At 40.8% G+C, this 144,179-nt stretch overlaps 1 protein-coding gene across 1 annotated transcript; it reads right to left on the bottom strand.

The window, feature by feature from the left end:
- Positions 1–57,013: 57,013 nt before the first annotated feature.
- LOC126267465 (cancer-related nucleoside-triphosphatase homolog) lies at positions 57,014–121,585 on the bottom strand. Its single transcript, XM_049972736.1, has 5 exons — positions 121,235–121,585; positions 104,120–104,282; positions 76,217–76,319; positions 59,715–59,909; positions 57,014–57,552 (listed from the first exon to the last, which is right to left on the bottom strand). The coding sequence occupies exons 1-5, from the start codon at positions 121,287–121,289 to the stop codon at positions 57,475–57,477; spliced, it is 594 nt and encodes a 197-aa protein (XP_049828693.1). The 5' UTR covers positions 121,290–121,585; the 3' UTR covers positions 57,014–57,474.
- Positions 121,586–144,179: the final 22,594 nt, after the last annotated feature.

Genomic DNA, 144,179 nt, shown 5'->3' with positions numbered 1-144,179 from the left:
TCTGCTGGTGGTATTGTGAACTAGCTCAGTTAGTTGCAGATACATCTGTCGTACTCGCCCCTTAGGTGTTCTTGCGACAGGGTTACGTGTCGTTGCGGCAGACTTACGTGAAGTTGTGAAATGCAGTACAGCTGACGCTATACCTCTGTCTTGCACTCTACGAAAGTCTCCGTCTAACACAAACACGCGTGCTAAGCAATTCTCTCTCGCCTGTTGTGCGTAACGAGACCATTGCCCCTGTGTGACAACACATTACATACATGTGCAATCCTTTTACCTCTTGGTTAACTTACTGCCTCTGGCTCTTGGCATAGGCAACGAAACTTTGACAATATTCCGCGTTTCCAACTCTTTACTATTCTGCGACACTACAGGAATTATTTACTGCTTCAAGAAACCTAATCACAACATCAAATTCCTGACTGATCAGTTCATTGTTTCCAATTGTGGTATTGCGAGCACACATCTGTGCAACCCCTCCCACAAATTGTTTAAGGACATGGCACAATTGAGCTGAAATTTGAAATTGTCAGTTACCTCCAATGTAATGGACTTCCTGCCAAACGACCTAACTGTGTCAGATCCACCAATAGGAGATAGGTTAAAAATCCGGAAGGAAGAGTAAGTTTTGAACCTGGGCAGTACGGGATCAAATCCCAGGATTTTTGTCAGATATAGCAGTCCTAATATCCTGCAATAGGAAGCAAGGAAAAACTGCCTTACACAGAGGTATTGACTTAATTAATCAGTCAATCAATTTGATAGAGTGGGGGCCCTATTTCCGAGACACCCACAATTGGGGCTTTACCAGGTATCCAATATATTGTGCAGGCAAAACAGGGGTTAATATAGTTCCTCGTGGCATTCGACAGATGTTCACTGGTCAGAAAGGAAATCTTTAGTGAGAGCGAGGGGAAGGGGGGAAGAATGGTGGGGAGGTCGCTTCTTCCAGCATCGTCTGTTGGTGGTATTGTGAACTAGCTCAGTTAGTATCTGCATAGCAGGGTGTATACATAGAGCGGCTGCTTCCACTGACCTTGTGTGGGAGGTGTGTGTTTGAGAGCAGATTGTGCAGTCGCCGCAACCAGAAGTAGTCACTTGAGTTGATGCTGCCACGGCGAACAAAGGGGACGATGACTGCGGGTGACCTGGCTGCCAGATGTTCATAAAAATGTAGCTTGTGTTCCCTGTTGCAGGCAGCAAAGCTCTCTGGGCGCTCATTATGCATAATGTAATTTCATTATTGATCAACAGTCTCTTTATGGTTAGCATGCTAATAGCAGGAGATATGTGCTTAATGGTAGACGGTTGGTGGTCACTTGCAGTGCGATGTGCAGTTGTGTGCCAGGGTGCTCCCTAGCTTTAGGTGGGCGTCTTCTAGAGCTGCAGTGGACACCAGCGTGTGACACGGGCAGCACAGTTGACAGGGTGTGTGCAGGTATGGAGGTGCAAGGGTGAGGTTTTAACGGTGTAATTATGTGTGGTGAGTAATGGTGAGGCGAATTCATGACGTTTTCCTTGTGCGATAGGAAAAAACGATTTATTTAAATATTTAATTACATCTTTTTGATCTATTTTACAAGATCTGCATCTTCCAAAATTAACTAAACAGCAAAGAATGATGAGCTTCTCCCGGCAAATAAAAAGGAGATCCAACACCTGAAAACTGAATTTCATATTCTTTACTATATAATTGACACTGATTTCAATTACATGTCATGAGATCCTGCCTCTCCAGCACACACTGAGTCCTTTTCCCGCCAGTTTCCTAGTAGGTGTGGGGAGGGGGCAAGTGGAGAAGGGAATGGGATGCTGAGGGATTTCCCATACGGGGAGCGGTTAGTTAATATATCGATTTACTTACTTTGTCTATAAATTTGATATCAAAAGTGCGTTTGTATCGACATGAGGGAGGGGGGACGAGGTTGGGTATTTTCCAGAGGCGTGGGTTAGGTGCAGGAGGAGAGGAGTGAGGGGTTTCTCAGAAGGATGGATTATCCCCAGGAGAGTCATAAACCAATTGCAGGGTGTCATAAAGTAATTAACAGAACAATAAGTTAAGGGGAGAGGGAGACATGGGGGGAAGGGTCCATCATCTGGAATAAATTTTACAACAATGCAGAGTGGAGTAGAAACGGCTTTACACTACTACTGATGGACAAGTGTAGTGTAGTCAGTCTCTTTAGATGATCTGTTGTATGTTCTAAGTGTTCTGCCAATAAAATGCAGTCTTTGGTTCGCATTCTCCACAGCATTTTCTATTTATTCTTTCCAAGTTTAGCTGCTTGTAATTGTAACTCCTAGTTTTTTCCTTGAGTTTGTGGACTTTAGGTTTGATTGATTTATTGGTAACCGAAGTTTAACAGATTCCTCTTAGAAACCAGGTGCATTACCTCATATATTTCATTAGGGTCAATTGCCAATTTTCTCACCATAAAGATATCTAAATCGTTTCGGAACTGGTTTTGATCTAATAATGACTTTACTAGATAATAAAAGACAGCATCAGCTGCAAACAACCTAAGACAATTGCTTATATTGTCTCTTAAATCTTTTGTCTAGATAACGAACAGCAGAAGCCTTATAACACTATCTTGGGATACACCAGAAATCACTTCTGTGGTACTTGACGAGTTCCCATCAGTTACTACGAACTGGGACTTCTCTGGCAAAAAATCATGAATCTAGTCACATAACTGAGACGCTTTCCATAAGTAGAAGTATTTGGTATGTTCTGGCTCACTTTGGATCACTAGCTCCCTCACGAGTTCGTTCACTAGTTCATCAAAAGTTAGTCAGAATATACAATATACTTCTACTGTAATATATATTTTCAGCTCAAATTCACTCTATTTTATAAAAGGTGAATGTAAGTAAACAAATTTTAAATATTTTTTTTGTAGAAGGTGAATGTAAGAAAATCAATAAAATGAATCGGTTAATGAAAATTATTCACTAGCAGTCATGAGATTTTTATGAAGAGCAGTTTGTAAATATCATTTTAAATAAGGTCTGTTTACGGTTTTACCACATTCACGTGTAACTTTAACTGTCTGGTAATGGTATACACATGCTCTACATATATTTCAATATCCAACTTTTCCACATATATCTTTATGAGATTCAGTAATATTTTTTTCATCCATACATTACTACTTTATGCTATTGTCTATTAAAAGATTATAAATAAAATAAAAATTTAAAAAATTTACATAATCAATAACTCTATATCATGAAACTTATTATTTTTAATTATAAATTTCTTCATGCCTTTACATCTCTATTTCATCTGTCCATTTTCAATCAATTCAGAATCCGAATTAGCAATTAATTTAGAAACTCTATCTGGTAAAACAATCTTGAACTCGTTATTAAGCTCCATACAAAATTTTCTCCATATATAGTATTTTAATATTGATATCCAGTAACATTATATAAAACATTGACCTCTAATTCACTTATTTTATTGAGCTTCTTGATTAGAGTCTCTATTTATTTAGAAAAAATTTAATAGAGAAATAATTTTTTTATGTTTTACTATGTTATTTTATACACTATCAATGGTCTTCAGAAAACATTAACAACAGTCCTAGAAAGGTTTATACTGTTGAGGAGATACCAGAAACGAATATATAATAAACCTGAATTAGTTTCCTTATTTTTTAAAACAAGAAGAAGTAGATGATTATGAATATGAAGATTATCCTGGTTATTATGAAGATGACAATAATGAGTAATGTCCATATGGTAATGTATCTATTTTATTTTCCAAAATACATTTTTTATTGTCATGAGGGATCAATACTTCCTTGTGTACTCGTATTTCAACTATGTATATTTCGAACAAGCTTACATATAACAATAAAGAAGTTTTTGTGACAATTGACAAAGAGCACAATGCATGGTTACAAGGAACAGATATTTGGGGATATAAAAGTCCACTACAAACGATTTATGATAGCATAACTGAAAATTATAGAAAAACATACATTGAAATAGATGTAAGTCGATCATTTACATGATGTAATATGCAACCAAACACTAATTTTACTAACAAATCAGCTCTATACAAAATTATATTCAGATCTCAATTGTCCACACATGAAAAAAATTACAGATTGGGTAAGTAAATATGTTTTACCTTTGATCAGAAAATATGGTCAATATAAACTACAGTCAACAAATTGGATATTTACAGATTGATAAGGAAATGGCTACGTGTGTTCTGAGGAAAAGAAGAGAAGACATTCAAAACTTAACAAATTAATCAGAAAGCTAAAATAATTAGAAAAATACAACCACACATAGTTACACCAAGAGAAGATATTACTTTAAGACCTATGTTTTTTTTAAAATTATTCGACCATGAATGTGAATATGATTATTATGTCATGAGAATACAAAAAAGAAATTTACAAAGACAGTTATATGAAATAATACATAGACATCCAAACTGTGAAGCAATCTTGAGATGTCAGTATGAACCTTACTCATTAAATTTATACCAAAGAATGAAAGAAAATTTGAGGATTGCTTGTTATCACTATTTTTTTACTATTTTGAATGACTATACTCAAGAACAATTGATCAACGATATTAATTCCTGCATCACACTGAATTAATATAATTTTTAACCTATGCTTAAAATCTGCTTGATTTTCATTTTTCCTTTTCTGAAAACTAATAAAAATTATTTCTAATAAATGACAGTTATTCCAAGCCCACCATCTTCAGCTGTTGGTAGCTAATAAACACCGATGTTGAACTATTTTGGATTTATTGCAAAGAAAGACTATCAATTAAATTTAGGAACATGTTTTAGAGATATTTGGTTTTCTTTATTCCACCAAAAAGATGATTTAATTGCAAACATGATTTTATGCTTTATCCATTATGGAGTTTCGGCTTTGGGCTTCCTGGGAGCTGAAAAATTGAACAGGATTAAGTCTAATGTAGTCGAGTTTCTTAAAAATTATAACCTTGGATACACTGAAATAAAATATAACGATCCTCTGGACTTAGAATACGAATATATCCTAAATGAATTTAAATAAAATAACATGTATTTCGGTGCCTGTCCTAAACTTCAAGAAGCTCATAATGAGTTTAAGAACAAAAGTTGCTGATGAAATCAAAGATTGTCATATAACAGCAGCGGATATTTTAGTTGATTACCTTAACTATACAAGAGAATATGAATGTAATGAGGTAAACAATTAGCTATCGATTTCCAGAATCAATTAAAAATCAAAGAAGACGAAAAAGAAGAATTAGAAAATAAAGTTGGAAGTATGAAAAATAGTAGTAGAATTATGCTCGATGATGCCAGAGATATTATTCAATAGAAAAATGAAATTATTGATAATCATGCCACTGCACCAACTGATAATTGAGATAAACTTAGTGAATTTATATTCGTGGAGGTATGTGCCGTCTATGAAACTAAATGAAGGCAGTTTGTTTGTTGCCATACGGGTTTCGCTTCATTTATTTGGGAAGCATCATCAGTGGCCTGAAATACATGTTTCTTTTTATATATCTGCTAGATATAATCTGTTGATATATTACATTTTGTCGGGTTTTTTAGGTTAGAAGCAACTTTTGTAGCACAAGTTCCATAAAATGATGTATCTTTCGTTTTACTTACGATTTCCAGCGCTGCTAACACATATATGTGTTTCTGGAGATGTATTTGCTGGTCTTCATGCTCCAGTTAGCCGAATCAGGTGTTGTTTAGCCATTTGTCACATCACATTTCACTGTCACTGCCATTTGGCGATCAACATATGTGTGTTTGCAGTGTGTAGTGTTGGCAACTGTTGTTATGTGTTTGTCTTTTGTTTCTGTTGTGTTTTGTGGTTTTCATTTGTTGTGTGTGTGTGTGCAATCCTCACTTTTTTTTGTGGGTTCGTGTGTTTGTCTGTGAGTATGTGTGTGTGTATGGGGGGGGGGGGGGGGGTAGGAGGGAGAGAGAGAGAGAAGAGGGGAAGGATATTCATTAATTATTATCCTGGTTGCACTTCAGTTTGTTATTGTTTTGGTGGCTTGCATGATCAGCGAGTTATTGTTTATATGGATTTGGTCATTGAGTACCTTCTTTTCCATTGCAATGGCTCTTTGTATGTGGAAGTTTTCTTGCAATGTCAGGAGGTTTTTGTTGTGATTATTCACTCTGATAACTGTCATGTCACATTCCATGTTGGATGGTTCATGTCCATGTTTTATCAGGTGTTCGGCAAAGGTAGAATGACTGTTCTCATATTTCCAACTTCTTATATGTTCTTTATACCTACTTTTAAAGTTCCTGCTTGTCATCCCCAGATATACTGCTTTACATTCTTGGCACTCTAGCTGGTATATACCTGCTCCTTGGTATTTGTCTGGTTTTTCTGTTGTTTGTAAATGTGATTGAAGTGTGTTTCTTGTTCTGTAAGCTATTTGTAATCCCTGTTTCTTTAATATATTTGCTATCTTGTGTGTTGTTTTGTGTTTGTATGTGAGAGTATACCATTTTTTTCTGTTATTCATGTCATGAGTGTTATTGTTTTGTGTTTCTGTGTGTGCTGCAGTGTTTGTGGGGTTCTGTAATCTCTGCTTGATTTGATTTTTCTTTAGTTGTGTTTTAATTTTTTCATTGAGTTTTGTACTATATGGGTGCTGTAACCATTGTTAATGGCTATAAGTTGTATTGTTTCTAACTCTTTTTCATAATTTTCTTTGCTGAGTGGGATGTTATTTAGCCTGTGTAACATGGCCGCTAGTTTTTGATTTTGTGGGTGGTTTTATATTAATATTATATTAATAAACAAAAATCCTATATGGGGATATCCATATTATGTTATAAGAACTCATTGTTCTGCAAATTCTAGACTGAATGAATTACAAGCAGATTATTCAGAAACGGAAATAATTTTGAGAATCAGGAAAGCAACCTCAATAAACCTGTCGCTATTACGCGTTGTAGGGCGGATGTATCACATTTTAGAGGTCCAATATACATTTATTTAGCACAGACGTAAGCGAATATAACATATCCATTGCAAACGTAGCACACTAAGAGACCATAGAAAAAGATAAATCAAAGATGATCGAGCTTTCTCACTCGAACACAAAATCTTCGTGCCAGCGCGGTGGTCGAACGCGGCGTCAAGCCCGAGAAGTGAACGCGTCGGAAACTGCGCCGACTGGTCATGTGCGTCAGACTGCTACGTAGGTGGCGGAATGTCGCTCGAGGTCACTTCGGCGGCGTCAGCAGGCGTGGCGGTGAAGGCAGGCAGATCGGAAGCGTCGGAATGCGGTGTGGAGAGGGACCACGCCGGTTTTAAGAGGTTAACGGAAACTGCTTGAGGTCATTCATAAAGATGTATTACTAAAGTATTCACTCCGCGACTGAAGATGCAGTGTGGGCCCGAATAAGGCGGTTGCAATGCCACACACACGGAGTCGTCACACAGCATCACGAATTCACACGATGTCAGGTCCTTGTGGACTAACACCATGGCGTGGTACGAGAGCGAGGAGGAGTGAAGCGTAGCACCCATTCCACAAGGCATCAGCCAGCGGTGCGTCCTCCACGAATTCTGCTGATAGGAGGAGGGGTTCCCCATATAGGATCTCTGCCAGCGATGCATTTAGGTCCTCCTTACGTGTGGAACGGATGCCTACTAAAACCCAAGGGAGGGCCTCGTACCATAAGCCACCATGGTACATGAGCATGGCATTTGCCTGCGAGTGATAGGCTGTAATGTGGAGCTCTGCGACACTGCACAGCTCGCACAGTCGTGGACTCGAATTGTCGTCCCTAATCAGTAGTGAGTGAAAGATGGCAGCCAAACCTCGCGATCCATGCGGATAAGAAACTATGAGCTATGGACTATGTCGATGAGAAGGGCCCGTTCAATGGTTCAAATGGCTCTGAGCACTATGGGACTCAACTGCTGTGGTCATTAGTCCCCTAGAACTTAGAACTACTTAAACCTAACTAACCTAAGGACATCACACACATCCATGCCCGAAGCAGGATTCGAACCTGCGACCGTAGCAGTCGCACGGTTCCGGACTGCGCGCCTAGAACCGCGAGAGCACGGAGGCCGGCAGAAGGGCCCGTCTCGACGCAACAAGTTACGTGGTCAATCATAGATAATATGTATTTGTAGATATCGGAAGTGGGGAGCGAACTGACCACGTCAATGTGGACATGCCGAACTTGCCTATTGGAGGCTGCACGTGTCTTCCGACTTAACTACTTTGGCACGGGACACACGTGTGTGTCGAAGTGCGGCAATCATGCTGCACGCCAGCCAGACAAGGCGTTCAGTGACTAGTCTCGTACTTGCCCGCATTCCGGGGTGTGTCAAACAGTGTTCTTAGAACGGTTACGCGGTTAATTAAGAAGTCCCCTATCGAACAGAACGTTCAGAAAAGTCTGTTCAATTCAGTTGCACTGCCACCAAGACTCTATGGCTTGCCGAAGGTTCATAAACAACTTGTTCCTCTGAGACCTATAGTGAGTGCCATTGGTTCGCCTACCTATTCTATTGCCAAGTTTTTGACAACGCTATTACGGCCGCATGTGGGACGATCGGACTCCTATATCAAGAATTCTGCACATTTCATCAGTAAATTAAGCGGCATAGTGGTCCAGCCGGAGGACATGTTAGTCAGTTTCGATGTGGCATCGCTATTTACTATGGTTCCTCTCAATGAGGTGTTGCAACAGCTGAATAGAATTTTTCCTCCCGACATTGCAGAACTATTTAAATATTGCCTTACGACCACATATTTCAAATGGAACGATGAGTTCTACGAACAGACTGATGGCGTGGCAATGGGGAGCCCCTTAAGCCCGGTTATAGCTAACTTTTTCATGGAAAAATTCGAGGCGCAGGCTCTAGAAACTGCCAACAAAAAACCGAATATCTGGTTCCGCTACGTAGATGATACGTTTGTGTTGTGGAGGCATGGCAGAGAGGAACTAGGCAGTTTTCACAAACATCTAAACGGTATTAATCCGAAGATTCAGTTTACCATGGAGGAGGAGGCAGAAGGGAGACTAAATTTTCTGGATGTGCTAGTTTACAAGAAACAGGATGGTAGCTTAGGCCATACAGTTTACCGGAAACCCACGCACACGGATCGTTATCTACACCGGGATTCGAACCACCACCCACAACAAAAGCGAGGCATAATAAAAACATTGGCGGATAGAGCGAGGAACATCTGTGAACCTGGGCTACTGGATACGGAACTGGAACACCTCACTGATGCATTACTCAGGAATGGTTACTCGGCTGCTGAGATAAAAAGAGCGTTAAGACCGCCGCGTGAAAATCATAGCAATGCACAAGCGCTTGCAAAATCGAAAGTTTTCCTGCCTTTTATTAAGGACGTCACTGACCGCATAGGGAAAATATTGAAAAAACGGAATATCGCGCTGATTACAAACCTACCCGGAAGATACAAGAACACCTGAGATTGGCTAAGGATGCTCGTAAACCGCTGGAAAAAGCAGGAATTTACAGGATCCCGTGTAGTTGTGGGGAGGTATATGTGGATACCACAAAAAGAACGGTCAAAAAACGACTAGAAGAGCACAAGGGCAATTGTAGAAGGGGAGAGATTGATAGATCAGCTGTTGCGGAACACGCTTTGCACTCAGGAGACCACCACATTTATTTTGATAGAACTCAAGTACTGGCAGCCACAAGCGGATATCATGAAAGGTTTTACAGAGAGGCTATAGAGATTATGAAACACCCCAGGAATTTTAATAGGAAGGAGGAGGGCGTGAAATTGAATGACATCTGGATGCCGGTGCTGAAGAAGATGTGTACCAGTCTTCCGCCATGGGATGATAGCAACAGCGGACGGCGGCAACCGACAACGGCCAATTGCGCTCGCGTATTCAAAACATGTGACGTCACGCCTATGCGCGGGAGCACGCGAAAACAAAAATTTGCTGCAGTCAGTAGTGAGATAGTGTGTGTTTCGGAAGTTAACAGAAGCCACGAACCCCCTTGAAGATGTCCTCCGCAGATGGGGACGAAACGTTGGGTTACAATGCGAAATCCATCAGACCACGGCATAATAGCCCGGAAAAGAATTTTATTAATCAAACTGTGTAAAGCATCGAAGATCCCGTGCCGAAGAGCGGATGGTGCTAAGGAGCGGGGGCAGCTCGTAGAAACGTCGCAAAGGACATGGTTCGTCGACCTGTGTAGGACAAGAGGTTGGATAGCGAGTGAAGTCTTGTTGTCCGAAACTAATCACTGTGTACCGATGTCTTTGGTCTGGAGTTGGGCGACGTCATCTAAGTTCAAGGGTGTGGTAAGCACCGAGATACGAGATAGATAGTCAGCTACAAGATGTTCCCCACCGAGGATGTAGCAAATACCTGAGTAATATTGGCAAATATAGTCCATATCCCGGGAACGTCAAGGCGGAAGATCCTTCGCCGGGTTGTGTATAGCTTCCACGAGAGGCTTGTGATCCGAGTAGATAGTGAAACGGCGCCGCTCGAGGTCGCTCTGGGAGTGTTTGATTGCCTCATAAACCGCGAAAAGCTTGCAGTCGAAAGCCGACCACTTACACTCCTGGTTAGTTTTTTTGAAAATAAGCGGAGCGGCTGGATGGAGTCAGTGGTGTGCTGTTGTAAAACAGCGCCCACAACTGAGTCACTTGTGTCAGTTGTAATAGAAACACGGGCCTCAGGATCGGGGTGGGCGACAGTGACAGCTTTCACAATTGCAGTTTTGAGATTATCAAATGCGTCGAGTATGGGTTTGGTCCAGTCCAACTTGCGTTTCCCCATGGTATTTTTTCTGGATAGGGCATCGGTAAGGGCCGATTGCATGGAGGCAGCCGGACGGATATGGCGTCGATAAAAGTTCACCATACCCAGAAAACGTCGGAGTTGAGAATAACGTGCAGGAAGAGGCAGTGCGAGAATGGTTTCGACATGAGAACCCGTTGGTCTAAGTCATTCGTACGGTACAGTATGTAACTGATGGAGAACAGAGTTGAGATTTATCATAGTTAATCACACACTGTTGGCCACGAGAGCCAAATGAACTGCGTCAAAGTGAAACTGGTGTTCCTCGGCAGAGGAGGAAAAAGTCAGAATGTCATCCAAATAAGCAAAAGCGAAAGGCAGAGGTATCAAAATGGAATCAATGAAGTTTTGCCACGTGTGCACAGCATTTTCAAGCTGTAAGCCATGTAACAGTATTCAAATAGGCAAAAGGGTGTGATTATGGCCAACTTCGGAATATCCAGCAGGTGCATAGGAATTTGGTGATACACTTTCGAACAATCTAAGACAGAGAAGACCTTTGAGTCACGCTGTGAATGCGTGAAATCCTGGATATGAGGAATTGAATAGTTATCGGTAATTGTCCGAGCATTAAGGCACCTATAATCTCAGCGTATGTGTAAGGAGCTGTCCTTCTTAGAAACAAGGTGGATAGATGAAGACCAGCTGTTGTGCTAGGGTTGGAGCATGCTGGAAGCCAATAAATCCTGAACGATTTCTTTCGCATGGAGAAGTTTGGTAGAGTTAAGACGTTTAGCTTTATAACAAACAGGTGGGCCATCCATGGTGCAGATTCTATGACAAGTGCCATTGATGATGGCCGATACCTGCAAAGGGAGGCAGGCAGGGGAGGCGAGAGGGGGGACTGGTGCGACGATGGTTCACTGACCTTTTCAGGCTGGAACGGCGTTGGGGGGGGGGGGGGGGGCGTCGGCAGCAGACAACGACGGAGGGTGTGGCGCGGCAGCAACACGATGCAAGGAATCCCGTGAAGCGAGAACATGAGCGTCCTGTAGATTCGCTTGGGATGACGTGGACATGGCAGCAGGCAGAGGGATACTTGACACAGGAGCGATGTAGTGAGGGTGAGAAGGCGCAGTAGATGCGAGTGATGGTTCCGTACGTTGCGGCTCTGTAGACAGGCTGCGAATCGTACTCAGTGTGTGTGATAATTCAGCAGAGTTGTTGACAATGCGAGTGCGTAACGCCTCGTTACGTGTGCAGAGCTTATCGATTTGTGTAAGCACGTTCGATAAATCACAGAGCCGTGCAGTAGTACACTTGCGCAGAGATGCACATGTGGGAAGCGTAGCCAAGGAGGTGGAGAGCAGAGTCATGCTGCACTCTTTCGAGCACGGAATGGTAGAAGTAGACACATGATGGAGTGTGGCGACCTGCAGGTCTAGTGAAAGTTCGTGATGGTGTAGGAAGTCCAATCCGATCACAGGTTCATCCATGTCGGCGACTGGTGATAGGCGAAGCGACATATTGATAGATCTAAGAACCGTGACAGGTGAGTGATTTGCAGCCATCATCAAAGCGAGTTTAGTAGGAGAAAGCATGTTGCCCACATGCATGGCTGGGATAACGATGACGTCGACGCGAGTGTCGACGAAAAAGCAAGTGCTCGATGACAAGTCCATGACGTAGAGGCGTCGCGCCGCTGAAGCAAGTGGTGCGGTGTCGGACGGTAGGCACCATGACGGATCGTGGTGGGATGTGGTACCTAAATGTGCCCGCCGTAATCGTTTGGGTAGACGCAAGGTGCGCGGCAGTTGTGAGCGGCATCCTCGTAAGTGGAATTGTACTAGAATAGCGGGTAAGCTTGGAGACGAGGCGGTATGGAGTGGGAAAGGGGATGTGGCTGACTGTGTCATTGCTTGAGACCACTCGGGCTGCTGCTCGGGTGTGATCAGCTGCCTTAGGCCGCTAGGTGGCAGCTCCTGGCAGGCTGCTGAGGTGCAGACCGCGGAACCAAAGGTGCAGGTGTTGCAGCTGATGGCGACGGGGATGTCGACCATGACAGGTGGTGTCGGTGATGAATCATAGCATAGACGCAGTAGGCCATGTGTTGGCGAACCTCGAGAGGGTGGGCAACGTGAGACAACAGTTGAAGTTGTAGGTCCGACGGCAGTTTGGCCATCCACAAAACCCAAACCATAGTGACCAGTAGTGCCTGATCATCAATTAAAGCACTAAGGCGCCGTCAAAGCTGCGAAGGTGTGCGGCCGTCGAGATGCTCGTCATGAATAATGTGGTGGATAGCCTCTGCTGATGGACGAGAAAGGCAATCGATGAGCAATGTTTTCGCCGTTAAATATGTAGGTAGGAAATTAAATAGTGACAACACTGCTGTGGGGACACTGTGCAATGGAATCTACTACTGTCGCTGATAGCACACATTGTTGACATACCTACCTTACCTCTGAGCAAATTGACTCGCCTGTTCCACGTCACCGGCATGCGCACAATCGAGGGAAACATAGACACTTGTGAGCGAGCGGCCTAACGTAACCGTGTCACTATGTTTTTGAAACGGAGTTGGATCAAGATTGAATGTGCCAGAGGTCATACAGCATAACAGTGACATTGTGGTCTTGAAGAGGCATGCGGGGAATCCGCATTGCCATGCAGAACAGTGACATGATGGGTAAAAGCCTTCAATGAAGATTGGCAAATAGAGGCAGACATGCATCTGGCAGGTCGTCCTAGTATCTCTGAAGAAGACGTGAATGCTGTTGCCGCGTAAGTGGACAGTAATCGACGCCATACGATTCGTGAGCTCCCTACGAAACCGGATTAGCACATATGACTGTGCTTCGCATCCTGAAGGAATGCCTGGGCACTCAGAAGATTACATCACGATGGGTTCTGCATGACTTGATGGAAATGCAGAAATGGATGCATTACGACGCTGCTCATACGCACTTGGAGCGCTATGAGCTTGTAGGAGAGGCTTTCTTACTCTATATCATAACACTGGATGAGACATGGGCAACATCATATGAGCCAAAACTAAAACGCCAGTCCAATGAATGGCGTCATTCGGTCGCCGCAAAAGTCGAAAGCGCGTCAGAGCCCCAGTATGGTGAAAGTTATGTTGATTCTCGTGTAGGCCTGTGATTGTGTTACCATAATGCATTATGTTCCTTCAAGGCAGACCGTCAATGCACAGTATTACTGTTCGTTTTTGGAGCACCACCTGCCCCCAGCTTTGTGAAAGAAGCGGTGACACTTTCTGCACACCTCACTCATCATTTTGCATGGCAATGCACAGGCGCATACAGTACAAGTTGTGGCTGCTCTGTTCGGCCGATGGGACCGGGAAGTGCTGTACCATCCACCATACTCCCCGGACTTAAGTCCTTGTGACTTTGATTTGATTCTGAAGAAATCAGAACTGTACCACAGATTCAACAGACAGTAGATGCTCCATTCAGACCATCAACAGAACAGGCTCTGCTGATGATATACTACGGCTTCCACATCGCTGGCAATGGGTTCTACATAATGCTGGCGACTTCTTTGAAGGACAGTAACAGGTGCAAACATGTAGCTCTTCTGTATCGGTTGTGAATAAATAGTTGCCACTACTTAAGTTCAAACCCCCCTACTTGTGCGAGGTGGGCGGTGAGAGGAGCAGATTAGTGATGAGGTCCGGATGAGTTTGGAGGTGGCTCCGCAGACAGACAAAACGTGCACCATCATCCGAAATCCCATGGATATCCAGTACATTAGTCACCAATTCAAACCAAGTCTTAGAGTTGTCCTATTGCAAAGCAGGCAGCTTAGGAAAGCTGCCAGGTGACACATGTCGATGCAGCACTGGTAGGGAAAGATTTATATGAGCGGGACAGGAAGCCCCCGACACCGGGAGTGCAGTAGCGGTGCATGGTGCATCGCCACAGTTCTGCATTGGGGGTGGCTGCAAGCAGCACACGATGTGGAGTGAGGACGTGCACCAATGGCACGATCTGTCCCAAATGCAGGCCTGATGGTGAATGCAGTGTGGGTGTAATGGCTGGTGCCATTGCAACAGTAGGCAGAAGGCAGTCGTGGTGCAGCCACAGGGGGGCTGATTTGGTAACCGATGCGGCGGAACAGCTGGTGCCTTCACGAAAGTGGGTGGAAGGCGATCGTGGTATGACCACAGAGCGATGGTCGCGGAAACGAGCCCGGTCATGGCAACTGGCGTAGCCGAGACAGCGTGCGGGGGCTGGATGGGGGGTGGGGGGTACGTATTGCGATGTTAGGCATATAAAAATGTGCGACCCCATACAATGGAATGCTCGCATTACAGTTATCGAACTTCCTCGGTACATCGAATCAAACTGAAGGAGACTGCGTAGCTGATGGGTGAACAACAACGTCCTTCACTGGATTATCATTCACAATTTCACTAAGTGGCGTGCACTGTGCATGTAGCATCCGTTGCTACATAGTTGAAGTTGACAGAGGCCATGTCGAGATGGTTAAGGTTAAGTGGCCGCCGGTATGGCTTGGTGTAGGTAATTGTTCACTTTTAGCCAAATGCACATTAGGTAAACTTGTAAATAAGCAAGCACAGTTAATAGGGTGTGAGGCACTAGCACAGAAAGACACTGGTATATCCACTTTTCCGAAGACAATGTGGGCAATCACACGAAGTCTGCTAATGATGAGAAGAAACACAAAATAATTCGCGAACACACGATGACGATGTCTGGGTCACCACTGTGGCTATTACATGTCGTAGGGAGGTAATAATAGACATTAGGCGTCGAATATATATTTATTTAGCACAGACGTAAGTGAATACAGCATGGCTGTACAAACGTAGCGCGCCGTGAGAACACAGACAAAGATAAATCAAAGATGATCGAGTCGAAAGATATGGCCCTTTTGTGCCCGAGGCGCCACAAATCTATATAATTTAATGAAAGAAAGATTACCAGTAATTTCTCAAGGAAATCATTTGGAATCAGGTTTAAATGAGGATATTTTTATTAGAGAAACAATGGATATTAAAATAGAGCATTAAATAATTACATACTCGTTATTAGCCCAGCAATTGTGTGAATTATCGAAACCTAACCATTTAACATATGCTTTCTCTCCTTTCTTTTTCAAAATTTTTTCAACAAGATTGCCATTAGGATATTTTGTTTTCTGTAACTCATAGTTATAAAAATTTCCTTTTGTATGTTCACCACTCAAATCCTTTAATTTATATGTGATTGGATTACATGTAATAACAGATTCAGTTTCAACAATTTCTGTTGACCTATCGGCTGTATATCCTTTTCCAAAAATTCCTTTAAGTTTTCTAATTCTGACCTTATCTCCTTTTTTAAATTTATTTTTATCATTAGCTACAATGATGCCAATTTTATAATTCCTTTCATTAACTTCTGTTGGTTTCATTTTTATAGTTGAATGTTTTGTGTTATTGTATTCATCAACTAATTTCGAAACTAGTTGAACTCATCTGTAATTCCCTTGATAGTGAAATTTTTTCACATCTTTTCTTTCAATGTTCAGTTAAATCTTTCAACAACTGACGCTTTTAATTCAGTACTAGTTGAAAAATGATTAATGTTATATTTTTTCATCAATTCTTGAAATTCTTTATTATGAAATTCTTTACCAACATCTGTTTGTAAATTTCTTGGTTTTCTATTGCTGATAATTTTTTTCAAAAGCATCAGATACATTTTTACCTGTTTTACCTTTAACTGAAATAGCCCAACCAAATTTTGAAAAAGCAGCTATAACAGTTAATAGATATTTACATCCTTTATTTATTTTTCAAACTCCTTTCAAATTATCTGAATCCATTTCAATTAGATCTGCTTGATATAAATCATCTATATCAAAAGAAACAACATTCCTACAATTAAAGTTTTTTCTCATTGATTTATGTAAGTCATTAATTATTTTTTCATGAACTCCTTCACCCAGAAAAGTTTTTAACGAATTTACTCTTTTTAGTTTTTTAAATTGAAAACAGAGCTTCGGTTCTTTGTCTGCCATTATGTGTGAGGTTTATGTGTTTCACTAATTTTTATGCTTCAAACAATAGATGTGATTGTGATTGTCCAGTTAAATAGATTAAAAATTTAATAAAATATTTTATTATGGTTCCATTCTAGCACCATCGTTATATTTAAAAAGTAATTCACCAAACATCATTAATCCACCTGAAACACATACAGTTTTAACAGATTCATTTACAAATATAAATATTTCATTTTTCATTTTCATTTCAAGTGATGGGTTATCGAATTGTGTTGTATAAAAGAGTTGCAGTTAATCAACATTGAATCTTTTTATCTCTATTTTAAAATCAGAAGGTGACAGGTCACGATTTAGATTGGCTCCAAACAGAATATTTCTCTTTATTTTTATAGCTTACCCAAATGTGTATTTCAATATTTCTATACCAGTATTAAATTCAAATTTCAGTTTATGCTTGTCACACATTCTTTTCTGAAGATCACTAATTTGACTAAGGTAATGTGTTAAATCTGCCTTTGAAAAATAATTTGTAATACCTTTTTCTACTTCATTTGTTGTAAAGTAATTGTTTTCTAGCTGTGTTATAGAGTTATAGTTTTCTTGATCAATCTGCATAACTTTTTCATTAAGATGTTTTGCAGTGACATGACTAGTGAATTGTTTTAGAATACTTGTATATTCAGGTTTTGTAACAAGATTGGGTAACTCATTTTCTAAAGATTGTTTTGTAACTGCATAATAACCATTTACTGAATATTTTATATCGAATATTCTTATACCTTTAAAGTCAATATAAGTTTTAGTGGCTACAAAAATGACTCATAGTTCTTTATGAAATTGTTTAATTATATTTTCTGTTTTTTGCATCCAGTTCATTTAAATTTATTGTGTAGCCTTCAGGCCTTAACTTATTTCCAAAAATGTGCATTTATTGGATTCAAAATATCAGTAAACGTATAAGTAACTACGTCACTTGCCGCTAATAACAGTTTTAAAACAAACAGACACAAATGGCCTAAAATTACTTACTCAAAATTTTGAATTTGTTGTCCATTATAATACAGCTCATTTGAGCTTATTCTTCAGGAATATTTCCTCCTAATCAATCCAAAACAAATTTTTTATCATTATTCTTATAATAACAAATCCAGCGAGTACCAATATGATCAGATGTATCTAAATTTACTATTCCAGATTCAAATATTTTTGGTTTTTAGGTAATTCATAAACTACGAAAACGCCGCAAAAGTGATTGATTTTTAATTATGTAGCTAAATTTTGTATGTGAGAATTAATTAAAGGATTATTATACTTTTTTAACATTTGTTTTCTTTTTTGAGTCCAGTGCCATCTTTTGTCCATTGCTTTCATATGTCTCTTTTGTTCATCCAATTATGTATTGACTTTTTTCTTGTTTATTACTGCATTTTCAATTGCTACAGATCCACCAGAATGGGAGCCAATTGTTGCTAGATAAGGTAAAGCAACCAACAGGAATACCTAATATACTAAGGAAATTTCCACCAGTTATTTTCACTTTGCTTCTATTTGAACATTAGTTAAAAATTGTGCAATGCTACTTTATTGATCATTATTCAGTTTAAATTTAATTGACTTTGGTTAAGTTTTGCAAAGTATAATCAATGCCAAAGTTATTCATTTATATAGATTAAAATTTTATTAATAGTTTTTACAATCCGTATCCATTTTCTTCAACATCAAAACTCGTTTTCAATTTTCTCTTTTCATACATTATTCCTCTAACTGCAGTTGCTACTAATTTTTCTCATAATGAAGCATCACTTACATGCATTCTCTCTTTTGCAACTAATTGAAGTTTTTTATCTGCTTCATGTCTTTTTTCTAATTCTTTATTATCTCTATAAGAAATATCATGTTCTTTAGTGCTTCATCTAGTACATTAATTCCTCGATGTCCTCTAGCGAATCTTTTTTTCTAATTTCCTTCTTGGACCACTAAATCTGTTGCCTGGAAGATGCAACTCGACTGTTAATTTGTTAACAAGTGTTTACTAATCCTTTTCCATTTTTTCACTTTGCCAAGGTATTTTTTAAATAAACCTTTACCCATTTTCTCAAGTGAACTTATTTTTGAATAATGTGAATCTAATGGTACTTCATATACTTTTGGAAAATAGACATTAACAATTCCTTTTATCAGTTTATTGTATTCTTTATCTATATTTGATTTCAATTTATTTGGATTAGTTTCAGAATATAATACTCCTGAACGGAACAGTATATCTCTATAATTTTTGTATATCAACAGAATCCAATTTTCCACCAATATTGTCCAGAATAATTAGATTTTTAGTTAAAAGATTCATTAATCTGTTTCTTCGTATTCTTTTCTGCCAATTTTTTATTTATCGTCATCGAATTCAGCCAAAAAATAGCCGACATATCAAAATCTATGCTTCAAAATGCTCTAAGCACTATGGGTCTTAACTGCTAAGGTTATCAGTCCCCTGGAACTTAGAACTACTTAAACCTAACTAACCTAAGGACATCACACACATCCATGCCCGAGGCAGGATTCAAACCTGTGACCATAGTGGTCTTACAGTTCCAAACTCAAAATCTATGAACAAGTTTTAATCCAAAAGTTGGATCTTCGCTATGATTAATTTACTTTAACGTTCTTTCACTTCCATTTATTTTTCAACACCATCAGTTTGGGTATTTTTATTGGACCGAATCTCCCTCAATTTTTAGATATATTCAGGTTTTTTCATATTTATTCAGTGCATATTGAATTTCTGATTCACTTAATGTATAGTCATACTCACCAGGAATATCAGCAGATCAAATATGAAATTGTCTAATTGGTGATAAATCTACAAAATCTTCTGTATGATGACAATATGGAATCATCTGTTTTCAACGTCTCTATATTCTTCAATAGCTTTCAAAACATTGTCACCTAATCCTTCGATTCCTTGCTGAACTTGTTCAATAGCATCAATAACTGATTGATCTTCTTTCTTATATTTATCATATTCTGTTCTTCGTTGTTTGATCTTTCAATTCTTCAGCTACCTTTCTACTTTGTTAAGCCTTTTTAACAACCTCTTCATCATATTGCAAGATCATTTATTAAACAGGAAAAATATTAACTACACATTTTACCCATTTAACGTTTATGTTTATGTTGTTATGAAGTGTTGTATTTTATTTCTGAACTTTCCTTCATTAGGTTTTCTAGTCATGTCTATTGTAAGAAATCTGAATTGATCATTGCAACACTTACTAGACATTTCTTTAATATCATAAAACTTTACATCACAACCAACAGACACGTGATAAATATGATTTAAATTTGTGGCATCTTGTCTAAAGATATTTAAAATAATTTAATTGATTTTAACAGTGCTTTGTAGCAGTTGTCGTAAAAATGTCTTAATAAATTAATAAATCATGAATAAAATCAAGTTATCAGTTTTACTCATACCCTGTGAATGTGGTGTGTAAATAAGGTAAACACACACAAATAAGAACTTATAACTTCTTTATTGTATAATTTTATAAGACAAAAATAGGTGTGGATTCCCAAGAGACCAAACTGCTGAGGTCATCAGTCCCTAGACTTACACACTACCTAAACTAACTTATGCTAAGAACAACACACACACCCATGCCCAAGGGAGTACTCGAACCTCTGGCGGGAGGGGGCCGCGCAATCCGCGCCATGGCACCTCAAACTGTATAGCCACTCTGCGTGGCTATAAAACATGAATCAGCATGCTACTTAGCCAACAATACATTTTCAACTCTGTAAGACAAGACAATCTCCTTTTGTCTCTTGTGACGTGATGGAACATATATCTCTGAAGCTAACCTTATTGATGTCAAAAAACTCACTAACACACACCAACACACCATATGGCAGAGAAACCTGCTCCCACATCACCCCATTCTCAGTAGATGGTCACAATTCACTGTACCACTTCCACTAGTCTTGAGGGAAATCGAATTACGCAATCAGATCTTGATGTTCATGGTTTTTATTTTCAGGATGTTTGTCATGGGGTGGTGGTGAAACTGGAGTATCTTCTGGGAATTTAACATCTTCGTTTAGCAAATGTGCAGGTTTCAATCGGTCGATGGCAATGTTTTTTACTTGGTCTTTCATTTTGAGTGGAAAAAATTTTGGTGTGCTTTCCACGACTTCATATGGTCCTTCATATGGAGGTACTAACGACTTTTTAACTCTGTCAAACCTTACAAATACGTGTGTTGACATGCTGAGGTCCTTGTGTAAGAATGGTGTCTGTTATACTTCGTGAGCTATTTGCACAGGTTTCAGCTGGTTCATATATTGTTTTAGTTGTGAAACAAATTGGTCTAAGTCTGAATCCCTTTTTGTTTCGTATTCTTGAAAAAATCAGCATGAAGTTTGATGTACCATAAACCATTTCCTCTATCGTAGCATTCTCGTTTTTTCTGATTGAACAAAAAAGGCCAAGAAGGATTACAGGTATAGTCTGAGTCCATTTTGTAGTTAAATGTGAACAGATTGCTGCTTTAAGTGTGCGATGGAATCTTTCTATTTTTCCATTGGATTGTGGAAGATATGCAGTAATTTGAGTTTGATTACAACCATATATTTTTGACAGTATTTTAAATAGCAGAGAATTAAATTTGCTTCTGCGATCGGTTACTGTTTGATAAGGTGTTCCAAATCTAGTAATCCAACAAATGAAGAAAGTTTGAGCTACAGCTTTTGCTTGTATATCCCGAAGTGGTATTACCTCTGTCCAATTTATAACTCTATCAATGGATGTTAAGCAATGCATATATTCATCAGAAGGAGGCATTGGCCCTATTAAAATCCAGATGAATTACTTTAAAACGTTCTTTAGTGTCAGGAAAGTGTCCTATCAGTGATTGCACATGTCGCGATACCTATTTTCTTGACAGGCACTATATGTTTGTGACCAATTTGCAATGTCCTTTTTATATTCATCCAGACACATCTTGATGTAATCATTTTTACAGTTGTCTCGACACCTGAATGAGCCAAATAGTGATAATGTTGAAAAATAGCATAACTGAATTGTTCAGGAAAATAAGATTGAATACTCTGTGTCAAGACATCACACCACAACTGACCTGCTAAGTCAAATAGTATTTTAATTCAAGTGATGTATTATTGCCAGATCGCAGTTGATGAAGCTCTTCGTCCTTTTCTTGTGCTTGGGCTATCTCTTCATAGTTAATTCTAACCAATTCTTCAAGCCTCGAAAAGCTATCAGCCGCAACATTAGCTTTGCCAGAAATATGTCGCAAATCTGTTGTAAACTGTGAAATATATTGTAAATAACGTAATTGGATTGACGTTGCTTTCTCATTCTCCTGCTCGAATGCATATGTTAGAAGGGCATGATCAGCATAAATAAAAAAGTCTCTACCTTCTAACAGATGTTTGAAATACTTGACAGCCATATATATACTAAGTAGTTCTCTGCGCACATGTGGAATATTTCTTCTGTGCCAACGTCATTTTTTAAAGAAAAGAATCCAGTAGGTTTCCATTGTTCATCTTGCCACTGTTGCAACACAGCACCAGTTGAAAAACTGATGCATCTACAAATAATGCGAGTTGGCTGTGCAAACACGGAAATGTTAAAAGCGTTGCATTTGTGAGATCTTGGTTACATTTTTGGAACTGAGCAATTGGTTCTTCTGTCCAGTCAATATGTCTTCGGTCATTTTTAATTGTTCCTTTTAGGTAATCATTGAACAAGTTTTGGTTTTCTGCAGCATGTTCTACATGCCTACGATAAAAATTGATGATTCCTAAACATTTTCGAAGTTCGTGAACAGTTTCAGGTCGCTTGTAGTTCATCAGCGCAGACACTTTTTCTGGATCCCTCTTCGTTCCTACAGGTGTTATTAATAGTCTTAAGAATGTCAGTTCTTGCACTCCAAATACGGATTTTCCAACATATACCATACTGATTCAGTTGTTTAAAGAGTAAATTTAGATGCTCAATACGTTGTTTTGGAGATTCTGAAGCTACTGAAATATCATCCAGATATGGAGAGAAGAAATCGAGGTCTCTCACAACTTCTTGTATAAGCCTCTGAAATATTCTAGGCGTATTTCAAAGTCCGAAGGACATATAATTAAATTCATACAGTCCAAAAGGAGTAATAACCATTGACTTTGGTTTGTCTTCTTCGGCTAACGGAATTTGATAATATGCTTTTAGTAGATCAATCTTGGAGAATATTTTCTTTTTCTGCAGCATAAAATTTACGTCATTTGCTTGAGGGGCTGGATACCGGTCTGGGAGAATACTATCATTAAGACGACGATAATCCCCACAAACTCGGCACTGACCATTTGATTTCCTAACAAGGTACAGTGGACTGGACCATTGTGATTGTGATGGACATATAATACCATTATTCATCAGAAACTAAAATTCTTTCTTAGCTAATTGCAATTTATGTGGATCCAACTTATGAGCTTTATTATTCACCGGTGTCCCACTAGAAGTAGTGATAGAATGCTGTACTTCATGCTTTAACACCTTTGGTATTACAGATGATTTTGCTACCTCAAGAAATTTCTCTGACAGCTTTGAATACTGACATTTTGAATTGAGTGAGCTTACTGCATCGTTAGCATTCACAGTGGTTACCTCTTAGGAAATTTTTAATTTAGTAATGTTATCTATCAGTTTTTTATTTTTCAGATTTACGAGTAAACCAAAATGTTGAAGAAAATCGGCTATCAATATTCCTGCTACTATAAAGGGCCATTCAAATTTACGTTTAAGACCTAAATCAATGGTTAACAGCTTTGACCTCTAAGTTTTTATTTCAGAACCATTTGCAGCATAGAGACTAAAGTCAGAGGGTTCAAGTTTCTTTCTTTTTGACACTGGTATAACGGATAAATCTGCATCGCTATCTGTTTTTAACAAATAATCGATATTGGCAGCTTACTGTAGGAACTAGGGTAGAACACTCAGCCGCTTTTGACTCTACCCTTCCTTGTTTTCCTTATTTTTGCATTGGCAATCTGGTAAACACTTTTCAGGTTTACACTGTGAGCCAAATTTGAAGTGATAATAACAGTATTTACCATTATTTTGAGCCTTGTTCTGTTTTGATTCCACTGAGCGATCTGGATCTATTTGATTCTTGGAGCATCTTAACTTCATTTTCTAAGTCTTTAATTTTTACAAGAATATCGTGGACTGGTAAGGATGTGGAAGGAACTGATTGGGCTGAAGTGATTTGAAGCTCCTCAGCATATTACATCTCCACTATACGATCGGCCATCTGCACAATTTTGTCTGTCGTTTCTTCTACTATCAGTAATATACTTCGACTATTACTAGGCTGTTTATCGAACAACAATGTTTTTAAAGCGTTTCCCAACAAGTTGGTACCAGACTAGTTTCGAATTTTTCGTAATAACTGGCTAGGTTTCATATCACCCAGTTCCAACCCACCCAACAGTTTTTTTATTTTACAGTCCTCACTTTGTTTGAAAACTGTTTAGTCGTTCTCTTGCAGTGAATATTTATTATTTACATCACTGGTTACCAGATCCTAGATGTTTTCGACATATTTCGGTTCAAGCTGGGCCAGCAGGTAATTGAACAATGTTGCTTCCATTGCTATAACAGCGATTGTAAACTGAGCTTCGGCTTGGCAAAACCAAATATAAGGCTTTTCTACTCAAAAAGGAAGAAACTTTTCGCTTAACAGAGTACTCACAGGATGCCCCAGTCAAGTCCACTTCCTATTGGCATTTTGAGTATTTTTATTAAACACTGTCTGCGACGAATTCCAGCAGATTCGGCGTTGGACAATTCGCCGATAATTACGTTGCAAGGTTTTTTTTTGCCTCACCGATCACGTCGCGGTTACCACTTATTGGTGGTGTCTAACTAAGGTAAACACTCACAAATAAGAACTTATAACTTCTTTATTATATAATTTTATTGCACATGAATCGGTGTGTTCCTTAGGCAAAGTTACATTTACAACTCTCTAAGACAAGCCAATCTTCTTTTGTATCTTGTGGCATCACGGAACATATATCTCTGAAGCCAACCTGACCATTGTCAAAACACTCACTAACACACACCAAAACACCATATGGCAGAGCAACCTGCTCCCACAGAGAATTTGGAGGACCAATAATTATGTGCCACACTATCCCATAAATATTCCTATTTTTGATCCCATTTAAGATTTAGAAATTACTACAACAGATTAAAATGATAATTTAATTGATTTTAATGGTGCATGTCAAACAGTTGTTTTAAAAATGTCTTAATAAATGTTTTATCTAATAAATCATGAATAAAATCGAGACTTATCAGTATTACTCATTCCGTATAAATGAGAAGACTAAAGATAATTTAAATGCTTCCAACAAGGATCCTGAAATTAATATAAATATTGGAGATGGATGGTCTCATCATAATCATTCCCAATTATATATGAACTTCAGTATTATTGGAATGGTTGGGTCAGATTATCCAACTTATGACAAGAAGTCGAATAAAAAATTATTCGATAGTTATGTTTCAAAGTGTTTGATTTTATAACAATAAAGAAAGTAAATAATGTTATATCTAGAACAGAACATCCTTTTATTTCCTCATCAGTCTTACTGCACTTAACTTCATTTGTAACTGATAAAATAAACTTGGAAGGACATATTCATAATAATGAAAAATAAAGACTAAGATAAAAAAGTGCTTTACCCATTAGCAATGCTTGGGGGATTTTTTAGAGCTTCTGAAGAAATTACATGGAAAGGAGACTTAACAGTAAGTTTTACATATTCACCTAGTCCTAGAGATTCTTTTTTTTCGTTGGGCTGATTATAATGATGCTGGAATTGAAATTAAAGGTACATTTCCTAAGGAAGTAAAAATTGTAATAGAATCCATGGAAATTCGTGTAGCAATTGTTAAATATGAACAACATTACGAGTTAGGACAACTAGAAAATATTTTGAAAAATATAAAAATTCCATTATCTTTTTATGAACTGCAGACTGTAGAAGTTGCTCGATCAAATGGCAAGAAAAATTTAGAACTAGATATCGTGAATTACTGTAACTGAATGGTCTTTAATTTTCCATATTCTGTATTTGTTGTATTTGAAACTAATCGAAAAAATTGTCAGTTGTCTGATTAATCGCTTTATAATCATGTAAAGCTACATATACTTTTTTGAAAAATGGTAGAAATGAAATCTTTCCTCAAGAAATGTGGAATCCAGATCCACCAAATAATAAGCTGAATGCTTATGATGCTTTTTACGATTTTAAATGAGGTACACTACTAAAAAGAGGTGTAGATGTAAATACATAAATAGAGAATTATCCCATATATGTAATTAATATGATATGTACAAAAAATTTTAATGCTCCTCAAAGAACCATGATGATACTGTGTGCAACTTTCAAGGATAAATGAATAAATATATGGGAAAAGTTATAGAAGTATTCATGAAAATCTCATTATTGCTAGTGAATAATATACATTAACCTATTCATTTTATTTATTTTCTTATGTTCACCTTTTTAAAAAATATATGTTACATTCGTTTTCTTATGTTCACCTTCTATAAAAAATATATTAAATTTATTTTTCTTACATTCACCTTTTATAAAATAGAGTGAATTTGACCTGAAAATATATATCATAGAAGTATTTTGTATGTTCTGGCTAACTTCTGGTGAACAAGTGAACAAACTCGTGACCCAGAATGTACAAAATATTTCTACTTCCATAAGCATGCTTGACAGGTATGGTGTCAAAAGCCTTTTGGAAATCCAGTAATACAGAATCAGTTTGAAATCCCTTGTCGATAGCATTCAACACTTCATGTGAGTAAAGAACTAGCTATGTTTCACAAGAACGATATTCTGGAAATCTGTGTTGACTTTGTGTCAATAGACTATAGTTCCAAGGTAATCAATAATTTTCAAACACAATATATGTTTCAAAATCCTGCTGCATGTCAACATTAATGATATGGGCCTGTAATTTAGTCGATTACTCCTATTACCTATATTGAATATTGGTGTGATGTGCACAACTTTCTGGTCTCTGGGTACAGATCTTTCACTGAAAGAGTGATTGTACAAGGGGTACCCAAAAAATTGAATTATTTTTTAAAAGCTATATCTTTTCAAACAGCCTTATCCACTTCAAAATATTCTTCATTAAAATTAATACTTTTGTCCCATCGTGCTTCCACTGTTCAAAATATTTTGTGTAGTCGTCTTTAAAAATGGCTGACAGCTCCTCTCTCCTTTTTTCTTGACTTCTTCAATTTTGTCATGATGGTGTCCTTTCATGCCCCTTTTCATGTATGGAAATTAGAAAAAGCCGCATGCAGCCAAATCAGCCAAGTAAGATGCGTGGGCAGCAGAACTGTGCCATCTTTTAGCTAAAAACTGTTTAACAGATATGGTTGTGTGTGCATGTGCAGTGTCGTGGTGGAAGAACCAGTCTCCTATCTGCTCCACATTGGGTCTTTTCTGACAAACACTGTTGTGCAGTCTTCTTAAAACTTCGAAATACAAGTTTGATTGACAGTCTGACCTGGGGGAACAAGCTCTGAATGAACTACGCCATTGGTATCAAAAAAATCGATAGCATTGTTTTGAGGTCTGATTTGAGTTGACGACATTTTTTGGGTTAAGGTGATGATGACGTCTTCCATTGGCTTGACTGTTGCTTTGTTTCTGGGTTATAACCATAAATAACACCATGACTCATCACTAGTAACGGTCTTTGACAGGCAGTCTTGATCAGTTTCCAGCAGTTGTTTTACTGCACATGTTTCAACTCGACATTCCTTTTGATTGTTAGTCAGGACCTGAGGAACAAACTTTGCAGTAACTTTCTTCACTGCCAAACCTTCCTTCAAAATTCGCTGAATCGAGCTCCACAACAACCCACTAATATCTGATAGTTGATCAATTGTCTGTCGATGGTCTGTCAGCACCAGCTTTAGAAGTTTTTCAATATTTCCGTTGATTCGGGCAGTTGATGGACGACCAGAACATGGTTTTTCATAAATCGAAATGTCGCCATTTTTAAATCGAGCAAACCACTTGTAAACCTGAGATTTTCCCATAGCATCATCTTGGTAAGCTGGTTTCAACATTAAAACAGTTACAGCAAACTTTTTCCGAGTAGAAAACCAAATTTCACAGCTGCATGTTGTTCACTTAAACTGGGCATCATAAAAAAAAGAAGCAAGAACAAAATAGCACTACCAAAAACAATCACTGCAAATGAACAGCGCAAGCAAGGTTGACAACTCAGGCGGCACTGAAATGTCAATGAATTGCACTACACACGCCTAGCGGCAGAAATGCCTGCTGCACAAGTTCCGCACATGGCAATGTTACTCCTTTTTTGGGGGGGTGGGGGTGTGGGGTATATCCTCGTATATGATTGCTAAGTATGGAGCTATTGCATCAGTATATTCTGAAAGGAATCTAATTGGTACCCAGTCTGTACTGGAAGGTTTGGTTATATTAAATGTTTTAAGTTGCTTCACTACTCCAGGGATATATACTTTTAAGGTATTCATATTGGCAGCTGTTCTTGATTCGAATTCTGGAGTATTTACTTCGTATTTTTTGGTGAAGCTATTTTGGTAGACTATGTTTAGTAGCTCTGCTTTAGCAGCACAGTCACCGACAGTATTTCCATTGCTATCAAACAGAGAAAGCATTGTTGTGTCTTACTGCTATCATAATTTACATATAAACAGAAGCTCTTTTGATTTTCTGCCAGGTTGCGAGATAATGTTTCGGCCTGAAACGATTATAAGCGTCTTGCATTGATGTCCACGCTAAATTTCGAGCTTCTGTAAAAGATCGCCAGTCTCAGGGGTTTTGCGTTCGTTTAAAATTTGGCATGATTTTTTCATTGTTTCGTCTACTGACAAGTTTTGTGTATCAAGGAGGATCAACTCTGTCGTTTTTAATTTGTTTGGTATAAATCAATTGATTGCAAGCAATGCTATTTCCTTCAATTCAAGCCACATTAGGTCGACGCTTACTTTTTTAATTTCGAAGGAGTGGAGATTGACTCTCAGGAAGGCGTCAAGCGAATTTTTCTCTGCTTTTTGGAATGGATGTATTTTTCGTTTATTTTTGGTGGCTTGGGGAGTTACAGTATTCATTTAGTTACTGGTTTTGTGTACATTAAAACTGCTTCAAATCTTTCTGTGCATACTATCCTAGAATCTTACTGGGTTAGGATTTATGATCAAAGAACTATCCAGGTGTGGAATGCTTGTGACGATATATGGTCCTTCATAAGATAACTCCCACTTGCTGTTATTTCGTTTGTGGCATGTAGATCTGCAGTGAGTTTTGAGTAAAACATAATTTCCTACTTCATAATTCTATGTGCTTTTGAAATTCTTGTTATGAGGTGATTTTCTCAGCTATATGTGATGAGTGGGTGCAGTTAACACCATTCTTGTCTTTTCTACATACAGGGTGTTTCTAAAATGACAGGTATATTTGGAACGGCAATAAAAACTAAACGAGCAGCGATAGAAATACACCGTTTGTTGCAATATGCTTGGGACAACAGTACATTTTCAGGCGGACAAACTTTCGAAATTACAGTAGTTACAATTTTCAACAACAGATGGCGCTGCAAGTGATGTGAAAGATATAGAAGACAACGCAGTCTGTGGGTGCGCCATTCTGTACGTCGTCTTTCTGCTGTAAGCGTGTGCTGTTCACAACGTGCAAGTGTGCTGTGGACAACATGGTTTATTCCTTAGAACAGAAGATTTTTCTGGTGTTGGAATTCCACCGCCTAGAACACAGTGTTGTTGCAACAAGACGAAGTTTTCAACGGAGGTTTAATGTAACCAAAGGACCGAAAAGCGATACAATAAAGGATCTGTTTGAAAATTTTCAACGGACTGGGAACGTGACGGATGAACGTGCTGGAAAGGTAGGGCGACCGCGTACGGCAACCACAGAGGGCAAAGCGCAGCTAGTGCAGCAGGTGATCCAACAGCGGCCTCGGGTTTCCGTTCGCCGTGTTGCAACTGCGGTACAAATGACGCCAACGTCCACGTATCGTCTCATGCGCCAGAGTTTACACCTCTTTCCATACAAAATTCAAACGCGGCAACCCCTCAGCGCCGCTACCATTGCTGCGCGAGAGACATTCGCTAACGATATAGTGCACAGGATTGATGACGGCGATATGCATGTGGGCAGCATTTGGTTTACTGACGAAGCTTATTTTTACCTGGACGGCTTCGTTAATAAACAGAACTGGCGCATATGGGGAACCAAAAAGCCCCATGTTGCAGTCCCATCGTCCCTGCATCCTCAAAAGTACTGGGCTGGACCGCCATTTCTTCCAAAGGAATCATTGGCCCATTTTTCAGATCCGGAACGATTACTGCATCACGCTATCTGGACATTCTTCGTGAATTTGTGGCGGTACAAACTGCCTTAGACGACACTGCGAACACCTCGTGGTTTATGCAAGATGGTGCCCGGCCACACAGCACGGCCGACGTCTTTAATTTCCTGAATGAATATTTCGATGATCCTGTGATTGCTTTGGGCTATCCGAAACATACAGGAGGCGGCGTGGATTGACCTCCCTATTCGCCAGACATGAATCCCTGTGACTTCTTTCTGTGGGGACACTTGAAAGACCAGGTGTACCGCCAGAATCCAGAAACAATTGAACAGCTGAAGCAGTACATCTCATCTGCATGTGAAGCCATTCCGCCAGATCCATTGTCAAAGGTTTCGGGTAATTTCATTTAGAGACTACGCCATATTATTGCTACGCATGGTGGATATGTGGAAAATATTGTACTATAGAGTTTCCCAGACCGCAGCGCCATCTGTTGTTGACAATTGTAACTACTGTAATTTCGAAAATTTGTCTGCCTGAAAATGTACTGTTGTCCCAAGCATTTTGCAACAAACGGTGTATTTCTATCACTGCTCGTTTAGTTTGTATTGCCGGTCATTTTTGAAACACCCTGTAGGATTCTGCTTGTTTTGGAAACTTCTGTAGGGGATCTAACCACTCGCTGCTTTATTTGACGTTCAACATGAAATCTGCAAGAGTGTATTGTGTCTCAAACGTAGGCAGATGGCTCACTGTCTACTTAAACACATTAAGATGATGCACCTGACATGTGTGTTGCTTATATTTACGTGTGCTTCTCAAACTGTTTAATTTGCAGAACACTCGTTCACAAGGTTGTGCTTGTGGGTTTAAACTCGACATTAAAATTATTTTTATACCATTTCCCTGTAAAAACACTCCTTATTTATAGTCACAGAAATAAGATGCGTTGTCTGCCAGCTCTGACGTGGGGTTTCCTACTGTGGGGATATAATAATTTGAAATTCTTTCGAAATTCTTACCAGTTTTGTTGAAGGATTTTGCTTTCTGGCAGATGACACAGATGCTTAGTAAATGATGTACTTTTTGTCGTATATTTGGAAAGTAGCAAAATAGGTTGAGTCTCCTTACACATTCTGTTGTACTGTAATGTCTCCAGGCATGATGTGTACACCAAATAACTTTATCTACAGTCTCAGATGGCATGTACACACACCAAGTGTCTGTATTAGGATGCCTCTCATAGAACAAGACATGACTGTGTTTGGTGTAATATTTTTTGAAACTGCCTGCAGAATCCTAATTTAATTGTGTTCTCACTTTGAGCCAACTCGGATCTACTTCTTGTAGTTCTTTCATGTTTCTGTACATATTAGTACAGTATTGTTGGTGGTGTTTGTCATGAGTAATATGTGTTGGTTCGTTACTTGCTCTAATTTTTCCGCACTTTTAGTTAGACCTGAGGTAGTATAGATAAGGCCTCAACTACTGTGTTTTGTTTTCCTGCTACGTAAATTACTTCAAATAAATATTCTTGTAACGATAATGCCCAGTGCACTCGGAATGGGTGTAATAATCTGCATGACATCAAAAAATTCTAAGCTTTATGATCAGTATATACATTTACTTTTCGACTGTAAGTGCATGCAGTTAGTGTCCTATTTGCAAGGCAAATCACTTTTACTACTTATTTACCCTGTTCTTGATCAATCTGAAACAGGCACGAGCCCAAACTTGTCTATGTGACATCTGTAGCGACACAAAAGTCTTTGCTCATGTCAGGATGAGATATTTAAATTAACTAATGCTTTTTCCATTGCATTAAAATCATTGCTGCATTCCTGTATCCAAACTATAAATCGTTCTTCTTAAGTAAACTTAGTAATGTTGTGCTGTTTAATAACTGATCTGGAATGAAACCCTGGAAGAAACAACAGAAACAAAGAAATGCTTTTAACTCGTCTTGGTGTTTGGATATGGAAAATTCTTTATTGTACTAATTTTATCAGGATATGGATTCTTCCCTGTGAGGATATTACACGCCCTAAATATTTGATCTTCTCTCTTGCAACTAAGAGTTTTGTAAATTTGTCATTACCCTTGCTTGTAAAAGCTTCTCTAGCGCTCTTTCTAGAATGTGTAGGCGTTCGTCCCAAGTATTCACTGCTATGACACTGTTGACAACATCCAGTGTTACAGTTTCAAGCAGTTCTGCACTCAGCAACGAGTCTCAAGCAGTGCTGATCATTCCAGAACTAACATTGATTATCAAAGCCAGGAAGCAAAACCGATAACTACCACTGGCAAAAATAAAGGCTGTATATTTCCTAGATTCTGACATTAGTTTTACCTGCCAGAAAGAACTTTTTCAGTCAGTACTTGTAAGGTATTTGACACCATGAAATTTTTGTAACTGTTCATCAAGGTTGTCAGGCCTTGTGTGTACCAGTACAATTATTTTATTTGTGGCTTGTGCACTTAACTCAAGATGAATACTTCTGTTAGTCTTGGTTACTACTAACAATAGCCCACAGGTTGGTGATATAGATGGTTTAATTATGTCTCATTCTAACATTTGTTTGTTCTCATCTGTCACTGCTGTTCGCTTTGACCATGGGATCTTATATGTGTTGCGACAAAATACACCATGGAAGCAAACTTCCATATTGTAAAGGGCAAACTTCTACACTCCTGGAAATGGAAAAAAGAACACATTGACACCGGTGTGTCAGACTCACCATACTTGCTCCGGACACTGCGAGAGGGCTGTACAAGCAATGATCACACGCACGGCACAGCGGACACACCAGGAACCGCGGTGTTGGCCGTCGAATGGCGCTAGCTGCGCAGCATTTGTGCACCGCCGCCGTCAGTGTCAGCCAGTTTGCCGTGGCATACGGAGCTCCATCGCAGTCTTTAACACTGGTAGCATGCCGCGACAGCGTGGATGTGAACCGTGTGTGCAATTGACGGACTTTGAGCGAGGGCATATAGTGGGCATGCGGGAGGCCGGGTGGACGTACCGACGAATTGCTCAACACGTGGGGCGTGAGGTCTCCACAGTACATCGATGTTGTCGCCAGTGGTCGGCGGAAGGTGCACGCGCCCGTCGACCTGGGACCGGACCACAGCGACGCACAGATGCACGCCAAGACTGTAGGATACTACACAGTGCCCTAGGGGACCGCACCGCCACTTCCCACCAAATTAGGGACACTGTTGCTCCTGGGGTATCGGCGAGGACCATTCGCAACCGCCTCCATTAAGCTGGGCTGCGGTCCCGCACACCGTTAGGCCGTCTTCCGCTCACGCCCCAACATCGTGCAGCCCGCCTCCAGTGGTGTCGTGACAGGCGTGAATGGAGGGACGAATGGAGACGTGTCGTCTTCAGCGATGAGAGTCGCTTCTGCCTTGGTACCAATGATGGTCATATGCATGTTTGGTGCAGTGCAGATGAGCTCCACAATCAGGACTGCATACGACCGAGGCACACAGGGCCAACACCCGGCATCATGGTGTGGGGAGCGATCTCCTACACTGGCCGTACACCTCTGGTGATCGTCGAGGGGACACTGAATACAGCACGGTACATCGAATCCATCGTTCTACCATTCCTAGACCGGCAAGGGAACTTGCTGTTTCAACAGGACAATGCACGTCCGCATGTATCCCGTGCCACCCAACGTGCTCTAGAAGGTGTAAGTCAACTACCCTGGCAGCAAGATCTCCGGATCTGTCCCCCATTGAGCATGTTTGGGACTGGATGACGCGTCGTCTCACGCTGTCTGCACGTCCAGTACGAACGCTGGTCCAACTGAGGCACCAGGTGGAAATGGCATGGCAAGCCGTTCCACAGGACTACATCCAGCATAGTCTCCATGGGAGAATAGCAGCCTGCATTGCTGCGAAAGGTGGATATACACTGTATTAGTGCCGACATTGTGCATGCTCTGTTGCCTATGTCTATGTGCCTGTGGTTCTGTCAGTGTGATCATGTGATGTATCTGACCCCAGGAATGTGTCAATAAAGTTTCCCCTTCCAGGGACAATGAATTCACGGTGTTCTTATTTCAATTTCCAGTAGTGTATATTGCAAAAATAGATTTCAATAGCACCTCATCTTCGTATAAATAACTGTAAATAGTACAGTAATAAATCATAGACCTTACCTTGTTGTTTCCTTGTAACTGCTGCAGATTAAATCACTTTATCGCCTACAAGTTCCTTTATGTCTGATATCTCATCTTTTGTTAGGGAGTAGATAAAATGATGGCTGTCAGTTTTGCCTAAGAATTGTGCACAATACCTCTGGCAGTACTTGCCACGAATTAACAATTGTTGTCAAAAATTACTTCAGTCTTTTTGCCATTGTACGAATTCGATTATAGCGTATTTCTCTCTCAGGAATTCTATATCTATCAATCAGCAACTAAATGATCAGTTACTAGGAACGGTCATTCCATCTCCATTTTCCACCTTAATTGTCACAAAAACCTGCATCCTAACCCCACATGACTTAACACCAGCTACACTCGTGACTCGTCACTTCTGGACAGGGAAGTATGGAATGGTGCCTGATTTCTTCATCTTCTTTTACAAATTGTATGATACAGTACATATTGCTTCCCCTGTATCCATAAAAATTGCGGATGGTACACCATCCTCAATAGCTGGTGCTATGGCCCGTATCGCTTCCTTCTTTGGACAACAATACTTCGAATTTTCTGTGGTTAACTCGTCGTTAAGATCAATGGTTTCGCTATACCTTAATAAGGATACAGTATCTGTGTGATTACTATCTGGTATTCTCTGATTATTGAAATTAGTTTGTGCAAAGGTGTTGCCCCGTTACGATACTGTTCTTAACATATGATACGTCACATAGTGGCCATTTAGTGGGATCTGTTTGTCACTAGCTATACATTGATAATGCAGTCTGCTGCAGTTTGGAATGTAGTATGCCATACGTGGAGGTAGAAAAAGAAGGGAGATGCCATTACATCACAAACTTGAAGTAAATATCTGCCTTTTTAAGTAGCCCAAAACATTAGGTTCACCACATTCATACCTCCATGGTTCGTGTGGTGATACTTCCCTGTAACGTCACTCTGGCGTACCCACGCACAGTTTCGACCTTGTTGGGTGCTTTAATTGTGTGGAGACGTAGTTGTTTCATCAAAAATCGCGACTTGCGTTGTTTATGGCTGTACTAATCAACCCAATCGTAGTCTAAAGTTTAAAGTCATCACATTTCATTCGTAAATGAAGTCGTTCAAGCAATATTTTCTCTTGTATACATGAATGGTTGCACTGTTTATTTTATTGTAGTGGTTGTACTTCTGTCATTTGACTTGATATTTGCCTCACATTACTCGGTGTCTGCTCTTTCTCTTCTTTCCTGTGTTTTTCATTGCATTCCAAATCGAAAACACTCTGACATCCAAGCCACTCTACATCAACAGTCTCATCCCTGTACAACACACAGCTATGTAACCACACTGATTATTGAGGCAACATCTCACGCCCTAAATTCCTTCCACCCATAATTATTCATTGTTCACATTTCCTTTCAAGTTAAAAAAGATCCTAGCTTGAACAGCTGAAGACAGCAGTCACGTGTGTGTGAGTTTTGTGTGTATGATTGCATGAATGTATACGTGTGCTTTGTTTCCTTTCTGAAGAATGCTTTACCTAAAAACTTATGTGAACACTCTGTGGGAAATTCTGTACCAGTAGGACTACATACTAATAAATGGTGAAGTCGCTTATAGCACCACAGAGCCCCCCTTGCCCCCCCACTCTCTGTAGTGTGAAGTGCAGTACAAAGGGAAGTGCTGCAAGGAGGTGAGTTGTCGGTGTTGATCTGTGGTGGGGCAACGGTTGCAGTGATGCCAGAGGTCTCATAGTCTCAAGGTGGGCAGGAGGCCAGAGGGCTTGTCCATATCGGAGTGGAGCCAATACCAGTGCACTGTCAGCGGTAGCAGCCTTGGCGATGGGCATTGAGGGCAGTGTGGGGCTGTAGCTGGGACAGCCGCGCCATGAACTGGCGCGTTTACGACTAGGGAGTCATAAGTACTGAGTAGTGATGTCAATTACGCCGTGTCCATGTCAACCAGTATAGGCGAGGTGTGGCGGTAAAGGTGCGAAATCATGCTGGCCACAAATCTTCTCTCTTCGTATTGCGCAAAGACGACCAGATTTTCGTAGACGAGCATCACAGATATATCCTCGGGGCGAAAATCGAAGAGTTTAGGGTGCACTATGAAAGAGGTGGAAGATGGTTGGTCGGGTGTAGGGATAGATGACGGCTGCAGAGACCATTCAGTGATGGTCCATGCCGGCTTCAATCTATTAACAGACACTGTCGATCGTTTGCCCAAGATCATGAGGTCGAATGTGTTTGTGCCATGAGTAATTACTTTGTGAGGGCCTGTATACAGCAGTTGCAGGGCTGATCTCACAGTGTCGATGCAAAGCATTACATGCAAGCAGGTGAACAGGTGACCATGGTTAAACAGCTGCGGCGTTATATGATGTGATGTGGAGAGGGGTGTATGCATATTCTGTATGTGGTGTCTGATGCAAGCGACGAGATCTGGCATGTTCAAATATATGTGAATTCTTAAGATACCAAACTGCTGAGGTCATCGGTCCCTAGACTTACACAGTACTTAAACTAACTAATGCTAATAACAACAAAAACACCCATTGCCTGAGGGAGGACTCGAACCTCCGGAGGGAGGGTCCATGCAGTCCATGCCATGGCTCCTCTAACCGTGCAGCTACTCCACGTGGAATCTGGCATGTCGTGATCAGTGCAGCATGTAGCCTGTACGACTAAATTGGTGGGAAGAGGTAATGTCTCACCACACAGGGTAATGTTAAAGATACATCAAGTTCTTCTTTATGAGCACTGTGGACACTGAGCAATACCCACGGATGGCTTCTGTCCATGATTCAAGGTGGTACATTTAGCACTGCTTTTAACATGTGGTGCTGTCTTTCAGTGAGACCTTTCGATTGCAGGTGATACATGGTAGTATGGAAAGGTGGCAGCCGCAAAGATGACACAGTTCACTGAATAGAGAGAACTCAAATTGTCTGCCCTGGTCAGTAGCGAGTGGCACAGTATACCTGAAACGTGTGATCCACTTGTTGATGAAAACTTTGATAACAGTCTTGATGGATGTCTCAGTAGTATGTGTTGCCTTGACTCACTGCATAACTCTGTCAGTCAGTGATATAATGTAATGCTGTCCATCCGAGACTGGGAGTGGTCCTACTGTGCCTGTGGACATGTGTTGGAACCTCCCCTTGGGGACTGGGAACTGGCCAAGGGGGGCTGAGTGTGGCAGCCTGTTTTGCTCTGCTGCCATGGCATGCACACTCTGGTCCATGGGGAGCATCTTTTAACTTGTGCGGCCACACGAAACGTTCTGTCACTAAACGTATAGAGGACTGTCCTCAGGGTGTGCAACAATGTGTATGAGATCAAAGACTTGTTTAAGAAAAGTTTTTGGAATGACTATTTGGACCCGGTTGCCAGACACGTCGCTCAACACGCTTTGGTGAAGCCAGGGAAGGTATGTTGCTCAAGTTTGAGGCCTGTGTCTGGGTCATGAAAGAGGTTCTGTAAGTCTTGAAATGGGTCTAGTGCTTTGGCTATCTCATCATAATCAAGCCAGGCGGAAGAAGAGGTGATGTGCGACAAATAGTCGCGGTAATATTGTCAGCGCCTTTGACATAGCACACGTCGGTCATGAGCAGTAAAATGAAATCGAAGTATGGAAGACGCCTGGGGGTAGGGTCCTCAGACAGGTGGGGTAACATTTCAGCCAGCAGATGATGATCCGTGTATATGGTAATAGGTCTGTTCTCTTCTCGAAAGTAGCGCACAGCTTCATACATAGTGAGTAGATCACGGTCAAAGTTTGACCACTTACACTGCACATCTGAAAGTTTACAAGAGACACGTAAAGGTCACCACTGTAGGAAATAAGGTACCAGGGAAAGTGCATACGTAATAAATGGTACACAGGGTGTTGCAAACAAATCCTTATTTTATTTGCTAGACAGAATTACATCGTGGTCTACGCTGGTCAGAGGTTCGACATATCGTAAACCTTCACAGATTTTATTGTTCACACTGAATGATGCATCATAGGTAAGATTTCAAAATAACAAAATGTGTAAACTACAGTGAAGCTACTGCACAGACAATCTACTAAAACAAGAACTCTATTCTGCATTGAGGTATTTCTCTATGCAGTTCTGTTTGTTTGATATTTCAATGATCGTTCACTTTGTCAACATGCACAAGACACAACATTCCTTGCTTCTTTCCTCATTGTACGCGTTTTCTGGGCTAGCAAAGAACAAGTAGATGGTTTTTTTTTTGCGAACATGAACATTAAAAAAAGTTGTGCATATGAGTTGAAAGCTAAAAATGTGACTGACAAGAAACAGTGCTAGTAAGCAAGAAGTGTAGGTAGTGGGGAGCAGGCGTAATTACAACGATAAATAACTACTCGCACTCCCGTAACTTACTATGAATCCTTTTATTCTCACAGAATATACTCAAAGCGTGTATCAAAGAGCGCATACTACAGAAAAATGGTCTGGCAAAGATACAGTTGTTCCTCATGTGGTGAGGCAGTGTTTCTATTGGGGGATAGAGCCAGTGGTTCTTCATCCCCATAGAGCCCTCTCCCCCCCTCCCCCCACAAGAGCGGAGCACTGTGACTGATGTACCGTCGTGATGTGTTATCCTGCTGGCTATAGCAAGGGCCAACATAGCGTAGTTCTCCAGCTGCCTGGGCAGCCGTAAATGGCGACCAGCCCATGAAGTCAGCGACGGTGCCGATGGGGCGGTGGCGGTGAACGTTGAGGTGTTGGTGGCTTGTGGTGCGTCGTTTGGTGCTAGTAAGACTGTCGGTCAGCTGGTGTCCTGGAGTCAGTCGTCGCTATGAAGTGCTCTGGATCCGACATATCAGACTGCCGTCCTAAGAAAGACTGGATTTCAGAAGGGGCGTGGTGTGCTTTAAACACCTCAAGACCATGCTGTAGCCCGACTGTCTATTGTCGAATTTGGCCCTAATTATGAGTAATGAGTCCGGCAGTGCTATGGAAATGTCTTCTGGAGGTAGTCTTGCAGGTCTAGGCTAATTGTAAATTGGCTTGAGGGACCTGGGGCTGGGGCTGGTGAAGGGTAAAGACTGGGTGTGTCCATCAAAGTCCACGCCGGTTTTAGGAGGTTCAATGACATTGTTGTCATTTTTACAGCTTGCACTGAATCAAAAGTGTTTGGCCCTCATTTCAGCACCTAGTGCAGGCCACTGTACGCAGGGTGGAGGCTGGGTTTGACAGCATCAGTCCTGAGCATGACGTATGTACATGATTGGAGATCCTTGTGCACAAAGATGGTCGGTCTGGCGTGGTGAGATGGCGGTGGGTTGCAGACGTGGTGGATATGGTCCCTGACACTTTTTATTAGGTCTGACAGGTTGGCGTCCACAGGTCGGTGGTTTGTGATATGAAGTATGCTGGGGATGATCGGTTTCTGGAGAACACCTCTGCCTGCAAGGCATCCAGATCTTCTCTGTAGGCAGTTCGTATGCCAAGCAGTATCCAGAGGAGGGCCTCAGTCCATTCCTGGTCGAGACATATGAGTATTGTCTTGAGGGTGGGGTGCCTCCATTCCACAAGTCTGCTGGATTGAGGATGGTCGGCCATCATGTGGAACCAGTGGCACCCACTAAGCAGGCAGAGCTTGGAGAAGTGGGCCAACTCGAACTGCCAGCCCTGGTCAGTTGTCAGGCACTCTGGGTAGCTGAAGTGTGCAATACATATTGTGATTAAAGCTGGAACGACGAAATAGGCCGAGATATCAGTCAGAGGTGTGGCCTCCAACCATCGAGTCGTCCTGTCTATGGCTGGTAAGATGTACTTGTATCCGTTCGTATCTGGGAGTGGTCCCACCAAATCTATGTGGACATGTAGGAAACGGCTCTTCGGGATGAGGAATTTTCCGAATAGCAGTTGGTTTTGACGTCCTGTCTTTGCCCATTGGCACTGGATGCAGGCTCTCGCCCTCACAGCGCAATCCCATTTAATGTTAGTCCAAACGAAATGTTCTGTTATGAGTTTCAGTTTTGAGCGTACGCCAGGGTGAGACAATTTGTGGAGGAGGTTCTGTGGGACGACTGGTCGTTGCCTACCATGGGATACATCGCACCAGACTAGTTTGGTCGTGTCTGTGATGGTGCACTTCTTGAGCTGGAGGCATGTTGTGTGTCCAGAGAGCAGGTTTTAAAGGTCGGTTTTAGTTGCTTGTGCCTCCACTAGTTAGTTGAAGTCAAGATGTGCCAATGCGGCGGTGAGTCGTGAGAGGTATTTAACCACCATGTTTTCTACTACCCATACATAGTGGACGTCTTTAGTATAATGTGAAATCAAGTCCACGTGGTGGAGGGGGGCTATTGGCCAGCGGGTTTTTAATTGCGTCAGGTAGAGGGCAGTGGTCTGTGTAGATAGTAAGCAGGCGGCCCTCGATGTCATCTCGGAAGTACCGAAGTGACTTTTATATCACCAAAAGCTTACAGTCGAAGACTGAGCACATTTTCTGGGAGTCTCTAAGTTTCCACAAGAAAAACCGTAGGGGTTGGGTTGCACCAGGGACTTCCTGTTGTAGCACTGAGCAAATCGCCTGGTCGCTGGCGTCAGCTGTTACAAGCGAGCTCAGTTTTGATGTTCTCGAAAGCTGCTTGCATATCAGGAGTCCAAGGGAGCTTACGTTTACCCGACGCGTTCTTGCCATGGAATGACTCTATGAGTGGCCAAAGTGTTTCAGCGTCATGAAGAAGGTGTCGACAGTAAAAATTAATTACCCCTAAGGAACGGCGCAACTCTTGATAGTCTGTCGGGGGTTGTAGGTTATGGATTTGGTCTATCTTTTCCAGGATGGGGAGGATGCTCGAAACATTGATGAGGTGGCCTACAAATGTAACATATTTCTTCTGGAGTTGACATTTACCCTCTTTGACTACAACACCATACTGTGCTAGTTAGTCGAATACTGCTTGGAGCTGTTTCTCATGATCCTAAACTGTTTGTGAGAAGATTATTACATTACCGAAGGAACAATAGCAAAAGTTCATGGTAAAAAAACAAGCCATCAATGTAACATTTCCTCATCTGGGCTGCATTCTTTAGTCCAAAGGGCCTAAAGAGGAATTAAAATTGGCCAAACAGTGTTATTATTGCCTACTTTGAGATGTCTTCCATGGCCATTGGGATCTGCAAATAAGCTCTTTTGGAGTCAATCACGCTAAAGACTGTTGCACCAGCCAGTTCTCAGGAGAGATCCTGAATATTGGGCTCGGGGTAACTATCAATGATGGTCATGCTGGCTCCATGTTTTATATTTTTTCATTTACATAGCAATTGGTGAGACCCACACACTGTCTGATGGCTTAATGGTGCACTCGTGTAACATTTCCTCAATCGCAACCTTGGCTGCATTTAGTATGTGAGGGGGTGAGGCAGTGGGGCAGGTGTCCAACCAGCAGACCAGGGTAGTACGAATTTTGTGTACAGTACTGTCACACACAATGTTAATCTTTTTATTGGGCTAATGTGGAGTAGCACGTGAGGCACAGGATCTGTTCACAGAGGCAGTATCACTCTTTACACTTGACGCACTCGCAAGAGCAATATCACTGTTTTCACATGGCCAGCTCGTGGGAACATCATCACCAGAAGTAAGAAGCACCTGTGGTTCTGAAGGCCTGGCGATTTCTCAGGCAGTCAGCTCTCGTTGTTGCTGGTGCGACGACAGCTGTTGCTGGGTGATGTGCAGCTGTACCATCGGCTCGGACCAGCAGTTGTGGAGGGTTTTGATAGCTGCTCATGAGCTGACATTGGTGTGGCGGAATTCGGTGTATGCAGTAGTCATGGTTTTAAACTCCGCAAACAATGCCTGGCACTTAAGCGCGAGGTCCAGTACTGTTTCATAGCAGGAGTAGGTAGCGGAGTCCTGTCTGTTGGTAGATGGTCACTGTTTGCACCACTGATCAGTGTGCCGTCTGCGGTCGTCGATAAGCCTTCCCCAGGTCCAGCAGATGATTATAATGCCCCCAAAAAATCTGCACCCAACACTCACTCTACAGTGTCGGCCATGAAAAACGTCCATGGGCGATGGGTGTGTTTGTCCAGTTGAATTATAGAGGATGTGCCTATCACGGGTATCACTGAATCGTTCACAGCACGTAGTTGTATAGCAGATGGTGCACGTTTTCCAAGTACCAGCTGAGGTGGCAGCATGCTACTGTCAGCGCCCGTGTTGACTAGGAATTGCATGTGCTGGTGCTGGCGCGGCATAGAGGTTATGAGAGTATTGATAGAGGCCAACGACAAGACTCGCTGGAAACACGCCGCCAACTCCCTCTCAGCTGTCAGTATTTAGGATCGCTATTGCAGACTGCAGGGCCAGTTGAGTCAGTTCAGTTAGCGTTATGTGAGATCCAGCATATCACTAAGATGGACCGCAGACTTAGCCTCTAGCACAGAGACAGGCAGCATGTAGTAACCTTATAGTGAACATAATGGACTTTTACTTCAACAGCTTTGAGACTACATGGCCTATAGAGAAGAGAGCTTGTACCACTGCACATGGAAACTTAAGTAGCTCTTTGTTCATGAATAAAGAACCCAATTATTAATTGTGTGCAGTTTGTGTTATAGAACGAGGATACCAGTCACCAACCAACATCCTCCCCTAGCTTCCCATGGTGCAGCTCTACAGAGACAATGAGACGATATGTTGTTGTTGTTGAGGTCTGCAGTCCAGAGACTTACTTGATGCAGCTCTCCATGCTACTCTATCCTGTGAATGCTTCTTCATCTCTGAGTAACTACTGCAAACTACATATTACTGAATCTGCTTAGGGTGTTCATCTCTTGGTCTACCTCTGCTATTTTCACCCTCCATGATACCCTCCAATACTAAATTGGTGATCCCTTGATGCCTCAGAACGTGTTCTACCAACTGGTCCCTTTTTTTAGTCAGGCTGTGCCACAATTTCCACTTCTCCTCAGTTCTGTTCAGTACCTCCTCATTACTTACTTATCTACCCATCTAATCTTCAGCATTCTTCTGTGCACCACATTTCGAAAGCTTCTATTCTCTTCTTGTCTAAACTATTTATTGTCCATGTTTCACTTCCATACATGGCTACACACCATACAAATATTTTCAGAAATGAATTCCTGACACGTAAATCTATACTCGGTGTTAACAAATTTCTCTTCTTCAGATACGCTTTCCTTGCCATATCTAGTCTACATTTTATATCCTCCCTAATTCGATCATCATCAGATATTTTGCTCCCCAAGTAAGAAAACTCATGTTCTACTGTAAGTGTCTCATTTCCTAATCGAATCCCGTCACCATCACCTGACTTCATTTGATTACGTTCCTTTATGCTCGTTTTGCTTTTGTTGATGTCCATCTTATATCCTCCTTTCAAGACACTGTCCATTCTGTTCAGCTGCTCTTCCAGGTCCTGCGCTGTCTCCGACAGAATTACAATGTCATCGGTAAACCTCAAAGCTTTTATTTCTTCTCCATGGATTTTAATTCCTGCTCCAAATTATTCTTTTGTTTCCTTTACTGCTTGCTCAATATACAGATTGAATAACATCGGCTACAACCCTGTCACACGAGACGATATGAAAGCAGCTAAAGAGAATACAACAGTGGCGACGAGAACATTTCAGTGACGAAGAATTTGGTTGCTTCTGCTATGTTTCAAATTTCATGGGTTTCTAATTGCAACTTTGTTGTTGTGTTCTTGCATGTAGTCCAGGAGGGGAGCCACAGAACTAATCAAATTTCTCTTTTCAGAGGCTTTGCTTGCTTGTTTTTGACTGTAACGAATTTGTGTAAACCATGGCTACAGTGCTCCCTCCGCTCTCTGTCCCCTCGTCTCAGCCGCACACTGCCAATGTAATGGATCTAACACGAGCTTCTCGGTTTCAGAAGCAACAAATTGCTGCCTTGCTGACGACGGTACAACAATTTCTGGGTGCACAAGCAACAGCAGCCGCACAACAGACCGATCAACACGCCCAACAAATGCCACAGCCCAACATTCCACCGTTCCGGCAATTTAACGACACAGACGAGGAATGGGAAGAATACCTGGCGCAGTTTCAGTCTCATTGTGCACTTCATCGCGTTCAAGCTGCTGTGAAGCTACGATACTTTATTTCGACTGCGGGGTCCCCAGCGTTCAGGCTAAAAACAAAAACTATTCCCAACTGCCTCTCCCGACGATCTTAGCTATGATGAAGTAATCGCTGCATCAACCAAGTACTATTACCAGCTAATTCAAGCATCTGTAACCAGATATCAGTTCAATTGCAGAAAAAGCCGCGACAGATGCACCGTCAGTGGTATACAGAACTAATGAGCATGAGTAGGAAGTGCAAATTTAAGTGTAGTTGTGGCAACTTTTACTGTGACTTCTTGATTCGAGACGCTGTAACATTCAATGACCCCAATAGTAGAATACGGGAACAGATCCTAAACTACTCTGATCCGTCACTTCCTCAAGTGTTGCAAATCTTAGAGCGGCTGATAAGATTGACCAGGCTGCGATTTGTCAAATCAAGTCACCTTTTGCTCGCGACCGTTCCAAGCAGCCACAACCGCGAGGGCGTACATAGACACTTGGACAGCCACGTTAACATGTAAACAAGCCAGTGAACTTAGTGAAGTCTTGCCCTAGATGTTTTAGCTGACCTCGGTGGTCGAGCGGTTCCAGGCGCTTCAGTCCGGAACCACGCAGCTGCTACGGTCGCAGGTTCGAATCCTGCCTCGTGCATGGATGTGTGTGATGTCCTTAGGTTAGTTTGGTTTAAGTAGTTCTAAGTCTAGGGGAGTGATGACCTCAGATGTCAAGTCCCATAGTGCTTAGAGCCATTTGAACCGCAGATGTTTTGCTCGCCATAAAAGATAGGATTGCCCATCACCCAACTTAACGTGTTACACGGATGGAAAAAAGAGCCATGTCCAAGCAGTTTGTTTGCAAAGGCACAAAAATGCCAATTTTACCCGCTCTCAGAGAAAAAAGGCTCGTACACATGCAGTGAATATAGTGTTTTCCAAACCTACAACAGGTTGCGACAAACGAAAGGTTAAGGTTGTCTCTCATTCTTACCCTAGTGCTGTGTAAAGACTTTCTGACAAACTATTTGTCTCGTTACACATTGCTGGCTGTCGTGTGAACTTTCAGTTAGACACAGGTGCCTCACTAACATTGCTTAATCGTGCCAAGTACGAACAGTTAGGCTCACCACACTTTCTAAATATAGAAACAACCTCACGGCTTACAACGGACAGGAAATTCCAGTGACTGGACAGTGCAGTTTGCCTGCCATGTACAAATCTCACACTAGGACAGTGAATTTTACTGTGTTGAAGTCAAGAGACAGTGAGAACATTTTCGGTTTAGATGCCTTTGATTTGTTTGCTTTAGCGTCCTCAACAACGTACTGTCGGTCTCTACATTTGTACCACAAGGCAGTGTAGATAGTTTGCTTAAAGAATTTCCTAAACTATTTACCGATGGAATGGGAAAAGCTAATAACTTTGCAGCGCATGTTAGACTGAAAGACAATGCACAGCCAAAGTTTTTTCAAGCCAACCCCATTCAAATTGCTTTACGAGATAAAGCAGTCAGTGAACTGAAATAATTACAAGGTAATGGTGTAATGGCTCCCATTCAAGCTAGTCAGTGGGAAAGTCCATCAGTTTTGTTGCCTAAGCCTTCTGGTCGCATTCGTCTTTGTGTTGACTTCCAAGTCTGCAGTCAACAACCCACCGACAGTGGTTGACGCTTATCCGTTACCTCGCCCTCATGGACACGCCTGGGGCAGGACGTTACTTTTATAAGGTGATGCCTATTTGCAAATTCCATTGGATGAAGAATCACAGAAAGTGTTTGTTGTAAATACACGCTTTTGATTGTTCAAATATTTGCGTTTGCCCTTTGGCAGTGCTTCCATACCCGTCATTTTTCAACGTTACTTCCAACAGCTGACTACAAAAGTGCCATTTTGCTCAAACTACCTTGACGATATTGCTATCTCAGGTCGTACACCAGAGGAACACATTGCCAATTTGCGTGCTCTATCTCGAGTTTTGTCAGAAGCAGGACTCAAATGTTGTCTCGAAGTGTGACTTTTTTCAAACTTAGTCCATGTGATAAACAGTCAGGGTGTGCACCCCCTCCAATCTCATTTGCTTGCTATCCGTGACCTGCCTGTTCATCGCAATGTGTCACAACTGCAGTCAGTACTAGGCAACATGTACTACATTCGGTTCATATCAAATGCCGCTAAATTCGCGGTTTCATTGTATTACTTGAAAAGTGTGCCTTTTGTGTGGTGTAAAAATCGTCAAGACGCGTTTCAGAAACTCAAAAATACTTTGCTTAGTGACAGATGTTTAGTGCATTTTGACCCTGCCAAGCCAGTAGTTTTGCAAGTCGACGAAATCGGAGCTGTGCTTTCGCACAGAATTGGTGCATATGACAGACCTGTTGCTTTTGCTTCAAAATTGTTAACTAAACTCAGTGAAATTACTCTCAAATTGAAAAAGAGGCTCACGCTATTGTGTATGGTGTGACAAAATTCAATCACTAGTTATATGGTCGCAAGTTCTATTTAGCGACAGGTCACAAGCTTTTGCAGTCCTTGTTTCATCCGTCAAAGCCGGTTGCTACACGCATTGCTCAAAAATTGCAACGACGGGCTTTGTTGCTTTCGCAGAATCAGTATGAAATTATTAGAGACCTACAGCAAAGCATGGCTATGCAGGCATCCTATCTCGCCTTCCCATAGGCCCTGACTGATTTTGATGCCTCTGCCACATTTGGTTGCCATATCGATGCGCAAAACTAAAAATTGAATTGCTGAATTCTTTTCCCTTAAACCACAGAAAAATAGCACAGGCCACGAGAGCAGACCCAGACCTCAAGATTTTGTTGCATTACATTCGCACGTCTTGGCCTCGTTCATTGAACAGTATCCAGAACTCAGTTGTGCACCGATGTTTTGCACGTCGGCATAGACTTTCCGTTTAACAAGGTGTGATTCTAGTTCAAAATGACAGTGGGCAATCACGTGTGCTTATTCCCAAAGCATTGGAAAAGGATGTGTTGGGAATACTCCTTGGGGAATAGTTCGCACTAAACAGTTAGCCGCTGGCACTCTACTTTGCAGGGCATGGACGGCCACATTGAACAGATGATGTCACAGTGTCGCGCATGTGTGGACAACCAATCCACTCTGCCACAGAAATTTGCAGCTTGGCCTTCGCAAGACCATTTTGGAATACTCCTTGGCTCATAGTGGTAGACTCTTTAAACAAGTTCCCATTTGGGGTGCCTATGGCTTCCACCACATCACATAGCACCATTCAAGCGCGTTGTCCTCAATATTTTGCATTGAAGGTTTGCCAGAAGTACTTGTGTTGGACAACGGACCACAGTTCACTTCACGTGACTTTAAACAGTTTTGTGAACACAATGGCATTTGTCATCTAACAAGTGCTCTGTTTCACCCACAGTCCAAAGGAGAAGCAGAACACTTTGTACATACTTTCAAACAACAGATGGCCCAGCTTTGCACCACCCACACATGGAAACAGGCACTGTAACTCTTTCTCGCCTCCTATCGCTCCCACCCCACGAGACGGACCATCACCTGCGTAACTTCTGCACGGCCGCCGCCACTGGACGTTGCAACACTTGTACATCTTCCGGAGCATCCAGCGCCGCCAGCCCCAGGAGGAGCAGATGGACGATGCGCCCTCGCTCCTGCCATCCCCGCTCGCTGACCACATGGACCTGGATCAGTCATCACCATCGCCATCGCCCTAGCACACGCCCTCAGGCCTGGATGTGTGCCCTGGAGCAGTTTTCCAGAGGATGTTTCTGTTGCCTCACAAGCCAGAGGGCAGGATACGGCCGGGGGTCTACCATCCTCCACAGTCACTGCCTCCCTCCTTGTTGTCATTCGCAGCCTCACTACACGACAACGGTGCGGTATTACAGGGGGGAGGAATGTGCTCGCGTACACTGGCGCCAGCGCACCATGTGGCATAGTGGTTACAAGAGTATCGATAGAGGCCAACAACACGCCGCCAACTCCATCTTGGCTGCCAGCATTTAGGATCACGGGTGCCGACTGGAGGGCCAGTTTAGTCAGTTAGTTCGAGTCTGTATGCTGCGTTAGATCCAGTGTATTGACGAGACAGAGACGCAGACTTTGCCTCTAGCACAGAGACAAGCAGCATTTAGCAACCTTATAGTGAACATAGCGGAGTTCTCCTTGAACGGCATTGAGGCTGCGTCGACTATATAGAAGAGAGCTTGTACCACAGTGCATGGAAACCTAAGTTAAATATCTCTTTGTTTATGAATAAAGAACCAGTTATTAACTGAATGCAGTTTGTGTTATAGAAAGAGGATACCGACCACCAACCAACATCCTCTCCTTGCTTCCCATGGTACAGCTCTACAGAGGAAATGAGACAACACAAAAACAGTTAAAGAAAATACAACAGTACGCTCTAAGATGATTGTCATAGATGAAGTGCCACGTGCCATTGCAATGTAGACACAGGATGTGATGGGTGTTGTCATGTTTCGTAGTAAGGCAGCTTGAAGCAGGAAAGCGACCTGATGTACCTGTGTCAGACTGCTGTACTAGTTTGGGTAGCTGCAGGGTGGATGACAGTAGCATGCATCAGCATGAAAGCATGTGTGGAACCAGCAGGGGCAATGCGGCCTAGTAGGTGCAGTGTCATGGCAGGGTGAGTTGTTGTGATGGTTAGGTGCAGGTCGACAGCCGGGTGTGAATGTGGCAGGTGGTTGTTTACATTCCACTACAAATGCAGTGCCGTGACCGTCATGATATCCGATTGTTGGGGCCTCACTGCAATGTTGTCTTGCAAGGCTGCTGCAAATGTGGCGTGGAAGGACTTGCCGTGGTTGGACCAGCTTGGTGACTGTCTGTTGGCCAGGAACTGTGCACTGAGAACTGCATTGTGGTCTCTGTGTGCACAGCCAGTGTGCAGGTTGGCTCAGGCTGGCTGTAGATGGAACTGCTGTTTACGTCAGTTCCGGAGCCAATACGAGTGTTTATCAAGGCGTGATGTTGCGTGAGGGCAAGGTTTCGGTCGCCAAGGCATAACTGGGTATCCAGCAGTTTGTCCTCGTGCATTAGCATTGCCGTTTAAGTTTTCATGCAGCTTGAGAAGCCATAGTGACCAGAGAGCACGATCTGGTAGGACGTTTGTGTAGATTCAGAAGAGTAACCTTCAGCAGAGTACTGAAGGGGATGTAACACTGATTTTTGACCTATTTTGTACCCATATAGATATTTCTATGTCAATTGTAATATTGCTTATGTACAATGTTGTATCTGTTATGGAAATTCTCTGACTATGTATACATGTTACAGTTACGTGAAACTTTTGAACAATATTGTTTAAATTATGCTTGTGGATTTAAATAACTAATGGAATGATTGTTCTGTAATTTACTGTAAATGACTTGGTCCATAGTAAGGGAACATAGGGTTGAATGTAAAAGATTTGGGGAAGCCCCGCAGCTGAGGAAGTAGCCTTGCAGAGTGGAAAAGGTGTGGTTGGTGCGCATGTGGCAACTCGTCCTTTGTGACAGATGAGTCTGGGCTGAGCAGTGCTGGGATTAACATCTCGCTAGCAGTAGCGGATAATTGCGGCTCATATTCCTACAGTTTTGAGGCCAGAATAGCTAAAGGGCAGTATTTATGGGCCTCGGATGCTGCATTTGGTGATACCATTATCATGGCGTGGTTTTTGGCCCTATAAAAATATAATTTCGACGCCAAGAAGACGTGTAACAGGGCAAGGCCAACAGTATTACTATGACTGCATTGCCACCAGGTTAACAGCCTCTGAAAATTGCACCACCAGTGGCACTAGACTTCCACCAAACTGTTTAAATTTAGCACTCTTTAAATGGACCAGGTATTTGTGAAATTTGTTTGATTTTAGCAATAATTGTGATGTTGCTAAAATCTCTATTTTATACCCATGATTATCCCATATCAGAAGCCTGGACAGGATTCCTATCCTACTGACTTTAATTTTGAGTCTCCTAATTTATTAAGAGAAAGTGGCTGAACTCGAATTTAATGTTGTGTTGTCAGTTGCACAGCCAATTATATTTTTTGATTAGGTCAAGACACTGCTTATGAAAGCACATTTGTTATTTAAAGAGTTATAGTTTGTTGTGCTTTATTTAATTAATAATTAATGATAAGAATACTTACCATTTCTCATACATACTGATTAGCTTTGTTAATGAGCTTGGTTCTTCAAACCATGAAAGTTTATGGGGCCTCACGTACTAGCCTAGTTAGCTAATGAAGCAATTCAATGGTTCCTTCATAGCCAGAGTAGTTAGATTTTCATTCTGTTTAGTTGCTTCAAACCGAGTTTAAGAAAGAACTATTTGCTGTGTTATCTATTATAATTCAGCTTAATTAATGCACAGACATAGAGACCCTGTACTAATCAATGAAGAAAAATTTGAAATTTTCCCGGTGAATCAATTGTTCAAATAGATTTTGGGCTTGCAGCCGGTCGTCGTAAACTTCTTCGCATGATATTTCGGCTGGACAACTGCCAGCCATCTTCAGGTGAGCCGGACGAGGACTGACGAAGACGTTCTCCATTCCGTCTTATATAGTGCGCTGATAGTACTGCCGCGCATGCGTTGCAGTCGTGGAGACAGAAGAGCCACACCGCCCAACAACAGCGCCCTCGCTGGTGGAACTGCGAAACTCAGGTGCCGTCGGTATTGTTGCTGGCCGCAGGTATCAATGTCTTCTGGCGTCTTCGTCTTGAGAAAATTTCTGTGATGACGGGCTTCCATGCATTATTCAATTGGTAACCACTGTCCCGGTTCATTAAATTTCCAGCAATGCGTATTTCAACGGATTCTTTAATAATGGAGTCCCAAAAAGTTGTTGCTGTGGCCAAAGTCGAAGTTTTGTCGTACTCCGTTGAATGTCCGTTAGAAATACAATGTTCCGCAACTGCAGATTTACTGGGTTGCAGTAGACGGGTGCAACGTTGATGTTCTGTGAAACGCTCTTCCACAGTACGTGTTGTCTGTCCTATATAGGCCATACCACATTGACACGGTATTTCGTAAATTCCCGCCTTCCGCAGCAACAGATCATCCTTCACCGAACCCAGCAAATATGAAATCTTAGAAGGCGGACGAAAAACAACTTTCACATGAAAAGTATTTAGAATCCTTGCTATTTTAAAAGAGATATTACCAACGAAGGGAAGAAAAGCTAGAGACTTGGCTGGCGCACTCTCTTCTTTATCCACTTCCCGGTTCCTGGCTCTAGTTGCGAAGGCCCTGTTAATTTGCCGGGTCGAGTAACCATTGTCCCTGAACACCGTTCTTAAATGTGCAAGTTCCTTAGGCAAATTCTCTGCATCCGACACCGTGTGTGCCCTGTGCACAAGGGTTTTAAGTACACTCATGGTTTGGGATGGGTGATGGCAACTGGAAGAATGCAGGTACAAATCAGTGTGAGTCGGCTTACGGTAAACAGAGTGTCGCAACGAGCCGTCACTTTTCCGTTTAACCAGAACATCCAGGAATGGAAGGACACCATCTTTCTCTAGTTCCATGGTAAATCGAATATTCTGATGGATGGAGTTAAGATGATGAAAAAACTCCATTAACTTTTCTTCTCCGTGGGGCCAGACTATGAAAGTATCATCGACGTACCTCCAAAAAACAGTTGGTTTACAAACCGCTGATTCAAGTGCTCTCTCTTCAAAATCCTCCATGAAAAGGTTAGCCACCAGAGGGGACAGAGGGCTGCCCATGGCGACACCGTCAGACTGTTCAAAAAATTCCTGGTTAAACATAAAATAAGTTGAGGAAAGAGCATGTCGAAACAAAGCAGTGATGTCCGATTCAAACTGTTGACCAATTAGAAACAAGGAATCCCCAAGAGGTACTTTTGTAAAAAGGGAAACTACATCAAAACTCACTAGAAGATCCGAACTACTTAAGTGGAGAGACCCCAGTCTATCGATAAAATCAGCAGAGCTCCGTATATGATGTGAACATTTGCCCACAAATGGTCTCAGCAAGGAAGCTAGATGTTTGGCTAAATCATACGTGGGTGCATCAATATTACTCACTATAGGTCGTAAAGGCAGACCTTCTTTATGCACTTTAGGAAGACCATACAGTCTCGGTGGTACACTGCCATGTGGTCTTAACTGCTTGATGGTCTCTGAAGGCTGATAAAGGTAATTCTACCATTTTGTTACCTCGTGGGTTGTATTTAGAGAAGATGTATAGTCTACTGAGTGATACCATGTACAGGAAGACTGATCACGACCCAACAGCAAGTGTGCAACGGAAGACTTGTGCACTTTTAAACTCTTCGTCGTTAGCTCCAGAGACTATATAAGACAGAACGGAGAACGTCTTCGTCAGTCCTCGCCCAGCTCACCTGAAGATGCCTGGCAGTTGTCCAGCCAAGATATCTTGCGAAGAAGTTTACGACGACCGGCTGCAAGTCCAAAATCTATTTGAATAATCAATGAAGTTATAGATTATGATCATTTGCAGACCCCTGGTTTAAATTCAGAATCATTTGAAGCTTTTCCCCTGTTCAGTATTGCAACTAATTTCATGTGTTTCGGTAATTGGTTTTATAAATTGTTGAACGTAGTTCATTTAAGGTATGTGTTGCTGAGGGGCATATGTTACTGTTAACTATTTCATTGGTCATTTGTTTGTTAGTAGCACATTTAACGGCAAGGTTAGGTAACTGTGTTGTAGTATGAACAGTTATAAGGAAAGAGTTTAGTGTGTATGTGTCAAGGAAGGTTAGGTCAGCCTTAGCACTGTGTAACATTACAGGACATATTGAAGTATTCGATACTGTAGACTTTTAGGGGATGTTGATACAGATATGCAAAATGTAAAGGGAAACTTTGGTGATGTTTAAATATTGTACTGTGTCAATATTAGGACATTTTGCACAGAAAGAACAAAAATAGAATTAATGTAAATACATATTAGTGTTAGTAACCTATTTTCATTCAATTTTGTAATTATATTTCGTTTTGTAAAAGAAAGAGTCACTGTTTGTTGTAGCTCTGATTAATTGTATAAATTATCAGTTTTGAGCTAAATTATTTCGTATAATATGGACAAGATACTTTTAAAAACTCACCAGCTAAAGAGAAAGTCTGTAAATGAACGTTTAATGCACACTTCTGGAACTTTCTATGGAGAAATTCTATATTATGATCGCAAAAATACGAAAACTTGTGAAAACTGTTTCATAACCTAATTTCGAAAGACGATTTGTATCAAGAAATATTGCTAAAAAGATTTATTTACGTTTTCAAACACGATTTAAATCATTTTACATATAAATAGTTGTTCTAAATCACTCAAGAAATATCCAGAATCAAATGTCAAGATATTTCTGGAAACATCAGTACAAATCTGGTGAAGGTTATCCAGAAGCTGGTAGAAAAATGTTATAAAATCTATTTGGAAATTATGCTTGTAAGAATTTATATGTACTGATCCTTTTACTTACTTTAATCTGTACTAAAATTCTGTAATGTCTAATTTAGTTTTAAGTCGTGAATTGCTATTGTATTGTAAACAAAACATTGTGAAAGACTCTCATTGTTTGGAAAGATATTAATACACCTAGGAGTTGTCAGTTGCCAGTTCGGATATGCAGTGCGGTTGGCTCGGAGAGTCGGTTGTTGAGTCTGTAAAGTCTGTCAGTTCTGTTTGTAAATAAACGTCTGTAATGAAGAATTACTTGTTGTCGTCAATATGAACTCAAGACCTTTTGCACGAAGCAGACACCTCCTGATGCAACGTTTTAATTAGGTGTTGAGGAGCTGAAATGTTATAACTGCCTTCTGCTTTATCATTTTGCTTGACACAAGAATGCTTAATTAGACTGGCGACCAATTTTAATATGTAATGTTAAAACTTGCTTTTGTGCTGGGAGAACGTCCGTTACCTGACCCACTTGTTTACTGTTAGTTACACTCTGCTGGAATGTTTTGGAAACGAATTCTAGTTTGATTGTTCTATTTCCATTAGGTTATCTCAGGACCAACTTTCTCAAAAATTCCTCAGCTGAGAAACATCTTGGCGATGGCTACGTGGAGTTGTTCAGGTTAACACGACAGGAACTGTAGTATGAGCATCTTTGCTGTCTTGTATCTGTCAGGAAATGGCGCCTGCAATAGGAGGTAGCTGATAAGATAGGTGTTGGCATGGAGGTGGTTCACAAGCACCACGAACTTGCCATGGTCATCAGTGATCCCAGCTGCCTCCATCATGCACTCACAGAGTGCAAGCCACAGTGCCATCTCGCTCGGTCGGTGGTAATGTAAAATAACCATGAAGTGATAGTGACATGCGCGCCATGGCAGGCACGCATGTCAGTATCACTTCATAGACATTTTACCTTATTGCAGTGGTAGCCACATAGTGTCCAATGCGAGAGTTACAACAGTTGGCTGGAACCAGACACTGAAATCAAACACCCTGATAAAAGGGTCCTAGCGCGGTCACTGAAATCAAGCATTCTGATGGTTTGCGGACTCACCACAGTCAACCTGTAGGGAACAGAAAACTACATTACCATACAAGTAACTTATTTGCGAGAAATATCAATGTCTAGCTATATTGTTTGCACTGTACAATCTTGTCGGCAACACTCAATTAACATCTGAACATCAACATCAAATGTTAGAACACAAAGATTTACATTTACATCATAAGTGAAATACACTTGATATTTATGAATTACAGCACCATCTACAATGAAAGGGAAGCAATTTGAGTAAATAGCATAGAATCCGATTATGCAATAAAAATGGGTGGTTCCTTTTGAAAATACATAGTTGACCTAGACCATGCGGGAGGGTGGTTAGGAGGCGGCCAGCTGTAGCACAGATTGCTGTCCCCTTTACTGATATTAACTATTCGCCTTGAATATTTTTTCATATGGTGTATTGTTTTTGAGATATTTACGATTAAGCGCCAGATAACGCCTGTACAAGACAAGTGTCTGGCGCAGGTTGTTACATTGGTTACTGCTGCTACAATGGCAGGTTATCAATACTTAAGTCTTATAGTCGGTGTGCAGGCAATGGTATACAGAATCTCCGAGGTAGCAATGAAATGGGGATTTTTCTGTACGTTCACAAGTGTATCGTGAACATCACGAATCCGGTAAAAGATCAAATCTCTGAGATCGCTTTGGACAGAAAAAGATTCTGCAATGACTGAAGAGCATTGTACAGAGTGACAGAAGTGCAATTCATCTGCAAATTGTTGCAGATTTCAATGCTGAGCCATCAACAAGTGTCAGTGTGTGAACCGTTCAATGAAACATAATTGATACGGGCTTTCAGAGCTGAAGGCCCACTCGTGTACCCTTGATGACTGCATGACACAAAGCTTTATGCCTTGCCTGGGCCCGTCAACACCAATATTGGACCACTGATGACTGGAAACATGCCTGGTCAGGCAAATCTCGTTGCAAATTGTGTTGAGTGGATGGACGTGTACAGAGACAACCTAATGAATATATTGACCCTGGATGTCAGCAGGGGACTGTACAAAATCTGCTGGAGGCTCTGGAATGGTGTGGGGTGAGTGCACCTGGAATGATATGGGACCCCCTCATATGTCTAGACACGACTCTGACAAGTGACACATTCGTACACATCTTGTCTGACTACCTGCACCCATTTGTGTACATTGTGCATTCCAACGGACTTCAGCAATTCCAGCAGGACAATACGACACCCCACATGTCCAGAATTGCTACAGAGTCACACCAGGAAGACTCCTCCGAGTTTAAACACTTCTGCTGGCTACCAAACTACCCAGACATCAACGTTATTGAGCATATCTGGGATGCCCTGCAATGTGCTGTTTACAAGAGAGTCCATCCTCTCCTGCTCTTACGGAGTTGTGAACAGCCCTTCAGGATTCATGGTGTCAGTTTCCTCCAGCACCACTTCAGATATTAGTCAAGTCCATGCCACGTCATGTTGCGGCACTTCTGCGTGCTTGTGAGAGCCCTACAAGATATTAGGCAGGTGTACCAGTTTCTTTGGCTCCTCAGTGTAGTTATCTCAAGTAAAGCAACACCCTGTAAAATCTCCAAAAAAACAATAGTCATCTTTCTTATATGTTTAGTGTTTAATCAGTCTAGTTTTGGACTGCCAGCTGGTCCATCACTTCATTTAGTAGCAATAAAACAGTATCCACAGTGTATACCCAGTTAGTGCTTCATTGCGTGCGAGTCCTGGTACGCATTGCACAAAGTGGCGACCCCATTTCCTTATAGCAGTTTGTGGTTGACACAAAAACTTACATAAAATGTGTTTTACCATTGCAGTACACAAAGTATGTTTTAACATTGCAGCACACAGTTCTAATGTTCGGGTATGCAATGCAGTTGATTTGAGAATTAAGGATTGCTAAATGTAAAGTGAAAATATTATTTTCTTACCACAATGTGCACAGCCAAATTACACTACATTAAAATAAACTGCAAATAACATTTATTTCAAATAAAATATAATTGACAATTTACTGTACAAATAATCATCAGAGTGTCAAAGATTTCAATGGAAGCTGTTCTGTTTTCTTCACTTTTCTCTTTAAGCCTCAAAATAGAAAGCTTTGCTATTAAAAAATAAGGAAAAAAAGTGCACAAACATTTTATTTATTGTGGTAATTTATTTAGTGTTTATTTACCTGCAATTCCATGGAAACATTCACTTCTGATTATGAAGTTGGTGTTTCACTGCTTTCTAGCATTTGAATAATGATGGTAGCCCCTCTAAGTGTTCTGCAGAGATGTCTGTGGTTCAGTGCTTTCTGTAATTCTAGGTGTTGAATTATATTAGCTATTATTAAGAATACTGTTGCCAACAAATGATAACAACTAAAACAATGAAATTAAGAGGTTAATTCTACAAGAACTTCTTTATTGTACAGATACTGAAAAATTTAATCGTAAAATAAGAGACACAAATTTTTGTATAATGTAAATTATTTATTATAAACATCCAACACACATTTATATTTCAGGTTACTGTTTTCAGAGCAGATATCAGCATCTCAGATACTTCATTTTCAAGACCATTTCTATTGTTGTAATCAACCTGAAACATAAATATATGCAAAATGTACTATCTATGCACCCCTACTCAACTATTAAGAATACTAAGAAAAGAGTTCACCACACATCTTAACAAAGTACTAAGTGGCAATTAGGTACATAGAAATTAGTTCTGACTGCTTAGGACACAGACTCATATAGCTTAATGGTTAAAACAACAACTTGTAAAAAGCAGGATATATGGGTTCAAATCCCAGGGTGGAATCCATTTTCATTTGTAATGAAGAATTCATTATGTTGAAAGCTCAGCATCCCCGACTGGTATTCACTGATATCACTTTATAACATTCCATATTCACTGATCTTATTTTATGTGTTGACTCAATTAATTTCATTCCATTCACTTTAATTCAGTTGATATACGGAAGCAATTTGCAGTACTCATTAAAATCAAGAAGCAGAAATAAAAACAGAAAAGCAAGAAACCTAGAAAAATAATTACTTCAAAACAGGTAAATGTCACTCTCTACCCTGCAAGTTTAACAGGTAATTTTAAACATCAATGTAATTTGCAGTAAAAGTGAAAGGGACAGCAACAACAATCTTAAAGTTCAATGATTTCATATAACCTTCAGGCTGAACATAAAAGAAATGTAAAACAGCATTAAAACAGGATGTAGAGAATGTTGGGTAAAGTATTTAATTCATGGATAAAAAGTAAATGGAGATACTTATGAAGCTTCACATTTGAGAAACTGATTACATATCATGGAAGATATTCTTAAATAGTGAACTGCATAAAACAGACAAATGAGAGAGAAAACCAAAACCAAACTGTAAAGGCACTGAATCTTGTTTTTAACAAAAATATACTGTTTATACATACTGGATAGTGACTTGGGATTACACATCTCTACTATTATAAGTCAAAAGTACAAGACTATGAAATGTTAAAAACATATAGTACTGGAAAATCTTGAGTGGAATATTTACTACAGAATCAGAAAAGATGTTCACTTACTGTACAGTGACAATATTGAAAGATGGATAGTAAACAAAAACATAAACTGCAACAAAGCACAAGTTTATAGACTTACACTCGCAGAATGCATATGAACATGAGTGCATAAATCTGTAATATAAGTTACCTAAACGAGGAGATGCTGAGTTCACTCACACGCACGCACGCACGCACGCACACACACACACACACACACACACACACACACACACACACACACACACACACACACACAAACGCAACTCACCCACACGACTGCAGTCTCTCACAATTGAAACCACACTGAGACTGCTGTCGTGTGTGTGAGTTGCGTTTGCATGTGTGTGTGTGTGTGTGTGTGTGTGTGTGTTGACAAAGGCCATTGGCCGAATGCTTTAAGTGTGAAACTCTTTTTGTTGTGCCTATTTGCCACTCAGCATCTCCGTTATATGGTGAGTAGCACCTTTCCTTCTCATAATATTGTTACATTCCATCCTGGATTTCCATTGTTTGATGTTTTATGTAATGACAGTAAATGCTTCCAACATCTCATAATCGAGTATAACTTAAAAAAGACACAATGTTTGCAAGCACTTGATCATTTATCATCAGAATCCACTTATGGAAAGAAAATCTACTATGATCCCTTATAATGAAAATATCAAATATTTTAACAACTGGGAAAACTTCACACAGATATATTCTTGCTATTAATAAGTCCATCATTACATCTAAACTTAAGGAGATCAACTTATCTTATAATGAAAAATTAGACAGCTGAAATGAAACTAAAAGAATGTTTAAGGATAACTGGGAGAATAAATTAATGTTAAATCCTAGGAAAAACATTAATGTCATAGAAACAAGTAATGAATTCTGTCAGTTTTTGGTAACAAATAAAAATGTGTTTCAGAACATCAAAGAAGTATTTCTTTTTTGTTCTTGGCATCATTATCCTACACAAAAGCCAAGCGGCATTAGCCGAGCAGTCTTAAGCGCTGCAGTCATGGACTGTGCGGCTGGTCCCGGTGGAGGTTCGAGTCCTCCCTCAGGCATGGGTGTGTGTGTGTGTGTTTGTCCTTAGAATAATTTAGGTTAAGTAGCGTGTAAACTTAGGGACTGATGACCTTAGCAGTTAGGTCCCACTAGATCTCACACACATTTGAACATCCTACACAAAACAACAGTGCTGTCACTTTACTTACTGTTATTACTTTAACATCTGGACGTGTGCGCAACTCTTCAACAAACTGAATAGGCCGCTGTTTAGCAATTGGAATTGTTCCCAAAATTGTGGCTTTTGGTGAACTAAATGCAGCAGAAACGCAGTCTTTAAACTTTTTTGAGAATAGCTCCATTTTCCCAATTTCATCAACCACCAAAACATGACCAGGCCGTCCCTAGAATCAATCATAAAAATCCATGCATGACACTCACAAAAACAGACAAAAGTTCACATTAAAAATCTTGTATTACTTCTGCCCAAATGTATACATGGTGTGATGGGGGATAAATGCAGATATTTCTAATGGTAACTGAGGATGGTGTACTGAACAACATTACATCAATATTTACATCTTTAGCTGACTAATAATCATAGCTATTATGAGTCACATGTTTCTAAGCTCGTTAGTACACCCGAGTACACAGAGAAGACCTTAATGCTTATTTTCTCTTGGGCAGCAGGTCAGTTGATAAGTGTGTATGTATGGATACAAAACAGCTTGTCTATACTGACAGCTGTCGTCCACTTAGTGGTGCAGTTATCTCCATGCAGAAAACAGCAGGTAGTATACATCCTAAACATTATGACCATCTGCTTAATAATAATATTAATAATAATAATTGGTTTATTTGTCCATAAGAACTTTTACAGTCATGGACATTGTCTGTTTATAAAAATATGAACATCACTAAGAGTTTACAAATAAAGATAAATTATACACAACAACATTAAAGATTATTGATGGAGTACAAATATTTATCAATTAACAGTTGCTTTAATTTTGTCTTAAACATGTTTCCACTTAACAGCTGTATATTATTTGGCAGTCTGTTATAAAAATGTCTTCCTGCAGAAAATGGACTATGATCTGTTGCCCTTTTATTACTATATTGTATGTGATAATCATCTCCTTTTTCTTGTATTATAATTTTGGATTTCACTATTGATTATACTATGCTCCATATTTTCTTTTACAAAATGAAGTATTCTCTACAGGAATGACACTTACTAATATTATCTATTATCCTAATTGCTCTTTTCTGGGATCTGAAAGCCCTATCCATGTATACCACTGGTACCCTACCACAAATCTCTATAGCGTGTTGTACGTGAAAGTGCATCATTCCAAAACAGATTTGCCTTAAGACAGGTGGCACTATTATGCTAGAAAGGCATTTTAGCAGGTAGGTGTTACAGGAGATTCTTTTTTACATATGTAAGAAGTTCATCTGCTATAATACCCAGGAATTTATGTTTATCAGTTCTTTCAACTGATTTATAATTTAGCAAAAACTCCATCAGAATGATCTTGTCCTTATTTAGTGCCAATCTGTTTTTGGTCAGATATTCTGTAATGAGGCTAATGTTCTTTGTATTGTTTTGCACTAGTAGCTGTTCTGTAGAGCCCCAGCTTATGAAGGAGGCATCACTGGCATAATTTACTAGGTTTGGATTTTGTGGAATTATTATATCACTGATGTACACAATAAACAAAATACAATGTTAGTACATGAATTCTGCAGGACATGGATGTGACATGATCTTGGTATGTTTCTGGAGGTATTTGGCATGGTCACACAGTTCCTGTAAGTCATGAGCCAGTGTTTTAAAGATGTGGAGCTGCTACCTAACAGTATCAAAGATATGTTTCATCAGGTTCAGATCAGATGAATTTGATGTCCAAGACTTCAATATAAGTTCAGTATCATGTCTTCCAACAAATGTAGCATGATTCTGGTCTTGTGATACAGACTTGCTGGAGGGTGCCATCACTGCTGGGGGAGTCCACAGCTGTCATTGTGCATTCAATTACTACCAGTCCATGTTTTGAGCAGCTGTTTGCCTGTATGATAGTGTATCTGGACAACATCATCAAGCTCGTAAATTACAAACTTGATTCATACAATTAGGCAACAGATTTCCAGTGGTCCATGGTTCAGTCCCAATGATCCTGTATGCACTGTAATTATAACTGATACTGTCATTGTGTCCACATGGGAATACATGGTAGTCATCTGCTTTGGAGGCCCATGTTCAAAAATGTACACTGAATGGTGTGCTCTGAAATGCTTCAGCCTGCAATACCACTGTATTCTTTCATCAGATCTGCTACCTCTCCTGCTCTACAAGTGGGCAAGCCCCCACATTCTGTGATGAAGTGTGGATGCCTAACACCTTGTCACCTACTTGTCATGTCATCATCCTTCAACCATTTTCCATCGTTGCTCACATCTGTAGCATGGGAACAACTGACTGGCTCCACTGTTTCTGATATGCTTGTTCCCAAGTGTCAAGCCATAACAAACTGCCCTTTGTCATGTCACTGGATTTTCCCATTTCTACCCCTTATCATCACTTAAATGTTTCCTCATTTGTCAGTGGATATAATGTCATCAGTCAGCATCCAGTCTTGGAGTGAGCAGTGATCATAATGTTTTGGATCATGGAGTACAAGGTGTATGGGTCATATCAAAAGTCTTCTATGACACAACTTCATAAATATCTGAAATAGACACATAGTGTTTCAAAGTGGTGCTAAATATATTTGGAATAGTTTACACAGTGTCAGGAAGTCAAGTGAGGATATGAAGGTAACTAATAACAATAGGTTTTAGGTCAGGCAACTGCAGACATACTACTTAAGAATTTTTGTACTAATATGTTTAGTCTAATGAATGATTAATTTTGGGAACATCATCAAATATTGCATGTGTATTACTTGGAAGCTTCTTTTTGTATTATGCTAATGTTTGGTCTACTTTTACATTCAACTTATTTTTCTCAATAATAGACAACATGTACTTTTAAGATAGGATGCTGCTACATGAAGTAAACTTAAACAATTATTTCATATAATAATTCTATTTCATGCCACTGAGTGTTGTACGCTTACTTGTCACTGTCTCTCTGTTTAGCAAAAGCACATGATATCTGATATGCAGAATTTCCTGCATCACGCTGTCATCATCTGCAGCACCTACAGTGAATAAATTTTTGTAAAAGGTGATTATTGTGGGAGAACATACACACTCTACATCATCTTTAAAGGATCATAAAATGTGAACATGGAAGGTCTGATCCTTATAATTTTCTTCCCACTGAATGTATACAAGGCATGCATATTATTTACTTTCTTTTCAGTGACTTTTTATAGTGAATGTGTGTATAAAGATGGCCCCTCCTTATTGTGATTAGGCTTGATGGATTGTATATTAGTGATTTTGAAGTAAGGAAAGTAAAGCAGTTGCCCTGGAATGTGTGTACAATCTTAGTCATGACAGAGATGGGATTGGCTTTGTAGAGTACGTATTGATGGTCTCGCATGATGTGTAACGGATTTGATGTTATGTAATACATCATAGATAAACCGTAAGTAACTATATTTAAGGCTCATATGAACATCTCCAGGAAAATGCTGTACAGGGATGGCTCTCAAAGGTATGTATTACAAGCCTGGATGAGCTGTTATGTGATTTTTGGGCTTAGATAAGACAGGAATACGAACTTCACTTTATAAGTGTTAGAAGAACAAGTGAATGAAAAATGATGTCCTATGGAAATTGGTTTAGAAGCTTTGTATGTGAATTAGAAATGAGGAATTTTGAAAGGGCATGGAACTAATATCATGAGATAAATGTGTAAGAGACAGCAAAAGCATTTATTGGTGTGTAATATACTTTTTATGGTCAGTGGATATGAGAAAAGATAATAATACTTTAAAATATCACATCTGTGCTAACTTCAATGTAAATATGTTTTGTTAGAGAATATGAAGTGATTTCCACAATTGGTTTTGGTTGTATGGAGACTGATGTGGTTTTTATAGGTCACTGGAGAAGAATTAAATGATGAGAGAGTTTTGGACCAATAGTTAAAAAACCCAAAGCAGAGAACAGAAATAAGATGGGAGCAGGTACCAGAATCTAATTTTGAAGTAATAATTTGATTTTAATTAGAACCTGTAAGAAAAGAAGTTAGTACATTATTTCCATTATATGAGGGGCCTTATCAGGTAACACCAGTAATATATAAACAGACTGTGACCTTATAAGAACCACCTTTGAATGTTATTTCTATACAGAATTTCATGGAGGTTGTGATCAGGAGAAATTGTAAACATTTATTACATGGTTATATCTGCAGTTTGAAAGGCAGAAGTAGTAAGACGGTGTGCTGCTGAAACAAGGAGTAGCAATTTTTAGAAATTAATTGCAAATTCTAACTATAGATGCTCTAGGAAGCTTCAGATTAAATGTGAGAATGACAAAGCTTTACGGTATCTGAATTAAGAGCATAACATGGCACATGTTTGAAAAATTAATGCCCTAGGAAGATTCAGCTTAAATGAGTTGGTGAGCATAATATGGGGAAGCAATAATGTTTTCTTCTATCTTCTGTGGCTTCACAGTATGGTATTACTGTGAATTACTGAAGGTTCTTAAAGATGTATGGTGTCAGGTATGTTATAGCAAATCAGTATCATACATGAAGCCTGAGAGCAGAAATTGAAAGTAAGGAACATAAAGACAGTAATTAGTATGGAATTATACTTTATTTTATCATCTTGATGGTCAACAGAATCATTATTAGGGATAGGCATTACAGCATACCGGACAAACTCTACAGTAGATACGCCGATAAGCCTTGTAAAAAGGTATGAAAACCAATCACCATAGTGTTCAGTGTGTAAGCAATAAGAGTGTAGATCTTAAAATATTTTTCCTTAAGGTTCAAGGACTGAAAGATAAAGAACTTATCATAAATGAGTTTGGTCTTGATAACCAGTTTGATATGTTTTGTCTGAGTGAACATTGGGCTAATGAGAATGAACTTGCAGTTACCAAATGTAACAACTTTAGTATAGTAAATAGCTACTGTAGGAAAGAGCACATTAGAGGTGGTGTGGAAATTTATACCAACCAGTCACTCAATTGCACAATAACCAAACTTGACCTAAATTCCTTGTGTGATGAACAGCACTTTGATGTTATGGGTATAACCTATTAATAGACATAAGCTAATAGTAGTAACCATTTACAGATCATCAAAGGGAAGCATTAACATTTTTAGAAAAAATGGACATGATACTGAGTGAATTAAGTAATATTAAATGGCTACACTATGATATTGCAAAGGGGGGGGGGGGGGTGATTTGAATGCTGATTTTGATGTTACTAAATGTAAGGGTAGTGTTGCAGAATGGGAACATTTACTAAGACAATACAATATATATCATGTCAATAAAAGTCCCACAAGAAACAAATCATGTTTAGATAACATCTTTGTAAACTTCAAGACCACTGAAAACACATGTGAAGTTGAAGTGTTCCCATTCTCAGACCATGACTCTGCATCTCTAAATTATGCAAGTAAAATTCCTCTCAATAGGAGCCATACAAACAGACCTGTGCCAACAGCTGTGATTACCAGACCCCTTGCTGACAGAGACTTGTTTGGCCATTGTATTGTCGATGGACATTACACATCAAGTAATGACCTGACAGCCAAAATAATATATGATAGATTTTTTAATGCATTTTTGACTATTTAACCATGGTATTCCCATAAAGAAAATAAAAATAATGGACAGCAGCCACAAATCCAGATCTCAAAACAGATAAAATATGTAATACACTAAACAGCTGACAGATCTAAAAAAAAAAAAAAAAAAAACAACTTTTCTTACTATACAACATATAGAGTAGTATGAAGTCTGACTATGCCAAATCAGCCTATGTGGAATGCAGGCATGAATACAAAACAGCCACCTTGCAAGCCAAAGAAACCTACAATGCCAACAGCATACATAAATCCACCAATAAATGCAAAACTGCTTGGAAAATAACTAACAGTGCTGCCACAGATACTAAAAGAGACACAATTAATATCCCACCTCAAGCACTCAATGAGGTTTTAATTAATTTAGTCAAAGAAATAGGAGATACAATTATCAAATCAGAAATTAATCCATCAGAGTTACTCTCTCAAAATTTGGGTGGACAGTCACTAAACACAATCACACTAACCTTCTCCGAAGTATCGCCTAGATTTGTACAAGAGGTCATAAAACAACTGAAATCATCTGATAGCTTAGATATATATGACATATCATGCAACCTGCTAAAAAAATGTGTGATTGCATTCTGTACCCTTTAACCCGCTGCATAAACAAGTGCTTATTCGAGGGATATTTTCCTGACGAATTAAAACTGTCTAGGATCATCCCAGTATACAAAATGGGAAATAAAGACTCTCCATCTAGCTACAGGCCTATTTCAATGGTAGCCACATTCTCCACGGTAATGTACCAACAATTATCATCTCACTTTGAGAACCTAGGAATAATTAATGTTACACAATATGGGTTTAGGAAGAATCTGTCGACCATTGATGCAATCGACATGGTAGTCAGCTACATCCTCAAAGTTTTTGAGGACAAAGGCTTTGCTCAGGTCTCATTCTGTGACCTAAGTAATGCCTTCGACTGCGTTGAGCACACACCACTACTAGAGAAACTAGAATTCTACGGCATCAAAGGAAACAGTCTCAGACTATTAAAAGCTTATCTCAATAACCGTAAACAGGTAGTTTGAGTTGGCAGGGAAATGTCAAACATAGAAAATGTTAAAGTAGGTGTGCCTCAGGGATCTGTACTGGGCCCCTCCCTATTTCTGATAATGATCAATGACCTCCCCTCATTTATTAGATCCACCACTGTATTGTATGCAAATGATATGAATTTTCTACATAGCAGTAACAATCTTAAATATCTTAAAACCTGTGCTGAAAATACACTCACTCATTCAATATATTGGTTCAGAGCAAATGGATTCTTGCTCAATGAAAATAAAACTCAGCAGATAATCTTCACTCTAAGAGACAAGTCACTATCTGATGACCCTAATTCTGTTAAATTCCTGGGAATTTATTTAGATGAAAAGTTATCCTCGGGCCAACATGTAAACTATATTAGAAGTAAGCTATCTATAGTAATTTATTTATTAAGACAATTCAGAAATTGTGTACCTGAAACATACATCAGATCATCTTATTTAGCATTTTTCCAAGTATAATGTCCTATGGCATCATCTTGTGGGATAATTGTAGTCATATACACGACATCCTATTATTGCAGAAGAAAGCCATTAGGATAATTACAAATTCATCACATAAGGCTCATTGCAAACCCTTATTTACTGAACAAAAAATTACGACAGGAATAAACCTCGTATATATACAATGTCTTAATATATATGAAGAAGAACCTACAAGATGTGAAAAACAGAGAAAATGTACACTGTTACAATGCAAGAAGCATCAAATACATATACACGCCTTGCCACAGATTATCAAAATCAATAAATAGCCATGAAGTCACAGGGCACATACTATTTGATAAGCTGCCACATGCTATACAGGATCTTCCTGAGCATACATTCAAAGAACGACTGCACGAATGGTTAATTTCCCACCCATTCTATGGCACCAATGAATTCTTCAATTGTAAAATGCAGTAATCCAATGGATGACCCACTGTACATTTATTGTAATACAAGCTAAAATATTTCAGTATTCCATACTTCATCACACTGTATTGCATAATTGCATCTTCATTTGACATTGTCAATTGCTGTAGTGGCCTAAAGACAATAAAATCTATATTATTATTATTATTATTATTATTATTATTATTATTATTATTATTATTATGCCACACTGAAAGTGTGGGAACACCAGTGTTCAAAACGAAAGGTCAAGCTCTGCAAGCAAGTTTTCAAAAGCTTTACTGCAGCCAGTGGTCATAGTTCCATCCCACAAAGTGTTTCGGGCGTTGAAGTCACCCAGTATTACAAGGGGTTAAGGCAGCTGAGAAAACAGTGCAGACAACATGTTGTTGGACACTTCATCATCTGGAGGGAGATACACATTGCAGATGGTTAATTCCAGAGATATCTTCACATGAACACCCACAGCCTAGAAAGTTGCGTTGAGTGGCATGTGTTTGCTGTAGACAGTCCAGAATATACAAGCAAACACCAGCTGATGTCCTTTCATAGCACATGTAGTTGTTAAAATGGCCCTGACAGCCGTGGAGGGTAGGGGTCCACATTTAGGAGACAAATTTCCTGGTGATGCAGAAAACAAGGGAAGTGCACAAAAGATGTCATAGCTCAGCCAGGTAGTGGATGACACTTCTACAGTTTCACTGGAGGATCACACTAGCAGTATCCTGTGGGGGGGGGCATGATTGGACCAAATGCCTCAGTGACACCTGTTGCTACTGGTTGTGAAGATACTTTATCAGTACCCATTTGTTCCAGAGGTCTGGAGCCACAGGAGTAACCAGGAACACTGCCTCAGATACAGAGGCAGAACACACTGCATCTGTCAACATGGGGCCATCAGAATCTTTCCCCTATTTAAAGACTACTTCTTATCCTCAGATGATTTAGATTTCTGCAATTTCTGGGACAGAAGAGGAACTCAAAGTTCTACGACCTGCAACCTGTGTCTGCTTCAACCACCATTTGGTGTCCAGTTGCAAATCAGCAAGGTCCTGGGAAGAGAGCATCTTGAGGGAACCCTTTCTGGTAAGTGGTGCTGGAGGAGGGTGTTGCTTCTCCGGCTGGAGGTGGGAAATAACATGCCTGGTGGATAGGGTGGAGAGGGAGTCAACACACACAAAGATGGTGTCAGGGAGGCAGTGTGAGGAGGACCCCCACCACTAGGGGAGTGGGTGTAGTCAGGCAGCTCTGAACGCCAAACGCAGAAGATATGGGGTGTGATGGCAGTCATTAAAGTGAACGATATCATCATAGCAGTAGTGCACATCATTATCATATGCACAGGATGCAGGCAATCATATTTCTTCTTGGCCTCTTGATATATGAGGTGGTCAAGGGCCTTGGATTCCTGGATTTTTTGCATTTGAAAACAGTGCAGTCTGGTGATATGGTGAATACTGCTCCCCACAGTTGACTCAGGTGGAGGGGGCACAGGAAGCGTTCATGAACAGCTGATGGCCAAAATCCCTATAGAGTGGCCTGGCACTCCAGTGCAAAGACATGTGTCTAAATTGCATATATTTGTAGCACTGCATGGGAGGAGAAATATATGACCTGACATCACAGCTGCACACAACCATTCTGACCTTATCAGGCAACGAGTCACCTTCAAAGGCCAAGATGTTGTCGTTTGGTCCTTGCCGGACACGATGGGTAAAATACACATCTCGTCACTTCAAATTAGCATGCAACTTGTCATCAGTCTGTAAAAGGAGATATCAGTGGAAAATGATGCCTCGTACCATGTCAGAGTTTTAGGGAAGATTATAGTTACAGGAATATCACCCAGTTTGTCACAGGAGAGCAGTGCCCATAAATGAGTTGAGAAGTCTGCTTTAAGCAGAACAGAGCCACTTTTCATTTTTGAAATCACTACCGCTTTCCCAAACCTGTCCTCAAGATATTCAATGAGGAACAAAGGTTTTGTATTCAAAAAGGAATCCCCACTCCAAATGGGAGCTGTCTCCTTTGGTGCCGCCTAGCCACAGTAATGGTTACCTGGCCAGTAAACTGTTGCCCTAAGTCCCCGTGCCACAGCCATGGTGGGCACGTGCTCCTTGGCTTGCACTGGGAGTTTCCAGCTCAAGTGTCAATGGTAAGATCTCTGAGTGGTCAGGGGGCTATAATGGTGCAATGTACTTGTTGCCACGCCCCCCCCCCCCCCCCCCCTTCCAACTAGGGAATGGCTACTGAGTACTGCTGCACATATCACAAACCATTTCTCCAAAACTAAGCTAATAATTAAATAAACTTTCTTCAAATTTCACGAGCATCTTTCAACATTATAAAGGCTCAAGAGATGAGATGTATCTTTTATCGAAGTCTTAAGTATTATTTGGAGCTTTGAAATATTTATATGTGCACTAGTTAAGGATCTGGAAATATTTTGAAACTTTGTATGCTTATGGACATTGACTCATGTTGTTGTTGTTGTTGTTGTTGTCTTCAGTCCTGAAACTGGTTTGATGCAGCTCTCCATGCTACTCTATCCTGTGCAAGCTTCTTCATCTCCCAGTACCTACTGCAGCCTACATCCTTCTGAATCTGCTTAGTGTATTCATCTCTTGGTCTCCCTCTACAATTTTTACCATCCACACTGCCCTCCAATACTATATTGGTGATCCCTCGATGTCTCAGAACATGTCCTACCAACCGATCCCTTCTTCTAGTCAAATTGTGACACAAGCTCCTCTTCTCCCCAATTCTATTCAAGACCTCCTCATTAGTTATGTGATCTACCCATCTAATCTTCATTCTTCTGTAACACCACATTTTGGAGGTTCTATTCTCTTCTTGTCTAAACTATTCATCGTCCACGTTTCACTTCCATACATGGCTACACTCCATACAAATACTTTCAGAAATGACTTCCTGACATTTAAATCTATAGTCGATGTTAACAAATTTCTCTTCTTCAGAAACGCTTTCCTTGCCATTGCCAGTCTACATTTTATATCCTCTCTACTTCGACCATCATCAGTTATTTTGCTCCCCAAATAGCACAAGTCCTTTACTACTTTACGTGTCTCATTTCCTAATCTAATTCCCTCAGCATCACCCAACTTAATTCGACTACATTCCATTATCCTCGTTTTGCTTTTGTTGATGTTCATCTTATATTCTCCTTTCAAGACACTGTCCATTCCATTCAGCTGCTCTTCCAAGTCCTTTGCTGTCTCTGACAGAATTACAATGTCATTGGTGAACCTCAAGGTTTTTATTTCTTCTCCACGGATTTTAATACCTACTCCGAACTTCTCTTTTGTTTCCTTTATTGCTTGCTCAATATACAGATTGAATAACATCGGGGATAGGCTACAACCCTGTCTCACTCCCTTCCCAACCACTGCTTCCCTTTCATGTCCCTCGACTCTTATAACTGCCATCTGCTTTCTGTACAAATTGTAAGTAGCCCTTTGCTCCCTGTATTTTACCCCTGCCACCTTCAGAACTTGAAAGAGAGTATTCCAATCAACATTATCAAAATCTTTCTTTAAGTCTACAAAAATTAAACTTTTCACTCGAGGGAAGACTTGAACCAAGGACCTCTTGTCCCGCAGCTGCTCACGTTAACCACGGGACCACGGCACACTCCTAGTTGGACTAAAAGTGATTGAATATTTCAACTGCAATGAATTTGTTTCTTTATAAAGACCTATACACACCAGCTGGACTTAAGGTTTTGTTGCACTTTCAGTGACTTGATGCATCCCTCTGTGCTATTAGTTCACATTTGTTACGGTCTATGAATGCTCTGCTTGCACTTCAAAATTAAACATTTTGGTTTCTGGTATCTTAAGTTTAGTAACAACCTATATGAGGCTGCCAATCAGAATAAATTTGTGAGAGATTCGAATAAACAAATAATCAAACTTTAATCCTTTGGTTGTAGACCACATTATTACCCTATGGGATATTATTCTTAATGTTTTCCTCCTCTAATAATCACAACCCATATATTGCTTTGTTTAATTATTTCACTGTTTTGTCATCCCTAAAGTAAGGTGCCTCATGAATGATCCATGCTTCTATAAGGGGCCAGAGCAACAGTGCATGAAGAAACACCTTTTGATCGGATGAGCCATATTCAAAGCTAACTTGCACTCTGCTATTTAGGTAGTGACAAACTGATGTTGACTCACAATTAATTAGTTGTTAGTGTTACTTAGCCCTTGTACAGTTGTAATGTCCTCCCCTCAGTCCGTCTAGAAAACTGAGTCATCATCTCCTCATGATTAATGAGATGATGAGCTCAGGAGAATGGCAAGATATTACTGCCATGCTTTATATATCTTGGTACACGATTTTCTAGTAGAAGCATTTCACTGTGATCATGTATTGCGAAAGGGTGCTGTAGCTGTCCACTTTCAGTATTAACCACTACTTTGAGTCCTCTGTGTGATCTTTAATTGTGTAATTCAGTTACTTATGAAGTTTGTATTAGTTGCCTTTTCAAACATGCATTTATGTATTCTTTTTTGATATCCTTGGACAATTTAATATATAATTTTACTACTTTTTTTTTTAGAAAACACTGTTTTCTGAGTTTTTGTTTGTTTTATCCTTGGTAAATTTAAGTTCAAACTGGATTTTGTTCCATGATTATGTATAAAACTATTAATGAAATACTTACTAACACTTTCCCTGATATGCGTAAGAGATTGATAGATATACTCTCTTAACACAGTAAGGATACCCAGTTTTTAAAATAGTTTGTAAATGAGCCCGACTACTAATTTTAGTTATTAATCATATGGTGGTTTGAACCACATCCCTGACAGAAGAAATACCTGAAAGTTTGGTTGATATAATAGGTCATAAAAGTTACCAAAATGGGCCATTAGTTTCTCCAAAATTACAATGGTCATCATTCCAGTCCCTCCATGACAGCCCCAGGTCCATTTGGCCTGCTATCAAATGAGTACAGGGGCTCTCTCCTGGGGGTAAAAGGAGACCAGGACAATTGGACCACCATCCCCCTTCTAGTGCTGTGGCAAAGAAACGCCGTACTATGCCTACAGCCCCCCCCTCCCCCCCATAGCCCACTCACAGGCTTGTGCCATGGACTTTACCTTTACTTTACTTGTTGTTGTTGTTGTTGTTGTTGTCTTCAGTCCTGAGACTGGTTTCATGCAGCTCTCCATGCTACTCTATCCTGTGCAAGCTTCTTCATCTTCCAGTACCTACTGAAACCTACATCCTTCTGAATCTGCTTAGTGTATTCAACTCTTGGTCTCCCTCTAAGCTTTTTACCCTCCACGCTGCCCTCTGATACTAAATTGGTGATCCCTTGATGCCTCAGAACATGTCCTACCAACCGATCCCTTGTTCTGGTCAAGTTGTGCCACAAACTTCTCTTCTCCCCAATCCTATTCAATACTTCCTCATTAGTTATGTGATCTACCCATCTAATCTTCAGCATTCTTCTGTAGCACCACATATAGATAAAAGAATGTCTCAAAAAGCAGTCACAACAAGAGCAGATGATATTATGCAAGGTATCTAGCCATTTCCCAATAGCTGAGTGAACTGGCTTACTAGCAGCCACAAGAGACACTGCAGTGCACTAATACTGTGTTGATGGATTGCAAGGGGCACCACCTCCAGCAATTCTGACAGCACTTTTTGAATGTTTATTGTATAGGTACAGCCTTTAAGCTCAGGGGGAATCTTGTTAGGGTTGATCAAACAATTGTGTATGACGCCAGTCAACACACAAAGTCATTGAGAACTTTTATAATGGCCTTGTTTTCAGGTGGCAAGAGGATTTTTGTCCCCCCTCCCCCCCTTTTATGAGCGTTAAACACAAAAGGCAAAATGATATCATCTCCATGGACAAAATATAGCATAGCTCTGTTGAACAAAACACAGCATTCAAAATTTATTCATTGATAGTGAGTCCTTTGACATCAGCTGTAATTGGTAGTTTATTGTCACCTCAACCACTTGAGCCATCCATGCACGCTGCCCAAATATACACATGTCACACTGTCTATATCCTTATGTCATAGCCCCTACATCATCACCTAATAACATTATTAATTGGGTTCCCTTTACAAGTGCTACCCGCTATCTATCAAAATAATTTAATATGGTACATTATTTATTAGCTATTCTTCTGTGGCTTAACTTAAATATTCTACATATTTAATTGTTGAAAAATAATCAGAATGTGTACAAGGGATTGTCAAACATTGTCATCAGTTCAGAAATCGACTTCCAAGAAACAATTTTGAATCCGTTATCGAGACTCTCTGTGGAAAAGAGTGGCACTTCTTGATAGGTTCCAATGAAATTAGTCACATAGCACTTCTTTTTCTGCACAATGGGAAAAAATTTCCTATTTATCCCTTTGCTCACAAAGTTAATCTGAAGGAGATATGTGAAGAATTTAAAATGCTTCTCACACTTTCACAGTACGAGAAATAAAACTGACATGAATATGGAAATCTCAATGTCACTCAAATTCTTGGCATATACCTTGGGTACACAAAGCACTACAGATTTCTACATGAGTGGGACTTATATATTCTCTCTACATTTCAACCTTCCCTTCTTTGCTCAGCAGTCTTGCCATCTGAGCCCTTGATATTCATATAAGTGCTCCTTGGTGCTACAAGGGTCTTTCCAATTTTTCTACAAGCTACATCTACCTTTCCCTTAGTCATACATGCGTCTGAAACCTTACATTTCTCATCATACACTCCTTGGTTGCAATTTTGCACTTCTTGTCAATCTCATTTTTTAAATGTCTGTATTCCCTTTAGCCCACTTCATAAGCCTTAGTTTTAAACTTTCTTGTTTCATCAGTTAGATTCAATGCGTGTGAGTTATCCATTATCACATACATAGGGTGGTCCATTGATAGTGACTATGCCAAATACCTCATGAAATAAGCATCAAATGAAAAAACTACAAAGAACAAACCTCGTCGAGCCTGAAGGGGGAAACCAGATGGCGCTATGGGTGGCCCGCTAGATGGCGCTGCCATAGGTCAAACTGATATCAACTGCATTTTTAAAAATATGAACCCCCATCTTTTATTACATATTCGTGTAGTATGTAAAGAAATATGAATGTTTTAGTTGGACCACTTTTTTTGATTTGTAATAGATGGCGCTGTAATAGTCACAAATGTATAAGTGCATGGTATCACGTAACATTCCACTAGTGCAGATGGTATTTGCATCGTGATACATTACCCGCATTAAAATGGACCATTTACCAATTGCGGAAAAGGTCAATATCATGTTGATGTATGGCTATTGTGATCAAATTGCCCAATGGGCGTGTGCTATGTATGCTGCTTGGCATCCTGGACAACATCATCCAAGTGTATGGACCATCTGCCAGATAGTAACGTTATTTAAGGAAACAGGAAGTGTTTAGCCACATGTGAAATGTCAACCATGACCTGCAACAAATGATAATGTCCAAGTAGGTGTTTTACCTGCTGTCATGACTAATCCACACATCAGTAGCAGACAAATTGTGCGAGAATCGGGAATATCAAAAACGTCGGTGTTGCGAATGCTACATCAACATCGATTGCACCCGTAAATGGTGCAATGTATGCTGATTTCCCACGTAATGTTCTATTGATGTTACTACAAGATGTTTCACTGCACGACAGAATGGCAATGTACTTACAACATGATGGATGTCTGGCACATAGCTCCCGTGTGGTTGAAGCGGTATTGAATAGCATATTTCATGACAGGTGGATTGGTCGTCAAAGCACCATACTATGGTCTGCACGTTCACCGGATCTGACGCCCCCAGATTTCTTTCTGTGGGGAAAGTTGAAGGATGTTTGCTATCATGATCTACTGACAAAGCCTGACAACATGCATCAGCACATTGTCAACGCAAGTGCAAACATTACGGAAGGTGAATTATTCGCTGTTGAGAGGAATGTTATTACACGTATTGCCAAATGCATTGAGGTTGACGGACATCCTTTTGAGCATTTATTGCATTAATGTGGTATTTACAGGTAATCATGCTGTAACAGCATGCGTTCTCAGAAATGATAAGTTCACAAAGGTGCATGTATCACATTGGGACAACCAAAATAAAATATTCAAACATACCTACATTCTGTATTTTAATTTAAAAAACCTACCTGTTACCAACTGCTCGTCTAAAATTGTGAGCCATCTGTTTCTGACTATTACAGCGTCATCTATCACAAAGCAAAAAACGTGGTCCAACTAAAACATTCATATTTCTTTATGTACTACACAAAAATGTAATAAAAAATGGGGGTTCCTATCTTAAAAAACACAGTTGATATTCGTTTGACGAATGGCAGCGCCACATAGCGGGCCAACCATAGTGCCATCTGGTTTCCTCCTTCAAGCTCAACGAGTTTCCTTCTTTGTAGTTTTTTCATTTGATACTTATTTCGTGAGATATTTGGCCCAGTCACTTTCAATGGACCACCCTGAATATACTTCAGCCACCTACAGTTTACTCTCATAGGCACAGCAAAGACATTATCAGGCTAATTACAGTGTACACACAGGCTTTAGTGCAGCCAGTCATTCTTGACAAAGTCTATGTACGACAACAGGAAGAAACCTAAACAAGTGGTAAAATGCTTGAAAGCAAAGGTTTTTTGAGAAGCTTTAATTTTTAGATATAACAAAAAAAGAAGATCTTAACTCTCAGTGGCGAAGAGAGAAAAGGGGAGAGGAGGAGAGGTGAAGGTCGGGGGAGGAGTGAGGGGGGAGGGGGGAGGGGGGAGGGGGGAGGGGGAGGGGGAGGAGGGAGAGCAGGAGAGCAAGAGAAGGGGATCAATAAATCTGATATTTATCCATACTTGGTGCTTTGTTTACTATAAAGGAATTTGTTTGCATTTCAGGCTACTCATCTTGAATGTTAATTACTGCAGATCAACTGTTAATTAGCTTACCACATCACAAAATACGGGCAATGCAACAGCTTCAAAAGACTTCACATTAACAATAAACTGGCCAACACAGTATTCAGGATGGATTCTCTCAATCTGCTTGCCTCTGTAAAAAAAGTATTATTTAAATAGTGGATGATGACTAGAAAGAGAATGTTACAGAAATTACAAACGATAAGTGGATAAAAATAAAAGCTCGAAAAAATGACAAAATGTGAATGAAAACATTCAGTTTTTTTTGTACCAAATGCATAAAAGTGGAATATCTTAGCAGCTTCAGGGAATAAACAAATTTCAACTCAAAATAAAAAAAACCCTTGTGATCCTTGAGGCATAATAGATCCACAAATCAAAAGAAAATTGGTACACTCGGTTTAATGTTTTTTTTTTTTTTTTTTTTTTTACTATTGTGTTAGTTGCTGTCTGTAAGCTGTTTTACTAACTTTGGTAACTAAAATTGTTATGATGGCATTGTGGTCACTAATCCTTGTCTCTATACTTATGCCATCAATTAGGTCAGGCCTGTTTGTAGCTACAAGGCCTAAAATATTTCCATTGCAAGTGGTCTGTGGAACTAGATGTCCAAGTGTCCAAGACAGTTTTCAGAAAATTAGTTCAAACAATATTTGCAAGACTGACTGTCTGTACCCCTGCAATGAACTCATAAACAACCCACATGAAGTTTATATGAGAAACTGAAACTAAATAAGCAACTAACACATTGACTACTGTCAAGTGAGTGGAAGCTGGTGTGAATGGGTATGTTGGGGGGGCTACTGAGAAACACATACCAGAAACACCAAAGATACCTTATGAACTATACTCTTCCATTGATACCATCTCTATTTGAAGTACAAGATCTGTCACTATTACCCCAAATAAGTGACTGGTATGCCGGTGGCAGGTCAAGTGGCAAAGTAAAAGAGAGGCAGAGACTAGGTAGAACACAGGGTACTACATACAACCACACAGCTAACAGGTTTGAGGCAGTCTCTCTTACTGAAACTTGTAATATATCACCCTCCCCCAACCCCAACAACATAACCCTTTATGTTTAATTTTGTGTAGCATTGTTATCTTAAGTTTCTCATCTGGTATCTTTCACTATCAATTAGGTGCTAACTCAAGAAAATTCATCCCTGCAGCTGTCTCATTTTCAGTTATCTTCAAATAAACAAAAAAAAAGCAGATGCATATATAATCTGCCTTTTTCTGCCAAATGTATAACTAAATGAATGGAAAGAGAGGAACACTGACATTTGTGTTACACAAACAAGGATTTACAAGTTGCCTTGATACGGAATACATTAATTATCAAGCTATTCAATTATTTTATATTTGTGTTAAAATAAGGGTGCTGAAAGTGTTATCCAACTATACAATGACAAAATTTCACCTGCCAGTCATATCTACATCTAAATCTACTTTTATATATGCATACATACTCTGCAACCCACTGTGCAGCGTGTGGCTGAGGACACACTGTTCCGCTATTAGTCTTTTCCCCTTCTGTTCTGCTAACAAGCAGAGGAAGGAGAAAAGAACTGTCTAAATGCCTCCATACAAGCCCTAATTTCTCTAATCTTATCTTCGCCGTCATTACATAAAATTATGTTGGCGGCTGCAGAATCATTCAGCAATCAGCCTCAAATGCCAGTTCTCTACATCTGCTCAATAGCACTCCTCAAAAAGAGACTTACACCCCCTCTGGTGATTCCCAGTTGATACGAAGATGGTATCTGTTCTTTCAGACATGTCTGAAAGAACAGATACCATCAGTGACCATGCAGTGCTCTAGAATGAAATGATAAGTAAATCAAGACCCTACGCTGCTGACAGGCATTGATATACATCAACAGAGACAGTTGAAAATATGTGCCCCGACCGGGGCTCGAACCTGGGATCTCCTGCTTACATGGCAGATGCTCTATCCATCTGAGCCACTGAGGGCACAGAGTATAGTGCGACTGCAGGACTTATCCCTTGCACGCTCCCCGTGGGACCCACATTCCCAATTTAATGTCCACTCTTACGGGACGCGGTAAGATTGTCTGTGGCGTGTAATGAGTGTAATGGGCAGGGGCACTAGGAATGTATTGTGTGGACATTAAGTTGGGAATGTGGGTCTCATGCGGAGTGTGCAAGGGATAAGTCCCTGCAGTCGCACTATACTCTGTGCCCTCGTTGGCTCAGATGGATAGAGCATATGCCATGTAAGCAGGAGATCACGGGTTCAAGTCCCAGTTGGGGGCACATATTTTCAACTGTCACCATTGATGTATATCAAAGCCTCTCGGCAGCGTAGGGTGTTGATTTAATTATCATTCCTGGTTGAGTTCCTGAAACTTTTCTGTAATACTTGCATGTTGTTCAAACCCACTGGTAACAAATCTAGCAGCTCACCTCTGAATTTTTTTCGATATCTTCCTTTAATACTATCTTGTGTGGATTCCAAAAATGTGTCACAATAGTGTCCTATATGTGATCTCCTGTAAGTTCACAGATGAACAATTTCCTAAAAGTCTCCCAAGAAACCATTGTTGGCTTTCTCTACTACAATACTGACACGTTCATTCCATTTCACATTACTTTATAACATTAAACCTCGATATTTAATTAATGCGAATGTGTCAAGCAGCACACTATTAATGCTGTACTCAAACATTATGGGTTTGCTTTTTGTACTCATCTGCATTAACCTACATTTTTCTACATTCAGAGCTAGCTGCCATTCAGAACAACAACTAAAAATTTTGTCTAAGTCATCTTGTACACAGTCATTCAATGACACCTTCCCATTTACCACAGAACCATCAGCAAACAGCCACAGACTGCTGCTTATCCCATCAGTCAGATCATTTACGTATATAGAGAATGACAGCAGTCCTATCACACTTCCCTGTGGCATCCTGACCATACCCTTCTCTAATGAATACCTGCCATCGAGGGTGACATACTGGGTTATGTTACTTAAGAAGTCTTCGAGCCACTGACATATCTGGGAACCTATTCCATATGATTGTATCTTTGTTAACAGTCTGTAGTAGTACACTGTGTCAAATGCTTTCCGGAAATCTAGAAATATAGTATCCACTTGTTGTCCTTCATCCACAGCTCACAGGATATCATGTGAGAATAGGGCAAGCTGAGTTTTGCATGTGTAATGCTTTCTAAAACTGTGATGATTTGTGGACATAGGCTTTTGAGTCTCAAGGAAATTTATTTTATTCAAACTCAGAATATGTTCAAAGATTCTACAATAACCCAGTGTTAAGGATATTGGTCTGCAATTTTTTGGATCCGTTCTTTTACCCTTCTCACATACGGGAGTCTCCTGCACTTTTCCTAGTCACTTAGGACTTTTCATTGCACAAGATATTTGTGACAAATGCAAGCTAAGTAAGGGGCCAATGCTGTAGAGTACTCTTTGTAAAACTGAACTGGGTTTCCATCAGGATCTGGTGACTTTCTTGATTTTAACTCTTTCTGTTGTGTCTCTACACCGAGGATCCTTATTACGGGGGTCCTTATTACTATGTCCTCCATACAAGAGTCTTTGCGACAGTCAAATGATGGTCTGTTTGTATGATTCTCCTGCATGAATGTTTTCCTAAATGCAGAATTTTGCCTTCTTCTACTGACATACCAGACTGGTCAATGAGTGACTGGACAGAAGTCTTAGACCCTCTTAGTTATTTTATGTAGGGCCAGAATTTCTCAGGTTCTCAGCAAGATCTTTTGCTATGGTATGACGGCAGTAGTTGTTGTAAGTCTTGTGTGTTGATCTTTTTACAGAAGCACAAATTTCTATTAACTTTCACCTGTAGTCATTTGCAAATTCTCTATTTAATTGAGAGTCCAAGAGTCTTTGCTGCCTCAGCATTTTTCAAATTTAGTTGTTAACCCACAATGGGTCTTTTCTGTCCTTAATCTACTTACTCGGCACATACTTCTTCAGAGTATGATTTACTGTCTATTTAAACTTTGCCTATAATTCCTCTGTGTCTAGCACACTCGAACTAAATGATGTCAATTCATTGTCTAAGTGTGATGCTAACAAGTGTCTATCCCCTCTCCCTAGCAGAAATACTCTTCTAGTCTTCTTGAGTGTTTTACTAACTGTAGTAACCAAAGTTGCTATGATGATATCATGGTCACTAATCCTTGTCTCTATACTTATGCCATCAATCATGTCATGCCTGATTGTAGTTACAAGGCCTAAAATATTTCCATTGCATGTGGTCTGTGGCACTAGATGTCCAAGACAGTTTTCAGAAAATGAGTTCAAAAGATCTTTGCAAGACTATCTTCTTTCTGCCCCCAACAATGAATCCATACACAACCCAGATGAAGTTTATATGAGAAACTGAAACTAAATAAGGGTGACGCGGTTCGTATGTTGGGCACCACACTGTGTTCTTCACTGTAGGGGTCTGTTAATCATTGTCAGTTCAAATATATGGTGAAAAGTGCTGCTCTTTAAAGAAATAACAACATGGGATAAGAATGAGAAACCTTAAGAACCTTCAAACTAGCTCACACACAATACATCAGAGGCTGCTACCCAACTAGCAGACTGTACAATATGCCAAGGGTATATTGCATTAGTCAACTGTCTGTCCAGTCCAGATAATAAAAGCTGTAAGAGGCCCCAAAGTATTTGTATAAGATCCAAAGAAATGTTACCTACATCATTTATTATTTACTTATTTATTTTTGAGTTCCATGGATCCTTGATATGAATGTATTGTTAAGGAGCAGAATGTGTCAGATTACGAGGGTCACTCCAAAAGAAATGCACACTATTTTTTTAAATCAATCTTTTATTCTACATGTTTGCAAGTTTTACAGTGTGTAGATACATCCTTTAGGAACGATATTTTCATTTCTCCATGTAATTTCCATCCCTCTCAACTGCCTTACGCCACCATGGAACCAGCGCCTGCATATCCAAATGGTAAAATTCTGGACCAACCTGTCGGTTGGAGATACTGTTTGGCAGTCATCATCTTCAAACCTTGTTCCAAGAAGAGAGTCTTTCAGTTTCCCAAGGAGATGATAGTCATATGGAGCCAGGTCAGGACTGTAAGGTGGGTGTTTCAGTGTTGTCCATCCAAGTTTTGTGATCGCTTCTATGGTTTTTTGACTGACATGTGGCCGTGCATTGTTGGGCAACAGCAAAACATCTTGCTTTTGCTGATGTGGTCTAACACGACTCAGTCGAGCTGGAAGTTTCTTCATTGTCATCACATATGCATCAGAATTTATAGTGGTTCAAATTGGCTTGATGTCCACAAGCAAGAGTCCTTCGGAATCGAAAAACACCATACCCATAACTTTCCCAGCAGAAGGTGTGGTTTTGAATTCTTTTTTCCTTGGGTGAATTTGCATGATGCCACTCCATAAATTGCCTCTTCATCTCTGGTGAAAAATGATGGAGCCATATTTCATCACTTGTCACAATTCTTCCAAGAAATTCATCTCCACCATTCTCGTACTGTTTCAAAAGTTTTTCTTGTTCCTTTGTGAGCCACTGTCAACATCCTGGGAACCTATCTGGTACAAACCTTTTTTAACACCAACACTTTCAGTATTCTGCAAACACTTCCTTCCCCTATCCCAACCTAGCATGGCAGTTCATTCACTGTGGTGAATCTGTCAGCAGTCAGCAATTCGTTAACGCTCTGCAAATTGTCTGGAGTGTGTGCAGTACGAGGCCTGCCATTGTGAGCACAATCCTCAATATTGCCGTGCTTGCTTTCATCACGTAACCTGCTTGCCCACCCAGTAACTGTACTGCAATCAACAGCAGCATCTCCATACACCTTTTTCAACGTCTTGTGGATGTTTCCCACTGTCTCGTTTTTGCAGCACAGGAATTCTATGACAGCATGTTGCTTCTGACGAACGACAAGTGTAGCAGCCATCTTGAAGACATGCTGTAACGGCGCCAATCACGGGAACAGGTTGAACTAAGTTTGAAAACAAGCTGGAAGGATGTATATACACACTGTAAAACTTTCACACATGCAGAATGAAAACTGTATTTTTACAAAAATAGTGTGCATTTCTTTTGGAGTGACTCTCGTATTACAGTAATAACCATACTGGCATCTAAATGGTCAAGAGGCTTACAGTATAATTGTATGTAAACAGATACAGGAGATTCAATTGTTCAAATAACAACACCAATTATAGTAGTAACAATTAGTTACACAAGTAAACTATAAGGGTTACACTCTGATTCGCATAAAAATCGTTCTGTCAACAGTTGGTATACCAGTGCTACCAAGTCAGTTATTAAGAGAATACTTAAAATTAATCACATTTCACTAATTGTTACACACTGTCATAAAATTTCTGTTAACAACAGAAAGAACTCTTCGAAAGATAAAGAATAACTGTTTCTTGAATTTCCTCAAATCCCCAATGACTGATTTAACACGAACTGGGAGTTTACTATATATGTTTGTTGTTGTTGTTGTTGTTGTGGTCTTCAGTCCTAAGACTGGTTTGATGCAGCTCTCCATGCTACTCTATCCTGTGCAAGCTTCTTTATCTCCCAGTACCTACTGCAACCTACATCCTTCTGAATCTGCTTAGTGTAGTCATCTCTTGGTCTCCCTCTACGATTTTTACCGTCCACGCTGCCCTCCAATACTAAATTGGTGATCCCTTGATGCCTCAGAACATGTCCTACCAACCGATCCCTTGTTCTGGTCAAGTTGTGCCACAAACTTCTCTTCTCCCCAATCCTATTCAATACTTCCTCATTAGTTATGTGATCTACCCATCTAATCTTCAGCATTCTTCTGTAGCACTACATTTCGAAAGCTTCTATTCTCTTCTTGTCGAAACTATTTATCGTCCATGTTTCACTTCCATACATGGCTACACTCCATACAAATACTTTCAGAAATGACTTCCTGACATTTAAATCTATAGTCGATGTTAACAAATTTCTCTTCTTCAGAAACGCTTTCCTTGCCATTGCCAGTCTACATTTTATATCCTCTCTACTTCGACCATCATCAGTTATTTTGCTCTGTAAATAGCAAAACTCCTTTACTACTATAAGTGTCTCATTTCCTAATCTAATTCCCTCAGCATCACCCGATGCAATTCGACTACACTCCATCATCCTTGTTTTGCTTTTGTTGATGTTCATCTTATATCCTCCTTTCAAGACACTATCCATTCCGTTCAACTGCTCTTCCAAGTCCTTTGCCGTCTCTGACAGAATTACAATGTCATCGGCGAACCTCAAAGTTTTTACATCTTCTCCATGAATTTTAATACCTACTCCAAATTTTTCTTTTGTTTCCTTTACTGCTTGTTCGATATACAGATTGAATAACATCGGGGAGAGGCTACAACCCTGTTTCACTCCTTTCCCAACCACTGCTTCCCTTTCATGCCCCTCGACTCTAATAACTGCCATCTGGTTTCGGTACAAATTGTAAATAGCCTTTCGCTCCCTGTATTTTACCCCTGCCACCTTCAGAATTTGAAAGAGAGTATTCCAGTCAACATTGTCAAAAGCTTTCTCTAAGCCTAGAAATGCTAGAAACGTAAGTTTGCCCTTCCTTAATCTAGCTTCTAAGATGAGTCGTAGGGTCAGTATTGCCTCCCGTGTTCCAACATTTCTACAGAATCGAAACTGATCTTCCCCGAGGTTGGCTTCTACCACTTTTTCCATTTGTCTGTAAAAAATTCGCGTTAGTATTTTGCAGCTGTGATTTATTAAACTGATAGTTTGGTAATTTTCACATCTGCCAACACCTGCTTTCTTTGGGATTGGAATTATTATATTCTTCTTGAAGTCTGAGGGTATTTCGCCTGTCTCAAACATCTTGCTCACCAAATGGTAGAGTTTTGTCATGACTGGCTCTCCCAAGGCCATTAGTAGTTCCAATGTTGTCTATTCCGGGGGCCTTGTTTTGACTCAGGTCTTTCAGTGCTCTGTCAAACTCTTCATGCAGTATCGTATCTCCCATTTCATCTTCATCTACGTCCTCTTTCATTTCTATAATACTGTCCTCAAGTACATCGCCCTTGTATAGACCCTCTATATACTCCTTCCACCTTTCTGCTTTCCCTTCTTTGCTTATGTTTATGGTTGAATAATGTACTCCTTTCTGCACCATGATCAGACATTTTATATCTTCATCAAGATCATATTTACCTCTTGTATCATGATCATGATATGCATTGTTTGATTTGAAGGTGAGTCCGTAGTGGTCAAATGTTGAACCATTTGTGACCCAGAGTCTGAAGCACACCTACAGAGCGGTGGAACTCACATAATTCTAGGTACAAAAATCTGGATACAACCCAAAATTGATAGCAGCCTCATGTTTGAGATAAATGTAAATGTAGATTGAAAGGCTATGCTAATGGTAAATGGAGGTGGTGTATGTGCCACAGTAAACAAGAAACTCCAATCTACAGAGATAGTAATGGAAGCTCTAAGTGAGATTGTTTGGGGAAGACTCATTATCAAGAGGAATCATAAACAGAGAAAACCTCGGCACACCAGTACATACATTCATAATCATAATGTAATTATCTGAGGAGTCTTAAATCATCAAACAATCCAGTGCAATAGCAATAGTTTTGTCAGAAGAGTGCGATACAGATAGCCGTACCGTAGGTACAACCACAACAGAGGGGTATCTGTTAAGAGGCCAGACAAACGTGTGGTTCCTGAAGAGGGGCAGCAGCTTTATAGTAGTTGCAGGGGAAACAGTCTGGATGATTGACTGATCTGGCCTTGTAACACTAACCAAAACGGCCTTGCTGTTGTGGTACAGCGAACGGCTGAAAGCAAGGGGAAACTACAGCCGTAATTTTTCCCGAGGGCATGCAGCTTTACTGTATGGTTAAATGATGATGGCGTCTTCTTGGGTAAAATATTCTGGAGGTAAAATAGTCCCCCATTTGGATCTCCGGGCGGGGACTACTCAAGAGGACATTGTTATCAGGAGAAAGGAAACTGGCATTCTACGGATCGTAGCGTGGAATGTCAGATCCCTTAAAAGGTTAGAAAATTTAAAAAGGGGAATGTATAGGTTAAAGTTAGATATAGTGGGAATTAGTGAAGTTCGGTGGCAGGAGGAACAAGACTTCTGGTCAGGTGACTACAGGGTTATAAACACAAAATCAAATAGGGGTAATGCAGGAGTAGGTTTAATAATGAATAAAAAAAAATAGGAGTGCGGGTAAGATACTACAAACAGCATAGTAAACGTATTATAGTGGCCAAGATAGACACGAAGCCCATGCCTACTACAGTAGTACAAGTTTATATGCCAACTAGCTCTGCAGATGACGAAGAAATTGCAGAAATGTATGATGAGATAAAAGAAATTATTCAGGTAGTGAAGGGAGACGTAAATTTAATAGTCATGGGTGATTGGAATTCGACAGTAGGAAAAGGGAGAGAAGGAAACGTAGTAGGTGATATGGATTGGGGCTACGAAATGAAAGAGGAAGCCTCCTGGTAGAATTTTGCACGGAGCATAACTTCATCATAGCTAACACTTGGTTCAAGAATCATAAAAGAAGGTTGTATACATGGAAGAATCCTGGAGACACTAAAAGGTATCAGATAGATTATACAATGGTAAGACAGAGATTTAGGAACCAGGTTTTAAATTGTAGGACATTTCCAGGGGCAGATGTGGACTCTGACCACAATCTATTGGTTATGAATTGTAGATTAAAACTGAAGAAACTGGAAAAAGGTGGTAATTTAAGGAGATGGGACCTGGATAAACTGACTAAACCAGAGGTTGTACAGAGTTTCAGGGAGAGGTTGTACAGAGTTTCAGGGAGAGCATAATGGAGCAATTGACAGCAATGGGGGAAAGAAGCACAGTAGAAGAAGAATGGGTAGCTCTGAGGGATGAAGTAGTGAAGACAGCAGAGGATCAAGTAGGTAAAAAGACAAGGGCTAGTAGAACTCCTTGGGTAACAGAAGAAATATTGAATTTAATTGATGAAAGGAGAACATATAAAAATGCAGTAAACGAAGCAGGCAAAAAGGAATACAAATGTCTCAAAAATGAGATCAACAGGAAGAGGGACATGAAAGGGAAGCAGTGGTTGGGAAGGGAGTAAGACAGGGTTGCAGCCTCTCCCCGATGTCATTCAATCTGTATATTGAGCAAGCAGTAAAGGAAACAAAATAAAAATTTGGAGTAGGTATTAAAATCCATGGAGAAGAAATAAAAACTTTGAGGTTCGCCGATGACATTGTAATTCTGTCAGAGACAGCAAAGGACTTGGAAGAGCAGTTGAACGGAATGGATAGTGTCTTGAAAGGAGGATATAAGATGAACATCAACAAAAGCAAAACGAGGATAATGGAAGTATTTGTATGGAGTGTAGCTATGTATGGAAGTGAAACATGGACGATAAATAATTTCGACAAGAAGAGAATAGAAGCTTTCAAAATGTGGTGCTACAGAAGAATGCTGAAGATTAGATGGGTAGATCACATAACTAATGAGGAAGTATTGAATAGGATTGGGGAGAAGAGAAGTTTGTGGCACAACTTGACCAGAAGAAGGGATCGGTTGGTAGGACATGTTCTGAGGCATCAAGGGATCACCAATTTAGTATTGGAGGGCAGCGTGGACGGTAAAAATTGTAGAGGGAGACCAAGAGATGACTACACTAAGCAGATTCAGAAGGATGTAGGTTGCAGTAGGTACTGGGAGATGAAGAAGCTTGCACAGCATAGAGTAGCATGGAGAGCTGCATGAAACCAGTCTCAGGACTGAAGACCACAACAACAACAACAACAACAACCTCCTCTTTAGTTACGTGATATGCCCATCTAATCTTGAGAATTCTTCTGCACCACATTTCAGAAGCTTCTTTTCTCTTCTTGTCTAAACAGTTTATCATCCATGTTTCACTTCCATACAAGGCTACATTCCATACAAATACTTTCAGAAAAGACTTCCTCATTTAAATATATACTCGATGTCCACAAATTTCTCTTCATCAGAAATGCTTTCCTTACCATAGCCAGTCTATGTTTTGTATCTTCTCTGCTCCGACCATCATCGGTTATTTGCTCTCCAAATAACAAAACTCATTTACTCTTCTTAAGTGTCTCATTTCCTGATCTAATACTCTTAGTGTCACCTGATTTAATTCAACTACATTCCAAAATCCTTGTTTTGCTCTTGTTGATGTCCATCTTATATTCTCCTTTCAAGACACTATCCATCATTTCGTAAGATAAGTCGTAGGGTCAGTATTGCCTCACGTGTTACAACATTCCTACGGTATCCAAAATGATCTTCCCCGAGGTCAGCTTCTACCAGTTTTTCCGTTCGCCTGGAAAGAATTCGTGTTAGTATTTTGCAGCCGTGGCTTATTAAACTGACAGTTCAATAATTTTCACAACTATCAACACCTGCTTTCTTTGGGATTGGAATTATTATATTCTTCTTGAAGTCTGAGGGTATTTTGCTAGTCTCATACATCTTGCTCACCAGATGGGGGAGTTTTTGTCATGACTGGCTCTCCCAAGGCTGTCAGTAGTTCTAATGGAATGTTGTCTGCTCCCAGGGTCTTATTTCAACTTCGGTCTTTCAGTGTTCTGTCAAACTCTTCATGCAGTATCATATCTCTTATTTCATCTTCATCTACATTCTCTTCCATTTCTATAATATTGTCCTCAAGAACATCGCCCTTGTATAGACCCTCCATATACTCCTTCCACCTTTCTGTTTTCCCTTCTTTGTTTGGAACTGGGTCTCCATCTGAGTTCTTGATATTCATGCAAGTCGTTCTCTTTTCTCCAAAGGTCTCTTTAATTTTCCTGTAGGCAGTATCTATCTTTTAGTGATATGCACCTCTACATCCTTACATTTGTCCTCCAGCCATCCCTGCTTAGCCATTTTGCACTCCCTGTCGATCTCATTTTTGAGACGTTTGTATTCCTTTTTGCCTGCTTCATTTACTGCATTATTATATTTTCTACTTTCATCAATTAAATTCAATATCTCTTCTGTTACACAAGGATTTGTATTAGCCCTCATCATTTTACCTACTTTATCCTCAGCTACCTTCACTATTTCATCTCTCAAAGTTACCCATTCTTCTACTATATTTCTTTCCCCCATACTTGTCAAACATTCCCTAATGCTCTCCCTGAAGCTCTCTACAACCTCATAACCAATAGATTGTGGTCAGAGTCCACATCTGCCCCTGGTAATGTCTTACAATTTAAAACTTGGTTCCTGAATCTCTGTCTTACCATTATATACTCTATCTGAGACCTTCCAGTATCTCCAGGCTTTTTCCATACTCAGAGTAAGTTGTAAATTTCTATGCAATTATGTATTTGACGTCACTACACAGGGTGTCCCACGAGGAATGATAAATATTCAGGGATATGACAGGAACAACCATTCAAAGCTGTTGAAGTAAGACAGTTTAATAATTATGCTTTAAATTATTTTCTCTTTGTTTTTTATATGTGCTTTTCTCTGTGTTTTTCTTCTTCAGTCCGTAGCTTGCCTTCATGGCTATACTGTAATTGTGATAAGTAATAAATTGATATTATCTAAATGTCTGGTAAATTCTAGCACTAATAACAGAAGCAAAAAAGTGTAGTAAACATGGGCTCTAAAATGCATACTTGAAGAACTAAAAGCATTTGATCAGTGGAAGAGATGTGTTCCACAGTAGTGAAGGTGAATAAGTGCTCATAGCTCTTAAGGTAGGCACTTTGGAGCCCATGTTTACTGGACATTTTTCTTGTTTTGTTATCTCTCCTCTCAAAATATGGAAAGAGCTTTTAGGGCAGGTCTGTGTATTTTAGAGTCCATATTTACTAGACTTTTTTTGCTTCAAATGATCATACCTGTCACATCCCTGAATATTGACCTTTCCTTCAAGGACACATTGTATATAATCTTTGGCTATTAGCACACAATATTAAGAAAATATACTTTGTTTCTCTACTAGAGGAAGTGCTACCAATTTATGTTAGTGCTATTTGGTTTAAATATATCATTTAAAGTTTTCATCATGTTTATGGATCAAGTTGTGGCATCGGCAAGAACAAAGACATATCTCCCCCATCACAAGTTCTTTGACTCTGTAAACTGACGGCTTATTCAGTTTGCTGTATAACTTGTTGTAATGTGGATGTTTGCAAAAAATATATTGAGTCTTATGGCATTAAGTGTGTTTTCTTTGGGTTATAATCCAACAGAAATCCTACAGTGGGGACCCCAGTAAGAATTTGGATGCTGTTTCCTCGTAGTGCAAGTTTTTTGGTGTCTACTGCATCGGCTTTGTTTATGCCTTCTTTCATTCCACTTGGCCATGTATCCTGCCATGCAGCATGTGGATATCGAAGCTCCTGCACCTACAATGGGACATTTCATTGCTTCACCACCACCTGGATTCTACAACACATTTCCTGCTGTTTCATCGCCTCAACACTTTTGCCACTTGACAGTGCAACATGTGACCATGGACTCAGGCTTTTCCTCTCCAGTGAGTGTGCATCGACACATGCATTTCGAAAACAATAACAAGGAGAGCAAAATTCCTGCATTTCATCATGCTAATGTGGATTCTGTATTTCATGCACAAACTATGTATCAGATGCTGACTGCTCGGACGACCGTTACAACAGTGCTGTGTGCAACCTCGCCTTTGTTAGGACAGACCACGTGTACCAGTATTGCTCCTGTGAAGCCTTAGTGCTTTACCACTTCATCGGTTTACAAAATGGACAATGCCCAGTGTATATCACGAACATTTTCAGGCCAGTTTCTGCCCCCAGTGACCATTCGACCTGGCAGTGCACTTTACGGGCCCCCACCTGATGCGAACAATGTGCCGAGTAGTGATATGAACTGTGGTTTCTGCCCCTCTGAACATGCCCCGGCTCATGGGAACATTTTACTGTGCTCCTTCACGCATGTCCGCTCTTCCACCCTCCCCACCACCACAAGTAAACTTTCAGGGGGTTTCGACTGCAGCTGTTCACCCACTCGCTTTTCACATGGTGCCGGCTATGCCTTCCACATCAGACTTCTGTGCCATGAATGTTGTATTGGACAGTTCTACAGCATCATTTCTTAGTGCTTCGGTGCCATTCTCATCTGCTCCAATAGACTGCTTGCTCGCACCCTACCCAGTGCCGTCTGCAATGACTGTGCTGGTCCAGCATCCTAGTCATACAACTGATATGAGCAACTCAGATACAGAACTAGCTGCACCTTTGTCACCACCACCAGGCCATTTACCAACCCTGGCCCCGCTATCTGAGGACAACCTAGCAATGTGGTTTTCACTGGTGGAGAAATTGTTGAACTGTACCACATCACCGACGACAATTCAAAATTTCTGTGCCTCATGAGTCCTCTGCACAGGCACCCAGACCCGATCTGTGACCTACTTCTGATGCTTCCGCTAACTTCAAAGTACGATTTTGCAAAACAGACTATCATCGAGTGCCCCTCATATTCTTCAAATACTGTACAAGGAATATTTTGGCGACCACACCCCATCCCAGCTTCGGTGTTGGCTACGCCTCCTGGTCAGCGTGCAGATGATGCTGGACAAAACCCTATGGTTGGAGTGGTTATCAAAACTGCCTACAGATCTCTAGGTTCATCTCCTCCCCCATACCCTGAAATCCGTCAGTTCGTGTCTGTGGATGGCAGACCAGGTCTATATGCTCACCCACCCGTACCATCAGCAGGAGCTCATGCAACAGGTTGACACTCCTGCACTGATAGTTCACCCAGCCGCAGGCCGCTCTCCATCCCACACACTGCTGTTCCACCTGGCACCCAGAGTTCACACTCTCTGCTCACCAAGCCGCTGCATATCACGCCTGTGCCAACCACCCCGGTGTACGAAACTGAACACATCAAGGATGATCGGCCACCTCCTCTCCTGACATACCCTCACTGTTGGTACCACACCATATTCAGTGATGACGCAAAGAAGTACTGCCCCCTGTGGAAGCATCCGAAAAGCCAGTGGTCTGATAAGTACCAACCCACACTACATTCCATCCATGCTTGCGTACCATGGAATGACCGCCTTTACATCAAAGACTAATTTTCGAGATGCAACCTCTTTGTGGCTACCGGTGCTGATGTCTCAACCATTCCTAAATCGATAGTCACTTGCCTCCTAACACATACGTATCCTCTCCTGTGAGCCGTGAACACACCTACACTCCAGACCTGCAGCTCCATCGAGCTTCAACTCCACCTCTCTAATGGCCTCTCTCCCCCCTGGATGTTTCATGTGGTGGGCATAGCATAACTGATCTCGGGAATTGACATCTTATCTCACCACCACCTGTCTTCAGATGTCATTCTAGGTTCTCTGTTTCACCACACCTCTAACTCTCACATTCCACGTGACCATGCTCCGCCAGTTGCTCCGAGTGTAAATGCTGTTAACTGTTTAGTGCACAAGTGCACGGCTCTCGTGGGCAGTACTTGTGCAATTGTGAACTGTGTCCTGGCGGAAAGTGTCAAGACGTGCCCTCCGCTGTGAGAACGCCATTTTGAAATATCACATTGCACATGTGAGGACGAGCTCGCCGTGATTACCGCCCGCATCAATTCACACCGCTTGGCAGTGCCGACACCCGAGCCTTCATCTGCCGCACCTGATGGCTTCACCGACAACAGCACACATTTGACTTTTTTGTGTTGGCTTCAGTCGTCTAGTGAAAGTATGATTCCACAATGCTGTTTCATCGGCTGCGGAAATGTCCTGGTTCAATGCGTTTGCCTCATTTTTGGTGCTTCAAATACCATTTCTCCGAATATGCTTCCTTCCTGATGTTTATATAAAAAGCAGTAAAATAATTCATTTTTGCTGTTCACTTGCAAATTATTATAACGGGGACCTGCACATTGTTCCACCGTCACACACTGAGAGTTCACTGCCGACTAACTGTGATCAAAGACGACTCCAGCGTCAAAGACATTTCACAGAACACACAAGCTTCCACTTGTAACCAGTCTCTTTGATATTCTTCGTCACATCTACTAATATTAATCAATATGCTGTCACTCTCTAACATATATGCAAATTAGCATAAAATAAGGCAAATTACAATTCACAAAAAAATATTCTGACAAAAATATAAGAAAACATTTGCAACCTCCCTCATTAGATTTGGTATCAACAAATCGGGTAGAAAATAGCACATCTCCCAGATCCATTACAACCAGCAGTTTGAACCGCCACTCTTTGCCCAACTCTGCCAGCTGTGTGGTATCATCAAATGTCGCACGACTGCCTACCATCCCCAAACAAACAGACTGATAGAATGGTGGCATCACACTTTCAAGACAGCACTGTGGTATAATGACAGTCTTTGGATTGGGGCCCTCCCATGGGTATTCCTCGGCCTATGGTCATCTTACAAACCTGGTATTGAGGGCACCATGAGTGAGTTCGTGTGTGGTGAAAACCCTGTCCTCCCTGGGGAGCTGTTACAAGCTACCTCCCTCCCTTCCCCCAGACAATCCCACCTCCCTTCCTGATTTTGTAAGCCAGATCCGAACGCATTTTGCGATCGTTTCCCTGACTCCCCCATTTAGCCATACTCCCCCATGCTCCTACATGCCCTGCAATCTCCTGTAATGCAATTTTGTTTTTTCTCCATGATGACACCATCTGGGCCCCACTCACCCCACCATACTCAGGCCCATACAAGGTCATAAACTGCACCGCTAACACAATGGACATCCAGGTTAAAGGTTTGCCAATCACTGTTTCTCTCCACTGCATGAGACCTGCACTCTTTGACCCACATCTGTCATGCCTGATGATGTTATCCAGCCTCCCAGCACTGAGGACTCACCCTCACAGCTATGACCCCTCAAAGCTGCTGCTGCAACCTTCATCTGAACATGCGCCTGCATCACCATCAAAACCGTCCCTTGGGTTTCTTGCTCTTCCCCCCTCTCTCTACCTCCTCCCCCCTACCCCTTCTAGTGGTTCTGCAAACCAGTGTCCTGTCCAAATGTGTGGAGGATGTCACCATCGTTATTGACAACAACCACATCTTCATCCTGCTGCGAGACAACTCGAGCTGCAGTAACCCCCTTAGGGAGGGTTACAGTTCAAATGCTGCCAGCTGATCACATGGGGGACACAGTCCCTCCCCTCACTGCTCCATCCTCACACGAGGGCCGACGCCTCATCCACCCACATCACCTACATGAGTTCCACGTCGTCCTCCCAGTGTGGTCTCTGTTGCAACAACCTCTGGAGATGGACATCCTCATCGCACCACCTCTGTCACTAGACATGTCCCCCTTCCACTGTGCTCAAACCGCGCACCACAGAGTGTGTGTGTGTGTGTGTGTGTGTGTGTGTGTGTGTGTGTGTGTGTGTGGAGGGGGGGGGGGAGGTTGCTGTGTGGCGTCTACAAGTACAAATAACTTATCTCTGCCATCACAAGTTCTTTGACTCTGTAAACTAAGGGCTCTCGCCATCTTGCTTATTCTGTTCACAGTATGATGTGTTGTAATGTGGCTGTTTGTACAAAATACATGAGTCTTACTCCATTAAGTGTGTTTTTCTTGCAATACAACCCAACAGAAATCCCACAGAGTATTAGGTAGAGCTTTCTTGGGTATTACTTTCTATGTCAATGATGCTTTGATTTCAAGTTCAAATTGAGAAGATAATAATTATTTAATAAACATTAATTTTGCAGCTCTGAATAAAGGATCATTGAAACTAGAATTGTTGAACACACAAAATTCCTTGGATATGTCATTAGTGATCAAGGAATAAAATCAGATCTTGAAAAGCTAATGGTCACATACAGATTTATTGCATCCACAAACTATTAACATTTAAGAATACGTCTGAGTCTGGTTTACATCACAAATATGTGAGTGGGTATTTGTTTGATAATCCTCTTCTAAAGCAGCAATGTAAACAAATGATACCTCGGCATGAACTGACTAAATTGAGGAAGTCTTTAGAGAACTAAAACAATAACTATTTAATGAGAAGATACTACAGCACTGAGACTCAGTGTGGCATCTTGTCTCCTATTGACTTTTATTTTGGACAGGAATTTGCCAAAAACAACTACTTTAGAAGGAGTGGTAGAGTGCTGGACTTAGTGGAATGCTGCAACTATCATCGATTGATTACAACATGTCAGAATTGTGTGCACATCAAATAATTTGATGTTGGTCACACAAAGGAATGAAATCTTTGGCTTATACAATTTCAACAAATTTGAGAAACACCAGAATGGAACTTAAAGCCCACCACTCACCATATGGGTTGATTAATTTATTGTATGGGTCTGCAAGTTGATGATGCATTTCTGAATTGTCTAACACAATGGCAGTGCAGAGAACACAGAGAAGTTGAAAACCCCTTTGGCAATCATTTTATCCCAAAAAGAGGAACATAATTGAGTGATTAGTGCTCAGCCAACAATTTCAATGGGAAGGACAATCTGCAGACAAATTCAATACTGGAATGTATGCCCTAGCTAAATATTGTGAATGTGCTGCATTGAAGGATGACCACACAACCTACAGTGAAGTGCATGGCAGAGGGCACTTCCACTGTACCAGTTATCACGGCTGCTTCTCATTGCATTCACATATGGAGTGTGGGAAGAATGACTGTTCAAATGCCTCTGTGCATGCTGTAATTAATCCAATTCTGTAATCACAATCATGACAGGAGTTATACATAGGGGACTGTAGTATATTTCTAGAGCCATCATTTACAGCCAGTTCTTGGAACTTTGTAAGTAATCTTTAGTGGGATACTTTGCATCTGTCTTCAACTGTCTGCCAGTACAATTTCTTCAGTATTTCCAATGAATCCTCTGCATACATTCAATATCCCTATTAGCCCTATCTGGTACAGGTCGCACAAACATCAGCAATATTCCAGGATATTTCACATGAATGATTTGTAAGCAATCCCCTTGCAGACTGATAGCACTTCTGTAGTAGTCTATCAATAAACTTAAGTCTGCCACTTGCTTTACCTACAACTCAGCCTATGTGATCATTCCATTTCATATCCTACAAAGTGTTTCATCCAGGTATTTGTATTAGTTGACTAATTCCAAAAGAGACTTATTGATACTGTAGTCATAGAACACTAGATTTTTTTATTTTGTGGAGTTCACTATTTTATATTTTTGAACATTTAAAGCAAGTTTCAAAGTTTGTACCACTTTGAATTCTTATCAAGACCTGGGAGAATATTTTTACAGCTGTTTTCAGAAAGCACTTCATTACAGATAACTTCATCATACGCGAAAAGCCTGAGTTTACTATCAATATTGTCTGCAAGGTCATTAATATACATGATCAGCAAGAGTCCCAAAAGACTTCCGTGGGGCACACCCTAAGTTGCTTTTAAATATACTAATGACTCTCCATCTAAGAAAACAGGCTTCATCCTCCCTACCAAAATACCCTCAGCTCAGTCGCAAATTTTGCATTATACCTCATACGATCCTAATTTTGATAATAAGCATAAATGAGCTATTGAAAGATAGAAGACATGAAAGAGCATTACAATAGGAATTAGAGTAGAAACTTTTATAAGAAGTTAAAAGAAGGAACACAAGAGTATAGGCCTAAAGTAATAGGCCACAAGGATAACGATGGAAACCTGCTGACAGAAAAGGGGAAATTGGTGACCAGGTGGAGACAGCATTTTAAAACATGCTGGAGGGTGATTGCACCAATGGAGAACGGGGACATACCATGCATTATTGCAAAAAAATAGAAGATCGTACTCTTGCAAAATTTCAGAACATTTTGAATTGTCAAAAACAACACAAATAAACAGGAAATAATGGAATAATTGCTGAGTTGTTAAAAATAGGAGGCATTACTGTACGCAAACAGATACATAAACTTATACTTTTCATCTGGATTCAAGAAAGAATTCCAGAAGAATGGACTACAGGTGTAATTCAGCACATACATAAGAAAGGTGACAAGGCAAGTTGCTCTAACTAAAGAGGGATCATTCTATTGAATGTAACATATAAGGTTTTATCTGGAATCCTATACAAGAAAGATATACGTGGAAGATATATTGGTGGATTGTCTGACTAGCTTTAGGCCAAACAGATCAACAGTGGACTAAATACTTGTACTGAGACATACAGAAAAAAAGCGTATGAATATAATAGAGAGCTTAACAATATCTATATGGACTTCAAATAGGCCTTTGATAGTCTAAATAAGGAACATATGTTAGAACATATAAAACTGCTTGCCATTCCATCCAAATACATTTCAGTTATTAAGGCAACCTTGGCAGGCTCCAAGGCATTGTTGAGAGAGGATGGGGAATTAACTGACTGTTTAAATACCAATAAAGAAGTTAGACAAATTGATGCTCTTTCCATACTGCTTTTCAATGTGACCTTAGAAGCAATTATACAAAACTGGCAAATACCTGGACACATAGGTATAAGAACAACACAGTTGGATGCATATGCTGATGATGCCTATTGTATGACACACCCAATACTCTTAGCTGGATTTTCAGCTGGAGTCCATGGACAAAGAATAAATAAATAAATAAATGAATGTTGCAGTTATTAGTAGGTGAAGGATGTGACTGGAGAGAGCAGTGGTGGAACTTAAAAAGCTGCATGACAAGGTGACCAGAAATTAATGAATCCAAAACTAAATATATTAAATTCTGTGGAACAGGGGATGATAACCCAGATAACTTGTAAAAAGCACGTTTTAATTTTCAGCGTGTACAGGATTTTGAATACGTGGGGGACTGATATTAATAAAGCGAATTACATGTCCACTGAAATAAAAGCCCACATTTAAGTGGTAATTGGTGTTATCATACATTTAAAAAGCTAATGACATCTAGGATAGTAAAACGACTGCTCAAAATGACTATATATAAGGTTATTATTAGGCCAGTGCTTACATATGAATATGAAGCATGGGCGCTAGGCAGCACTGATGAACAACAACCCAGACAGTTAGAATGAAGAGTATTATGCAAAATTTATGGAGGCATCCAAAATAATAATGGTATCTGGAAAGCAAGGACCAATTATGAATTGGATCATCTTATATAATGAGCTGATATTGTATAGCTAATTGAAAGTAAAAGAACAGCCTGGCTGTGACATGTCCTACAGATGCAAGACACAAGAACTACAAGGAAGGTCTTCCAATGGAAACTGACAGGAAGAAGATTAAAAGGAAGACCACATAAGCAATGACTGAATGATGCAGAAGAAAATATCAAAGCTAGGAATCAGAGGATGGAGAAGGAAAGTAAATGAGAGGGCAAAATAGAAATCTAACTGATTGCTTTGATGCCTGACATTCAGTATGTCCTGTGAGAAAAGTCTGAGTTTGGTTTTAATGATCAGTGTTTTCAGAATCCATGCTGGCTGGCATGGGCAAGGCCATTCTGTTCAATGAAGATCATTATGAATGGCCTTAGAATATGTTCAACTTGTTCATCAGAGGTGTATTACAAGGAGTCCCCCACAGAGGTGTGATCGGACCGCTATTAAACGATCTGGCCGACACAGGGTGAGCAGCAATCTGTAGCTGTATGCTGATGATGCTGAGGTGTAAGGAAACGTGTTGCAGTTGAATGACTACAAGGATACGAGATGACTTAGACAAAATTTCTAGTTGTTGTAACGTATGGCAGCTAGCTCTAAATGTAGAAAACTGTAAATTAATGTGGATGAATGAAACAGAATGAGCACGTGAGGATTGTGGTAAGGAAGGTGAGTGGTCAACTTATGTTTATTGAGGGAATTTTAGGAAAGTGTGGTTCATCTGTAAAGGAGATCACAAATAGAACACTAGTGTGACACATTGTTGTGTACTGTTCAAATGTTTGGGAGCCACACAAGATTGGATTGAAGAAAGACATCAACGCAGTTCAAAGATGGACTGCTAGATTTGTTACTGGTAGGTTCAAACAAGTAAGTATTACAGAGAAGCTTTGGGAATTCAGATGAGATGTCCTGTGAAAATTTAGAGAACTGACACTTGAAGCTGACTGCAGAACCATTCTACTGATGCTAACATACTTCTATCGTAAAGACTACAAAGATAAGATACAAGAAATTAGAGCTCATACCGATGCCTATGTTGTTGTTGTCGTTGTCTTCAGTCCTGAGACTGGTTTGATGCAGCTCTCCATGCTACTCTATCCTGTGCAAGCTTCTTCATCTCCCAGTACCTACTGCAACCTACATCCTTCTGAATCTGCTTAGTGTACTCATCTCTCGGTCTCCCTCTACGATTTTTACCCTCCACGCTGCCCTCCAATGCTAAATTTGTGATCCCTTGATGCCTCAAAACATGTCCTACCAAACGATCCCTTCTTCTAGTCAAGTTGTGCCACAAACTTCTCTTCTCTCCAATCCTATTCAATACCTCCTCATTAGTTACGTGATCTATCCACCTTATCTTCAGTATTCTTCTGTAGCACCAAATTTCTAAAGCTTCTATTCTCTTCTTGTCCAAACTAGTTATCGTCCACGTTTCACTTCCATACATGGCTACACTCCAAACAAAAACTTTCACAAACGACTTCCTGATACATAAATCTATATTCGATGTTAACAAATTTCTCTTCTTCAGAAACGCTTTCCTTGCCATTGCCAGTCTACATTTTATATCCTCTCTACTTCGACCATCATCAGTTATTTTACTTCCTAAATAGCAAAACTCCTTTACTACTTTAAGTGTCTCATTTCCTAATCTAATTCCCTCAGCATCACCCGATTTAATTTGACTACATTCCATTATCCTCGTTTTGCTTTTGTTGATGTTCATCTTATATCCTCCTTTCAAGACACTGTCCATTCCGTTCAACTGCTCTTCCAAGTCCTTTGCCGTCTCTGACAGAATTACAATGTCATCGGCGAACCTCAAGGTTTTTATTTCTTCTCCACGAATTTTAATACCTACTGCAAATTTTTCTTTTGTTTCCTTTACTGCTTGCTCAATATACAGATTGAATAACATGGGGGAGAGGCTACAACCCTGTCTCACTCCTTTCCCAACCACTGCTTCCCTTTCATGCCCCTCGACTCTTATGACCGCCATCTGGTTTCTGTACAAACTGTAAATAGCCTTTCGCTCCCTGTATTTTACCCCTGCCACCTTTAGAATTTGAAAAACAGTATTCCAGTCAACATTGTCAAAAGCTTTCTCTAAGTCTACAAATGCTAGAAACGTAGGTTTGCCTTTTCTTAATCTTTCTTCTAAGATAAGTCGTAAGGTCAGTATTGCCTCACGTGTTACAACATTTCTACGGAATCCAAACTGATCCTCCCCGAGGTCCGCATCTACCAGTTTTTCCATTCGTCTGTAAAGAATTCGCGTTATTATTTTGCAGCTGTGACTTATTAAACTGATAGTTCGGTAATTTTCACATCTGTCAGCACCTGCTTTCTTTGGGATTGGAATTATTATATTCTTCTTGAAGTCTGAGGCTATTTCGCCTGTCTCATACATCTTGCTCACCAGAAGGTAGAGTTTTGTCAGGACTGGATCTCCCAAGGCCATCAGTAGTTCTAATGGAATGTTGTCTACTCCGGTGGCCTTGTTTCGACTCAGGTCTTTCAGTGCTCTGTCAAACTCTTCACGCAGTATCGTATCACCCATTTCGTCTTCATCTACATCCTCTTCCATTTCCATAATATTGTCCTCAAGTACATCGCCCTTGTATAAACCTTCTATATACTCCTTCCACCTTTCTGTCTTCCCTTCTTTGCTTAGAACTGGGTTGCCATCTGAGCTCTTTATATTCATACACGTGGTTCTCTTCTCTCCAAACGTCTCTTTAATTTTCCTGTAAGCAGTATCTATCTTACCCCTAGTGAGATAAGCTTCTACATCCTTACATTTGTCCTCTAGCCATCCCTGCTTAGCCATTTTGCACTTCCTGTCGATCTCATTTTTGAGACGTTTGTATTCCTTTTTGCCTGATTCATTTACTGCATTTTTATATTTTCTCCTTTCATCAATTAAATTCAATATTTCTTCTGTTACCCAAGGATTTCTAGCAGCTCTCGTCTTTTTACCTACTTTATCCTCTGCTGCCTTCACTACTTCATCCCTCAGAGCGGCCCATTCTTCTTCTACTGTATTTCTTTCCCCTATTCCTGTCAATTGTTCCCTTATGCTCTCCCTGAAACTCTGTACAACCTCTGGTTCTTTCAGTTTATCCAGGTCCCATCTCCTTAATTTCCCACATTTTTGCAGTTTCTTCAGTTTTAATCTACAGGTCATAACCAATAGCTTGTGGTCAGAGTCCACATCTGCCCCTGGAAATGTCTTACAATTTAAAACCTGGTTCCTAAATCTCTGTCTTACCATTATATAATCTATCTGATACCTTTTAGTATCTCCAGGGTTCTTCCATGTATACAACTTTCTTTCATGATTCTTAAACCAAGTGTTAGCTATGATTAAGTTGTGCTCTGTGCAAAATTCTACTACGCGGCTTCCTCTTTCATTTCTTAGCCCCAATCCATATTCACCTACTATGTTTCCTTCTCTCCCTTTTCCTACACTCGAATTCCAGTCACCCATTACTATTAAATTTTCGTCTCCCTTCGCTATTTGAATAATTTCTTTTATTTCATCGTACATTTCTTCAATTTTTTCGTCATCTGCATAGCTAGTTGGCATATAAACTTGTACTACTGTAGTAGGTGTGGGCTTCGTATCTATCTCAGCCACAATAATGCGTTCACTATGCTGTTTGTAGTAGCTTACCCGCATTCCTATTTTCCTATTCATTATTAAACCTACTCCTGCATTACCCCTATTTGATTTTGTGTTTATAACCCTGTAGTCACCTAACCAGAAGTCTTGTTCCTCCTGCCACCGAACTTCACTAATTCCCACTGTATCTAACTTTAACCTATCCATTTCCCTTTTTAAGTTTTCTAACCTACCTGCCCGATTAAGGGATCTGACATTCCACGCTCCGATCCATAGAACGCCAGTTTTCTTTCTCCTGATAACGACATCCTCTTGAGTAGTCCCCGCCCGGAGATCCAAATGGGGGACTATTTTACCTCCGGAATATTTTACCCAAGAGGACACCATCATCATTTAATCATACAGTAAAGCTGCATGTCCTCGGGAAAAATTACAGCTGTAGTTTCCCCTTGCTTTCAGCCGTTCGCAGTACCAGCACAGCAAGGCCGTTTTGGTTAATGTTGCAAGGCCAGATCAGTCAATCATCCAGACTGTTGCCCCTGCAACTACTGAAAAGGCTGCTGCCCCTCTTCAGGAACCACACGTTTGTCTGGCCTCTCAACAGATGCCCCTCCGTTGTGGTTGCACCTATGGTACGGCCATCTGTATCGCTGAGGCACGCAAGCCTCCCCACCAACGGCAAGGTCAATTTTTCCTCGCTCTAATTGTGAGTGGAACAGGAAAGGGAATGACTAGTAGTGGTACAAGGTAGCATCCACCACGCACTGTACAGTGGCTTGTGGAATATGTCTCCTGATAACGACATCCTCTTGAGTAGTCCCCGCCCGGAGATCCAAATGGGGGACTATTTTACCTCCGGAATATTTTACCCAAGAGGACACCATCATCATTTAATCATACAGTAAAGCTGCATGTCCTCGGGAAAAATTACAGCTGTAGTTTCCCCTTGCTTTCAGCCGTTCGCAGTACCAGCACAGCAAGGCCGTTTTGGTTAATGTTGCAAGGCCAGATCAGTCAATCATCCAGACTGTTGCCCCTGCAACTACTGAAAAGGCTGCTGCCCCTCTTCAGGAACCACACGTTTGTCTGGCCTCTCAACAGATACCCCTCCGTTGTGGTTGCACCTATGGTACGGCCACCTGTATCGCTGAGGCACGCAAGCCTCCCCACCAACGGCAAGGTCAATTTTTCCTCGCTCTAATTGTGAGTGGAACAGGAAAGGGAATGACTAGTAGTGGTACAAGGTAGCATCCACCACGCACTGTACAGTGGCTTGTGGAATATGTATGTAGATACATGAGTAGAATAAATGGATGTCAAGGATACTGAATGATAGTTTTGCGTATAACTCCTCATAATCTTCTTGCATATGGGTGTGACCTTTGTTTCCTCCCATCTACTGGGCATTCAAAGACAGGTTAACTCAGCTGCAAGTTCAATATAGAATCAGACAGGGATCCCATCAGCCCATGAAACTCTGTTTGATTTTAGTGACTTTAGCTGTTTTTCAACACCACTGTTATTAATGTCTATATCACGCATCTTTGCAGTGGTGAGAGAATTTTCATTTGTACACTAAGATCTGAAAACTGAGTACAGTGTTTCTAATTCCTCTTTGCTACCCTCCATTTCAGGCCCTGTCTCATGCATGAGTGTCTAGTCATTTACTGTGGAACCACGAACAGCCTTTACACATAACCAGAATTTCTTTGGATTTTGTGAGAGATCTTTCGATAATATTTGCTACCAAAGTTGTCAAAAGCCTTGTGCGGTGCCCTCTTGACAGCCAGACACATTTCATTCAGTATCTCCATATCGCTAGCCCTAGGCTTTGCTGTACACCTATTATGCAGCTGTCTCAGTTTCTTTAGAGGTTTCTTTACAGTGACTGTACACTTGGAGCGTCATTCCCATAAGCAACTGTACTATTAGGTACATATCTATCAAGTGCATGGTCAACAATTCTTCTAAAGCAGAGCCACTGTTCTTCTACATGCCCCTTTCACGAGCACAATGTTTTGAGTTATTTACTGAGGTATAGCATTAGTCACAATTTCGATTAAATAACTGTGTGTGTTCATGACCAGAAAATTGCAGAAATCCACTGCAGTCAGCATCTACTGTTATGTAATGAACAAGTGAAACCAGTGTCAATTTAAATCCCATTTAAATCTTCAAAATTAAAAACTAGTCATGTGTTTTCTAGACATGGTAAGAAGAAGACTACCTTCAAATAAAAAATGCCAACAAAGAACAACCGAAACTCCTAAATACATATCAACAATCAAAGAACACCACAGACAGTGGAAGAAGCAGTGATGCACCACATCACTGTCCAACAAGAACAATGTGCTATCGACAGAAGAAAATAGGTAATTATTAAAACATTATTTTACAGATGATATAATTTACCATACAGTGGAAATATTCCATTACATACATTCTTTGCTGCTCATGCCTGCTTTCTTCTAACATTCCAGCACACCATTATCTTGTATTTTCCTGCTACTTTGAATCCAGCAAGGAATATCCTTTGCCAACCTACCATAAATTTGCCTGACTAAATGCCACCTCTACATTCACTTTGTTTTTATTTCAGTCAGAACTATATCCTCCAGTCCCTCACCAATTCATCTATTTTCTTGCCTCTCCAAGTGATTTCCAACATACATCTCTCCATCTCTCCTTTACTTTGCAAGAAACCATAAGTTTCTGTATGCTTTTCATGTTAACAGCCCTTGTCTCAGTTCCATAAATGAAAACTGATGGTACACAATGATTACAAACTACATTTGAAATTTAATTTTGAAGGCCCTGTTTAATGTAGCAAAAACCATCCATGCAAATGCATTTCAGTTTATTTCTTTAAGTGTCTCTCCAGCTATCCAAAATACAAAACATCATTAACTAGTTATATGACTTCATTGTTAATTTGACCATGTTCTTTTAAGTTTGTATTGCACATTATTTTAGTCTCATATTTTAACACCTCTTTTGAGTTTTTATGTTTGTTCTTGAAGTTTATCTGCACTACAGCAAACAGTTCACAGTCATGAGTAAAATAAAGGTGGTCTGGTATGTTCCTTTAACACATATAGCTGAAATTACGAATAAAAACTACATTTATAAAGGAACAGAAACTAGGACTTACCGTACTCTTGCCAACTCTCCTCTTCTTCCATCCAGAGCCACAATGTCAAATCCAATTCTCCTTCCACTCTCACATATTTCCTCTGTGAAGAAGCCTTTAGCTCCAACACCTTTGATGTTCAGCGAATCATATATCTTTTTGATTAAAGTTGTTTTACCGATTCCTGAGTCAACAAATGAATACAATTAGAAAAATTTTGTTCATCAGACACTGCTGTCAATATTCTCTGTGGACAAACTCTGTGCTGAACAAATCACAGAAACTATCAAACAAGCACTGAGCAAGTATGGAGGAACAGTCACATTACTGGACTGGCCTGTAAAATTCATGGAACTGAATGATCAGAATGCTGTCCAAATGCAGGTGACAGTAATATAATAAACAGCTGGTCTGTACACTTTCTACATCTACATCTACATGGTTACTCTGCAATTCACAATAAAGTTCCTGGCAGAGGGTTCATCAAACCATTTCCATACTACTTCTGTACCATTCCACTCTCAAATGGCGCATGGGAAAAAGGAACACCTAAATCTTCGCGTTTGAGCTCTGATTTCTCTTATTTTATTATGATGGTCACCCCTACGTAGGTGGGTGTCAACAAAATATTTTCCTATTCAGAAGAGAAAGTTGGTGACTGAAATTTCGTAAATAGATCTCGTCGCAATGAAAACAACCTTTGTTTCAGTGACTGCCACCCCAACTCGCGTATCATATCAGTGACACTCTCACCCTTATTGTGTGGTAACACGAAACGAGCTGCCCTTCTTTGCACTTTTTCGATGTCCTCCATCAATCCTATCTGATAAGGATCCCACATCACGCAGCAATCTTCCAGCAGAGGACGGACAAGTGTAATGTAGGCTGTCTAGTGGGTTTGTCGCATCTTCTAAGCATTCTGCCAACAAAGCCCAGTGTTTGTTTCCCACAATATTATCTATGTGGTCTTTCGAATTTAAGTTGCTTGTAATTGTAATTCCTAGGTATTTAGTCGAATTGACAGCCTTTAGATTTGTGCGATTTATCATATACCCTAAATTTATCAGATTTATTTTATTATCCATGTGGATGACCTCACACTTTTCATTATTTAGAACCAATTTCCACTTTTTGCACCATACAGAAATTCTCTCTAGATCATTTTGCAATTGGATCGTCTGCTGATTTTACTAGATGGTAAATTACAGTGTCATCTGCAAACAATCTAAGAGGACTGCTCAGTTATCACCTAGATCACTTATGTAAATCAGGAACAGCAGAGAGCCTACGACACTACCTTGCAGAATGCCAGATATCACTTCCATTCTACTTGATGATTTACCGTCCATCACAATGAACTGTGACCTGTCTGAGAGGAAATCACAAATCCAGTCATGCAACTGAGACGATGCTCCATATGCACACAATTTGATTAATAGTCATTTGTGACGAACGGTATCCAAAGCCTTATGGAAATCTAGGAATATGGAATTGATCTGAGATCCCTTGTTGACAACACTCATTAATTCATGGGAATAAAGAGCTAGCTGTGTTGCACAAGAACGATATTTTCTGAATCTGTGTTGGTTATGTATCAATAAGTCATTTTCTTTATGGTGATTCATAATGTTCAAGTACAGTATATGCTCCAAAATCCTACTGTAAATTGAGGCCAGTGATATGAGTTTGTAATTCAATGGGTTACTCCTATTTCCTATATTGGTGTGACCTGTGATACTTACCAGTCTTTAGGAACAGACCTTTCGTCAAGTGAGTGGTTGTATATGATTACTAAGAAAGGCGCTATTGCGTCTGCATACTCTGAAAGGACCTGATTGGTATACCATCTGGACTGGAAGACTTGCCTTTCTTAAGTGATTTGAGTTGTTTCGCAACATCTAAGATATCTACTTTTATGTCAAATTCTGGAATATTTACTTAGTCTTCTTTCATGAAGTAATTATGGAAAACTGTATTTAGTAACTCCACTTTAGTGGCACCATCATCGGTAACATTTCCATCGCTATCGCACAGTGACGGTATTGGCTGTTTTTGCCACTGGTGTACTTTACATACAATCAGAATCTGTTTGGGTTTTCTACCATTTATGAGACAATGTTTCATTGTGGAAACTATTAAAAGCATCTCGCATTGATGTTCACACTAAATTTCGAGCTTCCGTGAAACTTAGCCAGTCTTGGGGATTTTGCGTTCTTCTGAATGTGGCATCCTTTTTTTCTTTGCTTCTGCAACAGTGTTCTGATATGTTTTGTGTACCATGGTGGATTAGTAACAGGGGTTGAAAATTGGTGTTTTCTATAAACAAAATATTCTTAGTTCAAATCGGTTGTTAGGCCAAGGGTAGTATTATATAATAAAATTTTAACTCCTCTGTATGACCAAATGTGACTGAGTTACAAGATTTTATACATAGGGCATTTCAATATAATCAGCAGCTCATCTCAGGCAGTGTTGAGTACTTCTTCCAATCAGCACAACCATTCCTCCAACATAGGTGAAGTAAAGATGGAATCAAGCTGGTGCAACATTTAGCACTCATACTTAAACCACCCAAACCAAAGGATTTGAAATAACTCCAATATTTTCAACAAGAGTTAAACATTTTAAATAATTTTATACCCCACATTACAGACATTACTTGTCCACTCAACTGGCTGTGAATGGAGTGTATCAGGTTAATTGGTTAACAGAGCAAAACTTATAGCCTCTAAAAAAATAAATTAAAGTTGCCTTTATGCCTACTGAATCACACATAAGGTAAATAATCAGTACTCTAAACACTTGCTTTACATAAGATGTAATAGCACTAAAACTGAGATAGGTCCAAGTAATAATTAGTTTCATCTCTGAAACATAGACATTTACACATTTACTCACATTGAGTAGTAGTCTTCATTTCATGTCCACCTTTATGGCAGTATATAACATGGTCATAGACCATGAACTCTTTTAGAACTCATTTTGGTCCCCAATCTCAAAATCTGGAGATAACAAAACAGAACCTCCAATATTGGGCCTTTTTTTGTGTTTACAATAAAACATTCACTCTAAAGTGATGAATCAGTACTGAAATGCGGGCCAAGAGCAAAGTACACCACCTGTGGCACAAAATGCAGCTAAACATAAAATGCTTGATACCAAAGGTTGCTTCACAGTTGGGGCCATCTGGTTCCTCCCCTTCCACCACAAGTTTTTCTGAACTGTGCAGATGCGAGTTATCCTTACAACACATTCTCTGCTCCTGAAATTATCCTGGCCTCAACCTATGATATCCTACTGTCACCACACCCTCTACCCAACAGTTTCCACCCTCTCTGCCCTACCACTTTCTCCTTATTCATGTCATCTCACTTTCATTGTGCACCACCCTCTGTCAACTCGCCCACAAATCTATTCCCTTCCCTGCTCCTCTCCTTTTTCACTCCTCATTTCCCCCCTTCTTGTCCACACCTCCCTGCCCTCAGCCTCTTGACACTGCACATGGTAGCAGTTTTGTCATGCCTCCATCTAGTCCCTACATACTCTGCCACCAGACAGCACTCCTCCTCCTCCCCTCTCTCTGCCCCCCCCCCCCCCTACCCTGCTATCCCTTCACCTTCCCTGTCCCCTCCAGGTTACCGCTTTCATTCATGTGACAGTTGCAGTCTGGTCCAAGCTGCCCAAGATGACTGCCATGTGTGCATGAGGTGGGCTTGCTTGTGTGAATGAATTTGTGTGTGTTTTCTAAAGAATACTTTGGCCAAAAGCTAAATCTGTAACAGTCTTTTCATTGTGCCTGTCAGCAACTCAACATATCTTTATGGTGAGTAGCAATCAATGCTTTTCCTTATATTGTTGATTTTGGAACCTGGAATTTTCATTGCTTGAGTATAAAGCATTTGCTGGCTCACTCTTTCCAACTGTGATCCAGTGTGGAAACATACAGCTTAGTGAGCAGTTTTAAAAACCAAATTAAGAACATAGTAGTGGTGTTACCAACAGAGACTGCTGTCAGGATGATTAGGTAGTAGTGAGTGAGACAGGAAATAGTTCGGATAGGGACAAGGTGTGTAGCATAGGTGTTGACCTGAGTGCGATAGCTTCCCTTAATGGCTGCGCTAATGTAAGAATGATCAAGCTGTTCTAGCAGCACAATTGGTCTCCTATTGGTAGTGCTGTATGACAAGTCAATGCAAAGCTGGTGCTGGCATTGACACACATTCAACTGGTGCTGGTGGGGACTAGCAGGAGATGGGACTACACTAGGCATGATCTGCACCTCAACAGGACTGGGAAAGGGAGGTCGGTGTATTTAATTAGTGATAGTAGAGCGGGTGGGTGTCAATCCACACAATATCAAATACCTGTTGCCATGGGTACAAGGACTAGGTCTTTATGACAACAGGCTCCCCTCTCTGAAGCAATTTCTTCAACATGTACACAAAAGATAGAACATACCATTTCAGAACACATAAGCGCTACAGAAATTTGCCCACAATTATCTATTTTTCAACAAAATATGTGGTCTATTAAAAATAAAGTGCACTAGCTCGAAGTTGAATTACAGTCTCTGTGGTAGAGAGAACGAAACACAGTGTATAGTGCTATCATCATATGAATGTGCAAGTTGCTACTGTAGAACTACCTGAAAGGGTGGAGGAACAAGTATTTATATATTTTTAGAGATGGCACATATTTGAAACCTTGGGAAGATTTATCACAGTGTAGACCAGCAAAGCTGGATATAAATAAATAAATAAATAAGAAGTTAATCATTCTGCCCCCCTCCCCCACCACCCGTTTTTTGTGTGTGTGTGTGTGTGTGTGTGTGTGTGTGTGTGCGCCACTAGAATAATATGTAGAGATGTGAATATTAACACTGAGGGTGAAATTAGCAATAACTTCCTAAACATTTGGAGCACTTTTGGCATGGAACAACACAGCCATTAGGGCATCAGAAGGTTCAGCATCAGTCTTAGACCACACACTTACAAATATAGACAGGGAAAATTGTAAAATATTTATAAGAGATCTTGCCCTTTCTGATAATTACTGTCAGATAATGAAGCTAAAGACAGGTTTGCTAAAAACCCACAAAACTGCAGGCCTACAAAATGATGGATGTAGGGGTACATGCATACTTTATCTAGGCTCTGGCAAACGTGGGAAGAAGTGGATATGGAAACAATGTATCTGCTACATTCTCCAACTTCTGTGCAATGTTTGAATTAATTTTTGAGATGACTTTTCCAAAGTAAATGTTATAGCAGTAGCTGGTCCTCACAGACAAAAGCACTATACTAATCTACAGTTCCTAGATTACTGTAATAGATATAAAAAATGTACAATGTGCGCTCTTTGTTGGGGGAGGGGGGGGGGGGGGACCAAAGCTTTCCAATTACAAAATAATAAATAATGTAGAAAATAAAGGCAAAGTAGTTTGGGATGTCATAAAACTTGAAACAGGGATGTATTATAACATAAAAATCAGAGACCGGGGTACAATTATAGAAAATTCACACGAATCAGCAAATTTTATAAATGATTATTTCTCTGATACTGCAGAGAAGTTGCCAAAAAATGTTACTAAAACACATGTAACACCTACAATGACTTACAAAGCAAGCATAATGATGTTTGCCTGTAACAGAGCTTCAAGTCAGGAAGACTATACAGAAATTAAAGAATAAGATGTCAGCAGGCATAGTGGGGCTCCAGTCTGTTCTGAAGGCATGCATAGCCAGCATAAGAGCCAGAACTCATTTTTCCAGAATACCTAAAGCATGCACAAGCTGTAAACAAAGGTCATGTGAAGAGTATAGAACACTACAGCCCAGTTTCACCACTGTCTGCATTCTCAGAAAAAACTAACTCAATAATGAAAGATAGAATAATGAGTTGCATGAATAAATACAGCCTTTTTAACAAAGCACAATTTGGTGTCTGAAGTGGGAGGAGTCTATCATTAGCCATTACAGAGTACTCAAGAATGGTACTTGAAGCTCTTGACAAGGATGGCTATGTTATAGACATGTTCTTAGACTTGTCCATGGCTTTTGACACTGCTGACCTTAAAATACTAGTAAACACACTAGACACCTACATCAGCTGGTGTAGGAGGAATAACAAATAAATGGTTTCAGTCTTACATGGAAAACAGGGCACAAATGGTAAAACAACTATCCAACAAAAAACACACAGTCCAGTTTGGTTCTTAATATATATTTGTGGCGTGCAGCGCCGTAAATATCGATATTTGTAAAGAGTGTAAGTGTGCTATCTTTGAGATGGGGAGTTTTGGAGGATGTTTTCCGCTAACGGGGAGTTAGCCTCATGGACTTGTATCGGTGTAGACGTGAAGTGCTAATAAATTGTCATATGAGAGAATACTAGTTGTTTACCTACAACTATCACCCGATTCCCTCACTGGTGACCCCGTTTTGTGTAATACGCGTTCAAGTTACGGCACGAAGTGTTATTTACGCGCCTACCGCGTCGGTTTTCTTTTCGCGATCGCGAGGGCCAGTGTTTTAGCTTCAGACAATGGCCTTTCAGCACTCACCGCCGCCCAGATCTCAGCAACATCTCTCCAGCATCCCTGCCGTCGTAGTGGATATGCCGCGAGATCCTTCGGAATCTTTCAGCCCGAACATGCAGTGGAATTCATCGAGTGCAGCCAGTTTCTGCCAACCGCCAACGGTCGCGGACTCTGGCTTTGTTAGCCTAGACTTTTCCACGTGTTCTCCACAGAGTGTTGTTCGGAACATTCCTACTCCTGTGTCGAACGCACAATTCAATACAGTTCGTGGTGTCGAGCGGAATCTTGCCACTTTGGAAAATCCAGCAGTAAATTCAATCCCGAGCCAGTTCCCGCCACGTGTGTATCCTTCCGCGCCGGTTAGTCAACATGTGCTCAATACTCGCCAAACAGACAATATCACATCGAGTGTGCATCCTTGTGGACATGTGTGGGACCCTTGTGTTGCTCATAATCAAGTCAACAATTCTGTGCTGGACAGTAATTACCCGGACATTTACAACCACCCCCACCATTCACGGCTGAATGAATACAGAGTGCATAACGGACATTCACCGGCGTACGTAAGTACTAGCGGCTTCTCTTCGAGCTATCTAGTCAATGAGAATGCACATTGTGACTACGATTCTCACACTGTTCGTGCGTCTGTCGCTTCTCAGCCGCCCCCCCGGCGTCAAGTGAACTTTGCGATACCCGCATTACAGGATGCCAATAATTCGGACACTCTATCCTCTTCGTGCTCTACTCCCATCCGAAGAAATAGGTGCACCTCCACAGTGACTGCTGTGCCGAATCTGCCGAAACTACCAGACTTCAAACCCGCTCACCCGGAATTTCGGTTCAACCTGGTTGAGCAAACATTCAATGTCTGTGCTTTGGACGACGACGCGCGCTTCGTGTGCCTCATGAACCACCTTCACGACCGCGTCGATTTAATTTACGATCTGGTCAAAGCACCGCCCCTAGCAGAGAAGTATGCTATGGCGAAACAGATGATACTGGAGCGCGTCTCAAAAACCAGGAGAGAAAACGTGCGACAGCTAATTTACGAAGAGCGTCTCGGCGACAGGTCTCTGTCCCAGCTGTGGCGGTGCATCCGTCTTCTCGTCGACGAGCAAGTTATGCCTGATGACACACTCGCAGAAATCTGGACAGAAAAGCTGCCTCTGCCTGTCCAGACTGCAATCTCTGCGTATGAGGATAGGCCAGTAAATGAACGTTTAAGTGCCGCCGATAGAGCTTACTCCGCCAGGCAGCGTGAGCTCCACGCACTGCATTCTGGACGTGACCGCACTAAGAAGCTGTCCAACACCATGCCCTTGTCTGGTGCTGCTAATAACAAGTTTGTTAAACTAGCCGCCCTACCTGCACCTCCAGCTCCGCCCAACGACAGCGCACCGGCCTCGGTGGAAGATTCTGGGTCGCATACTCCGTCACCTAGTTACTACCCACAGGAGCACAGACCCGCTCAATCTCACTGTTTCTTCCACGCGAGATTCGGGGAGCAAGCACGCAAATGCCAGTCGCCGTGCTCTTACCCAAACTCCAACCGCAGGTAGGCAGCGGTGCCACCTCCTGCGACATAAACAACGTGCACCATCCAACGTTGCATTCCGTTTTGGACAACAACAGTAAGTGTGGTCGAGTCTATGTCTGAGATTTACAATCGGGTGTACGGTTTCTGGTAGACACTGGCGCAGATGTCTCTTTGCTACCGGCTCGCCTAGCGACCAATAAAGTGCAACCGCACAAAACAGTACTTCTTGCAGTGAACTTGTCTACCTTACAGTGTTCGGGTTCTACACTGTATACAGTGAAACTTTCGCCCGAGTGCAAGCTGAAGTGGACGTTTTTAGAGTCAACAGTTGAAGAACCTATTCTCGGAATTGATTTCCTCAGGCACTATCAGTTGTCACTAGATTTTGTGAAAAATACTGTTTTTTACCCCCCACTGAACAAACATATTCCTTTCGCTCCGCCGAGTGACAGTTCGGCTAACACCAAACATGTGCGCTGGGCTAAGAAGTGCCCAAACCTATCTTGGACAAACGAGTGGCTAGCGGAGCACGCCGAGTCTCCGAACTTGCGGATGGAACGTAGGGAAATGCTGTTGCATCCCCGCGACATACATCACGAGTTGACCTCCACACAACAACGCCTCGCGTCACTACAAGCGGACGACTCGTCGGCTACAGACAAGGTTAGTCCGTGCCAATCTGGTGTTCCTGTGCCCGCACACATTAATGACAATGTTGTGAACTCTGCAAACTGTGTCAGCATTCCCCCTTGTAATGACAGTGTATGCCTGTGTGTTCATGTTCCATGCGTTTCGAATGAACAATTAACCTCCCAAGCCCGTGGCAATGAAATACAGCCGTCTGCTGTTAGGCCACACCCACTCGGGCCTACAGTGCGCGTAGCGGCAAGGCCCGCTACCAAAAACCAGTGTACCAACCTCGCCCAGGTTAACATGTGTGCATTCGCTATGCAGCCTTCGAGCGATTGGCATGCCTCAGCGCCACAGCTTTGCTTGCCTGTCACCGCCTGCTCCGCTTCACGGACATCTGACTGTTTTGCCGCGCCACGTATTGCAGTAGTCACTAATGGCACAGTTCACCAGTTACGTCTAACCGCTGGGCCGCCCATATCGCAACGCCCACGCCGCCTCAAGCCGGAATTTATGAAAATTGCAAAAGAAAAATTAGATGATTTATGACAAAAGGGAATAATTGAACCTTCTTCCGGTTGCTGGGCTAGCCCTATCTTGTTTGATCAAAAGAAAGACGGTACTTGGGGTATGGTCGGAGACTATAGGCGTTTAAATGCCCGCACCACCATTGATAAATACCCGGTCCCACACATTGCGGACTTCAATCATGCGCTCGCAGGTGCAGAGTACTTCTCTGTTTTGGACTGCAAGCACGCATTTCATCAGATCCCCATGGCTCCGGAGGATATTGAAAAGACTGCCATAACCACTCCCTTCGGGTTGTTTCAATACAAATTTATGCCGTTTGGGTTGAAAAACGCCCCCCAAACGTGGCAGCGTTTCATCAATCAAACCTTATCCAATTTAGACTTTTGTTTCGTATACATGGACGACATATTAGTTTTTGCTCATACTTTGGAACAGAGTAAGGAGCGTGTTCAAGTCGTGACAGACACGTTAGCAGCTGCTGGTATAGAACTGAACAATAAAAAGACTCAATTGCACCAGTCATCCGTCACATTCCTAAGTTATGTTGTGTCGTCGGACGGTCTGACACCACCGCAGGACAAGATCAAGCCTGTTCTTGAGATGCCACGCCCCCAGACCTATAGGGAATTACGCAGGTTCATCGGAACAGTTAATTATTACCGTAAACATTTGCCAGCTGCTTCTGCGGTGCAGGCACCTCTCACAGATGCACTCGCAGGCTCCCAAACTTCCGGCACCCGCCAGGTCCCATGGACACCAGACATGGACAAGGCATTTAACGAACTCAAACAGCTGTTGGCCTCCGCTGTCACTATTGCTCACCCACGTGCGGACGCGACAATGTTTATCACTACTGACAGTGCTGTCGGCGCAGTACTGAGTCAGACATACAATGATGTTACGATACCCCTGCAGTTTTTCTCAAAAAAGTTAAACACTGCACAGAAGAAATACTCAGGATTCGACAGAGAATTACTTGCAGTGTACGAGGCCATAAAACACTTCAGAACTGATGTTGAGGGACGAGATTTCTATGTGCTCACTGATCACAAGCCGTTGGTTCCTGCGATAAAAAATCCTTTGTCTGATCCGCCCCCACGACGCTTTCGTCACATCGACTACATCTTGCAATTTACAAATGACATTCGCTACATCCGAGGAGCGGACAATGTGGTTGCTGATTTTCTCTCGCGTGTAGGTGCTGTCACAACCTTAATTGACTTAACAGACCTACCTCGGTTGCAATCGGCGGACCCTGATACCATGCAGTTGATTTCGGACCACAGCTCCTCTCTCAAACCGGTACGCTCTACTTTCCCCGGCATACCTGAATTAGTGTGGTGTGATGAATCGACTGGTACATTGCGGCCGTTCATTCCTAAGCCCCTTCAGCGCCAGGTCTTTGACAAATTACACACATTAGCACACCCCGGTGCCAAAGCTTCCACCCATCTGGTATCTGAACGGTTTGTTTGGAGAGACATGCGCCACAACTGTCAGTCTTGGGCCCGGACATGCTTGTTGTGTCAACAGAACAAAGTTTCCAGGCACACTTCCCCATCCCTTGGCTGTTTTGCCCAACCGCCAGGCCGGTTTCATCATGTTCATGTGGACCTCGTAGGACCTTTGCCCCCCTCCGAGGGTTTCCGTTACTTGTTTACAGCCGTTGACAGGATGACTCGGTGGGCTGAGGCCGTGCCTATTCCAAACATTACCTCTGAGACAATAAGCCGAGCATTCTTAGATTCGTGGATCTCTAGATTTGGCTCACCTGTTTACCTCACTACTGACCAGGGACGGCAATTTGAGTCTTCAGTTTTCTCCGATTTATGTAAAATGTGTGGTATTGTCAAAATTCATACTTCTGCATACCACCCCCAAAGCAATGGGCTTGTCGAGCGATGGCATCGTACCTTAAAGTCTGCCTTGCGTTGACATGACTCACTATGGACAGATGCACTGCCCTTGGTGCTTCTTGGCCTTCGTGCGACTTTCAAGGAAGATCTCAAGGGTTCCGTAGCCGAGTTTGTGTATGGCCAACCGGTAGTTTTGCCTGGAGAATTAGTCGCTCCCACCCCACTTCCTCGGCCCTCCGAACTCCCTTCACTTCTCGAGCGAGTGCGCTTGCACTGCAGCAAACTTCAGCCGCCACTTCCGGCTAGTCATACACCTCCGCGCGTGTACATACCACGCACTCTAGACTCTTGTGGGTATGTGTTTCTCAGAGATGACTCAATCAAAGCCCCACTTCAGTCACCCTACACAGGTCCTTACAAGGTTGTCAAACGCTCCGGGAATAACATGGACCTCCTCATAAAAGACTCTGTAACCACGGTCTCACTCAACCGAGTGAAACCAGCTTTCATTGAGCCTCAGGTGGACACCCCTGATTCGTCCCCTATCTCTTCCAGTCCTACTTCAAGTGGCCACTCATCTTCTCATACCATACATTCGGGTACTGATTCTCCACAGCGGGCTTCTTTGCCGAGCACTGCTTCTTCTCCGCTCTCATCTAATTCGAGTGGCCAAACTTTTCGAGGCTTCACTCCTCCCAGCCCTCGCAGTCGAGCTGCCAACCACTTGGATTCTACCATTGTGTCACCATCTTCGTGTGACAGCTCTTGGTCACGCCGTTCAATCCATGTGGGCTCCTCGTTGCCTTCGGCCACACTCCTTCGGCCGTCAGTTGATCACCCGAGGTTGTCGCCTGCGCAGTCCAGTACACCTGCCACACCCCTCTCCGCAAACGCTTCTCCCTGCCATGGCTTCCCCACACCTCCCTGCCGCCCCCCCCCCCCCCTGGCTCGTACAGGTGCCACCCAAGAATTCACAACACATGTACATCCTGATGACATACATAAATTATCTGTTGTTGTTGATGGTGATAAGGCGTGTGTGTTACTCTCGTGTGACAAAATTGAGGGAGGAAGTGCAGAAACTCGTGTGGTGCGTCGCTTTAAATTAAGCACAAGTGCTGCGTGTGGCAATTTGCGTGCCTTTGTTAGGCCTTCTGGCAAGGTGATTCTCCGCCTGCCTGCAGACGAAGTGCTACACCTCCACTCCAGGACAGGACGTCGTCTTCGGCCGCCGGCTTCGTTTGCTGATTTTGCCGTCGACGTACCGGGTTTCACCCCCCGGTCTCCTACCAGTCGACCGCTTCCGCTTGACGCTGAAGAACTGTATGTTACCTTCCTAACTTCTCACCCCCCCTCCCCCCATTCACAGGGACGTACTCCATACTGCGCGGGGGGGGGGGGGGGGGGGGGCTATGTGGCGTGCAGCGCCGTAAATATCGATATTTGTAAAGAGTGTAAGTGTGCTATCTTTGAGATGGGGAGTTTTGGAGGATGTTTTCCGCTAACGGGGAGTTAGCCTCATGGACTTGTATCGGCGTAGACGTGAAGTGCTAATAAATTGTCATATGAGAGAATACTAGTTGTTTACCTACAACTATCACCCGATTCCCTCATATTAATTACTTTTAATACCATATAAGAAAAGGAGAAAAAGTAGTGTTTGCTGATGATAGCACCATCATAGTTGCTGATATAACACCAGAATTCCTATTAGAGAAGCCAAATGAAACCCACAAGTATGTTTAAAACTGAACACAATGAAAAAAACAATAGGCATTTCAGCATTAAGAATAAACAATTCTGTTACATTATGAACAGATGATAAATTTACAGACACAAAGTTTTTAAAGAATAATATTGATTGTTAATTAACATGGAGTGAACACACAAAGCTGTTGGTAAAAAGAATGTCAGCAGTGAGTTTCGATCTTATGGTTCTATCATAATTTTGTAACAGTCAATGTCTTGGGGTGACATACTATTCCTACACACACTCAGTTCTTAGATATAGAATTATTAGATATAGATATATTATTAGATATAGAATTATTTTCAGGGGATCAAAGGCACAACACATGGACACAGTTTTTAAACTGCAAAAAACAGCCCAAAAAATAACAACTAGAAGTAGCAGTTGCACTCATTGTATGTAACGAAAATCTTGTGTTTACAAAACTGGGAATCCTTATTGCACAAAGTGAATATATCTATCACTCTGTTGTGCAAATTATGGAAAATATTATTACATATTTTACTAATACATAATCATGGGGCAAGAACCAATTTGGACTAACATTTGCCAATGATTAACAAACAAAACACTCAAAACAGTATTTCCTATCAGGGAATAAAATTGTATAATAAATTGCCCAAGGAGTGGTAAACATTACAAAAACACATTTTTATTTAATTCACCAGCAATGCGCTGAAAATGATTGTTAAATACTGTATATATATCTGATTGCTCAGCAACAGAAATATTTTTACCACGAACTGACTTTATATCATTGACCTTGTGCTGCTGACCAGACTCTTCATTCACAACTGACCATATGGTTTTAATTTTATCCTGTGAATTAGCTGCTCTATTTGCATACCACATACTCTTTGCCCTCCTCATAACATTTTAAAGCACCTTACAGTACTGTTTGTAAAGGGTAACACTAGCTTGATTGTGACTACTTCTAACATTTTGATATAATCCCTGTTTTGTTCTACACGAGATCCTTATCCCACTAGTCAGCCACCCGGGCTGCCTTTTACTGGTAGTAACCCATTTTGAATGTTCTAATGGAAAGCAACTCTCAAAGAGCACGAGGAATTTGTTAATGAAAGCATTATATTTGTCATCTACTATAAACATCCTGCCACTCTTCTTCCTTGATGAGGTTTGAAAAACTCTCTATTGCTGTTGGATTAACTTTCCTACATAGTTTTTAATTATATGTGACATTTGTTGGGGTACAAAAGCTTTTTAGAATTAAAATTTGTGCATCATGGTCTGAAAGGCAAGTAGCTAAGTAGCTGACTCACAGTCAGCTGCTTAGGTAGCTGTCTCTGATGTGTACTGCACACCTGATGTATTTAGCGGAAACCTAGAGTTGTCAACCCTATGGTGCAATTCTCGGAAGTCATAGCCTAGCTTGTCACAGACCTCTACGAGTCTCTGGTCCAAGCCTTCTGCCTGATTAAGAACCCGGGGACCAAAATGTGTCCTGGGGCAATGTTACAAATCGTGGGCTTTGCTGAAACTCTGTTAGCAAGGCTGGTATTCTCAGTTCTCTCTGCCAGTCACTAGAATGATCCAAGTATCATCTTGGGACCAAGACAACAAGCATCATTTGTTCCAATGTGCACCACAACTGTAGCTGGTTGCACTGTGCTCCCTCAATGGCTGCCAGAGCAGCCTTTTCAACATGTTAAGCGGAGCCTCCAGGCATACAAACAAAGTGTACCTGATGTTTCTACCCATTCTTTGCTGCCGTTTTCCTAAGGGGTACCATTATTCACCATACGTATGAACTGTCAATGATTAATAGATCACTACCCTTTTGTATTATCTCCTCTTGACATGGGACAAAGCAGGGTTCCTCAAAAATATGAAACGAGTCCCAGTGGCTTGGTTTCAATTTGAGTGAAAGACAGCACTTTGAACTTGTTTGTTAAAGGGATTGGTATAGCACATTGAGTCCTTGGTCCTTATCACCCTGTACGAGATGCCTAGACTCAACACTGACTCGCCACTCACAGTCAAGTGGATGGCAGTTTCCAAAGGAAAGGATAGTACTTGAGGTATCTTTGATACCTCTGGCACAAAACTCTTGGTGTCCTCCCAACACACCCATTCGCAAAAGCTTACAATCACTCAATGGCAACCATGGCAATTTCCAGCTGCTTACGAACAGCAGCCAACTCATTCTCAGCCTAAGAATAGCAAACACAGTGCGGCTGCATTATGCTGGTGAAATATTTTATAGACCAGTAAACAATCTACGCCTGGTGTAGTATTTTACAGAGTAGTAAACAAATAACTTTATATTAAGTTTGCTGAGTCTCTTAATATATGAGCCTGATAAGGAACAAATATTATCAGCAAATATTAGTGCACCTGCATTGAAACATATTTAATAGAGCCGTCACACTTAATTATATTAATGTAACTGAGGGTCGTCTGTTCTGTTCGACATCTCCACAATAGATTTATGGCATATGTTTTGGTTTGGATGCACAAATATCATTCGAATCATCATGGGACTCGAGAATCTGTGAGCAGGTGGTGCAGGATAAGGGATGCTGGCATGCAGCCTGCATAAGTTGAGGCACATGTCCAGGTGGCGAAGGAGGTTATGGCAACCATTCTAGAGAAGCAGAGCATGTGGGTTCAAATCCTGGCCTGGCACCTCAACTTTTCCCATTGCAACGCCACAGTTCCCTGTGTGGCTGAAAGCCATAATTTCCCACCTGTCCCTTTTCTTCCCCCTTTCTCTCTTTCAGAAAAACGTAGTTTGTTCAGGAACTAGTAGGGGGATGAAAGTGATGAGGTTGCAGTTCAATAGCTGAATATTCAATTCAGAAAAGAAGTTACCGTTACCAACTTATTGCCCCCACCCCCTACATTTTTCATAGTTTATATTTAGCAAATGTATGTCGCACGCATTATAACACCTATGAGAGGTTTTCCCTTTATCTCTTAAACCTGTTTCTGCATTTACCTTGCAGTTTGATTAATTTGCAATTAAAAGTGTGTTGAATATCAAGGAAACACAGCCCTTGGGCTATGCTACATGTAAATCTTTATTTTGCATTCAAATGTGTTAGAATTGCTAACTCAAATCAATCAAACCACCACATTAAAGTCTACCTAGATCTCAGGCTATCGCACAGCTCAGTGTGTCACTACAAATAAAATTGAGAGGGGAAGGTGAGTGGACACACTACCACATTCAAACCAAATGCTGATCAAAAAGAGACAAATTCTAATCTGCATGCTGCACCTGCACTCAAGTGTCTGGCAGTTCAAGAAACACAAATAAAATTCAAGCCTCACGTTCAGTAAATATGCAGGAGGTGGCTATGACTGAACAACAATTCAATGCACCACACTGCATGACTCCACAACCAATTGTTTTTCTAACAATTTCCAGAGCCTCTACAGACACTAATTCAAAAATTCAAGAATCAACTATCTGCAGGAAATGCAATTTCCCTGAACATTGCAGGTTTTTCCAGACAAATTATCAGCTTGCTAGGGCCTATGTAAATCAGAGAGCGAAGGCTACATAATTATTGTTTGCTAAACATTTTCCCCACAGTTTTGGCACCCCCAGTGGTTTTTTTATTTTATTTTACATTGTGTGCGCTATGGCTGCCAAACGAAATTAGCCACAAGTCTAAATTAGTACGCCATGTCATCATTGTAGTGTTTGGATGGATCTCAGCTATAAAAGGTTAGTTTTTGTGTGCCACACGTGTTTCTGTTGTGAAGCTGACTGACTATTTTTCCCGCTCACTTGTGCATACTGCGTCTTGCTGTATTGCAGTGGTTTGGGGACACGTTTTACAGCACAGTTTTTCGTTTTATTAGTATGGTCCAGTGACTTAATAGGATTCTGGGGCACTGTAAAATAAAATATACCTGCACATAAATGAAATGTTTCAATCATACAGTCCTGAAGTACAACGAGGGATCTCTCGTTTTTTTTTCTTTTTTTATTTTATTAAAAGACAGGGCGATTTGTATTTTGATACGGTGTTTGGCATAAATGGATAAGGAACTCGTCAATACGGTCTTTACCAATATCTCAAGAGTACTGTGGGTCATATCAGTAAGTAGCTTTGGCCAACATAAATAATAATTTTAAGCTACCTGTTACAATTACGTACAGCGATCTCTTCACCTAGAATGAAATTCTTTGTTCCTGTATGCATACAAAATTTAATTAATATCGAATCATGGGCTATTAATTCATGTGATCGCACAAAATATTTAAAAGAAACCGTTCTGCAACATACGCTAACTTTTATTTCAAAATAGGTACCGGTACCTGGACGTCCGGTTAGTAACACGTGTTTTATTTCGTCGCCGACAAGCGATGTCATCTTTTGATTTACGTACAACACGACTTCTATAATCCGTAAAGGCCAGTTTCACAACAAATACTACTAGTATTCGCAGCACTTTCAGAACTAGTTGTCTGTGGACAAACTGAACATGGCAGCTTCGGTTAACCTCAGAATCCACTTCTTTATTGTCTATGAAATCAACTAATCTATAACTTTGCGTGAAATATTTCTCCGTATGGGATGAATTACTAAGTTTATGTTCTACAAAACTCTGAGATGGGTGGCTGAGTTAGAGCTATCATGTAAAGCAGCGGTAGTTTTGATCGTCTGCTTCAGCAGACGACGTCTTTTACAACTTCCATATTCACTTGGAACTGGCACCAAATGGTCGCCCCAAAAACTTGTGCCAACAAACTAGTAGTTGGAAACATCCACATACTGAGCTATTTATTGGCTTCACAAAGGCTAAAAATAAGTGAAATAGGTGATTCTTATGGACTTCTTTACCAAATAAATACGCTATTTTCATTCATAAACATTTAACTATGTTATTGCTATGAATGAATCTATATGAATGTCGTAGGAAAGTTCTTGTAGAATGTAAATACTTTAGGATGAAAGGCCACCACTCACCGAAAAGTAGAAATGCCGAGTTGTCGGTAGTAACACACAAAAGGAAGAAAACTTGCTATCTTTCGGAGTTATCCTTTGATGAGCTAGAGTAAACCACACACACACACACACACACACACACACACACACACACACACATACGTACACACGCCAATCCTCCTACACGGTGCCAGCTAGACTATCAGTGCCAGTGCTACTTTGAGGCAGGTGGAAGGGTTGCAGTGGGTTTAGTGATGTGTGGTGTGGGTAGAGGGAAAGGAAGGAGGGATGCAGAGAGAGGGACTGTGGGTGTGTAGCTAGTGGCTCGGAGGGAGGCGGCCGGTTTTCAATCTAAGAATGGATGATTGTCGTTTCTGGGCTGGCACAACTGTAGTGGCTGGTGGGAAGTGGCACCTGCTGAATTCTACACGGGGACATGAACTGAGAGGGGGTCACAAAACGTAGGAAGAGGAAACAGCACAGTTCAGAAAAGCTGATGGTAGAGGAAGGGATCTAGATGGGTTGGGTTGTGAAGCAGCCACTGAAACTGAGCATGTTGCGCTCAGCTGCAAGTTGTGCGACCGAGTGTTCAACTTTGTTCTTGACAACAGGTTGGAGATAGCCCTTCATCCTGGTGGACAGTTGGTTGGTAGTCTACCAACATAAAAGGCCATGCAGTGTTTGCAGGAGAGCTGGTGTATGACATGGCTGCTTTCACAGATGGCCCAGCCTCTGTCAGGGTAGAAGAAGCCTGTGACAGGACTGGAGTAGGAGGATTGGGTAGGTTTTGCACTTTGGTCTGCTGCAGAGATATGATCCCTGTAGGAAGGGGTTGAATATGTGAGTGGCATAATGATGGACTAGGATGTTGTGTGGGTTGGGTGGGTAATGGAACACCATTTTAATAGGAGTGGGAAATGTCTTGGGTAGTAAGTCTCTCATTTCAGGGCAGGATAGAGATAATCAAAACCCTGGTGAAGGATATCGTTCAGCTGCATTATATTGGGCGATGAGGTGGGCAGCTCTGTAAATGATTCTTGGAAGTGGTTGAAGATGGGGTTGTGTGAGGATATGGCTTGGGAAATCTATTTGTGGACTAGATTTTTGCCTGTCTGTGAAGGTCTTCATGTGGCCTTTAGCGAAGTGGATGGAAAAACAGTCTTTGAGGTTGTGAAGGAATTTGGATGGGGTGTCTTGGCCCTGAGTGCACATCATGAAGATATCATCACTGAACCTGAACTAGACGAGGGGTTTGGAGTTTTGAGAGGCTAGGAAGGTTTCCTCTAGATGGCCCTTAAACTGGTTGGTGTAGGAGGGTGCCAGGAGGTAGTGATTTGTTTGTAAACCTTCCCTTCAATGGAAAAGTAGATGTAATTCAGGATATAGTTGGTAAGATGTATAAGGAATGAGGAGGTGAGTTTAGAGTCTGGAGAAAACTAGGAGATGTAGTGTTCAATACTGCCAAGGCCAGGGGCATGAGGGATCTTAGTGTATAAGGAAGTGGTATCAACAGTGAAGGGCAGGGATCCAGCAAGTATAGGGCTGGGGATGATGGAAAGTTTGTGAAGGAAGTGATGTGGGATTCTAGATTTCAGGTAACTGGTTGGAGGTGTTGGTCGACTTTCTTTCAATGAGAGGACAGTAGCCATCAACAATGGAGCATCCAGGATTCTTGGGTTTGTGGATTTTGGGGAGCATGTTCAAGGTGGGTGTACAGGGTGTTTGTGGGGTGAAGAGAGAGATGAACTCATATGAGAAATTTCAGTAGGAATTGGACATAATGTTTGACTTGTAGCGGGACTTTGAATATCGCCACGCTACACTCGTTCCCTCAGATAAAAATTATTCCATCGCAGCAGTATGAGCGCTCAACCGCAGAGAGTAACTCTTTTTTGTTTTCTATCCGTTTCTTTATTGTCTCTCTCGAGAGCGGAAGCTTAATGCAGACGTGATCTGATTAAGACGAAAAAACTAATTAAGGTGTAGACATATTGTGGAAGTTGTTATGACATTTGGAGGAGGGAAGCAATGTAAAATAAATTGCATTTAATATCAAGACGGTTTTTGGATACATTAGAAATTCCTGGACAATGAAACTTATTGCAAGATTTCGGAACAGACGTTTCACGCAGAAATGAAGTAGGAGATTTTTGAAGACCTGGAAGCCGCACTAAAGAAGACATGTTAACATGGTAAAGGATGAACTCTTATCTACACCATTTCCCCCTGTCAGTTACATTTTGTTGTTCTCTGCTCTTTTTCAATAATTTTTGTAGTGGAAATTGGTTTAACATTTGCTCAAAAACGCCACAGGGACCACCCCAACAATAGCTTTTCCGAATCACGAAGTCCGATAGCTTTTATGTAATACAAAGTATGATTTGCTTTTCATTCTTTCCCTTTTTCACGGTCATTTACGATTTTAAAACCCCTTTTTATTCACCATTTCATCCCACCATTTTCAACCTTTTCTTTTATTTTCTTCTCTTTTTCCTTTTCTGTTTTATTAATCACTGCAACTGGCGACCGTGACAGGACGCAATTTTCGGATGTGTCGTTTTTGAGCAAATTTGAAACTTTAATTTGTATTTTATCCCAACAGAGAATAACCAAAAATCATGAAATTTAAAGGGTAATTAAAACACCAACTTTATTGTACCTAAGCAAATGATTATACAACAATATTGTAAAAAAATTTTGTAACTGATTCAATCTGTTTTTCTTTTCATGGCATAAATTGATGCAAAACTGTTATTTTGAGACCTTTTGGTGATTATCCGATGGAGATGTATTAAGAAAATCCACATTTTGACGAATACGATTTATGCAGAAGTGTTTGACTAGCTGCTGCAGGACAGACAATTTAATGGTGAGTCACACAATTATGTTTCATTCAAACATTCAATAGCCAACTGCAGAATCCATTTTTCCCTTTCCATGCATCCTGTAGTTTTCTTCTAAAGTTTTCCAAAATTATCTATCTCTGTTGTAGTTTGTGGTAATTATAGTATTGTTGTAGCATATGAAGATCGTGAATTTGACCGCCAAACAGTCATTTGTTACGAAAAATTTTGTCCACCCTGCTGCATCTTTCTCAACCATTGTTTGCAATAGAGCAATCATTTACATTGACGAGAAAATATTTCATCCTAAATTTGAGTCAAATCTTTATTAATCAGACTTATGTTATTCCCTTTTTGACTTACGATTATACATCCTATTACAATGGAACGTGGTAAGGTAGAGATAGTTTCGACAGATGAGTTAAGTGAACTAGATTCATCGTTCAACCAACAAGAAAGTCCGCGTTTCCCTCCATGGACGAGTTCACAGATCAATGCAATGGTTTTGCCTCAAACTCGCAACATTTGTGATAATACACAGATGGCGACTTTAAATGACGAAATGTGGAATGGGCACGAGACTAGACCGTCAGCGCCATTGTTAACATCTATGTCAGAACCAAATATGAGACAAATTCAGCAATGTGACACAAATCGGACATAGGAAACTGACAAACTGGACCAACTATTAGAGTTATTTGCAATCATGAAACGAGACGTTAATCAGAAAATTGACATATTAAACCATACTATGACCGAAAATGTAGAACGAACGACGAAACAGATGACAGAATTAAATAACACCACTCAACAGCTCAGGCAGCGATTTGAAACATTGTCCGAGCGAGTCACTAAACAGGAAGAAACTTTGGTTACATTCACACATGAAACAAAAAGCAATATCACCTGATGTGTGAATCAGTTAACTCAAATAGTTAATGTGCAGCAGGAAGTGAACACCCATGGGGAAGAGTTAGCTCAGGCCCACACTTCAGCTAGCTCCACCCAAGAAAAGCTGACTGAAGAAGTGGGAAATATTGCCCAACAACTCACAATGGTAGTTCTTGAACAAACCCACCTCAAAGAAAAGATAGAAAAATTAGAAGACCGAGCGGATCTCGCGTCACTAAACAACGACACCAACATGGCCGAGAGAATTGTACATGAATGTAAATTGTGTGACGACTATCTGACAAAAAACTTGAAACAATTACACAGGGCATACTTTCAAAAACAAAGACACATGTTAAAGACGGGACAAAACACATAGAAGACAAAGTGACAAACTTACGAGACAATGTTGTGCTGTGTTTGGCGATTGGTGCAAACGCAACGTCAGGGAACGACAAAACAGCTAAAGCCATGGCTAATGACACAGACAGAATACCTATTGTGGAATCACCTATTTCCTGTCAAAATTACAATGTGCTGCTTTCTTTTCCACCACATGAGCAATATTACGGTACGACACCTAGAGTAGCAAGTGACACAAACCACGTCAATACAGTTATGCCAACCGGCATGGCCGATGACACGTTTGTAAGGCATGGGTATTTCCAGACATTTTCCAGTGAGGACAAGCACAAAGTCCACCCTGTTCTGTTTATTATATCATTTGACGGTGTTTTTTCACGTAGTTGGTCAGAAGTCGATAAAATCAGATACGTCACCAATCTCATGAGAGGACAAACAGCTAAGTGGGGTGCCGCTATGAAGCGGCAGTGCCTTACGTTTGAATAGTTCGAACAAGCCTTCTTGGACGAATTCTGGTCCGAGAATGAGCAACAGAGTCTAAGGAGAGAAGTGTGCAACCCCGAGACCTATGACCCTAAAAAAGAGACATTAAGACAATACTTTGAGAGGTACCTAGACAAGACACTGTACTGGTCCAAACCAGCCGACTTGCCAACGATAATTGACACTTTAAAGAGCCACTTACCCTTTCCATACCGAGACAGATTAATAGGAGTACCGGAGAATGACGTTAAGACTTTCTAAAACTTCTTAGACCAAATGGACGTAGTTTACAGAGGTGATTCACGCCATTCAAATTTTACTCATATTAGTAACCAAAATCAGCGCCCATTCCAAAGGAACCGTAGTGACGGTGGTTGGTGGAACCATCCGTCCGCGCCGCGACACAATACGATGCCTGCGCGCGAAACATATTCAAATGGAAACGTGTATGACGGTAGGAACAACCGCAGAAATTCGTGGAATAACAATAATAATAATAATAATAATAATAATAATAATAATAATAATAATAACAATAATTATCACCCATATCAAAATGGTAACTACAAGCAAAATGAAAATCACAAACAGAACAACAACAACAGCAATTGGAGACGTGAGAATAACCAATACAACCCGGGCTACTTTGACAGGAACATTCCATATAACAAACATAATTACCACCAAAACAATAACAATCCGAACAATCACCGACAGAATATGTGGAACACACAAAATTCACGCATGACAAATCATAACCCTCCATGGAATCCGCCGCCGTTTCCCAGTACAGTAATGCACTCCCCGCCACGAAGTAGTAATAACAATTGCGGCGCGCCATCAGCTGACGCGTGGGCGCCAACCAGCCGGAATGTAAACAAAGTGGCCAAACACAGCAGACGACGGAAAACAGTCGACGACCGAGCTAAGCGCTCGTGCTTCGGTCGTGAGGTGCTGTAAGAGCGCAACGGCTGAGACGGTTTCTTTCCTCAGGTACGATGACAAAATGACAGCAGAACAGGAATTAACCGACGAGATAAACATTAAATCAGACAGTTGTGTTAAAGAATTCATACAAGCTACGGCATGGGTTAAGTTTAACGATGATGATGTACAAATTTTATTCGATACTGGTGCTGCTGCAAGTGTGATGTCAACCGCATTCTATAATGAATGGAAACAAATTATAAACATACCTACATTACCTGTACAGAATTCCAACGTGGTTAGTGCCACAGGTACTACTAAGAACATACGCATGCAAGCCCTTGTTAACTTCCTTCACATTTTCTAATACACAGTTCAAGTGTAATTTTCTGATTGTAGACAGCTTATCGTACACTGCATCCTAGGGATGGATTTCTTGAATAAACACAAAGCAATCATAGATTTAAGTAATGGCATATGTCAATTATCTGTAGGAAAACAACTAATTAATGTTGAACTTAACAAGATGATTGAACCACGATAAAAACATTACGAAGTAAGTCAATTTCAATTGGTATGTCCTACCATAGTTAGTGTATGTAATTTAACACCTGAAGATTCAGACTATGAGGAGACTGAGCAGGATTTATTGTATCAGAAATTTGTCGAATCTGACTATTTAACGAAACAACAGCAAGAAGAATTGTACAAATTATTATGTGATTATGCACAAGTTTTCAGTGAGAGGCCTGGTGTAATCAGAGGTATAGCTACAAAATGGATGTTAAGCCACATAAGACTTATTGTAGGACACATTATAATATTCCATGGGCGAAGAAACCTGCAGTTTTACGTGAAATCGAGCATATGTTGACCTGGGGTGTCATAGAAAAATCACATTCCCCTTATTGCAGTCCTATCCTGGCGGTAGGCAAGCAAGATGGCAATGTCAGACTGGTGCTAGACGCACGTGACATCAATAAAATTATTATACCAGTTAACACAAGACCCGTCAACTTGGACGAACAGTTGCTAAAATTTTATAATGTACAATACCTAACTAATATTGACCTCCGCTTATCGTACTTTCAGGTGTCCCTTCACAATGACAGTCGTAAATACACTGTTTTCCTTTGTGAGGGACCCAGTTATCAGTTTTGTGTGTTGCCTTTTGGTTTGCGCGTAAGCGCGGGCGTGTTCATCGAGGCGCTTGACGCCGTTCGCGGCCCGTGTTTGTTGTCACGCGTCACGGCGTACGTCGATGGCATTGTTGCGGCAACAAATACGTGGGAGGAACATATTGATCTGTTACAGCAATTTTTATTTAAATTTTCACAAGCTGGAGTCTCAGTAAATCTTTCGAAGTCCAAAGTTGGAAGGCGTGAAATCAAGTTTTTTCTAAGAAGATTGATGCTATTCGTAATTTCCCTCCTCCACAAAACCGCAAACAGTTGAAAGCATTCTTGGGATTATCTTCTTTCTTTCAGAAGTTTGTTTCAAAACAGCTTCTGAACAGCTCTTACCTGCTAACTCTACTGAAAAAGAACGCAATTTGGAGATGGACAGAGTTTTGCCAAGCTGATTTTCAGGCTATTAAAGATGCATTGGTGAACGCACCTCTCCTCTGCCACCCTGACATGACGTCAGATTTTTGCCTAGCCACGGATTCGTCATCATACGGCCTTGGAGCTTTTCTATTTCAAATTCAATCCGAATCAAGACAATCTGTCATCAAACCGATAAGTTTTGCGAGCCGCACGCTCACTGAGTGCGAAAGGTCGTACTCGGTGACGGAGCGAGAGGCTCTTTCCATTATTTGGACATTCCGTAAGTTTCGCTACTTTCTTTGGGGTAAACATACTCGCATATACACAGACCACCAAGCCCTTTCTTTCTTGCTATCATGCAAATTGCTTCATTCACGGCTCACCCGGTGGTGCCTTTCACTCCAAGAATACAGGTTCGAAATTATTTACATCAAAGGTAAATCAAACGTAGTAGCCGATGCCCTGTCCCGTTTGCCCCAAGGCATATTGGATTTCTCGGAACTTTCCGAGCAAGCATCAGACTTTAACATCTTACTTATGTACGATTGTACATACGCCCCATACTACCGCAATATCTGCAAGAACTTTGCTTCACTTCAGGACAGTGACTCCAGGTGGTCAAATATAAAAAAGAAATTACGTACAGATCCTTCTTCACATTTACAAAAATATTACACAATATACAAAAATGTACTTTTTCATATGCGTATCCCAGACTCGCACCATTGGTGTGTTTGTCTACCAGACGCACATGTTGACGATTTTATTCTGTTCACACACAAAACTTGGGGTCACTAAGGAGTCACCAAATGCACTGATAAAGTAGTACAGTACTGTTATTTTCCCAATCTGCGTCGGAGAGTGTTGCAAATTGTTCGTAAATGCATCATCTGCTAAAAGCAAAATTTTCCAACTGATCATCTTTGAATGAATTACATCCTATTGTACCAACCCGACCTTTGGAATTAGTATCTTTGGATATCGCCGGACCTTATCCCAGAGCTCGTTGAGGTGTGAAATACATCGTTGCTGTACTTGATGTCTTCTCAAAATACTTAAAATTGTATGCTATCCGTACTGTCAACGCATCTGCTATTGCCAGACGTTTGACTAACAGCTACTTTACAAGGTTTGGCAAACCCCACAGCTTTATCACGGATAATGCACCCTATTTTACGGGAAGATAATGGAAATCTTTTGTTGCCACACATAGCATCCAACATATTCTTATGTCAGCATTTCACTGGAAGAGAACCCCGTAGAAAGGATTTTTAGAGAGTTTGGTCAATTCATGAGAATATATTCACCTCGCAAACACACAAAGTGGATCGAATTTTTAGCACCCTTTGAGCAGATAGTAAACAATTTGCCTCATGCCTCAACAGGGTACCCACCACAGGAATTATTTTTAAACAAACCCTAACAGAACAAGTGGGCTAACCACATCCACAACACGTACACCTTTGGAAGAGAAGGTAAGGCAGGCATACACTACGTTGTGCAATAAAGCCAAGATCAGGAAAGAGAAGTATGACAAACATGTTACAAATACACAAACCTATCAGGTTGATGACCTTGTTCTTTTGCGTTCACATCCCAAGTCTACAAAATTAAAACAACTGAACAGAAAATGGCAGCTATTATATTCAGGTCCTTTCAGAATAGCAAGCATACCTCACCCAGGTTGTTACTCCCTAGAATACCAGTTATCTCACAAGCTGAGGGGGCTGCATCCCCACAGACATTTGAAACCCTTGGTGCACTAAAACAACTTAACATAATGAAAACTAAGTTGAACATGAGCAAGTTGCTGTGAAAATAAGATAGTAAATATTTGTATTGAATACACAAACATTAAGTTATACAGCCTAAGAACACAAACATTAATTTATGGAAATTATATACTGCAGTTGCACTTGTACACATAATGATGAAGAGAATGTGAACCCAGGTGAGTACACTTACTGAATGAGAAAATATATTCATATAGGAATGAGGTCTACACACGTTATATTGGTTGTTAATTGTAAATTATAAGGTGAATCAACAACTAGTTAGTTATTTCAAGGCACTATAATGAGAGGAAATAATAGCTATTGAGATCAGTAATGACGTAGGTATGTATCAGAATGAATGAGGATGTAAGAATGAATGAACAGTATCAATGAGTTAATATTTAGGTTAATATAAGAAGGTAAGTTACTGTGAAGTAGTTGATGGAGACAAGAGATTATTTGAAGAATAATGAATATGTGAGTGAGGAATGAGTGAAAATGTTTTGGTAATATTGTGCTACATAGAGAAGTGAGTGAACAGTCTACATCTTTAAGATTACATAAGATTTTCAGTTTGAAAGAAAACATTTGTGATGAATTAGAACACGTGAGTACAAGAGGTTAAATGTGAATCTATTTTCAGTGCCCTTGAAAATGAACGAATGCAAGAAAAGCAGAGTGAACATAATGATGATTACAGCTGTGGAAAGAAGTCTAATAAGAATGTAACTTGGAAACACATTACCTTTAATTTATTTCAGAAGTGTAACTTAGTAACTTTTTGTTAAGTTTTGTTAAGCCACGGTGCAGAAGAAAACATTTATAGTTCGTGTTCAGACAGGAGAATGATATTTTAAGGAAGCTGACTAGGGAGTGTGATGCTGCATTGCCACCCTTACAACTCAAGGTCTCACATGGTGCCATAATTTCTCAGTTGTTGCAAACCATTTGTTGCAGATGGTGAGTTGCTGATTCAGTTTGTGTTAAGAGTGCACTGTAAAGTGTTATACTGTTGATCTAAAGCATATGTGATATGATCTGTTCCTTAAGATGTAGGAATGTAGGCAGGGGCGCTACCTTAAAGAACCATTCTCATATGCTTGTATGTAGTATATGATGCTATTTTGTGGAAGCTGGCAGTCCTCTTATACTGTTGTCAGAAGTCATCGAACAAGTAGCGGCAACTTTCAAAACTGAAAGATTCATGAAGAAAATAACAAAGTATAAGAGTACTGGAGATCTACAGGAACCAATTGCTGCTCTTGCTACTCCAGGAAAAACCAGAGATGCATGTTAATAAAATGACGAAACTCAATTGGACGACATATATACTATTGTTTCACACAAAAAGTATATTCCACCTGTAAGAAGCTCTTTGTCCTACTATGAGATGCAGAATTGGTTTTTTTTAGGAAAATCCAGTGTTTCTGTGTCACTAAGGAAGTTAGGATTTCGATGGGAAACGTTTTCTGGAAGAATAGTTCTGCTTGAACGTGTAGTTAACGCCATAGGAAAGTTCGTAGAAGTACTGGAACCTGAAATGATGGCTGACAAAAGACACTTTATTACTAACAACACTGCACAAGTAAAATCACATATTTACAATTCCATGGTCAGTATCAGACTATTGGGAACAAATAATGTCAGTGTGAACTCCCCCTTAGACAGATGTCAGAGAGGCTTCTTTGTCAGAGGTTGTAAATTAGTAATATTTCTGCGCACTTTGTAATGGAGTATGATTGAAGGGGGAAAGCACATTGTCTTCATTCAGTCAAAAATGTAATTCTGTACGTGCTGCAGTGGACAAGGAGGAGGGGGAGGGGGGCAGCTGGAACAGGAATGCCATTCATTGTCTGGACACTCGAATGAGGACACAGCTGGAGGCGATGTTTGTTGATCAATGTGGTGCAATGAAGAGGGATGAGGCTACCTCATCATGTTCGCCACAGTGTTCAATGCGTCTGTGAGAGGATCGTAGTTAAGGACCCAAACCAGTTTTACATGCTTAATGGAGACCATTGTAGGCCTGTCACACAGTAAAGTGATAAAAGTTGTCTCCTCTTCACATAACTCAGTGTGTCCCCAAATAAGGTGGCTGCAGTGCAGGTCATATACTGTCATCTCTTAACATCAAATAGTCTCAGTGTGTGTGGACCTTATGCATGAAAACTTTTGGTAAGCTGTATGGTTGAGGTTGTGTTGTGTGGATCCGTGCAATATGTGTTCATACTTTTCTGACTAGTTCCAGTCCAGTGGTTCAACAAGTTCTGTAGATATATGTGAAGATTCAATGTGCAAGACCTTATCTGGCGATACCTGCAAGGCACTGAAGGAAGTGCATGTGCCCAACATCACCCAAAGGAAGTGCATCACACCATTGTCCCAAATAGCACATTAAAGCTGCCTTAAGAGTGAGATGCTACCACTCTACCAACCTGTTGTTTTTGTGTTGGTAGGCAGTGGTTCGAAAGTGCCTGATGCCATAAGGCATGCATAGTTCATTCAACATGGCGAACTCAGATTGATGGCCCTGTTCAATGCTAATTACACCTGGGCAACCAGATCTAGAGAATCTACAACTGTATGAATGCTTTAGTTGTCGATTCCTTGGTAACGTCTGTCAATGGTGCTGCCTCCATTCAAAGTATCACACGATTGGTCGCTGAGAGAATTTACTTGTAACCATTTTACTCTGGAAGGGGCCCTACCGAGTCCATGTGTTACAGCCTGCCTTTAAAGATGTCGACTTGGCCTACAGCTCGTGTGGTGTGACGTCCTGTTTTGCTCCGCTGACATGCTGTATACGCTTGTGTCCACTGTTTACAGATTTTGTTTTTTATTTCTGGTCACACAAAATGGTCTGTTACCAATTTCTTTGTGTGTTGTACCCTCAGGTGAGACAATTGGTGCAAGACGTCAAAGACATATTTCTTCATAGTTGGTGAAACCAATGGGTGGGGCCCTTTCGTGTGATATGTCGCACCAAATCTGCTTTTCACACGCCAGGGGGAAAATGATGTTCGAAATTTCGAACTTGAGGCTGGTTTTCACGTTGTGCAAAAGTTTTTGAATTTGAGGGTCTCGTTTTTGTGCAATCTTTGCTCATGGACAATGCATTGATTCATGACAGATAGGCAGCCACCACGTTTTTGGTTCCCTGGTGTGCTGTACATCATTTGTTAACTGACCGACATAGTAAAAAAAAAGGATGTATGTTGTTGCTTACTGTCTACAAATTGCTCAGCACAGAATGCTGGAATGTAGCTGTTTAGTTGTATGAGGTTGCTGTTGATGCTGAGGTGTGTGGTGCCGTTGCTGTTCTCATTGTAGTTTCGTGAGATGTGCCTGCGTCTTACATAATTCTTCTACTGATGTCTGTATAGAAGTTTTAAGTGCTGCATTCTCTGATAGTTGAATTCTATCAAGCTTGACTAATTCGTGGCTCGTGATCGTGTCCGACAGTATGCAGTTCAGTTTGAATGCAGGAAGAGAAGTTTTTGGATTCGATGCCTCAAGTTCTTCCATAAAATCAGAACAACAGCTTTGTGAAATTTTCTACGAAAAGAAGATTTATCCTCAAACACTTTCGCAATTTTAGAGACATCTGTTAGCAATAGTTGACCCAATATTGCACTGAAGTCCATTTGGACGCAACTCGTCTCAAGTTGTGGCAAAAGAATATGCAACAGATGAGTGCTGCATTTTTGGAGGTATCCATCGATCCAGTCAGTATGCAAACATCTCTACATGATCAGTTTGTTTATTACACCCCACCCCTTCTCCACCCCTCCCTCCTCCTACTCCAGCACTGTGAAGAAGCTGGATAGGGGAACATCTGAAACGAAACGCACATCAAAGGCGCCAGGTTTCCTTCAGCATCTGTTAGCAGATTTGTCTGACACTCGACGCTTGTCTAAAGCCTTGTTTACTGCAGAGCGAATGAAAACGAACAAACTCGAACTAACATTCACAAACAATTCGCCTGTCTTCACTATGATTCGCTTTTACTTGCGAGAGAGCATTTATACTGGAAAGAATGGACATAGCAGGACAATACTATAAGAGCTGCATCATCGCAAAGGTTCTGCTCAATACAATGCATGTTGCAGAACTTCAGTATTCAGAGAGGATTATTTTGCAAGGCGAGTGTGCTGCTTTTGATGAAGCAAGCGGAATGGCGAGGGAAAGGAAAAAAAATAAGTCTCTGAATCTGTGAACTACAACATGAAGTTCATGGAGGTAGATAGAGTTAGTGCACTACACACTCAGTTGTTTGTGAAGAAAATGGTTCCTGGAGGTTTACTATGCTGTGAATTTGTAATCAGAAAATGTTTGAAGAAAAACTGCAAGAAGTAAATTAATATTGTGTAAATGCCACGAACCCATTTTACTTCTGGAAACTTCAAAGTCACACCTCTATATGAGAAATTTCCCTATCTTGTTAAAATACTGAGAATAAAATCCTTTGATGGTGGAAAACAGTAAAACATCCTGAAGCTAATTTGATAAATAATGACACAGTGTACTGTAATTTTGCTTACCAGTAACAGTTAAACTCAGATAAATTTGCATCTAAACATGAATGAATGGGAATATGACATTAAGTGGCATGTAAACAAAGATCGTGTACTTTGACAACTGTCAGATTCAAAGTTCCCTCCAATATGCTAACTAGAACCAATGGCGAATAAGCTGGCTCTTTATAATTGGTTGGTGCAAATAACTTCAATGACAGATGCCTCAACTTACAGATTTGGCCAAATTTCGCAGTGCAAATCATAAATTCTCCGGTCTAAATTACTGCAGATACACATTAAAGCACGCCCTTCAAAAAGACACATACAACGTATGCAGTGACTAATGCAAGTACCCCTGAAAAGCAAAAACAAATAAATGATGGCAACAACTACTGTTAGGGGTGGGGTAACAAACAACTGAAGGTGGACAGTCTTTCCTATACACTACTTTTATTTACAGAAAGAAACATTAAGAGATAGTCTATTACAAAGCATAACGCAATTAAATTGGTTACAATTGTGTTTCTTGAAGAGAGGATTGTTTTTGATTCTTATCTGTTCTGGGTACTTGTGATGTGGCGACGGCGGTAGAAGCAGTTTGAAATTGCTGACTTGAATCTTGTAAGTTCCTCCAGTCGTGTCCTTGGCATTAAAATATCCTCTTTCCTTACATCCTGTTTTGGCTGGCGGTGGTAATAAGTGGTGTAGCATCCATTTGTCATAGGCCGGAACAAAGTAACTGCCTATGCAGCATCTGAAGGTCGTGTTAGTTCAACTGCAACTTTCATGCTCGATAGTTTGGCACAGTCCACATCGTGTTTAAATTAACATTCCACTTGCTATACTATTCACTGTTCCTGCAAAAACAGTCATTTACGTAGCAACAAAGTTCACAGTTTGTGCATTGGTAGTTAGTATTTTAGCACACGTCATATTTGGTAGACAAGAAAATGAGAAATATTAAATTCACATTTTGTGTAATGCAGCTCAATTTTAAACTGACGACAGTCCTGTCTGTTCACGAGTGTCTTGTCACTGCCACCAGGCATTGTCTGAAAAGCAAACAGCGTTTGCGTAATACAAGGTCCGTTTAGAATATTCATCATAAAGTCAAATCCCAAACCGGTCTAACACAAAAAGTCACTTATTAATATCGCGCTAAACGCACACCATTGTTACACACAATACTTCTTCCATACCGCCATTCTTTCTCGCCAACTGAAACTGTGAGTACCGGGCGTGAGTCGTGCTTCGGTAGCTCAGATGGTAGAGCACTTGCCCGCGAAAGGCAAAGGTCCCGAGTTCGAGTCTCGGTCGGGCACACAGTTTTAATCTGACAGGAAGTTTCATATCAGCGCACACTCCGCTGCAGAGTGAAAATCTCATTCTGTCTCCTTACTATTCGTTCCGACAACTATCGATACCTCTCTCGCTCCACAGATCTTACAATACTTCTGCTTATTGCATTCTGTTTCTCGCAATACATTTAATAAAACTATTTGAAAGATCACCAGAAACAACATCCAAGTCTTTACATAAGGAAACCGTGTAGAAAATAGCACAGTAAACATCGTCATACATACTTCATATTCTACAGTATGTAACCAAATGAAAATTATTCTACGTCATCAGAAATATATCTATGGAGTACTAGATAATAAAAGAAAGGAAAAAAAATCTCGTTACTAGCCATGGCATCACATGTTGCAGCTGCAGTCTTCTTTAATGTTATTCCGAAACTTCGCACGTAAATCGGTTGATGCTTTTTGCTGACTTCTGATTACACATAGGGAGGAAATTTAAAAGCAGAACATATTTATCGATGGGCAACAAAACTTCATGAGAGGTTTGCATTTATGCTGTGGTTAACATCTGGAGGCATTTACGTTAGTAATTGTTTTGCATTCTAATAGCTGTTACATCAAAGACAGTTCCTGATATCTGCAGTAACATATGACGAGCATTTGAAAGATTTTATTAAAGTACATTAAGAAAGATTAATATACAGCTTGTCATACAGGCTATCTGACAAAATCTGCTATACCGTTTGTTAGAGAGCAGATAACGTTATTACCGAAAAACGAATTTTATTTATTCGATTATTAAATCAAGAGTCCCTAAATTAACGATGATATTTCAATCACAGCTACCATGAAACGTTAACAGTCACTACATTTACAGGCAAGAGATCTTCCAAAAGACAAAAACCGAATTTAGGAAACGATTTTTCGGTGTCGTAGTTACATTTTGAACCGCGTTTGATAGCCTATTTAAATATGCCGTCTGGAAAAAAGCTGTTCTAGCTTTTTAGTTAGCACAATATCTATTTCTCTCCACTTAAACATCAGAGATAGACTGTTTCATGCTCAATGTAATATGTCTACTTCACCTTCACTGCACAGTAAGTCACCCCATCTATATTTGTCTAATATTTTGAAAACAAGACATAACCTGATAGTACAAGCACATTTCAAAAATGGTTGTGAGCTTACCTGGGAGCGAAAATCAATTGTGGAAGTGGGAAACTGGCAGCTAGGAACGTATTTCCAGAATCGATTTTGATGTGTTTACATGACCAACTAGAAACAGTATTGTGAAATAGGTTTGTGAAATCCGGTTATGGGAGCCCCATGTAAATATAGTAAGCGTGAAACATAGGATTTTTCATATATTTTCAATTTTAATCAGTATAACAGATGTATATTCATTTTTGTGTACCTTCAAGGAAATTTATTGTGCTGGTCCTTTTTAATAAATATAAATGGAAAGTTTGTGAATATTCACTCCATCGTGCCTGATGGATGCATGTACTGTATTTTTCTTCTTCCTTGTGTCCCAACCGGATCTTTAAGTATGTAGGTAGTGGGAAACAGATGTGGCGATTATGACGATAAATAATCACTCACTGTCCATTCACTTACTATGAATACTTTTGTTTTTGCAGTGTACACACAATGTGTGTATGATATTATTGGGTGGTGGAACCTGTGGTTCTATGTCCCCACAGAGGTGCACCCTCCTCCCTCCCCCCCCCCCCCCCCCACATATGCAGAGCATGGTGACTAGTGTACATTGTGATGCATTGCCCTGCTGGCGATGGTAAGGGCGGACATATTAGAGGATGTCAGGTGCCTGGGCAGGCGTACATATAAGGCAGCCCTTGATGTCAGTGTCAGTGCCAATGGGGCAGTGGCTGGTGGTGTGGTGTCGGTCCGTCAGTGGCAGTGCCCGGGTTGTCAGCCATCGCTATGAAGTGCTCTGGGGCTGACACGAGCAGGTAGCCATCAGAAGAAAGAGAGGATTTAAGACGTGCTGTGTCTGTCATAGGCAGAAGGGACTTGGAGCACTCTAATGATTTCGAGACCGTGCTGTAGCCCGACTGTCTATTGTCGAATTTGGCCATAGCCATAAGTAGGAAGTGCTGCAGCATTACAGAAATTTCTTGTGGGAGGTAGTCTCGCAGGTCTAGGATGACTGTAAATTGGCTTGAAGGGCCTGGAGCTGGGACTGGAGGAGGGTAAACACAGGGTGTGTCTGGTAAAGTCCACGCTGGTTTTAGGCGGTTCAGTGCCACTGTTGTAATTTTTTCAGCTTGCAAAATATCAGACGTGTTTGGTCCTCATTTCAGACCTTTGTACAGGCAACTGTAGGCAGGGCGGAGGGAGGTTTTGATGGCGTCAGTCTTGAGCATGATAATGTACATGATTGGAGCTCATTGTGCACAAAGATGGTCGGTTTGGCGTGGTGGGATGTGGACATGGTGAATGTGGTCCCTGAAACGTTCTACTATGTCTGGCAGGCTGACGTCCATGGGGTCGGTGGTTTGTGATATGAACTGTGCCGGGAGAGTGATCAGTTACTTGTAGAGCACCTCTGCCAGTGAGAAGTCAATACCTTCTTTGTAGGCAGCTCTTACAACCAGCAGCAGGCCTCCGTCCACTCCTGGTGGTGGCATGCAAGCGCTGTCTTGATGGTGTGGTGCCACCGTGCCACAAATTCGTTACATCACCAATGACGAACAAATATTGTGTCATGAGATGGACCTGATGGTCTAAAGTGGTCACATAATCCTTGGCAATATTGTGACTTTGCAGAATACACATAGAATACCACGATATGGCTGCCTAAATCATCACTGAACCCCGGGCATATTTCAATCTTGGAACATAAACTACGCCAGAAGTTGGAAACAGAGTGGAAGACTCATCCAGCCAAATGTCATTTTCCTTTGCTCCATAGTCAATGTGTTTATGGCTTCGGTACGACACTTTCCTGTTAGGGGCTTTTGCACCACTGATGTGTGGTTTTAGAATTCGAACTCGCCCTACAATTCCCTAGTTCTGGAGCTCCCTTTGTATTGTCTTCATGCTGATGAGGTACATGAGTGTAACATCCAGTTCTACAGTGACTTTTGCAGCTGTCGTCCCTTTATTGTTCATCATAATCCCCTTCAGTGATCATCTGTCATAGTCACTCAGAATACACCTCCGCCCACATTGTGACTTAAAGGATGATGTGTTTCCCCTTCCCTTGTATGCTATATAAATCTTCTGTATGGTGCCTCTTGAAACACCAAACAGGTCGGCTACTTTGGTTATAGACACAACTACAATATGAGCGCAAACAATTTGCTCATGTTCGAATTAACATTTGCCCCAACATAATGCACTCACAACTGCACAGAACACTGTTATGACCATGACTGACACCTGCAATGTACCGAGGCATTGTACAGATCCTGTTCGTGGTCAAATACAACAGTGCAAACTGCAAGCTTGAGTAGCATCTGCACTTCTGTTCAAGCAAGCGTTGCTCACATTGTTTCCATATTTCTGTCCAACCCATGTACTATATGATATGGATTACATAGGATTTCATGGCAACCATTAGAGTATTCAAATAAAATCTCATTGGCTTAATCGAGTTCAAATGAGCAGATACCACAAGTCATTCCATTAGCTTATTTTCACAGATTGAAGTAAGGTGTGGAAGACATGGATGCAGCTTGCATAATTGTCTCAGATATGAACCCATCGTCGAAATGTTGACTGCAGGGCTGGATGATAGGTTGGGGAACGTTTCCTAATATTACATAGCCCTCAAATTATCCTCCATACCAATAGGTGTCTGATTTTTGTACACATCGACAGTCAGTCGAAGACTTGATTAACCTGTCTCTCTTGTCAACTGGAGATACTACATGCCTGATATCTGATTGCCTCCTCATTCTTCTAAAGCCTGGTTTACATAAGCGCAAACACAGACAAAAGAGCATCATAGAACAAGAATGATGGGTGAGGGTGGGTGAACAGCATTTTGTCATGTTCAGTTCACTTTCTCTGTTGCTTACCCACATCTTGTTGGTTGTCGGTTTTTCAGTAAACGATAAAAAAATCTGTATCCTCTCTGCTTCAGCACTATTAGTACAGAGGGCATTCACCTGTTTTTCTTTGTGTGTGAACAACTCTTGTGTCAGTGTGAGTTCCATGAATTATGGAATGATCAGAAGTGAATGTAATGCTGGTGATGTAAGAATATAAACATCACAAATGCTTACGGGATCCAAGAGATCAACATATGGTGAAGAAAGACATATATGAGGGTAAAAAATTTCTGAAGCACTTGTGGGGATCTATCCCCCTCCGCCCTTCCCCATCCCCCCTCCCTAATAATATTACTGCTCTACCGCAGCAAGAACAATTGTATCTTTGCCAGATCAGTTCTCTACAGTACACGCTCCGTGCTAATGCATTGTGTAAATGCTGCGAGAATACAAGTATTTATAGTCATAATTACCACTCCCGCTCTCCACTGCCTACAGTGGTGACCCTGTTATTTTCTTTTCAACCGCAGCGTGAGATAATGAGTTATACTCACACTGGTACGCCGCCAATCATAGTGGGATACAAACTTCATGCCGCGAAGAATATGCCCCATGATAGTGCTTCATCACCTGATATCACTACAGACGATTTTTTTGTGCATCTATTTGGCGTTCTCGCAGATTCCCAGACGATATAACCAGTGCAGCTGTGGTTATCGAACGAACAATGTTCCCATTGTTCCAAAAACCGCCGAACCAGGGCATCGTTACCTCTCCCCAAATGGATGAACACACTAAATCGCGAATCAAGTACTTATCAGTGAAGGTGGTGAGACAAAGCATGCCACGTCCTTAATTAACTGTGCTTCATCAACAGTGCATGATGCTGTTGGCCGGGATCACAGACGACCACGACGAGTTTTTGGTGCTTTTGAGCTACCTCCACACCAACACCGATCTTACCAGCGATCTCGTATTGCACACACCAACCACTGACAGATATAAGACAGCGAAGACGATTATACTACAGCGCCTGTCGAATTCACCTCAATGACAACTCCACCTAGCCATTGCTGAGACATGGCTGGGCCGCAATACCCCATCAGCGCTCTGGCACAGGTTACACCTCTGAATCGACACAAACCTCTTACCAGATCGTGCTTTCTGATCACTATGACGACAGGGTTCACACACCTTGCATCGTCCAGGGCTTCTTTTGTGAGCACGAGGATAAAATATCGCATCTCCTCTGGCCATCATTGTCACCAGCTCTCCATATTATTGAGCCTTTGTGGTGTACTTTGAAGAAAAAGGTGTGTGATCGCTATTTACCTTCAGTATCGTTATCTGATCTTGCCACTATTTTGCAGGAAGAATGGTATAAGATTCCCTCTAAAACCATACAGGACTTGCGCATTTATTGATTCTCAGACAACTGGAAGTTATTTTGAATGCCAACGGTTTTCCTATGCCGTATTAGGCATGGGAATGTGTTGTATTTTTGGTGTTCTTTTTGTCCGTCCTCCGTATGACTGTTTCTGATATGATTGTTGGGTTTGATAGGCCTCAAAATAGTTACCTAAATGTAGACCAACGCCACACATTTTACACTTTTGTGCACTTTCGCTTCTCTTACCTCTTGACTAGCACATAATATATGCTCTTGTGAATTTGATTCCTTCTCAGTCGGGGATATGTGTGTTGGGATATGAGTCCATATTTTTGCCTGAAGTCTCAATGATGGTTGCTCGTGAGCACAGTTCTCAGGTAAGTGTGCATTCTCTCCCAGATGCTGTGCAACATTTGTCCCTCTAGTCACTGTAAAAGGTTTTTTCCTTTCTACATAACTTACATTACTTGTGCTGTGTTTTAGAATATATTTAAGAGCCATCTATTAGTTGGAAATTGAACCTCGTGCATTCATATAGTGAAGCATGCATTCCTGAGTTGAGCTTGTCATACTGACTGCTCACCTGGCACGAGGCCACCATCGGGTGCAGGGGAGTCTCACGAGTGATGCTATGATATGACCTGGTAGCGGAAAGTTCAACACTTTGAGTGCAGTGCCACAGTTGCTTCCAGCGACTACAGCTCATCATTTGATGCGACTGGGTTAAGCATTCTGAACCTTGAAGTACATTGCCTCAGAGACTCTTCTGTCACACAGGATGACCTCAGAATGGACGCCATTGAAGAGCACCACCTCCAACATCTGACTTACATTATGCTAAGGAGGATATAAGCGTATTACAATGCACATGGAGAAGAAACGATATTACCCACCAGCAGATTTTGCTTTCCCACGTGTGCAAATATCAGTGATTTCGAACTCCTGCATAGTTTGATTTTTTTCACAGTTAAGTTAGTTTTTTGTTCCTCAAGGCCGATTATTTTATTCCTTGCTGCCATTCAGTCCGAGTGTACGCACACATTCAGAAATATGCAAGTGGAGCAAAACGTTTTTTGAGCAGTGTATGTCCTTAAATTAAAGGACACTCAACCTTGAATATATTCTTGAATTTATATAGAACTCCTCTCCAACATTTAGTTTCAGGTCTTAGAGAAATTTTCATAGAACAGAGAACGAATTAACTGCTTTGAAATGTATTTAGTTTAACAATGTTCCGTTCACTCACTTTCTAATGTTAATCTCTGGCTTGTAGCTATTGTTTTGCGTCAATAGTATTGTAAAAATTGGAAATTTTTCTATTTTATTTCGTCAGCTGATTGCCACTGTGATGTCACTGTTATATAAGATCACATACCAAATGATTTTATGTTCTACCAGGTCTGGATTGTCTGAAAAATCTGTTATGTGTTCATCGTTTTGTTTCCAGAATAAATATTTCACTCGCTAGCTCTGTTTCAAAACTTTGTGGCATATTAAGAAATTGTGTGAATCGGGAACTCGAACCCAGAATGTTGACTTTCGTGGGAAATTCTCTTCTATACTGATATGCTCGGTAGTTTCAGTGTAGTTTGGACATTACGAGAAGAGTACTTACGGAACTGAGGCTTTGGTTACAGGCCCATGAGTCGTGACCGGCGATCTCAGTCACCTGTAAAAGTCAAGGTACCACAGTAGAGTCCCCTGTGGTTGTCGCTAAGCAACGTCTCTGTGATATTCTTGCTTCCAGAAGCGGTAGGACCATTTTTCGGGAATGGTGCAGTTATCTACAACAAAGTACAGTCTGAATGAAGCTGTATAAATATTCAGTCAGAACTTTCTACGATTTAAAAGTGATGCAAAGACTAGTTCAGTCAGCAAGAGAACTGCTCATAGAAGGCAAGACCCTGGGTTCGAGTCCATCTTGAGCACACAATTGAAATATGCCTGAAGGTTTCATCCAATTTTTTGCTTTGTACATTTCAGTATGATTCTGATAGAAATTTATAGAATATTACTGCTGTGACTAGTTCGTGACTTGTACATGTACTTAACGTGCTATTTTACTACATAATCACGTAACAAAAGAGAAAAACGAGAATGCCATTCCTTCCACAGTTAACATTGCAGCACAGTGTGGGAAACAGGTGTTAAATTCTATATGGAAACCAGAATTTCAGCGAAGCAGTGGACTTTCGAACGTCAGCTGGATTCAGTATGAGGACGTAATTTCTACTGAAGTCAGAATTTTATAGAAT

The sequence above is a fragment of the Schistocerca gregaria genome, chromosome 4, assembly GCF_023897955.1.
Source record: "Schistocerca gregaria isolate iqSchGreg1 chromosome 4, iqSchGreg1.2, whole genome shotgun sequence".
Lineage (NCBI taxonomy): Eukaryota > Metazoa > Arthropoda > Insecta > Orthoptera > Acrididae > Schistocerca > Schistocerca gregaria.
The sequence above is the reverse complement of the archived record's forward strand: the minus strand, read 5'-3'. Positions and strand labels throughout refer to the sequence as shown.

Bases quoted from the DNA above. Each gene is read 5' to 3' on its own strand.
- LOC126267465 (XM_049972736.1), bottom strand. From the start codon at position 121,289: ATGACATCGCTTGTCGGCGACGAAATAAAACACGTGTTACTAACCGGA. The intron at 76,320-104,119 runs GTAAGTCCTAGT...CTTTTTTTACAG, and splicing joins GGAGAGTTGGCAAGAGTACG to AGGCAAGCAGATTGAGAGAA. The intron at 57,553-59,714 runs GTAAGTAAAGTG...TTTATGTTTCAG, and splicing joins CAGATGTTAAAGTAATAACA to GTTGATTACAACAATAGAAA.